Source organism: Microtus pennsylvanicus, chromosome 8 (assembly GCF_037038515.1).
Source record: "Microtus pennsylvanicus isolate mMicPen1 chromosome 8, mMicPen1.hap1, whole genome shotgun sequence".
Classification (NCBI taxonomy): Eukaryota; Metazoa; Chordata; class Mammalia; order Rodentia; family Cricetidae; genus Microtus; species Microtus pennsylvanicus.
In genome coordinates, this window is record NC_134586.1 from 54,305,990 (window position 1) to 54,438,523 (window position 132,534).

At 43.6% G+C, this 132,534-nt stretch overlaps 3 protein-coding genes across 7 annotated transcripts; 2 read left to right on the forward strand and 1 right to left on the reverse strand.

The window, feature by feature from the left end:
• Positions 1-4,869: 4,869 nt before the first annotated feature.
• Positions 4,870-32,955, forward strand: Rbsn (rabenosyn, RAB effector). Of its 2 annotated transcripts, none has more exons than XM_075983451.1 (12): positions 4,870-5,144; positions 8,150-8,462; positions 12,910-13,050; positions 14,569-14,669; positions 15,379-15,424; positions 15,523-15,684; positions 18,246-18,487; positions 20,348-20,418; positions 22,348-22,434; positions 23,013-23,115; positions 26,577-26,681; positions 27,370-32,955. In XM_075983451.1, exons 2-12 carry the CDS (start codon positions 8,318-8,320, stop codon positions 28,501-28,503), a joined length of 2,337 nt encoding a protein of 778 aa, XP_075839566.1. In that variant the 5' UTR covers positions 4,870-5,144; positions 8,150-8,317; the 3' UTR covers positions 28,504-32,955. The 2 variants fall into 2 exon arrangements, with proteins under 2 accessions (XP_075839566.1, XP_075839568.1); XM_075983453.1 differs by having other exon boundaries at positions 4,941-5,144; positions 27,550-32,955.
• Positions 32,956-35,272: 2,317 nt separating this feature from the next.
• Positions 35,273-48,142, forward strand: Mrps25 (mitochondrial ribosomal protein S25). Its single transcript, XM_075983458.1, has 4 exons — positions 35,273-35,471; positions 41,662-41,768; positions 47,253-47,340; positions 47,816-48,142. Exons 1-4 carry the CDS (start codon positions 35,338-35,340, stop codon positions 48,000-48,002), a joined length of 516 nt encoding a protein of 171 aa, XP_075839573.1. The 5' UTR covers positions 35,273-35,337; the 3' UTR covers positions 48,003-48,142.
• A 1,472-nt stretch (positions 48,143-49,614) lies between these two features.
• Positions 49,615-112,035, reverse strand: Nr2c2 (nuclear receptor subfamily 2 group C member 2). 4 transcript variants are annotated; one of them, XM_075983455.1, is made up of 16 exons: positions 111,899-111,939; positions 99,721-99,804; positions 84,228-84,267; positions 83,486-83,596; positions 75,167-75,367; positions 72,779-72,881; positions 71,189-71,368; positions 69,162-69,309; positions 68,425-68,518; positions 66,260-66,393; positions 64,724-64,901; positions 63,372-63,493; positions 60,464-60,603; positions 59,429-59,566; positions 58,419-58,524; positions 49,615-55,080 (listed from the first exon to the last, which is right to left on the reverse strand). In XM_075983455.1, the coding sequence occupies exons 4-16, from the start codon at positions 83,555-83,557 to the stop codon at positions 54,906-54,908; spliced, it is 1,791 nt and encodes a 596-aa protein (XP_075839570.1). In that variant the 5' UTR covers positions 83,558-83,596; positions 84,228-84,267; positions 99,721-99,804; positions 111,899-111,939; the 3' UTR covers positions 49,615-54,905. The 4 variants fall into 4 exon arrangements, with proteins under 4 accessions (XP_075839570.1, XP_075839569.1, XP_075839572.1 ...); XM_075983454.1 differs by lacking the exon at positions 99,721-99,804 and having other exon boundaries at positions 111,899-112,035; XM_075983457.1 differs by lacking the exon at positions 84,228-84,267 and having other exon boundaries at positions 111,899-112,027.
• Positions 112,036-132,534: the final 20,499 nt, after the last annotated feature.

Consider the following 132,534-nt stretch of genomic DNA (forward strand, 5'->3'; position numbering starts at 1 on the left):
AAGGAAATTTCAAAGACACTTCCACCTGTATTGACAGTTTGTCAGTCACTTTCTTCTGTGCCCTGAGTGTGTTTGGCAGACTCTTTAATGAAGCAGGAGCCCGAAGGCCCTTTCTCACCTTTAGGCAAGTTCAGCAGACATTTCTCTGTGGGTCCTGCATGTCCAGTTCATCAAGCAGTCTAGGCAAGGGCAGTTTCTTGGCCAAATGGCTAACCAACTCCATAAGGAATCTCTTCAATACCCATCATTCTCTTGAAAAAGATTTGTGCAGCCAGGAGCAGATGTGTCTCATTGACACATTAAATGTCTTAAGTTAATAATTTAAACATTTTAAATGCCATATTCTGAAGGTCTCTGAAAGATTTAAAGAATACCTATCTAACTGGAATATATCTCTATATATCTGGAAAAACTAACTGACTAACATGACTAGAAGCTTGAATATTATAGATGACTCTCTATTAACCTGTATTTATTAATTATTCATTACTTTTTTAAATGTGCTGTACAAACACAATACCATAATCAAGAGCAGAAATATACATAAAACAAAACTGATCTTAAACTCATATCAATAGACCAAGATCAATACCAATGCCAAGTATCTCCATATCCTTTAAATGAAACAAACCATTTATAAACAATATTTGGGAATTTGGAAATAGTTCTCTTCCAGCTGCTTCCTGCTTTTTGTTGGCCAAATGTAGACCACCTTGGCGGGTCATTCAGTCTAGGGTTGTGCCCTGCCTGGCAGGTCAGTAATTCCAGGGTCCGGGAGAGGCGCTATCTGAAAGACATGGGCGGGAGAGAGGAAGAAGGCCATGTTAGGTTCTTGTCAAAGCCTCCATTTATTAGAGTCATGGTTACAGCTTATATAGCCCCTGGATGAGGAATTGGGGGGGGGGGGAGGCAGGGGCATGACCAGAGCAGGAAGGGATCTTGCAGCGTGGTCCAAGCCAGTCGCGAGGTCATTGGCCAGGAGGTTACAATCGGTCAGGTCACGATTCCTCGGTCAGGAAGTCACAAGTTGACACACCTAGTTCTCTAGATAGTTAGAATGTGGGGCAGGTTCCGCTAACAGATAGCTCTCTATTAACAGATAATTGGGTGTGGGATAGGCTCTGCCAATTTTGAGGGGAAATGGCTCCTGACAGCCAAAGTAATTTTTGGGGGTGTTCATGATGACTTTTCAGGGGGTCTTGGTCCATTGAACCATATTAGTCTGGAAGAATTCCACAGGTTGTCATCCTCCGTGGAAACAAAAGAAGAACCTCTTTTCCAAAACAATAAATTCTTAGACCCAGATTTGGAAGTCATGATACCTTTAGAACATATATGCTGGTTCATTTTAGCAACCTATACAATGAAATGTCTCTCTGTATTTAGCTCCTTCACAGTCAAAAAATTCAGAGAAAACACAATAATATACATAATCCTGACTCTCTGTGTATATTCCATCTTTACATGGCTTATTTTTTTTTACTGTATTACTTTTTACTATTTATCTTCTTTAATCTATGGCAGTCTGTACTCTGTCTCTTTAAATAGTTTTTTTTTTATTTTTTCTAAACCATTTACTTCCTTTTATGACTCTCTATACTCTTTATCTTCTCTCTCCCAAGCCTATGCACATATTTTAAATGCACCATGTCTCATTTAGATGTCTTTTATATCTGAATCTGTCCTTATTGCTTATCTGTAATCCTCTTCTGGCCAGGATGATTTCTTAAAATACTAAGCGCCTCTTAAAAACCTAAGTGGCATCATTGCTAGGGGTAATATAGCCCTGGCTGCTTGCTCTGCCCAGTCCAACATGGTGGAAGTCCGGTAGTGCCTGAGATTGCCGGTGTGAGCCATCCTCACTACCTCAATTCTGATAACCAGTTGGCCCATGCTGCCACCAAGTAACTTATAGCACACTGTCCACAAACCCCGTTTAAATGCTCAGCCTCCTGAAAGAGCCAGTTCGCACTGGCAGCACAGCCCAGGAAACTACTGTTTCCAAGCCACGTGGTTTTGCTGCTGCTGCTGCTGCTGCTGCTAAATCAAGAACCCCCCCCCCCCCTCTCTCTCTCTTTCTTTGGTTTGTCAAGACAGGGTTTCTCTGTAGCTTTAAAGCCTGTCCTGGAACTAGCTCTTGTAAACCAGGCTGGCCTTGAACTCACAGAGATCCGCCTGCCTCTGCCTCCCAAGAGCTGGGATTAAAGGCGTGCACCACCACTGCTCAGCTAGGAAAACCTCTCTTAAAGGAGCTGCAACATGCTGCCAGCAAGCAGAGCCCATTCAAAAAAATGCAGCTAAATTTTGTTTTTTAGTGTCTAGAATTCCTTTCCAAGGCCGGGCGGTGGTGGCGCACGCCTTTAATCCCAGCACTTGGGAGGCAGAGGCAGGCGGATCTCTGTGAGTTTGAGACCAGCCTGGTCTACAAGAGCTAGTTCCAGGACAGGCACCAAAACCACAGAGAAACCCTGTCTCCAAAAAAAAAAAAAAGCAAAAAAAAAAAAAAAAGAATTCCTTTCCAAGCCCTCTAAGATGTTATGTGAATTTAGTCAACCATGTTGGAGTGCCAATTTGTAGGAAGGAGGCCATTTATTTGTTTCCTGGCTGCCCAGACTCCTGAAATAACCACACAGAAACTGTATTGATTATATCAGTTTGGCCAATTACTTAAGCGTATTGCCAGCTAGCTCTTATATCTAGAATTAACCCATCTCCATTATTTTATATTTTACCATGGGGCTCATGGCCTACTAGTAAGGTTTCAGCATGTTTTTCTCTGTCGGGTGGCTCCATGGCTTCTCCTTGACTCTGCCTCCTTTCTCCCAGCATTCAGTTTAGTTTTCCCCCACCTAGCTTTACTCTACCCTATCACAGGCCTAAGACAGTTTTTTTTTTATTAACCAATGGTATTCAGAGCATACAGAGGAGAATCCCACAACCACATCAGAGAGGGATACTCTAAAATGACAAGGCAAAGGTTTGTGACGGGCAAAGATATGCTTGCCTCTGGCTTGTTGGCAAAAGTCACGGTCTCAGTAGAGTGCAAAGTTATAGAGAAAGCAGGTTTGAGATGTGACTCAATAGCATAGCATTTATTTAGCCGGTCTGATATCCTAGGTTCCAACTTCAGCTCTGGAAAACAATATGTCCAAAACCAAACAGATAAAAATAGTCACCAATTTGGAAATAAAAATAGACCATTTTGAACCACTTCACATGCGCATGTGGGAGAACTGAAGAACAGAAGGAAAGGGACACGTTAAGAGTTTCAGAGTAAGGTTCTCTTGCACCAGGAACTTGGGTCTGTGGAGCCCTAGTTCTTTCCCTTTCCCAGCAGTTGTCCTCTCCACACTCAACACTGTCTCCAAGTTGGGAGCCCCGATTGCATCAGTGTTGAGTTGGGAAGGTACAGTAATCAGCCTAGGCCAGAGACCTGCTGGAGAGGGTGTCACTTTCCTTCATCAGCACAAGGAGGAAGAGACTGTGACTACAGGTCACCTTCAGACAATAATTCCCAGCGTCAAATGGGTCAAGCGCCACAGCCATGATGGACTGGGATGAAGGCTACTTTCTCATTCTAAAGCCCTGGATCTTCCCTGAAGCTCCTGTTTCTGGAGCCCAGGTTACTGCAAAGTCTAGATGGTGTGCTGCCTATAAAGCAAACAGACCTCTGTAGTGCTATGTCATTTGTATTTTAATAAATAAGATTTGCCTGAAGATCAAAGAGTAAAACAATCCCCCTGGTCAGCCTTACAGACAAGGCACTGTAACACACACCTTTAATCCCAGTAGCCACACTAGTTGCCATACAAACTGGGCAGAGCATGCCTTTAATCCCAGTGGTGCACGCCTTTAATCCCAGCCCTAGAAAGGATTATAAAACGGAAGGAGGCAGCTCACAGACACAGTCTCATCCTGAGGCTTCCCAGAGGCAGGATCACCATTTTGGACTGAGGTAGAGGTAAGAGCCAGTGGCTGGCTGTTTTGCTTTTCTGACCTTCAGGTTGAACCCCAATTTCTGTCTTTGGGTTTTTATTAATTGTGCTACAGACCTCAGTAACAGATGCGTCTGTCTCTACCCTGTGGTTGTTTCATGGTGCAACTAGGTGCAGAGGTGACTGATCTGCCATACTGTCTTTTGTAAATGCCGCTTATTTTGCAGAGATTTCACTAACTCCATATTTTTTTCTTTTTAAGATAGGGTCTCATGTATCCCTGTCTGGCTTTGAACTTGCTATGTAGTTGAAAATTATCTTAAACTTCTGATTCTCCAACCTCCATCCTTAAGAGTTTTGGGGTTACAGGCATGGGCATATGGTGGAATTTGAACCCCAAGCAGGACCAATCGGGCCAACTCCCAGTCCCTGGCACTCCTCAACCTCTCTGTGGCACTAGGCCATGTCTTTCTATCTCCTTGGTATGCTGAACATACCTTCAGTCCCTCACACACAGAAACTTTAAAAAAAATTCTTTTTAAACAAAATTTTGTGTGTGTATTGATTGCATGTATGTTTAAACACCATATGAGTGCAGTACCCACGGAGGCCAGTGAGGGCATCAGATATTCCAGAACTAGAATTACAGACAGTTGGCAGCAGAAAAGTGGTTACTCAAACTGAGTCCTTTGGAAAAACAGCCAGTACTATAAATCACTGATACAGCCTCAAAAATCCTCAGGAACTTTTTTAATGGCCTCTGAATAAAGTTAACGTTGCAGGTATATTGTTTAAGAGTCAACGCTTCGTTTTTCCCGCCTATAGGGTGGGTGAAAGGCGAGCAGTAGTCTTCCCAAACCTGTCTGTTGCTAGAACCTGAGAAAATTAACAACGCCCCGCCTCCTCCTCCTGCGCCTGCGCGGAATCCTCTGCCAGTTTCAATTCACAGTGTCGGTCCGCGCTGAACGCTCGAGGATTCGGCGCTCGACCATCGTGTGTCAGTCTGCCTTCCGGTTTCCCCCTGGTGTGCCTGCCGAGCGCCGAGCCGCCGATGGCGATGTCTGCCGCGAGTCTCTGAGGGATCTCGGGGGCCCGGAGTCGCGGCCGGAGGTCGAGAGTAGACTGCCGGCCGCATTTCGGAAGCCGCAGGGCGTGAGGGAGGGTGTCGGCCCGCTCGGAGCCGCCTCCGAGAAGGCGGCGGTGGCTGAGGTGGGTGTGACGTGTGACTTGAAGCTACGAGGCGGTGGGGAGCTGAGAGGCTCTGCGGGCCTCGACGGCGCGTCCCTGCCCCTGCCGTGTTGCGGGACGCCCGCAGAGTCGCGGTCCTGCGGGTGCGCGTGACCGTACGGACCTCTGCGGTGCCCGTGGCTGGGTTTCTTCACGCCAATCCGGATGCAAGGGTTTGCACCACTGGGCTTCTGGTTGCGGCATCGGTTTCTGTGGATTGTGGTGGCGCATAATTAAGTGACTTTATCTTAGGGTCCCCCACTTCGTACATTTATGAAGTCCTATTATGCCCCCCCTCTCGTGTGTGTGTGTGTGTGTGTGTGTGTGTGTGTGTCAGTCAGTATGTGTGTCAGACACTGCGCCAGACCGCTGAGCTCTGGTGGCGAAGGCGAAAATCCCAGGCTCCCCTCACTGGCTCTGGTCTTGTATTATTTAGTCATTTCACATGGCACCCCGAGGCAGCTGCTGGAAAGGCGTCTTGACCGGAGTCTGTCTTGAGTAAGGGGCGTTTCTCCAGCGTGACATTTGACCTGCGTTGTGTGGCCAGGGTGGGGGGGGGGGCGGCTTCTGTTTGACTTCTTGTTAGGGATGCGTGCAGGGGAGGAGGAGGCCGTCACCCTCAGAGGATCCCATCAGCCACAGCCTGGGGATAAAACAGGTCGGACCTGACGCTGACTGTTTCAGTGATGTCTCAGATCCCTTTCTGGGCGGAGTCTGCGTTGCATGTGTGTAGTCAGCGGCTTTATTTATTTATTAATTTATTTTCGATACAGGGTGTCACGAGGTAGTCATGCCAGGCCTGAAACTTGCCTTGTAAACCAGGCTGGCATCAAACTTAACAGGCATCTCTCTGCTTCTGCCTCCCCAGTGCTGGGATTAAAGACATCACGCCTGTCAGATTTCTTAATCTTAAGGGAATTTATTAAGTCTGATTCTTAAGGGAAACAACAGGCATCTGGTGTCCCATTTACTTATTTTCCGAGTTGCTGCCACCCTTCAGCTTTGAGGACTAAATGGTGCCCTCTGCAGTCCATCTAAGCACACACCACAAGTCTTGCTACACTAACTCTTTGACTAGGGGCAGTGATTTGTGGCCACATGGTGTTGGGGACAGATTTCTTAGCTTGTGTGAAATGATTTTGTCTTTGTTTTCTATGACTAGGAGTCTTCCAAGGTCACATTAACAGTGACTTTGTCATGGCCCAGTAAGACAAGAAAATATAACTTATTAAGTCCTGAAATGTTTAAGTATTAGATTTTTTTTTTTGTTGGCCAGACTGGTTTTGAATTCCTAGGCTCTAGCGAGGATCCTTCTGCCTCAGCCTTTCAAATTGCTGTAACTGTATGCACACATCACCACACTACACAGATTCTTCTCCTCCTCCTCCTCCTCCTCCTTCTCTTAATTAAAAAGAATAAACATTTATTTTGTGTGAGGGGGCATACATATGTCACTGATTGTGTGGAGATTAGAGGACAATTTTCAGAAATCAGTTCTCTCCTCCCACTTTTATTTAGCATCTGGTGATGATCCGGCTTGGTGGCAAGTGCCTTTACCCCGAGCCAGAGAGATGGCTCTTGACTTTTTTTTTCCTATTATGTTTTTCTTTTTTTTACTTACTTTCTTTGTTTCTTTTTTAAAGATTTATTAAGTATACAGTGTTCTGCCTGCATGTGTCCTTGCAGACCAGAAGAGGGCACCAGATTTCATTACAGGTGGTTGTGAGTCACCATGTAGTTGCTGGGAATTGAACTCAGGACCTCTGGAAGAACAGTCAGTGCTCTTAACCACTGATCCATCTTGCCAGCCTTTTATTTTCTTTTTCAAGACAGGGTTTCTTTGCATAACAGTCCTGGCTGTCCTGGAACTCACTTGGTAGACCAGGCTGGCCTTGAACTTACTGCCTCCCAAGTACTGGGATTAAAAGCATGTGCCACCACTGCCCAGCCTTGCTAGGTTTCTTAATATTCCTCTTAAGGTTGAAAAGTTTTGTTCTGTATTGTTAGTTTAATTTTTGGTGTTTTAAAACACACTAACTTTTCTTTTCTTATTATTATTATTTTGTATGCATATGAAGTGCGTGCTTAGGTAAGTATACGTATGACGATCAGAGGACAACCTTTGGGAGTTTCTTGTTTTCTCCTTCTACCATTTTGGGGCTTCTGGCAATCAAATTTCGAGGCGTACACTTTACCCATTGAGTGATATACACTTTATTCATCTTGCCAGTTCCTTTTTTGGTTTCTTAAAACAGAATCTGACAGTGTAGCACAGGCTGGCCTCCTGTCTCTCCTCCAGAGTGCTGATATAGTCATGAGCCTTTACACTTAGCTTCTGATAGTTCTAGCACATGTGCCTAGCAAATACGAAGAGCTTAATACATATGGCTGAAAGTGCCGATCATTGATAAGTATCTTACATATTTTCCTTAGGACTGAAATGGAAATGATGATGTTGGCCATGCCAGTGGCTTAGGCCTGTAATTCCAGAAGCAAGAGGGTAGAAAGTTCAGGACCTACCTGGGCTACAAAGTGAGTTCCAAGACCAGCCCAAGCAAACTTAGCAAGACCCCCATCCTACACTAAGAACAATAAAAAGGACTGAGGTGTACTTAGTGGTAGAGGACTTGCATACCATGTGCTAGTTCTAGGTTATATCCTTAGTTCTAAGAAAAATAATCCTTTCAAATAATGCCGTTCGACCATTTAAAATGAACTTAAGTGTCCTAGGATCATCCTCTTTGCTTCTTTGTAGGACTCTACTTCCTGTCTCAATGATTTACCAGTGTGTCCTGTGCTGTTCTCATATCTTGGGTTTTGTCTTAGTCTAAGAATTTGAGAAATAGTTTGTTTGCACAAATTTGTACCAAAAATTAGCCTTGCTATTACAGACTTCTTGTGCCTTTGTTGAACTGTGGGAAGAGCAAAGAAACCTTTTGTTTGCTGTTGATTTACCTCAATTGGCTTGTGTTTTGTGTTTTTCTTAGATTCCTCCTGCTAAAGAGAGGAAATCTCATCCAAGGCCACAATGTCACTTCCCAATTATCCAGTGCTGCCTGCTTAAGCTAACACTGCCAGAATCCTGCTCCCTTGGGAGGAATCAAGCTGACTTGGCATGAGGTTCCTGCCTTACTGGGGTTGAAAGAAGCGCAACTATGTCTTCTCTTGATGACCCAGGGGAAGTGAGGGAAGGCTTCCTGTGCCCTTTGTGCCTGAAGGACCTTCAGTCTTTCTACCAACTTCAGTCACATTATGAAGACGAGCACTCAGAAGATCGTGATGTCAAAGGACAAATTAAAAGTAAGAAGCCAGGGTTTTGTTCATTCTATTAAAGAGACCTTACTTAATGAAATAGATTTATTGGGTTATGATGCTGGTAATAATACTAGCAAGCAGATATCTAGTACTTATTTTGTGTTCTGTGTTTTGGTTCTCTGGGTATTTATTTACTCTTTTTGAGACAGAGTCACTCTCTGTGTAGTCCTGGCTGTCCTGGAACTCAGTATGTAGACCAGGCTGGCCTCACAGATCCATCTGCTTCTACCTCCCGAGTGCTGGCTGGGGTTAAAGGCGTGTACTACCAGGCCAGGCACTTATTTATCGTATTTAATACACATGACACCTGTGCTACTGTGAGTTCCATTTTGCTGGCTAGGTTACCAGATTAAGAGAGATTAGATAAGCCGGGCGGTGGTGGCGCACGCCTTTAATCCCAGCACTCGGGAGGCAGAGGCAGGCGGATCTCTGTGAGTTCAAGACCAGCCTGGTCTACAAGAGCTAGTTCCAGGACAGACTCCAAAACCACAGAGAAACCCTGTCTCGAAAAACCACAAAAAAAAAAAAAAAGAGAGAGAGAGAGAGAGAGATTAGATAGCCTGCCCAGTCACCCAAATGGAGTAAACCTGGCTTTAAGCTAATAAATGTAACCACTGTGATCTGTTGTCTCTTACTGGATTACTCAGATTATCTCACCTACAGCTGGAGTGGTTTGGGCAGGAATGCTTATCCTGTGCTACAAAAGTGGAGACCCTGCTGGGCAATGGTGTTGTAGTCCTTTAATCCCAGCACCTGGGAGGCAGAGGCAGGTGGATCTCCATGAGCTGAAGGCCAGCCTGGTCTACAAAGTCAATTTTAGCACAGTAAAGACTGTCTCCAAACAAAACAAAACAAAGCAAAACAACAACAAAAAGTGGAGGCTCAATACATATCATTTGCCGGTCACTAATTTAAACCTTGCTGCCATCCCTCCTTCCCTAGCTAGACTTTGCCTTCTGAAGCCCAGGAAAAGGAATGTAACAGTTGACAGCAAAGAGAAACAACTCCCAAAGTTCATTTTGTGTTGTCGTTGTTTTTGTTTTTTGAGACAGCTTCCAGTTGTACAGAGAAATCTTCAAAGGTAATTTTGGCTGTATCTAATGTTCTAACCTCCAGATAAATCACTGCTTCTCTGGAGCTTGCTTTCCTAGTGAGCTAAGTTTGATCTCCCACTTGGCAGCATTTCTGAAAGCCCCAAGAGTCACAGAGTGTGGACACTGGATTTATAATCTATACTGGGTGGAAAGAAGGCTGAACTACTGGATGGTGTTTCTAGTGGACTCTGTCCTCCAGACATGCGACTCACATATTCCTTATAAACAAATATTTATTCCTGGACTTCTAGACTCCATTTTTCAGTTAATTAAAAAAAAAAAAGGAGCCAGGTGATGGTGGTGAATGCCTTTTGTCCCTGCAGTCCAGATATAGAGGCAGGTGGATATCTGTGAGTTCAAGGCCAACCTACTCTACTTAGCAAGTTACAGGACAGCTAAGAACACACAGAGAAACACTGTCTCCAAAAGCAAAACAAAAATGCTGGGAATATCAATATAACATTAGTTATAATTTCCATACAGAAACATGGAGTCCGACATTTTCAGTATCGTCAGGGCTGATTGTCCAGGAACCTGCTGACTCTAGATGCTGACGCAGAACCAGGAACTGCTAAAGGGAGTGCAGGAAAGGGTGGTGCTTTGTAATGTTTGCAGTTTCTTTCATATGCACTGTCATGTCACTTAGCTCTCCCGGACCCTACTGGAGGATCTTGGTGTAATTTTACATGGAAGTGTGGCTCAAAGTTGACCAGTAATGTTTTCAAAGCCACACAGCAATTGGCAGAAATAGACATGGACCCCAGATCTTCTGCCACATGGAAGTCCAGTGCAGCTTTTTCTGCAGGGCATCTCTGATGGTGAAAGACCCTCTCTCTAGTCTGATCACAGCATACTTTGCAACTTCCAGGGGGAAAAAAGGGTGGGAGGAGCCCCAAACCAGATTATCTAAGCTTCCTGTGGCCAGCCAAAGGGTTTGAAAGAGGTTCCTATCTTAGCATTGCTGACCTCAACTATATACCATGCTACTCAGAGGTCTAGATAGGCCAGACTGAAAAGGTTAGAAGTGCCCTCAGACTTCCATAGTAACCTTTTACTTTTTGAACTTTTATTATTTTTATTTTATGGATATTGATGTTTTGTCTGTATAAATGTCTATACACTGCCTGTATGCCTGGTACTCACAGAGGATAGAAGAGAACACTAGGTCCCCTGGAACTGAAGTTACAGACAGCTGTGAGTCCCCCTGTGGATGCTGTGAATTGAACCCAGGTCCTCGGAAGGGCAGCAATGCTCTAAACTGCTGAGCCATCTCTGCAGCCCCTTAACAGGAACTTTTTTTTTTTTTTCGAGACAGGGTTTCTCTGTGGTTTTGGAGCCTGTCCTGGAACTAGCTCTTGTAGACCAGGCTGGTCTCGAACTCACAGAGATCCACCTGCCTCTGCCTCTCTGCCTCCCGAGTGCTGGGATTAAAGGCATGCGCCCTCACCGCCCGGCAACAGGAACTTTTCTAAACAAGGAAAGTGTTCACTGTTTATAGAATGTTAGAGATGTGAATCTAGAAAATACACATCGCATGAATATATATGTCTTGTGGAAAGAAACTTCAATATTTCCTCCAGAATGGGCCTTCTACAGAGTAGAGCATGGCTTAGAGCACTTGCTGGGCCCTGGCTTCCACACAGAAGGAAAAAATCCTCTTGTTTTCATTCTTTTTATTTCTACCTCAAGAGAACCAACATTCTTTTTTTGTTTGTTTTTTTGTTTTTCAAGACAGGGTTTCTCTGTAGCTTTGGGCCTGTCCTGGAACTTGTTACATGTATTTAGTGTGTGTATTTACGTATGTGAACACACATATGTGGCAGTGTGTGGCGATCAGAGGATAACTTGTGGTGATAGTTGGTTCTCTCCTTATACTGTGCGGGTCCTGGACTTTAAACCCGGGCACTCAGGTTTGGCTTTAACATTACCTCCTGAGCCATCTGGAGGGTCGCATTTTTGTTTTCAAACAGAGTTTCTTATAGTATCCCAGGCTGGCCTCTAACATAGTGGTGGATATCCTTGTACTGATCTACTAGCCTCCACTTCCAAGTTCTTGGATTTTTAGGTATGTCTCACCACGCCCTGGTTGGGTAGAATTCTTAGGCTGCAGGTCTTTGTGCTCTAGTCGTCCTAGTGCTGGAGAGGCGAAGTTGGGAATGTAGCTAGCTGCAGGTTAGAAGCTAGCCTTTCAAAAAAGCCAATAGAGGAAGTGAGAGAGAAAGTAGGAAAGATTGACATAGAATTTTCTGAGAAGCCTTTTTAAAAGCATTTCATCTCTCCATTTGGTCTGTTGATCCTTCGAAGTTTTATTTATTTAATTTATTTTGAAATAAGGTTTCTCTATGTAGCTCTGGCTAGCCTGGAACTCACTATGTAGACCGGATTGCCTTGAACCCACAGAGATCTGCCTGCCTCTGCCTGTGTACCATCATTCCCATAGGTATTATATTTGTAAACAATAAGAAATGGAGCACTAAAACATTGCATATAGGTATCAGGTTTCAAAGGCAGTTATTAAAATTACATTTATTCATTTATTTTTATTTTGGTCCAGGGCATATGCCACGGTGCATATGTGGAGGGTCAGAGGACAACTCATGGGAATAAGTTCTCTTCTACCATGTGGGTCCTGGGGCTCCAACACAGCTTTTTACTGGCTGAGCTATCTCACTGGCCTCTCAGGGGCAGTTTTAAACAGCCAACACTAACTCACCATTTCTGAAAGGTGGTCTGTAGGTTTGAACTCTGGCCCAGGTCCAGGTGAAGTTAAGCCATTTTTTAGTAGGCAGAGGAAAAGGTGGTTGAATGTTGACTGTAGCTTCTGTTTTGTTTTCAAAGATGTATGGATTAGTTAACTGGCCCACTTTGGAATGGCTGTATCAACTCTGAGATGGCTGCTGAGCAGTTCCTTTATCATCCAAAGTAGTTCATCCTTGTTTGCAAAATGAAGAGTTATACTAGATATATACCTTTAATCCCGGCACGTGAAGGGCAGAGCTAGGTGGATCTCTCTCTTCTAGTTCAAGAGTGTTCTATGTGGCAAGTTCTAAGATAGTCAGAGCTATGTAGAGAGACCCTACCTACCTCAAACAAACAAGTCCACCATGCTCATTGAGTTTGATTTGGCTCCTTTTGTGTAGATGGACTGCTAAACTTGGAAAGCACTAGCTTGGCTTATGAACAGCATTCTGCTGGTGCTGACTTCTGTGGGGTTGGTAATAAGGTATTTTTCTCACTGCTTCATTTCTTTGGGGAATATTTTTATGCATTTTAAAATAAGGATGATTATTTTTGTATAATCTTGGGCTCATTTGTGATGCTTGTTTCATTTTTTCAAGATCTTGTTCAGAAGGCTAGGAAAGCAAAGAACAAGTTGCTGAAGCGCGAAGGGGATGATCGAGTGGAGCCAGGGGCCCAAGGATATGAGTCATTCAGCTATGGAGGAGTTGATCCTTACATGTGGGAACCCCAGGAGCTTGGTAAGAGTACTCATTCATTCATTCATTCAGTGCTTATGAAATATCCACCCTGTTTTAGGTCATTTTTTTTTTCAACTTAAAAATTTTATTTCACAATTACGACACGTACACACTTTGATTCTATTTTCCCTGTATTAGTCAGGTTCTCTAAAGAAATAGAACCAATAGGATATGGTCCTATGGCTGTCTCAAGTCTGAAAGGCTAAGAATCTGGTAGATGTTCATCTCTGTAGTCACAATCTGGTTCTGTGTTCTCAAGGACTCCTGGAGAGCTGCTGGTCTTCAGTCTGTGTTAGAATCCTGAAGAATATGGATGTGGATGTAGTGGCGGCTGCAGCAGCAGTATAGATGAACTTGCCAGCGAGAGGGAGGGCAAGTAGTCTAAAAGCAAAGTCTCTTCTTCCAGTCTCTCATGTGTCACCGGAAGGTGTGGCCCAGGTTTAGGACAGATCTTGTTTTAAATAATCTAAGAAAATCCTTCACAGTAGTCCCCAGCAACTTGGATTTTAGTTGATTCAGGTACAGACAAGTTGACAGACCAGAATTAGTCATCACATCCCTCTTCTACCAACCTCTCTGCTCCCCTCCCCTCACCTCTCCCAGTGAATCCCTTCCTCCTAACAAGATATCCTCCTGCTTTCATTGTTTTAGAGCTGATTGAGAAAGCTTCAGTAAACCCTAAGAGTCAAGCATTGTAATTGGCCTTATGTCCTCACAGGGAGAGAAACAGAAGGGAATGAGCTGAGAACTCTTAAGTTAGGCACTGTGTTAAATGTTCTGTATGTGTGTCCTCCTTGGAGTGTCACTGTCCTCTGTAGGAACCTGCTGAGGATCAGACAGCTGTTAAACTGCAGCAATAGAGTGTGATTCTGGGTCCGTCTCATGTCAGCCTAGCCACAGACCCCATTGACAGATGTCTCCTTTTAGGTTACCTGACAAGTGAGAGGCACTGTACACTTTACTTTTCTGATGTGCATAATTATGACTTTATCTGCTTAGTTATTTTAACTGGAAGTGCTGGGAATAGAACCCAGGGCCTTGGCTGTGCTACAGAGCTATATCCAGCTTTACTTGATTTTTTATTATTTATTTACTTACTTATTTATTTGTTTGTTTGTTTGTTTTTGAGATAGAGTCTAGCTATGCAATTTTGTTTGTCTTGGAACTCACTTTGAGATCAAACTGGCCTCGAGATCCACCGGCCTCTGCCTCCTTCCTAAGTGCTGGAATTAAAGGTGAGAGCCACCACTGCCTAGCTTTTTATTTTGATAAAAAACTACATTGTACTAAGCCACAAAGTAGTCTAGTAACTTATCTGAGGTTACTTAGTATCTAGCAGAATTGAAATTTGAGCTCAGGCTAGCTCTATTATAACATCATTTGCTGTGCTTTGAGACCTTTAAAATTTTGGTAAGGCTCTAAAACCCTGAATTTTTTAAGTGTTTTTCAATTCATCAAGAATCTAGAGAGGCCTCATGAGAATCATTAACAAATCATTTATTTTTTCTTCCCCCTTAGGTGCTGTGAGAAGCCATCTTTCTGACTTCAAAAAACATCGTGCTGCAAGAATTGACCACTATGTTGTTGAAGTCAACAAATTAATAATCAGGTTGGAGAAGGTAAATTTTGCAAGTACAAATTTCTACAGCATGTGTTATGTGAGTGATATATATCTGATTCTGAGAGCTGCAGAGGACAGGCTTGGCCTGGACTGGCCTTCCTGAAGTGAATGCCTCACACTGATAGACTTGCTATGTGCCCAACTCCCCTTTTCCGCCTTTTACCTCCACTTACTGCTTTAAAACTTTCTCTTCTAGAGTTGTTCTGGGCAGACACTCTGGGGCACAGTGTGTGATGTCATTTGATGACAAACAAGCAGTGTGCAGCTCTGTGAGTTCTCAGTCAGGGCTGGGGCTAGTGTGTGTAGGCTAGGCCATCTTGGGGAGCCTTTCTTGCCCTGTAGTGCTAGATTATGCCTGCAGCATTGCCATGTTTGGGTTGTACCCTAACCCTAGATACACTTGTTATATATCTGAATTATGTGGGGGCATGAGGTAGCATTTGTAGGCATAGTCCCTGTTTTCATGTTCGTGGTGCCCCAGCAAGCACTCGACCACCAACTAAGTCCCAGACCAGGAAAGTTCTTACAGGTATAGCTGTTTATGAAACTAACGTGTACCTTGTGAAATTGTTTGGATAACTGGGGTTGGGACTGACCCGTGAGCCTTAACAATGCAAATGTGCATTGTCTGCTGAGTAAGAGTGGCAGAAGTGTGGAGCATATCCCTCAACCGTTAACTCTGTTTGGCTTTATGTTTTCCTGTTTAGCTCACTGCATTTGACAGAGCAAATACTGAGACTTCAAAGATTAGAGGTAAATCCAAACCTTTGCTCACAGTCATTCCATTTTGGCTTTCTCCCTGAGAATAACTTCAGAATGCTGAACTGCCTTTTCCTTTTTTCCTTCCAAAGCAATAGAAAAGTCCGTGGTGCCTTGGGTCAGTGACCAGGATGTCCCTTTCTGTCCAGACTGTGGGAATAAGTTCAGCATCAGGAACCGTCGTCATCACTGCCGCCTCTGTGGGTCTATCATGTGCAAGAAATGTATGGAGCTCATTGGCCTGCCCTTGGCAAGTAGGTGATGTGGCTGTGGGCCCTGGACCCCCAATCTCTTTTGGGATTAGTGAGTGTGGCTAGGCCCTTAGGACCACTTGTTTAATTAATGACCCACAGTATCTCCCTTCATCTGCTTGTTGAGTTCAAGAAGCCCCACTACAGCCTGGACACTGTGTTAAGGCCCAAGGATGTAGTGGCCTGTACAGGCTGATGAGCGTTTTTTCTTTTCTTTTCTTTCTTTAGAAAAGGGTGTTGGAGTCCCTGGAACTGGAGTTACAGATAGTTATAAGCCCCTATATGGGTTCTGGGAACTGAAGCTGGGTCCTCTGCAAGAGCAGCAAGTACTTTTAACCAGTTCTGAGCCTTTTTTTTTATTGTTTACTTGTTTTTTCTTTCTTTTTTTAATTCTGTATACAATGTTCTACCTGCCTGTATGCCTGGAGGCCAGAAGAGGGTACCAGATCTTATTACAGATGGTTGTGAGCCACCATGTGGTTGCTGGGGATTGAACTCAGGGCCTCTGGAAGAACAGTCAGTGCTCTTAACCTCTGAGCCATCTCTCCAGCCCTGTTTTTTCTTTTCTTTCTTTCTTTCTTTTTTTTTTTTCCCAGTGGTTCTCTGTTGGCCTGGCTTTCTTGGACCTCACTCTGTAGATCAGGCTGGCCTCTAACTCAGATTCACCTGCCTCTGCTTGCCAAGAAAGAGCTGGGATTAAAGGCATGTGTCACCACCCAGCCCTGAAATTTTCTTTTTTTTTAAATAAAGAATCAGATAAGAACTATTTTAAGATTTGTGAGCACACACAGTCTCTTCTCTTTCTTCTTACTAAAACAAAACAGAAAACAAAAAAGAGCAACTTCTTAAAAATCACTCAAGTGTATGCACACTTGGGAGGCAGAATCAGAGGGTCCCAGCATGGTTAATATCAGCCTGGACTATATATTGGGGCTTGGTCTCAAACTGAAACCAAACAAGCAAAATATAAAACAAGCTAGATGTAGTGGCTTCTTCCTGTAACCTCAGCACGTGGAGGCTGGAAAACTACCGTAAGATTGAGCCTGGGCTACAGAGTGAGATGATTCTGTCTCGAAACAAAAGTAAAAAGGAGTAAAAAAACATACTTAATTTAAGAGCTGTACAAAAAACTGGGCGGTGGTGACACATATCTTTAATCCCAGCACTCGAGAGGCAGAGGCAGGTGGATCTCTGGGAGTTCGAGGTCAGCCGGTCAGCCTGGTCTACAAGAGCTAGTTCCAGGACAGGCTCCAAAACTACAGCGAAACCCAGTCTAGAAAAAACAAAAAATAAAAAACAGGGCAGAGGCTCAGTTGGCTCTCAAGTGGTTATTTGAGCATTTCTAGTCTGTAAGGCACTGCTTGTTTCACTAAGGAAATCTAGCAGGGGAGATAGAAACACACACAGTTGCTTCATAAAGGAGAGGCTGGGCAGCTCTTTGTCAGCTTTGCCTAGAAGTGCAGGTGAGGTTTTGGGTCAGAGGATTTGAAAAATGAGCAGTGATCCTGTTCTTCTCTTTATGATAAAATTTTCAGACATCCCAGTGTTATACAGAAAGACTAATGGCATATGGGAAGTGCTAAGTGCCATGGAGACTTGAGGGAAATGTGCAGGGTGTGGGTGAGACCTGGCAGAACAAGGCTGTTAAAGCACAAGTGGACCAGATGCTCTAGTGTTTGCAGATCAACCTCTTAGACACTGCTAAAGGGGGGCTGGGGTTCAGATCAGTGGAAGAGCACCTGCCTAGTATGGTCCAGGTTCTGGGTTCTATCTCAGCCCAGACTAGCAACCCCAAAGAGTTTTATTATTTGTACACACTTGGCTGTGGACAACATGGCTTGTGGACACCATGGGGGCAAAGTCACTTTTCTCTGCCTAGTTCTTGTGTCTGCCTACTTTATCTTGATACTTTCCTTTCTCTCTGAGACTTACTCATCACAGGACCTGTTCACCTTTCTACTCTTGTTCTCTTTACCTGGGGAGATGCTATCAGGTGGCCTTGATAGGGCTATGAGTATAAGACACAGCTTCTACCCAATAGTTGCTGATTCCCAGGACAGTTCTGTACATACATACAGCTGTTGGACAGGGAACAAAAGGAGTGTGCTTCAAATGGTAATGGGAAATTATATGAGGGCAGATCTTGCTTATGGAAACCTAGGAAGGCTTCCTAGAGGGTACTATCTGAGCTAAGCTTGTGAAGGATGAGTGCCAGATGTTAGGGACTGGTGGGAGGGCTACACAGGAAAGTCTCTGGAGAATATGGATTGTGTGGAGATGGGGCAAACTGAGGAAGTGGGTATTGGATGGCCAGGTTAGGATTAGTATTGCAAGCCCCAAAGACAGGTCACTACAGCCTGTTTGGACCTGATTTGCTTGGCACCAGCATTCTTTTCCCATCATAGCCTAACCCCGATAGCAGAGGAATAGTTCCTTCTTGTCCAGAGGTGAAGCCTGCTCTTATTATTTCCCAGGTCACATCTGTGGCCTGAATGCTGCAGTCACAGTTGGTGGGATAAGTGGCTGCTGAGGGGTCACCACTGCCTGTCTGTTATGGTTTGTAGATAAGCTCACCAGTGCCAGCAAGGACTCCCTGAGCACCCATACCAGCCCCAACCAATCACCTAACAGTGTCCATGGCTCCCGCCGGGGCAGCATCAGTAGCATGAGCAGTGTCAGCTCAGTCCTGGACGAGAAGGATGATGACCGCATCCGCTGCTGCATACACTGCAAGGACAAGCTGCTCAAGAGAGAGCAGCAGATGGACGAGAAGGAGCACACGCCTGACATCGTGAAGCTCTACGAGGTGATGCATGCCAGGCAGATTCGGCTGTTTGCTGGACATGTGCCTGCACATTCTAGAGAGTGCTCTGGGAAGTTGTTCCCTTGAATCACTTTTAGTTCCTGCCCAAGGGCCATGGTATGATTTCCCAGCTAGGGCCTTGGGTGAGTTAGAGTCATCCTGGTTGTGTGGTAACAAGCTCGTTTTCCTACCTTCCCTTACCCACTGGAGAGGAAGGAGGTCCAAGACACATGGGGAAAGGTGGTTATCCTGTGCATGACCAGGTTCTGTAGAAAGACTGAAGGTGCAGTGAACTTTGGGCTGAAAGGGTCCTGGGAACCACACTTGGGAGTTTTGGTCTTGATCAGTTTGAGCTGTTATGTGTTTTCAGGGCTTGTATGTTTTCTGCCTGTCAGCTGAGAGTCTCTCCTGAGTCTCAAATGCCTTAGTCTTCATTGCCTCCAGTGACCCCAAAGCATCTAAGTGGAGGCACACTGAGAGAAGGGAAGGGAATGTGGCTCTGTGGTAGACCTCAGGTGTAGAGATGTGGAGATGTAGATCTTCTCCCCAGTACACATCTAAAATCAGTTGGTATGCAAGAGGAAATAGAGTATGTAAAGAGCATCTGCACTGGGCATGGTGCTACACCTTATTTAGGAGGCAGAAGCAGGTGGATCTCTGAGTTTGATGACAGCCTGGTTTACATAATAAGTTCCAGGCCAGCCAGGGCTACATAGAAAGACTATTTAAAATAAACAAAATTAAATAAATTAAAAATAAAAAATCCTTTAAATTTTTCATATATGTGTGTGTGTGCATACCTAAATGTATATGCATGTATATTTATCTTTTGCCAGAAAGCTTGTCCATCTAAATTAAATGCATTAAGAAGTGATTACAGTGAAAGATGGAGAATGGCCATGATTCTACAACACACTATCTTGAAGTTCTACTAAATAAATAAATAAATGAATGAATGAAAAAGCTGGGTGGTGTTGGCACATGCCTTTAATCCCAGCACTCAGGAGGCAGAGACAGGCAGATCTCTGTGAGTTTGAGGCCACCCTGGTGTACAGAGTGAGTTTTAGGACAGCCAGAACTGTTTCATAGGGAAACCCTGCCTCAAAAAATCTAAAAAAGATAAATAAAGGAAAATGGGGAAAGGAAAAAAAAAACCTTCTGAGAATGAGGCTACTTCAGCCTCCTAATGACCAGGTGATACCTGTAGGCTGACAAGAACTAGTTTGGGAACAGGTGGGGAGGTAAGGACACTGGGAGTGGGGATTAGCCTGGGTAGAGGAAGTTACCTGAGCAAAACTCTGAGGCAAGAAAGAATGTTCTCAGCACGGAACAGCCAGCCACTCAACGTCGCTGCAGGTCATGATGGCTGCTTCTGTTCCACAATATATATATTGACACTGCCAGAGGTGGTGTGAGATCAGTGGTGACTGCAGCTATAGCTGTCCTCCATCCTGTATGGAGTTCGTAAACTAGTGTCTCTTTTTCATAACTAGCCATTATTCATACTTACCTACTGTTTTGAGGAGAGCCCTGGCAGTGCCATGTGCTGATAGCTTGCTGTTAGCTGGCATCACCTAGCAGAGAACACAGTGACTGACTATTCTTCGCTATAGACACACTGTGCTCTGGGAGGCTGCCTCTCAAAAGCACCTAGTCTAAAGGCCCTGTGTTCTTTCCTTCCTGAAAGATTTTCTGCTTAGAAAATGTGTGTATCTATCCATAAGGAAACTAACAATAACAAAACAAAACAAAAACCCTACTGTTTTAAAGGGGGCCTTTTGCTTATATCTCTAGTGGAGCTTGACATAGAGATCAGAGTTTCTGTCTTCAGCATAGCACTCACGTCTACTCTTTTGTTCTTAGAAACTACGACTTTGCATGGAGAAAGTTGACCAGAAAGCTCCTGAATACATCAGGATGGCAGCATCTTTAAAGTAAGCCACACTCCTCTGTTTTCTGACTCATTGGTGGAGAGGCTAATTCTTCACTAATTGAAAGTGGAGACAGAAATCTTTTTACTTGTTTTTTTATTTTTTCCCCTTTGATGCTAAAAATGGATGTTATCCTTGTATATGCTTAGCTCATGCTCTACCACTGGATACACCCCTGCCAAAAAATAGAATCTTTTTCCCCCCAGATTTTAGGAGATTAATGTTAATAGATCCATTAGTATGTATTTGGTTTCAGACTGCCTCTTAAACTCCTAACCCCCAGCCTCTTACCTCTGGGAGCACTTAAAGGTGTAAAGTCGAAAATAGAATCTTAACTCTGACTTTCCACATTTGTACATGGATGGATACATGCTTTTGTCACATGATTTTTGAAAAACCGTTCATGTTCATGTGTTAGGGCCATTCTGATAAAGCAGATTTGGGGGTGGGGGAGGCTCTGTGCTCTGTGCCTCTGCTCAGTGCAGTACTTGGAAATAGGTGAGGAAGGGCAGCCCATCTCATGCCCAACTTGCCAAGGTGCTTTGTAACAGTGCATTGTAATGTCAGGCTTATAATAGGCTTTTCGTTTTGAGCACAGATGGGTACACAGAGGCACTGGGAAACTGTAGACTATCTTAGGTTTCTTTTCTAAAATTAAGGTGTGGTTCACATACTTTTTAGTTTATAGCTCAAGGATGTTTATGATAGTATAGTCACAGGGTTGTCCAATTGTCACTACCATTTGTTTTTTTTGTTGTTTTGTTTTTGTTTTTGTTTGTTTCTTGTTTTTTCGAGACAGTGTTTCTCTGTGCACCTTTGGAACATGTCTTGGAGCTAGCTCTGTAGACCAGGCTGGCCTCAAACTCACAGAGATTCACCTGCCTCTGCCTCCTGAGTGCTGGGATTAAAGGTGTGCGCTGCCACTGCCTGGCTGCTTTTAACTTTTTGAGGAACTACAAAATTATATTCCAAAGAACTGTGTGGATAGATCTTTGTCCTGGCATTTTATAATTTTGTTGCTCCACAGCCTGGCTAATTCTGTGGCTCCCTGTTTCTCACATATTTATTCAGTGTGTGTTGTATCTCTTATGATGTGTGTGCTCTTGTGTATGTGCGAGGTTCATGCATCCTGGTTCTTACGTCCCTGTTTCTCACATATTTATTCAGTGTGTGTTGCATCTCTTATGATGTGTGTGCTCTTGTGTATGTGCGAGGTTCATGCATCCGTGGTTCTTACATCCCTGTTTCTTACATATTTATTCAGTGTGTTGCATCTCTATGATGTGTGTGCTCTTGTGTATGTGCGAAGTTCATGCATCCGTGGTTCTTACATCCCTGTTTCTCACATATTTATTCAGTGTGTTGCATCTCTATGATGTGTGTGCTCTTGTGTGTGTGCGAGGTTCACGCATCCGTGGCTAGTGCTGCATGGCTACATTCTGTGTTTTTCCCTGGCTAGTGGGGACAGCCATTGCTGAGCACATTTCCAAATGGTTAACTTTCAATGCTAGTTACTTTGGAGGCTGAGACATGATTCCTGGAGCGGAGGTGTTCATCATAGCAAGAAGGTTCCACCTAAAAAGAAAAACAAAATTCATCACCTATGTCAGGTGGCTCACAACCTCCTGTAACTTCCGCTCTAGGGGGTCTGACACTTCTGGCTCCCACAGGCCTATATACTCACCCATACACATACCTAAAAATAGCAAAATAAATCATAAAAAATAAAAGAGGCCTGGTCAGTGATCTGTCCCTGAGGTGTATATACAGAAAAATGGCTTCTGCTTGATGACTGTATCTTGAGGAATTATTGCATTGTCTCCACAAGTCTAAAATGCCTTAGAATTAACCACCTGTGTCTAAGGACATAAACACTGTGCTCTCCAGATGGCAGCATGAAACTTAGGTCAAACATTTATGATTTCTCCTTAGTGCTGGGGAGACAACCTACAGTCTGGAGCATGCCAATGACCTCCGAGTGGAAGTGCAGAAAGTGTATGAGCTAATAGATGCTCTGAGGTAAAGTTTGCTAGAGCACGTTTCTGCTGCTGGCTAATGGGAAGAAGATGGTGTTTTGACCAAACAGTGAGTGGTGGGGAGCAGCTCTGGGCTTCTCTAGATTGCTGGTGACAGAACAGTGGAGGGGGAGGCTGCCTATTTGCTGTCTGCTATAGCTCTGTAACTTCTGGTTAAGGATTTGGAGTGTTTGGGGGTGGGGTGTAGGTAGTAATAGAGTACTCCTAGCATGCAGAGGACCAGAGAAAAAGATTTATAATGTTCATTAGTAGTAAAGAAATAAGAGCTAGCTGCTGTACTACCTGTGAAACCTCCTAGGCTCTTTGTGTGGCTGCACTCTTGAATGTTTTAAGACAGTGACAGCAAGGCATGAAAGTATGGGTTGTTAATTGACACACCCCGTGTTCGCCTGTGAAGCCAAACTTTCCTGTGTTAGAGAAGCCAGAGGGGGGAAGGAGTGGGCCTTGCTATGTATGAGGGACACTTCAGTTTCTTCTGGGTTGTTCCACATCCTTGGGGTATGAAGCCTGGTTTTGAGGCTGGCAGCACCTATTACCTTGATGCGTTTTTTCCCAATATAGTAAGAAGATCTTAACCTTGGGCTTGAACCAGGACCCTTCACCACATCCAAACACTGTGCGACTACAGAGAATGATCAGATATTCAGCTACACTATTTGTGCAGGTAAAGCTATTATGAGGTAACCTAAGTGTTGTGGCTTGCTTGTTTTCTGTTGGTACATTTATTATTTCTTAAAATTATGAATGCTACATGTGGAGAAAAAAGCTGAAACCCGGGTAAAAGTAAAGATACTTTTTAAAAATTATTAAACATTTTGACAACTTCATACACACACACAATTATCATGGTCATATTCACCCCCATTACCCACTCTCATCTGCCTCCATCCCTGCTAACAACTTCGTCCCAGCTAGTCTCCCTCCTGCTTCATGCCTTTTATTTTACTTTATTTATTTGTGTATTTATTTGTTCGTTGTGTATGTATTTATTTTGTGTGGAGGTCTATTATTGTTCTGTTTTTTTAGATTTTCTTTTAGATTGTGTGTGTTTTGTGTCTGTATGTGGGTTGATGCACATGTGAGTGCTAGTGCTGCCGAGTTCAGAGAGACAGGCAGGGTGAGCTGCCTCATGTTGGAGCTGGGAACCAAATTCAGGTCCTCTTCACCCCTGAGCCGTCTTTGCAGCCCCAGTTCTTGTGTTTAAAATAGCTTTTAATCCTATGCCTCCAATACAATTGTTCTTCATTCTGGTACATTTTCATTCTGAATTCTTTTTCTCTATTTACATTTTACATGCAATATTTATAATTAGTTCATTGCGTTAGTTGTCTCATTGCTGTGATAAAATACTTTAAATTTAAGGAAGACTTTATTTGACGTTTGAATCTGTCATGATGGGCTGGTCATGGTGGCAGGAGTTTGAGGCAACTGGTCATGTGTCTGCAGTCAGGAGATAGACAGATGAGTGCTGGTGCCCAGCTAGCTCTCTTTTTATTCAGTCAGGGAGCCCAGCTCATAGAACAGAGCTATCCACACCAGAGTGGGTCTTCCTGCCTCAAACTTTTTTGGAAAGACCCTTATGGACATAGCTAGAGGTGTGTTTCAATTCTAAACCCATTCAGGTGAACAAGGAAGAACCACCCTTCCACACATACCTGAAAATTTGAATCATTTTAATCACTGAATCTTCTATGCTTTATTGGCCATTAAATGCTGCTTTGGCTCTGTCTGCTCTCCTTTATTGAACCATTTCATTTTCATTGGGGAGTTGATGGATTCTAAGTTTTTGCTATTATCAGTAAGTGATGTTTCTTCCTCAGGGACTCGTTCTGGGCCATTGGCTAATGGTTCAAGAGCAGACTAAACCTAGGTGTCTAGATCTGAGTTGCATTTTTTACCTTCTATGTCCCCTGCATTGTTGGAGTCTCTGGGTGATTTTGTTGAAGTAGCTCTAAGGAGACTCCTCTCTCCCTGGCAGTTGTTTTCCTGCTTAGATGGTCTGAGGAAAGCTAGGAGTCCTGGAAGTTTCGTGAGCTTCCTGAGTCTTGTCAGTTTCAAGTTTCATGACTTTAAAAGTCCTCCAGGAGGGGGAGATGCAAAGATGGGAGCTTGAGGGAACTTGGGCGAGCTGGGTGCAGGAGGCCGATTGGGGGCAGGACAGGAAGGGGGAGAGTAACAAAGAAGATGTAACTATGGGAGGGACTATTTTGGGGTTAGAGAGAAACCTGGTGCTAGGGAAACAACCAGGAATCCCCAAGGATGACCCCAGCTAAGACTCCTAGCAGTAGTGGAGAGGGTGCCTGAACTGGCCATCTACTGTAAGCAGAATGGTGACTTCCCTAATTGTCACCAGAGAGACTCTATCCAGTAACTGTTGGAAACAAATGCAGAGATCCACAGCCAAGCACTGGGCTGAGCTCCAGGAATCTTGCTGAAGAAAGGGAGGAGGGATTGTACAAGCCAAGGGGTCATGATGGGGAACCCACAGAGACCACTGACCTGAGCTCTTAGAAGCTCATGGACTCTGAAGCAACAGTTCGGGAGCCTCCATGGAATGGACTTAGGCCTTCTGCATGTGTGTAACAGTTGTGTAGCTTGGTCTCTTTGTAAGGCTCCTAGCAGTGAGATCAGGACCCGTCAAGTTCCTGCCGCTTAGCTGACTTTTGGGAACCTGCTCCCCATGCTGGATTACCTTGCCCAGCCTTGACACAGGCGAGGAGCCTCAATTTGATGCTCATGCTTTGCTCAAGGCCATGGAGGCCTGCCCCTTTCTAAGTGGAAACAGTGGAGGAGGACTGCAAGGCAGGGGTGGGTGGATGTAGATGGGGGGACATAACCCAGAAGAGAGGTGGGGGGGGGAACTGTGGTCAGTATGTAAAATCAATGAAAAAATGTTAAGTAAATAAAATAAAATATAAAAAAATATTGGATATGGTATTTGGGTTGACAGATATGATAATTATCTTAAATTCTTTTACATTGTTATATTCCAAAACGATGGCATACTTTTTAACCACATAAGCAAAGATAGAAACTGTATCTTATCAATTTTTACTTAAAAGATTTTTGAAGGCGTAAGTCACAAACAATGCCACACCAGTTTGGAATTATGATTAATAGGGTAATATTTATTTAAAGAGGAAAAAACTTACAGATCACCATCCCAGACAACAGCCCTCTGCGCAATCAGGAAGAAGTCTAGTCGCTGGAACCGGAGCAGAAAGCAAAGAGAGCAAGAAGGGAAGTAGCTGCTTTTTTAAAGGGAGAGAGACCACACCCCAATGGGCTGGTATCTCAGCGGCTATTGGCTGGAGGAGTAGAAGGACCTCCCACAACAGATTTTATCCATCCCCTTCCCACCAAAAAAGTAAAAGTCCTCCAGGAGGGACTATTTCCATTGGTAGAGAGTGGTCACATGGCAAAGAGTAAACAACCAATCACTACACATGTGGTAGTTAGAGAGTGTGGAGTATAGGGAGAGGTCTGAGGTTGGTGATTAAGCACAAAGGTGACAGGGAGTGCTGGAGTCTAGGTGGATATAGGTAGATGGTATCAGGGAAAGGCTGGCACAGTCCTGAGGAATCCTTGGAGATCTGATGTGACTATCTCATGAGGAAAAGGTGGGTCCATCTGAAAGGTGCCTGCCAATTAGCATGAGTGCATTAAGTATTTTTCAAACCAACAAACCTCTCTGCTGACGCAATAATCCAAATCAAACTATATCAGACCAAATTAAAAGATGTCCAGGTTTAATGTGTGCCAGCACTCCTGAGTGACCCCACGGGAAAACACTGAGTGGGGAAACAGAGAACGGAAAGACTGGAAAACTAGGATACCACCAGTTCATTCTCTGGGAAGTAGTTTAAATAGCCCGTGGGAGTGGTCTTGCCCCCCCCCCCCCCAGGGGTCACCATTTGCGGGCTTTCTTGGAGGTGGAGTTTGGATTGAGGCAACTCCCAGGGGAGGGGGCTTATGCCAGGAGCTGGGGTGAAGCCCCTAGCCAAACAGTGTCCTTTCTGTCTGTGGGTGGAGTGGCTTAGCTTAAATGTATAAGGTTTAAGTCCCAGCCACCCCTGCCCCCAAAGAAACCACTTAAGTGTAGAATTATCTGTTACTCTCCTACAGGAAAAATTACTGGGTTTGATGTCACTGCCAACCAAAGAACAGTTTGAAGAACTAAAAAGGAAGAGGAAGCAGGACTTGGAACAGAAGAGGACCATGGAGAGACAGGTACATGGCACCCAGTCACCCAGCAGCTGTTGCCTCCCTGCTCTCTTACCCCACCCCTCTGCTGCTGAATCTCCTTTTCAAGCTGCCTTCTGTTGTGGCCTTAGAAAAATAGTTGTTTTTCCTGTTGATGCTCTCCTGCCTAGACCACCACAGGGACTGGCAATTCTCCCTCTGTTCCAGAAGACCTTAGAATGTGCACTGTTAAACAGAAAAGAGCAGGTGTGGTGGTACATGCCTGGATCCCAGCCCTCAGGGGGCTGAGAAAGGAGTTCTTTAAGTTCCAGTCCAGCCTGGGCTACATAGTGAGGCCTTGTCATTTGCAAGCAAATGAGGGTGCTGTTTCATAGCTCGGTGATAGAATGCTTGCTTAGCATGCTCAAGGCCCTGGGTTCTATCCCCAGCACCACAAAAAACAAAATGAAAACAGAAAACTATGTGTACTCTAGTATCATCTGAAATGCTAACCTTATGTAAATAAAGGCGCCAGTGTTTGAAAGTTTAAGAAAAGTGTACAACCAGTGAAACTGAGTTGGAGGAAATCTCAACTTATATTTTATTTTTGCAAATCTAAACCTGCCCTTCTGTGACTACCTGTTTCAGCAGTTGAATTATCTTAGTGTTGTGGGGCCCATGGAGGGTGGTGGACAGGTGACCATGGTGACCCTGGTGATGTGTGCTGTCTCTGCAGGCTGCTCTGGAGTCCCGACGGAAGCTCGAGGAAAGACAGAGTGGTTTGGCATCTCGTGCAGCCAATGGGGAAGTGAGGTCTCTCCGAGGCATCCCTGCCCCCTTGCGAAAAGCTGAGGGCTGGCTCCCACTGTCAGAAGGTCAGGGACAGAGTGAAGACCCTGACCCTCTCCTCCAACAGATCTATAACATTACATCCTTCATCAGGCAGGCCAAGGCTGCAGGCCGCACAGATGAGGTGCGCACACTTCAGGAAAACCTGCGGCAGCTGCAGGATGAGTACGACCAGCAGCAGACTGAGAAGGCCATAGAGCTGTCCCGGAGGCAGGCTGAGGAGGAGGAGCTGCAGCGGGAGCAGCTCCAGATGCTCCGCAAACGGGAGCTGGAACGAGAGCAAGAGCAGTTCCTGGCAGCATCCGTGCACCCACGGACTCGTGCTCTAGACCTCCGAGAAGTCGTCCCCTTCCAGCTGGAGCCCAGCCGAGCGCCTCACAGTGATCTTGCCTATGCCTTAGATCAGGACTCCTCCCCGGTTCTGGGCAGCGCTGCTCCCGGGACCCTTTCACCTGGCTGCACTTTAGCACCCATACGCTTGTGGTCTGGACCCCCAGCGCTTAGCCAGAGCACCGTACCACAGCAAAGTAAAAAGACCTCTCTCAACCCGTTTGATGAAGAAGACCTCTCCAGCCCTGCAGAGGATGCTGCCAGCCCTGCTGCTACAGAGACTTTCCTGAGCCCCTCAGCTGCTGTCACCAGAGAATACAATCCTTTTGAGGAAGATGCCGAGGAAGAGGAGGCGGCAGAGTTGGGGGCAGGCAATCCCTTCACTGACCCAAACAGTCCAGCACCCAACCCCTTTGATGAGGATGACCATCCCAGGCCTGCCAGCCCACCTGCCCCTGGCAATCCTTTTGAAGAGTGCCCCTGCACCAACCCCTTCGAGGTGGACAGTGACAGTGGCACGGAGGCCGAGGAGCACATCGAAGAGGAGCTGCTCCTGCAGCAGATTGACAACATCAAGGCTTATATTTTTGATGCCAAGCAGTGCGGTCGAATGGACGAGGTTGAGGTGCTGACTGAGAACCTTCGGGAGCTGAAGTGTACCCTGGCTAAGCAGAAGGGGGGCCCTAACTGACGGCAGTGGGCCAGTACCGGGCAAAGTCTTGGGCAGCGGGGTACCGAGGGGGAGGAGGAGATGGGTGGGCATCTAGTGATGCCAACAGTGAGGTGGGGAGCAGTAGTCTCTTGTTGCTGTGCACTGTGAGGCATTTCCACTACAGTTGAACAAAAACAGGAAACAAATCAGCACTCGCTTGCTGGTTTTTCTGTATTATTTTTTTAACAAACCTTTCCTTTTTTAGGGAACTTTACCATTTTATTTCCAAGATACAGCTCAGTGCAGCTCTGTTGGGCCAAGGTAGAAAGGGCTCCTGGACACCTCTTGGTCTCTTTTCTGCTGACTGTTCTTGGTCATGATGCAGTATTATAGGTCAGCCCTTGGTGGGCCCCTTCCTGTAGCCAAGACAGGTAGGGGCTCTGGCAGAAGTCTGTCCCAGTCTGGCTGCTCCCTTTCACCACCTTCTTGCTGGGGCTGTCTCCTGGACACTTAGGGAGAAGCTGCTATGAAGGGAGGTCTGGACTCAAGGCGACCAGTGCCTCTTTGTGGATGGTGGGGATGTTATGAGTATTGCCCCCTCCCAGTTAAAGGAAGGAAAGTTTCCAAGTGCAGGGGTGTCAGTGTGAGCTTGATTATGAGATAGGCTTTTTGGTGGATGTTATGGTTTGGAGAAGTTTCTACCTGAACAGTTGTCTGTCCATGGAAACTTCTTTCCAGGGCTTTGGCAGAATGGCCAAAGGTTATATTGAAGGGCCTGTGGTGTGATTTGGGAATCTGACCAGAAAGCTTTTGTGGAGTATTGGTATCAGATGGAATTCTGAGTCAGCTCCCCAGTCAGCCTTCTTCACTGTGGTTCATCCTGACCTGGGAAACTGGGCAGGTGTTTTCTTACTGCTTTGAGTACTGAGAAACAGAAATATTTGATGCACAGCCTCTGATCATTCCACAGTCCTGAAGTACTTGAACTCTGATAGGGACAGAAAGGGAAGTTACGTAGCTTAGTGCTTAGTTTACAGGAACAGAGGGGTTGACAGATGCCTGTAAGATCCTGGTGTGCTCAGCTTTGCATACTCTCTCCAGTGATGCTCTTTAGTTAATGGACAGTAACTGACCACTAGTCCCTTTCTGCCTTAGCCAAGGCTTCTGTTGGTGATTGGCACATGAGCTGAAATTCTTCCGTCACATTCTGGTGAAAATCCATCTTGGCGGTAAGAGTGGCATCTGGGTGCAAAGGACTTTGTTTTGGCAGCTGTTCATTAGTTTAGTACCTGTTGGGGCTTTGGGTAGGAAGTCCTGTTTGGGGATGTAGGAAGGGCTGAAGGGAGGGTAATGGAGGACCCTTTGGGTTCTGTCAACAGCACGTGTTTACTGGCCTGTGAGTGTATTGCCAGCTCTGTTGGTGTCACCGGCTGTTCTGAGAGGTGGGCAACCTGGACCCATGTTTCCTGGGGCAGGCCTCTCCTCTTCTTAAGGCCCAGGCTCTAGATGCTGTTGCCCTAGGGTTCTAGGCATGTCCAGGATATCCACCCTGCTTGGACTGCCTTGTCTGATCAAAGAGGAGGCAGCTCAACACAGAGTGAAGCTGAATACTGGTTCCCACCACTACTTTTCCTGACATAGATCAGGTTCAGACTGGTATGGCTGTAGACATTGCTTTTCTTATGAGACAGGGCTTCTTAATTAGCTGGTGACTCACTAAATGAAACCTTCCCTGAAACTCACCTCCAGGTAGCAGTCTGTGACTGAGAGCATGGAGAAAAACTAATGCTTTTAACAACTATTTTTAAATCTCAACTCACTGAATAGTAAACCAAGTAAACTCAGATGCCAGAGGTTTCACTGAGTTTCTCTTTGAATTCCTCTTTGGCCATATCTGTAAGTCAGACATGACAGGGGAGACTTGTCTACCCTTTGACTCTATCACTTTCTAGAATTTATGTAGGTCAAGGTTGGTTTGCAGAGGGGGATTGCCTGTGAGCGTAACTACACAGGATGCCTCATGCGAACCCTTCATGATTTCAGAGGTGCTTCAGTGACAGAGCATGTCCTTGAGAGGGAGTTGGCACACCCCCTAGACGGAGGTCAGTTTCATCTGCGGAAGGGCTTCTGACTTTGCCCCTCCTAACACACTAAGGAACTGGAGCCCCACTCACTGCACTTACTGCTCATCATGTCTTTGTTGTCAGATGCTAAAATGTCTTTCTAAGTCATCATGAGCCATGTGGCATAGCTAGGTCATTCGATTTGAATTGAGAATTTGGTCTCGGTACTAGGCCAACTAGAGGAACGTGATGTGTTGGTAATCATGGTGACTGTCAGCTTGATGGCCATTGATGTGCATGCACTACACTGGGGCCTTGAATCGGGCTTTTATTAAAAATAAAATAACATGTATATGAGTCTTTTATTAAAGAAATGACATTTTGTTGCTGAGTGTATATGTGCTTAAAACATCCCTCCAACCCCCTTGGTAGTGTGTGTATGTGTGTGTGTGCATGCACACGTGTTCATTTGTGCACATGGAGGCCAGAGGACAACCTTGGGTAATCAGCCTTAGGAAAGTCATCTACCTTCTTTTTTTTGTTTTTGTTTTTCAAGACAGAGTTTCTCTGTAGCTTTGGAGCCTGTCCTGAAACTCGCTCTGTAGACCAGGCTGGCCTTGAACTCACAGAAATCTGTCTGCCTCTGCCTCCCAAGTGCTGGGATTAAAGGTGTGTGCCACCACTGCCTGGTCTCCATCTGCCTTTTTTTTTGCCTTTTTTTTTATTCACTCTTTTTTTTAAATTTATTTATTTATTAAGGATTTCTGCCTCCTCCCCGCAACCGCTTCCCATTTCCCTTCCATCTGCCTTCTTTTAGGCAAAGTTTCTCATCCTAAAACTGTCCAGTTAGGCTAGACTGGCTAGTCAGCGAGGCCCAAAGGTCCTCTTGTCTTCCCCTCCCCAACGCTGGGATTACAAATGCATGTCACCATGTTCAACACTTTTGTGGGTTCTGAGGATCAAACTCAAATCCTGTGTTGCAAAGTAAGCACTAATAGAGCTATTTTACCCAAACACAGCCCAGAGCCCTGTCTAGTCCTATCATCCCCTTCCCTACAGAAACTGAAGGGTTCTGGCAATCGTGAAGCTGGCCTTGCTCCTAGAAGCTTTGTCTGTGTCTGCTTCTAGCATCCTGAGGACCCTTTACAGTCCTATCCCCACTTCCAGAAACAGGCTCAGAGAGGTGGGGAACCTGGGATTTCCACTGGAAGGCACTCACACACATGTCACACACAGCTCTGCCAGCAGGCCTTTGTGTTACTTGACAAAGGACAGGTTGGAAACTCATGATTCACTTTGCCATCAGTACCAAGGCAGGTTAGGTTGGCTCAGGAATGGTGGAAGGGGGCTCTACTACTATGCTGACCAAAAGAGCAGATGAACAATCTAGAAAGAGGTTGGGTACGACTAAGGTTTCTACAATGATTTCACCTTGTCCTAGAGGCTGAGGAGGGGTTTTGTATCCAGTGCTCACTGGGGCCAGAGCTCAATATGATTGGTGGTCATCTCATTGAATCTCCCCAGCTAACAAGTGAAGGAAGTGCTAACACAACTTGCTCAGTGCTGTCCTGGGACCTTCCCCAGGTCTGATATGGGAACCCAAGGCATTTGTGTGGGACACTGGGTTTTCCTGCGGATGCAGTGCTATCTGTGACTGCAGCCTCCTCAGGAGCCGAGCAGAATGTTTAGTCACCTCCGAATTTTAGGATAGCACTTTTGATTTTAGCTGAAACCTCTTTTGGAAGTTGTCACTCTTCTTAGAAGCAGCAGCTGGACAGAATGAAAACCAGTAACCTTTTTTGGAACTATTAGGGGACTGATTTGCAGGGGTTAATTTCCCCCCAACATCTGGAGTGGTGAGCCCAGAGTCAGCCAAGATCTGATGGCTGCAGCAGAAGCCATGGCTGGTAGGAATGCCAGCTTTTTGATTCATTGTTTCAGGACTGTGATTGAGGATAGGGCCTTGCACATACAGACATGTGTTCTGCTGCTGAGCTATGTTCCTAGCTCTTTATTTTTCAGGCAAGATCTTACAGAGTTCCCTGAACTGACTTTGAATTCACTTTGTAGCCCATGCAGGCCTTAAACTTAGGATCCTCTGCCTCTGTCTTCAGAGTTGCAGAGATCACAGGTCTGCGCGACCAAGCCTGGTAGAAGCCTTGACAAGTCCCGGAGGCGGACTGCCCACCAGGGGAAGCCTTGCTTCCTGAAGAGACTGTTTCTATTGGTTCTAATGGTGAAGCGCTGAGACAGCTCCTCATATAGTTGTGGCAGAAGAAGGGAAAGTTCATTGTAACCAGAGCATCCTAGCAAAGGTTTCTGCAAGTGTAGAAACTTCACCAAACTTACTCATTTGGGGCAAACATAATACCCTCACCCCAGTCACCTGCAACCTTCTTTGTCTGAATAAATAAACATGTGAAGACCATGGCTTGAGAATCTTAAATCACAGAACACGTGCCTCTGTACCTCATATTCCCCCAGGGATACAGGATAGACAGGATCATGGCAACAAGAGACTGCAGAGGAGCAGCCCGGAACTCCAAGCTCTGGACACTACAGCAAACAGTCTTCACACTAGAGACTTAGACTACTCCCCACATAGCCAATGTTTCACCAGCATCTTAAAAACTGAGCAAGCTGCATAATTCCATCCACATCGGAATTACCAGGAAATTGAACTGCAAGTTGTGCCTTACAGAGACAGTTCCAAGTGAACAGCATATAAGAACAGTTGGATAGCCGGTGGTTCTTTGCGCCTGCTGCACTCTTGCAGTGAGCTCAAGAAGCTTACTTTTTCCCTCTTTCCAGACAGGCTCTTACTATGTAGTCCTGGCTGGAGCTTAGTAGTGATGCACCTACACACATGCAGGCAAAACATTCAAATCTAAAACAAAACAAAAACAGTGGGGAGCTGGCTCAGTGGATAAGAATGCTTGCTATACAGACACGAGGGTCTGGCAGGCAGTGGTGGCGCACGCCTTTAATCCCAGCACTTGGGAGGCAGAGGCAGGCGGGTCTCTGTGAGTACAAAGTCAGCCTGATCTATGAAGCTAGAGCTGTTACACAGAGAGATCCTGTCTCAAAAAAACAAAAACAAACCCACGAGGGCCTGAGTTTGGATCCTAGCACCTATGTAAAAGTCTTTGAGGTCATTTGTGCCTGTAAACCCAGGAGTGAGGATTATAGTCCTGATTCCTGGAACTTCTGGCCACCAACCTAGCAACCTAGCTCCAGGATCAGTGAAAGACCTTGTCTCAAGGAAACAGGCAGAAATAGAACTGGATACTTGTCTTCCTCCCGCCTCCATGTGTGCATAGGACACCCCCCCCAGAGCAGTTGAATAATGTGAGCAGAAGTAAAAACACTAAGTATGGAAAGAAAGTACTAGAAATAAAGGATTAACAAATGGGACATGCTGTAATATGCTTATCAGTAGAAAGTTCATCTATAAAGCTGGGGAGTCAGGGCTGGAGAGATGGCTCAGAGGTTAAGAGCACTGGCTGATCTTCCAGAGGTCCTGAGTTCAATTCCCAGTAACCATATGGCAGCTCACAACCATCCATAATTTGATCCAGCTCCCTCTTCTGGCATTGAGACTGAACACTGTGTAATAATAAATAAATATTTTTAAAAAAAAGCTGGGGAAGTCAGTGGAAATGTAAAAAGCAAAGTTTAAACTGGGCTGGGAGTGGGGTTGGGGCAGGAACTTAGAGTTTGAATTAAAACATAAAACTCATGCCTGTAATTCCAGCACTTGGGAGTCTGCAGAGACAGGAGGATCAGGACTTCTGTCTCAACCGAAACCAAAAACTGAATGATAACCTGGAAGCCAAATAGCCAGGATGCTCAGAGAACACAAAGCAGGACAAATACTAAAATTATACGCTGAAGCTGGGCGTGGCGGCGCATGCCTTTAATCCCAGCACTCGGGAGGCAGAGGCAGGCGGATCTCTGTGAGTTCAAGACCAGTCTGGTCTACAAGAGCTAGTTCCAGAAAAGGCTCCAAAGCCACAGAGAAACCCTGTCTTGAAAAACCAAAAAAAAAAAATTATACTCTGCATATCTCAAACTTCATAAGCTAAGCACAAAGGAAAAATCTTGGAAAGTCTGAAGAAAAACCTATTTCACCTATAAACAATGATAAAAATTACAGTATGAGGGACTGGAAAAATGGCTCAGCAGTTAAGAGCACTGCTGCTCTTGGAGAGGACCAGGATTCAGTTTCCAGCTGCTCATAACCAGCTGTAACGCCAGTTTCACGCCCCCTTCTGGCCTTTGTGGGCACTGCATGCACGTAATGCATAAAACACAGGCAAGACGCCAAGATAAAAATAAATCTTTTCTACAAGAGCTAGTTTCAGGACAGACTCCAAAGCTACAGAGAAACCCCGTCTCGAAAAAACAAAAAGAAAAAAATCTTTAAAACGTTACAGCGCAGAGTGACATTGGTTGTTGACTCCTAGAGTGCAGTATCTGTCATATCTTCTGAGCAGAGTCCTTCATAGCCAACCCGGACGCGACAGAGCAAGTCACGTTCTTTCCTCCTTTGCAAATCAGTTTTTATGACTCAGTAGGACTTCTCAGTCGAGCTTCATTTCAGAACTGGAGATCTTGGGAGAGGACACTTGGTTTCTACAAGGACAAACCGACCAGTTGACTTCCAGAGCGGGAACAGTTGCAAAGGGTCGGGACTACGAGTCCCAGGCTGCCTTGCGGCTGCGCGGCCCGCCGGGAGGCGCCTCCCGAGATTCCCCGCGTCAGGGAGACCCGCGGGCCCGCGGCTCAAGAAGCTGGAGACGCCGCCGCCATGCCGATGAAGGGCCGCTTCCCTATCCGCCGCACGCTGCAGTACTTGAACCGCGGGGACGTGGTGTTCAAGGAGTCGGTGAAGGTCATGACTGTGAACTACAACACGCACGGGGAGCTGGGCGAAGGCGCCAGGTCAGTGTGGGTCCCACCCGGCGGGGTTCGGGGAAAAGTTGACGGGGTGGAGGCCATCCCGACAGGTTCCGATAGAAATCCGAGCGCCACTCCACCCTAGGGATGAGTAGCGGCTCCGGGGCTGGCAGCTCGTACGACACGAACCAGACGACACGAGCCGCTGTGTGGCGTGGGAAACTTTGGCGTTGGGAGCGGAGTTAAGTTTCCGCACCTGTGCACACCATGGCTTGCTGCAGCTTAGGACAGCGGCCGACTGAAAGGTTTCTTTGACCCGTTAGCATCCCTGAGCGCTGCCTTGGATCCTTCAGCACTTACTGATCTTTTATTGGGCTCCCGAAACGGCAGGTTCCAACAGTTTGGGAGAAACTAGCCCATGGCTGTAGACAGAAACGGGGTTATGGGACTAATCAGGATGAGAAAAGAGTAATTCCTGATCGGCCTTGACTCCTAACCATTTTTTGGTCAAGTGACCCCCCAGGAACTAGGAACTGCTAGCCTGGGATCTGTTGAGGTGAGGACCTTCTGGAAGACTGTGTGTCGGTGGACTCTGCTTTCTTTTCAGGGATTCATGCTCTTAAGAGGAAGCTCTCAGGCTGCAGAGCGTGATCATTTGAGTGACAGGCCTGTGTGGTAGAAGCCCAGAGCAGGAACAGCTGAGGCCTCTTCCTAACTAGTTGTGTGACCTTGCAGCCGTTTGCTCAACTTCTGGAAAACCTTTTTGAGTTGTAGCACCACAAAGTCAGTGTCTTGCGGGTGTGTGTGTGTGTGTGTGTGTGTGTGTGTGTAGGGGGTGATCATAGAGTACATGGCAGAGTGCAGTAGGTACTGACCTTCGGCCTTTGATTCACAGTAAGAACTATTCTAAGATTCTTAGTGCTAGATTGTTTCTAGTATTTGATTATGCTCTGGTTTGTTTGCACAAGGCTCTGTGGTGTTGGGACATCACTCTGCTTTGGGATAGGAAGGAGCAGAGACCCGCCGAGGGGTACGTTCTGCCTTTGAGCTTTTGGAGGGTGTGCTTTGGGAGTCTTCAGGGCTATGTTTCTTCCCCAGAAGCAGGACTTGGAGCGTTTCAAGTTTGTTGATGTAATTACTTAGAGAGCTGTGTGTGTGTGTGTGTGTGTGTGTGTGTGTGTGTGTGTGTGTGTACGTACGCCAGCGTTCAACCAAAGGTCGTGTTTCTAAGGAACTGGAAAACTTAAGTTTGTTTTTTCTTTTTGAAATAGGAGCTCTTCCTTGGGCTTCATGGATTCAGGTAGGCTGGTCAGCAAGCCCTGGAGAAGTTTCTGGTCTACATCCCTCCCTCCTAGTGCTGAGATTACAAGTGCCACCACGACTGGCCTTCTTTTTCTAGATTTATTCTCATCTCTGTGGGTGTGTTGTGTGCCTCTGTGAACTTAGTCACACTGTGTGTGTGTGTGTAAGTGTACATGCGTGTGGTGTGTGGGAGTGTGTGCAGGTGCCTTCTGAGGCCATAGGGTGTTGAATCCCGTGGAATTGGAGTCACAGCTGGTTGTGAGGTGCCTGATATAGGTGGGTACTGGGAACTGAACTAAGATCCACTGGAAGAACAGTAAATATCCCCTTTCTTTCTTTCTTTCTCTCTTTCTTTCTCTCTTTCTTTCTTTCTTTCTTTCTTCTATTGGTTTTTCGAGACAGTATTTTTCTATGTGATAGATCTAGCTGTCCTGAAACTAACTGTATAGACCAGGCTGGTCTCGAATCCACAGAGATCCACCTGCCTCTGCCTCCTGAGTGCTGGGATTAAAGGTGTGCATTACCACCACCTGGCTCAGTAAGCACTCTTAACTGCTGGGCCATTTCTCCAGTCCCAAATAAAATCTTTAAGTTTTAGCTGAAACAGAGTCTCACTGTGTGTCCTTAACTGGCCTGGAAATCTTGTATAGACCAGGCTAGCCTCCAGCTCATGAGCGATCTTCTTGCCTCTCTCTGCTTTCTGACTACAGAGTTTAAAGGTGTATACCAACACACCTCACTGGCTTTTAAAAAATTTATATGTGAGTGTTTTGCCTTCTTGTATGTATGTGCACCACATGCATGCCTAGTGCCCACAAAAGTCAGAAGAGGGAATCAGATCTCTGGAATTGTGGGCTACCACATGGGTGCTGGGAACTGAACCCAGGTCTTCTGCAAGAGCAACAAGTGCTCTTAACCACTGAGCCATCTCTATAGTCCCCTAGTTTTTAGTTAGTTTTTGTGTGGGTTCTGGGGTTCAAACTCTGGTCTTCATGCTTGTGCAGCAAGCACTTTACTGACTGAGGCATCTCCTTAGCACCCTTTAAATGTTTTAGATTGAACACTGCTTGCAGACTTGCCCTGCCGGAAGAGGAATGTAGCCACTGCCCACGCCTGCATCCTTTTCAGCCTGCCTTCCCTAGGTTTCTTCTGAAGTTCAGAGAGAACATGAATACTCTGATAATTTTTTGTTGTTGTTTTTTGTTTTTGTCAAGATAGGGTTTCTCTGTAGCTTTGGAGCCTGTCCTGGAACTCACTCTGTAGACCAGGCTGGCCTCGAACTCACAGAGATCCGCCTGCCTCTGCCTCCCGAGTGCTGGGATTAAAGGCCTGCACCACCACCATCCTGAATTCTCTGATAATTTAAGCACAAGAATATTCATGTTACTGTGACTTTGAGTAAAAGAGAATACTATGACTAATTTTCTGGTTTTAACAAGTCCTTTTGTTTTATTGGAAATAACCATTTCATTTTTGTCACTTTAATTGCAGATTCTGTCCCAGTTGTGGCAGTGATTTAAGTGGTTTCAGGCAGGCTTTCTGTTGAGTCAGTTTTATCCCTGAAATTATTTTTAGATGCCTCAATCTGGACTGATGGTGTAGGAACCTGATGACCAAGAGGGTTGCCCTCTTGGCATAATCACTGAGGCAAAGAGCCATTCCCTGCCCTGGTTCACGTGACTAGAAGTAGAAAGCCAGGATCTATAGCCAGGCAGAATGTCTGAGGCCAAGCTTTTGTTCCATGGATCCAGAGCCTTGTCTATGGGTGGGGGGCAGACTGAGCAGGAATCAGGGATGCCTTTGAGTGAGGGCATTTAACAAGCCTTATTTAAGCGTGTACAGAAATGGAGAAAAGACACCTTGAGGAGAAGCACAGACCCTAGTCTAGGCTGGACAGGTGAGGGAAAGAATGTCTGTTGGAGCCTGAGGACCAAGGGTTCTGTCCAAAGGGGCCTTCAGGCTGGTCATGCCAGGGCCGAGCCAGGAAAAGAAGTAGCTGCCCTTCCTTACCTGGTACTTCCTGTCGGCCCTTTGAATCCAGAAGCCAGACAGCAGGGTAGTCCTTATACAAGGCAGGCTAAGGGTGGTAAGGGCTCAGTATGCAGAGCCAGGAGTGGCCTAGATGTACTCTGTGTTGTGGACAGCTATGTATGCTTTATCACTTTGTGGTTCTGGGATGAAGTCCTGAGCCTTGTGCATGCTGGTGAGGTGCCCTGCTGTATGGAGCTGTGCCAAGTCTCTCCTGGTGCACCATGCTGACCTGAACACTGTAGCCTGCACACCAGTGTTTTCACCTTCTGTTCCATGTTGTTCATTTAGATACAGAGCTATCTAAAAGGGGGATGAAGTTAGTTAGAGTCAGGATGCTTTAAAGCTTCTAGTCATAAACTGGCTGCTAGACAGGTTAAGGCAGTTCACACACACCCTGTCCTACAGCCTCGAGTTACGTCACTTTTACTGACGATGTGCACAATGCCATTTTAGCAGAATTGTCACTTTTTAATGTTTAACGGATTTATTTTTTAATGACTTAGAAAATGTTCATGCTTTTTGTTTGAATGTTGTGTGGCCCAGGCTGGCTGTGGACTCTACCCTCCTGCCTCAGGCACTGCCGAGCTGCTGGGTTCTAGTTGTATCACCACACCCATTCAGCGGATGTTGAATTTTTGTCATTTTTTGCCATGTAAATATTTTAATGTATTCAAAGTTATCTGATTTCAGCCTTCTACAATTAGACGTTTTCTTTCATGTCTGTATTATAAACACCCCTGTGATCCTCAGGTCATTCCTCTACACAGTGCTCTAAGGAGCCTCAGTAACGTGGTCACTAGACACATGGAGATGCAACCCTGTGTGCCCAGGACTCTGGCCTTTGTGCTGGCGAGTCTGAATGCCCTGCAGGGGGCGTTGGTTTGTTTTCCTTAGTGACCAGTCTAGAGTACTGATGTTACAGTGTGCAAGTGCTGGGGACACTGAACTTGGGGACAGTCCTCTGCCTGTTTATGGACGCAGGTCCCTCTTACAATCTGTGGCAAATCCTGGACTTTCTCCATGGAAAAGGTATGCATAGAATTTCAGGGGAAAAAACCCTTACATAGATTTACATAGGTTCATTTTTTTTGAAAGCTGTTACATGGTATGGTGGTTTGAATGAGAATGCCCTCCAAAGACTCATATATATGAATGCTTAGTCACCAAGGAGTGACACGGTTTGTGAAGGATTAGAAGAATTAGGAGGTGTGGCCTTGTTGGAGGAAGTGTGTTGCTGAGAGTAGGCTTTGAGGTTTTAAAAGCCCATGTAAGGCTCAGTGCCTCTACCTGCAACTTAGAGATCAGATGTAAGCCCTCGGCTACTTCTTCAGCACCATGCCTGTCTGCCTACCACCAAACTTCCTTAGATGATAATAATGGAATAACCCTCTGAACTGTAAGCAAGCTCCCAATTAAATGCTTTCTTTTATAGAGGTTTCCTTAGTCATGGTGTCTCTTCACATCAATAGAACAGTAACTAAAACAGAAGTTGGTACCAAGGACTGGTCTTACCATGATGTTTGTTGGAAGAATATGGAAGACTTTGGGACTTTGGACTAGAAACACATTTGAACACTTTTAAGTGAGGCTTACTGAGCTATCCTAGCAGGAATGTGGAAGACAGTGGTGATGAGGGCACTATGAACTGTGGGGGACTAGCTCAAGAGAATTCAGAGGGGAAAATATTAGCAGTTGGCTTAGAGAGCATTGTGATATTTTGACAAAGAGTGTGGCTGCTTTTTGCCCTTGTTCACCCCTCCCCCAAATCTTCCTGAGGTTAACTTGAGATTTGGATTGATGATGTTGGCAGAGATTTCAAGACAGCCTAGTATTGACTGTCAAGTGGTTATGCAGGTTTAAAATGGAAAGACGTAGGGCAAAGAAAAATATAAAATGCACAATTTGAGAAGAGCACTAGGATATGTAATGATGGAGCCATGTCCTGTGCTCAAGGGGATAAAAAACGTTTAAAGAAAGGCCTGATGCTAAATGGAATAAAGGGAGTGTTACCTAGGGGAAAGACACCACCCTCCTAATCTTGTACAGTTCTTATGAAGAGAATGAGCCTGATAGATTTTTCTGTTTAGAAACTATCAGCCAAGCCAGGCAGTGGTGGCACACACCCTTACTCTCATCACTCTGGAGACAGAGAGGCAGAGGCAGGGAGATTTCTTCTTCTGTTTTTTAATCTACTTTTATGCATTGGTGTTTTGCTGCAGGTAAATCTGTGTGAGAGTGTCAGATCTTGTGACAGTTGTCAGCTGCCATGTGGGTGCTAGGATTTGAATCTGGGTCCTTTGGGAAAGCAGTCAGTACTCATAACTACTGAGCCATCTTTCCAGCCCCGGCAGGTGGATTTCTGTGTTCAAGGCCAGTCTTGTGAGTGAATTCTAAGACATTGAGGACTATACAGAGCAACCCTGTCTTGAAAAACCAAAGGGGAGAAAAAAAGAGAAAGAAACTCATCAACCAGTCAAGGTTTATGCAAATATAAGTCTTAGAGGGGGCCAGGTTTCAGCCCAAGCAAGAACAACTTGACAGCTTCAGCCATGTAGTTCTGGATTTAGTCAAGAAGGAATCAAGAAGGGGTTATGGAAGGTTAAGGAAAGGTCAAGAAAGCTGTTGAAGCCAGGCGTTTGGCAGGGCAGTTCCTACATGGTGTTCCTGAGAGCCCATTTTATGAAACTGAAGGTGAAGCCTGGATTGCATTGGAGATGCCAGAATTTGGAATACCTCCCAACGAACTGCTAACAGGGAGTGGAACCAGCCTAAGAGAAAGAACTGTATTGCGGTCAAGAAAGCAGAAAGAAAGGAGCTGGAGTGCTCTGACATTAGACATGGAGGTGCACGTGAGTTCATTTCTAGAAAGCTGTTGCATGGGTTCATTTCTTGCCTTTTGCAGGAAATTTGTGTTTTTCAACATCCCTCAGATCCAGTATAAGAACCCTTGGGTGCAGATCATGCTGTTTAAGAACATGACACCATCACCTTTCCTGCGGTTCTATCTAGGTAAGTGAGAACATGGAAGACCACCTGCCTTTTTCCAGCCCTTTGTGAAGGTAACAGTCGAGCTATCTAAACAGCACTATGACCCTTAACTTCCCTCTCCAGGTACCCAGTGGCTTCTGAGATCTGGACCCAGCTCTCCCACCTGTCTTCTCTAGCTTATCTTCTGTTCTCTGCCTGTCATGTGGGCCAATCTACCCACATTTCCTTTGCTGCTCTTTGCTGATGTCTTCACTCTCTGTCCATGAGCTTAAAGAATTCCTTTGCTGGGGTGTGTGTCCATAGCTCCAGTGGTAGAGTGTGCACTATACTGCAAAACCTCAAAACCAAATATTCTCTAAGCCTGGATTTGGCCCTCAGGCACCTAGTGCCCCTCAGTGCTGACCACAGTCTCCTTTCTGGTCCCACTGGGTGTCTTATTGAGACCCTGCTTGCTTGTCCTAATGCCAGGCACCAGCAGCCCATTACTGGTTCATGAGTAATGAGTAGAAAGTACCATAGGAAGAAGGACCATTATACATCTGTGCACATAAGGGGTGTTGCTAAGGGTTAGCTTGGAGCCAGGTGCTGGGCAGTCAAATGCCCAAAGTCCATGGGCAAACGCTTTGATGCACGCGTGCATGGGTGTGTGTGTGTGTGTGTGTGTGTGAAGGTGCTCTGTGTATGGGGGAGACAGAATATAAAGGAAACCAGAGAGATGGTCAACTAGTCCTGTGGTGAAGGAAGTGTTCTTAGGGCCTCGATGAGATTTCTGAGCAAATGTTGCAGATTGGAGTCACAGCCAGCCCTGGAGAAATGAAGCCACTGCATGACATAGGATGAGTCTGTAGTGAGAGCCAGATATATGCTCCTTTCTACATGGGCAGTAGCTGAGGACTTGTTGTTTGAGATAGGAATGTGTAGCACAGACTGGCCTCAAACTTTTGAGTCCTCCTGGCTGAGACTTTCAAGTGCTGGGGTTAGTTATGGCCACTATATACCTGCCTGCTTTGCCTCTGAATTTCATATGGCTAAGAATCTATTGGGAGCATTTCTTTTCATTTCTGGATAATAGAGTCAGTGGGGTAAAGAACCCGTCCCTGGCTAGGAACTGTACTAGGATATGAACCTGCCCTCAAAACTCTGCCCATGACATAGCAAGGCTATCTGCTTGTGCTGGTAGTCCCTGTGCCTTGTGGGAAAGACTGACTATACCATAGGGCTGTATCTTGGTCCCTAGGAACCATAGCCCAAATGCAAGGAGGGCTGGGAGAAGCCTGGTACATTTTCTTTTGCAAAAACCTTTTACATACATTGTTTTCAAATCATCTAAGGCTAAACCCAGGGTCTTTCAAGTGCTAAGTGTGTGCCCTACCACACAGCCACATCCCATCCACTTTATCCTTTTAGAGACAGGGTCTCGTTATATTGCCAGGCTGACCTCAAACTCCTTGGCTCCTGCTTCAGCTTTCTGAGTGCTAGGACTCCCAGCCTGGAGGACCCCAGCTTCTCTTGATTTGTTGCAGCTGAGCATCTTCCACTATGTTAGTCTCTCAACCCACCTATTGATGAGCTCTGCATGAGCTTTTAAGTGCTGAGACCTTGATAAAGATTTGTGCAGGGAAAGTGGCAGGACCTACACCTGTGTGAAAAGAGCAGTAGAGGTGGTGAACACAGCATTGAGAGGCTTACTCACTCCAGAGAAATGCTTTGGTTCTATAGTGGGCATGAGCAGCCACAGAGAACAGATCACAACGTGTGGGCTCAGGAGAACAAGGTTGAAAGGACCGCATGTACAGAGCATTTTTTTGTTGTATAACAACAACAACAAAAAAAAAAAAAGAGTAGAAGGTCATGTGACCAGATAGCAAGCTGGTGACTTGTCTCTCCTCTTCACACAATCACTGCTGCCTTCCTGGGACTCACCTTCATGGCCTCATCCAATCCTGGTCACCTCCTAGAAGTACCCCCTGCAGATGCCATCAGGAATTTCCAACACAACTTTTTTTTTTTTTTTTTTTTTTGGTTTTTTCGAGACAGGGTTTCTCTGTGGTTTTGGAGCCTGTCCTGGAACTAGCTCTGTAGACCAGGCTGGTCTCGAACTCACAGAAATCCGCCTGCCTCTGCCTCCCGAGTGCTGGGATTAAAGGCGTGCGTGGCCCGGCCTCCAACACAATTTTTGAGGTCATATTCCGTTGAGCACATCTGCAAAGTCCCTTTTTGTTCCAGCAGCGTCTTTTAGGAGCCACTGTAGACTGTCTTCTCACTGTTCTGTGTGTAGTGTCTGGGTATAGTTCTGTTTGAGGCAGTAGGTATATGGCAACTTTCAAATCTGTGGCCTCTTAACTCCCAACCCCCATGTGGGGGTGTGAAGATTTTAATTTGTGTCAGTGCTAGATCATCCACTTTTCTTCTGGTTTAGTGGGTCTGTGGCCTATCCATGATGCCTTTGCTTACCCCAAAGCCCCTTTCATTTTTCTTAGAGGCGTATAATTATGTTTTATGTCCCTGTGGTACTTTAGATTTTTAAGTTTGTTATGTGGGTTTGCTTGCATGAGTTTATATGCACCAGATGCATGCAAGAGCCAACAAAGGCAAGATCTTCTAAAACAGGTTAACATGTGTTTTGAGTTTCTAAGTGGATGCTGGGGATCAAAGCTGGGTCCTCTGCAAGAGCACTAAGTGTTAAGCTATCTTCCCAGCCTGAGATATATTTATTGAAATGCGTATAATTTGTGTGTGTGGGTACAAGTGCCTTTGTGCACACATGGAGGCCAGAAGAAGGTTTTGGATGTCTTCCTCTATTACTCTACTTTAAGGTAGGGTCTCTCCGTGAACTTCAGGATTGTGTTTTTGGGTAGGCTGGAAGTCACCAAGCCCCAGCAATCCTTGTTTGTGCCCCTGCTTTGAACTAGGATTATAGGTGTAGCGTGACCCAACCGCTTGTTTCGTGGGTGCTGGGATCTTAACTCTGGTCCTCATGATTGATTGTTCAGCAAACACTCTTAACCATTGAGCCCTCTCCACCCTGCCTGTGATACACTTTTCAAGTTCTTTCCTGTGTACTAAAGTCAGGATGGAAGTTGAGTTTTGGTTTTTGCACTGAGGATACCCAGCTGTTGAACACTGCTGTACTTTTTCTCACTGGATTTCCTTAGTATCTTTGTTCAAAATCAGCCACCATGATGGGGAACAACAGTGTGATCTATGTGCTGTGGCAAAAGACTAAGTGCTGATACCTGCTTCAATCTGGTAGACTGGAAATTTCCAAAAGAGGTAACTTTCAGAACATTGAAGTGCTAGCCAGGAATGGGGATAGTGACTGTGGTAAGTAGGTACAGGGTGTATTTGTATTATTAAAATCACTGAGTTATGTGCTTTGGTTTGAAATAGTCCAATGTATGCTTTTTTAAAGATTTATATCTGTATGTATGTGTACTACATGAATGCATGGTACCTGGGAGGTAAGAAGACAGCATTGGATCATCTGCAACTGAAGTTACAGGTGGTTGTTAGCCATTATATGGGTGTTGGGAAGGGAAGTGCCCTTAACCATTGAGCCATCTTGCCAGACCCCAATTCATGTTTTACCATACACAGAAGCTACTTTATTACTTAATTCCTGAATTCTTTCACCAAATTGGGTACTAATTTTATCTCTATTTCCCCGTCTTCCCTCCCCAAGTTACTTTGTTATTCTTTTTTTCTTTTTTTAAATGTCCAGGGGCTAGCCTTAAATTTGTGGTGCTCCTGCCTTGCCCTGCTGAGTGCTGGGATTATATAAACTTGAAGATGTTTGCCAATTTCTAGAAGAAGGCTAGCTATGGTTTTGCTTTTAGTATTTTCAAATTTTCATTTTCTTGTGGTTTGGTGGTAGTCAGTTTTTGTATTTGCACCTTATCCCCTTGACATTATTTCTGGTAATTTTATAGATTGCTTAGGATATTTTACTTATAGTAACATTCATATGCAAACAAAGCATGGCACCGCTTCACTAATCTTGGCAGTTTTCTTGTCTCGGTTCATTTTTCTAGGCAGTACTAGTGTTGTGCATTTCCACAAATAGTGTCTCTATCTGCTGTCGAGCCTCTTCACTAGTGTCCGCTCTTTTGTAATATTGTATTTTTTTAATGACTAATGTTGACTGCTTTTTCATGTGCTTGTCATTAGCTATTTTGTTTTTATTTAATTTAAAAAATGGGCAAAATATCTAATTTAGTCAGGTTATCTTCCTTAGTTGTGAATTCAGATATATGTGCTTTTTCGCAGTCCCTGGCTTACAGTGCCTTCTATAACACAAAGTAAGGAATTTCAAATTCAAGTTACTGATGGACTTTATGGATCACACTTTAGATATTATGCCTGAAAAAAAAAATTGCTCCTTGGTTAAAGGTCATGAAGATTTTCTCCTGTGGTGTTTTTGTTTGTTTGCTATGCTGGGGGCTGCACCCAGTGCCTATATATGCAGGGCAAACATGGTCTGGTGAACTACATTCTTTTATAAATTTTGTAAAATGTTTTAGCACGGGCCAACTAAATGACTTAGCACTTGAAAACAGACTACACAGCCTTTCTGGTCCATTTTTTTTTCTTTCATCTGTATGTGAGTACCCAGTTCTAGTGTTGGATGAAAAAAAACATAAGTTGGAATTTTCTTGCCATCTTTGTTGGAAACAGTTGCCATTAGAAGGGTTTATTTGGTGTTGGGCTTGGTTTTGTCCCATTTGGTGGTATGCCTATTGTTGGGCTTGTCTCTGTTTTGGTTACAGTAACCTTTAGCTATAGAACACTTGGGAAGCAGACACCCCCTTATCTTATTTTTAGCTCTTAGGGTCTTGGAAGGCTGGCCTTGAGCTGTACCTCTAGTTTTCCTATTTTCTTTAATTTCAAAATTGTAGTTTTTCATTTCCATATGAATTGTAGACTCATTTTGTTAAGTTTCCATAAAAACTGTATTGTAGAGATAGGCAGATTTCTGAGTTAGAGGCTAGCGTAGTCTCCATAGAGAGTTTTAGGACAGCCAGGGCTACACAGAGAAACCCTGTCTAGAAACAAACAAAAATTGCATTGTTATAGGGATGGGACTACAGTGATCTATAGAGAAATTTGTCTGCTCGTGTTTCTTAAAAATGGAAAGTGGGAGAGTATCATCATCAGTCATGCAAAAACTATTGGAGTGATGGCTTAGCAATTAAAGGTCCTCTTCTAGAGGACTTGAGTCAGATGCCTCGCAGTTGCCTGTAACTCCAGCTCCTGGGGGTCTGGTAACTCTCTTCTTGACTCCTCAAGTACCTGTACTTTCGTGCACGAATGCACATATATACATAATTTAAATTAAAAAATACTGAATTCTACTACTAAAAGAAAATTGAAGTCTAAGCTGGTCTTGATATGTTAATCATCCTACCTCATGAGGCTACAGGTGTATTACACCTGGCAGCCCCAACCTGTTGAGACTGAAAAGTATGCCTGAATCAGCAATCCTCCCTTTGTGCCTCTTGTTTACAGATTCTGGGGAGCAGGTGCTGGTAGACGTGGAGACCAAGAGTAATAAAGAGATCATGGAGCACATAAAGAAAATTTTGGGCAAGAAAGAGTGAGTTACTGGGTTGACCTGACAGGAGCAAGCCTTATCCCCAAAAATGTGAGGGTGAAGGGAATGTGCAGAGATGGGGTGGAGAAAGTTCTTTAGCTCCAGTTAGTAACAAGACCTTGGGTGGCAGGACCAATTTAGACCTGGTCTTTCTGATCAGCAGATGTAAACAATTCACCAAATCTTTTGTCTACTCCCTTACTGTAACAAGGGTGGTCCCTACTTTGACATGCATGCAGCTAAAGGGAAGCTTAGAGCCTGTTCCCAGATTTCCTTTTTACTCCTTGAATGAGGAAGGACAGGAAGGAAGGAAGGAAGTGAAAGCAAGAAAGTCTCTGGAGACCCAGGCTCCTTTGCCTGGTCCCTGTGGAATGCTCCAGTTGGATGTTTTCCAGTGCCTTTTCCCTCACATGGAAGAGGCTGCCTGTTGTCTGGAGCCCCCTGGTCATGTTTTGTTACTGTGTATGTTCCTTGGCAGGGAGACCCTCAGGGAGGAGGAGCTGGAGAAACAGCAGCGATCTCATCCAGCCAACTTTGGCCCCCGGAAGTACTGCTTGAGGGAGTGCATGTGTGAAGTGGAAGGTCAGGTGCCCTGCCCTGGCCTGGTGCCCTTACCCAAGGAGATGACAGGGAAGTACAAAGCTACTCTGAAAGCCAGCACTTAGGTCTGGGCAAGGTCATTTGTGATGGACTGATGGAACTCTGAAATGGAAAGGCCTGCTTGAACAACCATTTAAAGGACATGGGGAGAAGGCCAAAGTTGCCAGCTGCCGAACAGATGTCAATAAAAGATTGTCTTCTTGTACATGGTAAGTCTGGTCCTGCTGGTACAAAGACAATCTGTGACAAAAAGCTTTGGGCTGAGGGTGCAAGGCAGTCTGTGAGTAACATGTCCCCTGGTTGTTGCATTTAATCTTCTTCCAGTCCCCACTCTGGGAGCTGTTGAGGGCTACTTTATCTGGTGACCCTGTAGCTGGTAGAATAGATGTTCTTCCATGTAGATTCTTTTGTACGTAACAGTCCAAAGAAAGCAGGTGGGCAGTGTTCTAAAGCCCAGTAATCTTTGCTTCCTGGGAAGTCCATGCCTGTGGGTGGAGGGGGCAGTGGCACTCCGTTGGCTGTAGCAAGGGATCTTTCTGGGCTTGATAGTGAAGATGCCACTTGGTGATAACTTGGAGCCCATTTGACTTGATTTTCAGCCCTTGCTTACTAGGCTGAAAGAGACTGTGTGTGACTTCTTAGTAGTTATTTTCCCTAGTTATCATTACCTCCATCATTTGTGGGCAGCAACCTTCCAGGGTCACCTTAATATTTACCACAGACCCGCTGACATCTGACCATATGAGTTAATGGGGCATAGCAAAAGCAATAGTTGTTTAAAAAAAATGCCCAAGGCCCTTTAGTTACAACAGAGCAGAGCTACTGGCATGCTTAGATTTACAGAATTGTGCCTTTCATTCTCTGCTCTGGTTCTGGTTTTGTACCTGTGCTCAGGGAATGGGTGCTTGTGGCTCTAATGTATAAGGGACAAGAGTGCTTGATTTCAGTCCCAATCCTGGCACCTGCCAAAGTTGTGACAGGGCTACAGGAACAACATACGGGCAGCTGATAACTTCTACAGAACCACTGTTACTGATGGCTTGGACTTCTGTGAGCAGCAGATGCATGCGTGAGAAAATCAGTGGCACTGGGAGAAATAATCTCTTTAAATCTGTGTTGTTGTTTTTTTAAATTTAGGAATGATAGATTTTACACACATAACTAACTGACCACACAAGGACTTGAGTTGACAGTTTTCATGTTGAGGTGTCATAGGCAGCCATGAGCTCTGTCAGGATCTACTTTGGGTCTCTGAACCCTCATTGTAAAGACCAGAAGACGTGAGAGCAGTTTGTTCAACTATTGATCTAAGGACACAGTTTTTACTCCACAGCAGTTACCTAGTATGTGGGTCTGACTGCTCTGGAAATGTCTGTGTAGGTAATCCTTACCTCCATTTTGAGTTCAGTCTGAGTTTTTCCACCAAAGGTCTTTCTTCTTTTTTTTTTTTTTTGCTTTTTCGAGACAGGGTTTCTCTGTGGCTTTGGAGCCTGTCCTGGAACTAGCTCTGTAGACCAGACTGGTCTCAAACTCACAGAGATCCACCTGCCTCTTCCACCAAAGGTCTTTCAAACTGATGGAAGTTACCTTGGCCAAGGTTAGGGTGCTGATGGAGGGCAGAGAATGGGCTCAGGCCACATTACTGTTTTAAGGAAAAAATATGAGCGGTACACATGCTAGTCTTTAATTTACTTTAATAGTATAAACCTCATGTAGGTAGTATTAAGCCACAACAACAAAGCCACATTGAACAGCGTTTAGTAAAAGGCGCTCATAACCATGCACAGCAACTCTCTACACAGACAAACAATGCAGATTCTCCTTCAGGACTGAAGACATTGATTAGATAGAAAATTCAATTTAAAAAGAACATGCGGGTTTTAAATGCCATCACATAGCTCATTTACACAGGGAGAAAAGCTGTACAAAATGGCAGCTCTCCACAGGTTTTAAACCTGAATTCAAAAGGTAATGGCATCCATGGTGTAAAGGGCAGAAGTTATACAACCGATCCCAAGAAAATTCCACACTGGACTTTCCTTTAGATGTCCTTTAAAAAGGAAGAGTGGGTAGGGTAGGGGGCAGATAATGCGCTGTATCTTAACAGAGAAATCCAAACTACAGGTACAAACTAGTTGATACTATGAAAAATGTGCAGCTCTTCAGTTATAAAACTAGTTGAACACTGATTTACAAGTTAATTGGGAAAACAAACTAGAAAAATATTCCAGCACTTGAGTTGTGTGTACATTGGCATCCGTGAATGAGCAGGCTGTTGGGATGACAACTGATGACGATAATTTCCCGAAGAAAGGCCATTTTTAATGTGCAGTCTATACCAAATGTTACCCAAACACTAAAACTTGATATAATGTTGAACATTTTCCCTACATCCCATGTATAAATACCAAAATTCTTGAAAATTAACTGAAAGTGCGTATTGCTGAGCATTAGAAATGTCTGATGTTCTTCTCCTTCCTAAGCCATTTTTAAACTCACTCTTAGGTTGCTGCTAAGACAATAGCCCCCAAAGAACATGAAAAGATTCGTTTAGAGACTGCCAAGCTTCCCTGTGTTTTACTTGGAAAGCCACTTTGAATAGTGTGATTGTCACAATAGGCAATGACACAGGCAAGATTGAACAACCATGAACGGTGAGGCCAGGGACACAAGTGGGAAGCTGAAGCCAAATGACCCACGTCTCACCAAAGGCACTGAGGACTACAGTCTTAATAATTATTCTTAAAACACAAAGAGCAACAACCTGTGGGTCAGGCAAGATTTATGCACTTGGCTTCCTCCAAGACAGGTGCTTGTTTACCATGGCCACTAGCAGCTCTGTCAAGCTGGGCCCTGGCTCCCAAATTCCATCTCAGCCTAAAATCTCAATCATAGGGAACAAATTTCATCAGAATAGACCTGGTGGATGAGGAAAATATGTCAGCCTTCGCTTTCCTACTGTTAATTAAAACTTTTATTGAATGTAGTTAAGTTAGGATAACCCTTCACTTGCTTCTAGTTAAAGGGACAATTGACTATTTGTGGTTTATATGCCACAGTTAATAGCTAACATTGTTTGGTAGGCTGGTTACTTTTACCACCAGACAGTACCCAAGTCTTACTGACAGAGCACAGGGTAAACAAGAGAGACTGCAGCAGCCCTCTGGATCCCCGAGTGCCTGTCTCAGCCACTAAATTCCCTCCAGTTAGAGTAAACTGGTTTGTGGGAAGTAGGCTTATAGCTACCACTTAGCTTTGGATATTAGGCTAACATCTCTTCCACCATCTTCTGGGCCCTTCTAAACCTAGAGAACTGCCCTCCTGTCAGGACCTTTCTGGCTTGAGGCTTCCTTATGCAGGAGTGAGTGGCACTTGGCCCTTTCTAGACAGCTCCCTGTCCTAGGAAAATGAAGTTTCACCAGTATATCCCTGTCAGGGGACCCTTGCAATACCCACATCCATTCACATTAGCAACGCTAGCATCAACTCTTGACAACATACAAGTTTGGATACGTGGCTACATGTCTGTATACATAATGTACACCTATGTACACACATTATATACACTGTACAAAGATAATATGAACACATGTACATTCATTCAGTCATCTAGGCCTATAAATCTGGACATGCACAGTGCGGCTGAAGGGACAGGTTGTGCACAGAAAGTACACACTGATGGGAGGCACTCAATGAGGAAGTCCAGAAACTTGTACAAAACACCTAGGCCAACCCCATCTCATTTTGGAATTGACTTATATAGAAACTAACATAAGAGTTAAGACTTTTGCAAAGAGCCACAAAATCTAGAGACTGGAAGTTAGGCAAATGAAAAGGTGGGGCACCTGTTCTGCCAGTGTGAGATGTTCCCAGGACCCTCCCCTTCCCCCTAGAGAAAAGCAGCAGTCAGATGGTGCTTTTCATGGCTTGGGCTTGGACTTAGAGAAGAGTTTCAGCAGCACCAACAGCCCCACTGCTTACCAGTGCTTACCAGCCACTGGAAAGCAGCAACAGGCTTCCAAATTCCCCTGACATTACGTCCCAGAAGACAGATCTTGCTGTCAGGGATGTTGATCAGGGCTTCCCTTCAAGAAACAAGTGTGTGTATTATAGATGCTGCTGCTCTACTTGGGGACCACACTGGCCACCCTGGTTGATGTAGTGTCTACCCCAGAATACTGTCCACATCTAATACTGACACTGACAAACTAGAAACCATCCTAAGGGCATAAGTGACTCCACTTGAACTTCAGTACAGAAACCCAGACAGTACAACCCCAACTGCAGCCTCAGGAAGAGAGGAGATAGTAAATGAGCCCCCTCAACACACACTGCAAACTGGAAGGATGGTGACACACTATATTGAACACCTTGTGAATTAACTTGTTTAGGGAATTTGGTCTTTGTCTACATCTCCTGGCCTGTTTTATTTCAAATTTCAACTTGGAACTATTTTAACATTACTTGAGATACTTCTGGAAAAGCCCAGTTAGCCAGTAGCCATGTCAGTGTGTGTCTGTCCACCTACCTGAGAGGAGTGTTTAGACATGCCTGTCCTGCTTCATCAGATTTGGAGTATCACAGACCCGATAGGATGGAAACCCCTGAAAACTGGAGCCCAGGCACTGACTGGATTGGATTGGGTTCTCTCTTAAGAAACAACTGGGGCTGATCTTCCTAGATCTGACAAGATGGAATGGAGAAGCACTCAAAGTTTGCAGTGATTTCAGTTAATGAGAACATTGTGAGGATACAAGTGTTAAAGGTAAGGCCATGAAGATCTGGACAACCAGTGTAGGAGTTTGGCCCAAAGCAGCTCTGTAAATTGGCCATTACCAATGATGGGAGTTAAAAAGGATCAGGCAGGTTAGAGTCACCAGCTTTTTTCCAAGCAAAATCTTTTTTCCCCTCCAGTTCTATCTTCTCAGAGGTTGGTACTTCTTCTCCAACCATGGTCTAAATAGCCTGATAGGGGATGCCCAGGCCCTCTCTGAGTGGCCTAGAAATGACTGGCATGCTCACACTGTACAATCCTAAGAGAAGCAAAGCCAGCAACTATAAGATGTATAGATGTACTTATGGAACCCTCTAAAGAGATGAAACAGGCTCACTATACTATACTCATGTCCAGTCATTTTGTCTTAATTTTGAATACACACACAAAAAGAAAACTTTTAAGCTGGCAAAAGTAAGTCCTTTCCATCATTTTTTACTGGCCATTCCTACTATATTCCAACACTGGCTTCAAAATCTAGCTGAGACTTTCTTTAGAAGCTAGAGATACTATCTGCACTTAAGTCCCACTGACAGTGAGTAGTGTCATTAACTCTCAAAAGGAACCAGCCTGCCTAGCCTTAAGCCCCGTAACTGTCCTTTAACAGGTACAAACTTAACCTTATAGAAGGTAATTTTCTTAATTTCTCTAATCAAAAAGCAAACACCAAATACCTGTCTTAACCTTCCACTTTTTTTCCAGCTGCTGCAGACTTGTACCCATGGGAATGCAGAGAACTTTAAGTCAGATCTAACTTCCTTGGAACTGAATTATGAACTCTGTTGGAAACTATGGCCAATTAACTATTTTGCTTTTTCTTTCTGATTTGGGTACTGGGGATGAAACCCAGGACCTAGTGCATGCTAGGCAAGTACTCTACCACTAAATCACCATCCCACCCCACTCCCCAGATCCCTTTAAAACTCAAAAGGAGTTTCATTAAGTTGCTCAGGTTGGCCCTGAATCTATAATCCTCCTGCCTCAGCCTCCCAAGTGCTGAGGTTACAGGCCTGCACTATGTGCCCTGTCTGAGGATTGCTTTTGGATCCTCTTTTGAAAGGGAGGGTGGTTTGCTTCTATTACTTAAACGTCCTAGAGAGCTTTGTTAGACTAGCACATACCAGGGAGTCCCAGTATACCAAAAAAAAAATAATACTTTTAAGATCAGAAAGAATTTATCTTGATAGCTTTTGTTCAGCTATCTAAGGCCCACCCCCTCAACAGGCAGCAAGGATACATAGCTCCCATTCCGCTGTAGGCTCTAAGTGATCACAGATACTGGCCCCTCCCCAGGCATGCCAGGAATAGAAACCCTCACTGCCCCTGGATGGCATGAACTACTACAGGTCATACTCATGAAGTGTTGTCAAAGGGTGCAGATCACCCACCTTGTAATTTTTGGTCAAAGGCTCAAGTTCCTATGAATTTGTAGCGGGACCTGGGCATACTTTTCAGTCACTAGAGAATTACTCTCATCATAGGAACTCGGCAAGCTGCAATCTAATTTTGAAAACTAGTGAAGTCCGGGTTCTGGAAGAATCGACAGATGTGCCTCTCTGGCTGGCACAGAAGCTCTTAATGGGACAATGCCAGAGATCCACATTTCACTCACAGGAATTTAGCTCAGCACCACCACTGCACAAAGCTAGGAGCAAAGCTCTCTTCTAAATGTCAACGATTGTCTCCTGTACCCTAGTGAGTTTTCACAGAAATCATTAGCATTTTGACAAAAAGGACACACGGTTTTCCATTTGCCCTGTCCACAGGCAAAGATGTTAACATTGCAGATTTGATAAGAAGTGCTTAGAAAGTGCTAACATTACCCTGGTAATTAGTAGCTATTAATTCCAAGGACTCTTTTTCTTTTTAAATGTATTTACACATACTGTTCTTAGGTTCTTTTAATACTAGTCTCTGACATTATAAAACTTCAGTATTGTTTTTTGCCCTTTGAGAATTTCTAAATACAAATTGAATTAAAAGATTGTTCCAAAATCTGCTTCACCAAAAGGCATTAAAACATTTCCTAGGGCAGGGAAGTGTTCTATGTCTTTAGTTGCTATTGTCTGGGATGAACAGGAGGAAGTGGCTAACACACTGGAGACACCTGCACACACCAAGACACTGCTACTTCCCTTCTCTTGCACCTGCAGTCCTAGGAGGCATCCCACTGTTGGCAGCTGCCATTTGTGCACTATAGACTGGCTCCGGTGATCTGGCCATTATATTCTGCTGTCTCCATCTTGAGGATGTAGGGAATTATGCTGTCTATTGAAACATTGCCAATGAGACCAGTAAAAAAAAGTTCTTCTGTTATGTTGGAGCTCATGAGCCTGAGAGCTGGCAGGCGGACGAGAATCCTTGCCAATCTGGAAGAAAGAGCAGGCATTAGAGAAATAGAGTCCCAATCCAGGCCAGCTCCTAACAAATCTACATCTACCTGTCTCTTGTTGAAATAACAAACAAAAGTCTAACATGAAAAAGAAGAAAAAAATATTGACAGTGGATAAAGGCACTGGCCACAGTGCCTGACAACCTGAGATTCCATATGGTGGAAGGAAAACCAACTTCTACAAGCTGTCCTTGGCCCTTCCACAAGTACACACATGTGTGCCCACACGCATACACACAACATGAATGTAAAAGAGGTTTTGTTTTTTTCTTTTAAATTTTTGGGGGAGACAGGGTTTCTCTGTATCAGCTCTGGCTATCCTGGAATTTGCTCTGTAGACCAGGTTGGCCTTGAACTCACAGAAATCTGCCTGCCTCTGCCTCCCATGTGGGATTAAAGGTATACACCACCACCACCCAGCTTGTAAAAAGAGTTTGATGATAAGTATGAAGTTTCCGTGCTATTTAAAGCTACTCTTCCCACCTGCACACAAACTGAAGAGTCATCAACAGACAATATGTTAATGTATGGAATATCCCTACAAACTCATTAAAGAATACTGTGGTGGTGCCTATCTGTAACCACAGCATTCAGGAAAGCTGATGCAAGAGGTAGAAAGGCTGGAGGGAGACCAGCTTGTGCTACACAGTGAGGCATAACATCTGTCGTTACTGGTAAACAAAGAGATCCATATTTCTCAATGCATACTTAAAAGGAGCGCAGCTGTGTGGTGCATGTGTGTAAAGGAAGCATCTGGAGAATGCTCACGACATGCTCATGGTTGGCTCCTCTTGGCATGTTAGCCATGGAAAGGTAGGCAAAGTATGTCAGTAGCCAAGTGAAAAAAGGTTAGAACCCTTCTGGAATTTATGATCCCAATTACATATAAATTAAAAATGTTTTGAAAGTAAATATATACACATTAATACTAGGCATCCTTGAATGATGAAGTAATTTTCTTTCCCTCTTTTGCTTTCTAGAATGTTCCAAGTTTACTACAGTGCCTAAGTTGTTTATGAAAAAAAATTTTAGATTTATGTGTATGAATGTTTTACCTGCATATATGTATATACATCATATGAATACCAAATGCCTACAGAGGTCAGAAGAGGATGTTTGATCCTTGGATACTGAGTTACAAACAGGTATATAAGCAACCATGCGGATTCTGGGGAACTGAAACCTGGTCCTCTGCAAGGGCAGTGAGTACCCTGTTGATCCATCTCTCTAGCCCAGTGGTTTTCAACCTGTTGGTCAAGACCCCTTGGGGGTGGGGAGGTAAGGATAAATGACCTTTTCACAGGGGTGGCCTAAGACCATCAAAAAAAAAAAAAACAGATGTTTACAATTCGTAACGACAAAACTACAGATATGAAGCACCAACAAATTTTGTTTTGTTTTTCAAGGCAGCCTTGGCTTTTCTGAAACTAGCTCTGTAGGCCAGGCTAGCCTCAAACTCTCAGAGGTCTGCCTGCCTCTATGGCTGGGGCGGGGGGAGGCACCACAACATGAGGAACTGCATTAAAGGGTCACAGCATTAAGAAGGTAGAGAAATACTGCTCTAGCCCCTTGTTTTTAAAAAAGGGAGTAGGAAGCTGATAAAATGGCTTAGTGGGTAAAGGTGCAACTACCAAGGTTAATTTTAACCTGAATTTGATTCCCAGAACCCCACGGCACCAACACAGACACACAAAAAGGAAGTACGTCCCATGCATGGTGGTAGATACCTTTAATTCCAGCACTTGGGAGGCAAGGGAGATGGATTTCTGTGAGTGTGAGGCTGGCCTGGTCTACCAAGTGTATTCAATCTCAGCATAGTGAGACTCTGTCATCAATCTTTTTTTAATTAAGATATATACTTTCCATAAGCATACTCCTGAGATACTACCCATTCATTCATTCAGTCACCCTCTGTCTCTGTGCTTCAGTCCTGAGGGTAAAGGTGTAAAGACACCACACAAGATCTAAGAAGCTGAATGGATCAAGTGGTCCCACGAAGTCAGCAAGGCAAATCAGGTTGGAATTCCTGAAGCTGGGCCTCAGAGGCTGAATGATGAGGCAAGCCAGGGTACTTCAGGAGAAGTAATATGAAAAAGGCACAGGATTGGAAAGCCTGAAAAGTGAGTTACAGGGACCATGTAACTTAGTAGGTAAAGAAGTATGCCAAAGAGCCTGACCATGTGTTTAAGCCCCAAGATGAAAGAAAACTTCCAAGGTTTGTCCTCTGAAATCCAATGAGGCACCTTGCTCATGTACCCACATATTTACACAGACAGACAAAGAATTGCAGTAGAATATGCTATACATATGAAAGTCCTCCCCTGAAGAAATGCCTAAGTGTTTCTGATGTCTATAGGGAAGCTTTCTTCATTTTTGGCCCTGAATCCCATGGTGTCTTCATCTCTACCCTCTTTCCCTGGTCCATGACTGGGCCACGAAAGGCTCAGGCTTCAAAATGACACATCTATGGACCACAGGAACTATGGGAGCACTGTGGCCTCCTAAGAGAACAATTTCCTTGCATACCAGGCCAGACTGGAATTATGGGAATGGGTGCTTAAGCAGACAATCTCATTCTCTGTGTACCAGAGACTGAAGTCACTCTCCACATGTGTGACTCCAGGTCTTCAGTGATCCTAGTGGAAGTTGGTTTGGGGAATTTGCATGTAGGCAAAAAAGATGGGCATAAAACTCTTTTGACTTTAGACAGAAAAACCTACCAGAGCCACTGACTGGTACAGCAGCATTTCCTTTGAGAAGCACAGGACAGGAGAGGAAGTCCTGGTGGCTCAGTGAGCCTACAACAGAATTCTATACAGAGGACACATGACTGGGAAAAGCAGGCTCAATGTCTTTCTGGATTGTTGATTTGTTTACTTTGGAGGAAAGGTAGAGTTAAAAATTTGACCTGGAAAAGCTTGCCATGCATTCTGTTGTTTGGCAGATCAACTATTAATACTGTCTAAATCTATATTAGGCTAATACACACACCCTATTGTTAAAATTACCTTATGTAACTCACTCCCCTCCTTTATAGAGGCCAGATTTCATTTCTGTCAAATACTCTAGTGTTGCCTTTCCCCATGGGTGCTGAGCACCTCTGTAAAGTGTGAGAACCGAGCCTCGTGGAATTAGGCTCAGGAAAGCACTCCCTTTCTGGCTATCACCAGTAGTCTCAAGTTTCCCGATATACTCACACATTCTTACCTCTACACCTGGAGATGTCAGTAATCTAATGGAGGCTCTGCCAAATTGCTAGAATCTGACCCAGCCACACCCACCCCTGTCTATGTTGGGCAGGGACCCATGCTTCACCTGTATGTGTCTTCTGAATAGGTTTTCTGAACATAGTCCTGTAGCTCCATCTGTGCCTTCTCCTGAAATTTCTCAATCTGGCTTGTGCCCGTCAAACCTGGATGATCTGAAAACAGAAAAGTAACCCCAAGTTTCTCTTTGTATTTACAAAGTGTCATAGACATCTTAATCTTTCTTTTTATTCTTAACTTGATAAACTTATCAAATATAAGCAATTAAACTCTGAAGGCTGGCTCAGTGAACTGGGAAGTTGTCAGAATACTGGCTTTGCCTCTATTTTTCCAAGGCTGTAAGAAACACCTAGGTTGTTGACTCCTACTTGGAGCCTAACTACCCCACCTAATCAGCCCCTGCATTGGCTCTATACTTCTTGCTTTTTGCTACACTAGGAAACACAAATTTTAAAAGATATGTGAGGAACCATCTCTTTCTAGATGTTTAATTACATAATAACTCCTTTTTAATAGATACTTTTGTTTTAGAGTGAGGAGTCTGAGAAAGAAGAGAAAGGTTATGCTACTTTCAGCCCTTGCTGTTGAGGTAAATGATCAGCCCTAGTGACTTCTCCAGAGGCTTTGAGAACAGCTATAGAGATGAAGAATGTGAAGCCAGTCCAGGCATCTTTTCTTTCCACCAGGAATAGTCAGGCCTAGTAGCTATTGCTATCCACAGAGATAGTAAAGCTGAGTTTCAGTCTGCCTGGATTTTATGTGCTCAGAGAACCTGGAAACCGCAGAGCCCAAACAAAAAGGACCACAGGATGGTGGTCTTATTTGGCCAATGTCTTGGTTACAACATGAATCCTCAGGCACATTTCTTCAGTGCTATAAAGGCAAGGATTTAACAAATGCTGTAGTGATGCTAGCTAGATAGCAAAGCGCTTATTCTGAACACACTGGGGTATGTAAAACATTGAAGGGCTCTCCTACACAACTGATGACAACATGGCCGTATTCAGAAACATCAGTAGACACAGTGCAAAGTGTCACAAGTCCCTCCACATATCTTACCGGGGCTAAAGAGAACTATAGCTTTAAGGTATGCGTACTCATAGCCGTCTATATCCAGTTTCGCCATGCTGTTACAGAATTCCTGCAGCTTCCAGATGTGCTCCATGACTTGCTTTATCCGGTCACCAGAAAGCTTATCTAGGAACAAATATAGAACCCCTGAGGAAAACTGCTAAGAATAAATCCAGTCTTTTAAGGAGCTACACAGACAAATGAAGGTTAAGTTCACTTTCTAAAGAGAACCATGTCATTTCAAGCTGGTCAAGAGCTGTATTTCCAGGTGAAAGTGAAGTGGTAAGAGGTGCTTGTGCCTGAAGAGATGGTTCAAGAGTTAAAGAGCACTCACTGCTCATGTAGAGGACTTGGTTTCAGTTCCCAGCACTACACAACAGTTCACAATAATCTATAATGTCACTTCTAGGAGATTTGATATGTTCTTTAGATCTCTGTGGGCACTGTACATATGTGGTGCAGGCATACTCAGGCACACACGAAATAAAAAGTTTTATTTTTTAAAAAAGGGTACTGGGGCTGGAGAGATGGCTTAGCGGTTAAGAGTACAGGCTGCTCTTCCAGAGGTCCTGAGTTCAATTCCCAGCAACCACATGATGCTCACAACCATCTATGAGATCAGACTCCCTCTTCTGGCCTGTTGGCAAAACATCCAGACAGAATGCTGTATACATAATAAATAAATAAATCTTTAAAAAAAAAAAGTACTTAAGTTAGCTGTCTTGTCCACACTTGCTTCAGTAATGCAGCTAATTCAGCCTGTAGTTGCCAAGGGGTAATTCCTTTATGACAGCATACCTCAGTTCATATGGGCTAGCTTCTGCAGGGCCATAATGAGTATTCTACTGCCCCAGCTGCTATTCTACTTGACCATCAAATATTAGATGGCCACTGCAGCTCTTACTAGAGGACAGTTGTGCATTCATGAAGAACAGCTGGGTCAGCTCTGACACAGGTTGAATTTTGTTATCCAGGTACAAATTGGATCAAGATACATTCTACTCCCATATCTCTAGGACCTACCTTCCTGGATGCTGTTCTGCAGGTGGTTGACAATGGCTGCCAGGATGGTGGAGAGACTCATGACCTGGGCACACTGGGCTAGGCCAAGAGTGAAAAGCTCATTCCAGCAGGCCCGCACCAGGCTGGTATTGCAGTCCTGTCTAGGAACATAAGGATAAGGCTGGGTGTGAAGCATGTGGATGACTCTTAAGTATGTCAGCTGTATGGGTTCAAAGCCTCAGCACCATCCACCATGTAGCAAAGGTATGGCAATGGTCTATTATATGTCCAGGGTCATTCCCAGGAAGATGACCAAGTCCTTGAGTAAGCCCACGAAGAGATGATAAATTATTCTCTTAAGACTTCTTAGGGCCGGGCAATGGTGGCACACGCCTTTAATCCCAGCACTCGGGAGGCAGAGGCAGGTGGATCTCTGTGAGTTCGAAACCAGCCTGGTCTACAGAGCTAGTTCCAGGACAGGCTCCAAAGCTACAGAGAAACCCTGTCTCGAAAAAACCAAAAAAAAAAAAAAAAAAAAGACTTCTTAGGGCTAGCAAGATGGCCCAACAGATAAAGATGCTTGCCAGTAAGCCTAGTGACCTGAGTTCTATCCCTAAAATCCACATGGTAGAGAGAATCAATTCCCCCAAATATTCCTCTGCTCGCCAAATGCAAGCTGTGACTTACATAGTTAAAAAAGAAAAACATATATATATGCATGCATATGTACATTTGCATTTAGGCCAAAGGTCAACATCAGATGTCTTCCTCAGCTTTACCTTATTCTTATGTCTTCCATGTTTCACCTTATTTTTGAGACAGGGTCTCTTACTGAATCTGATGCTTACTGATTTGGCTAGGCAGGCTGGTCTCTGAGCTCCAGGGGAATCTCTTAACTTTACCTGCCCAGTTTTGGGTTTTACAGACACATAATTTTTGCCTGGCTTTTACATGGGTCCTGGGGATCTGAACTTAGGTGTTTACACTTCTACACAGGCTCTTTACTGAGCCATGTCCCAAGCCCCAGAAATAAAAAACTTATAATAAGGGTTCAACAGACTCTCAAGGTAGAATTCTTGTCTGGCACACAGAAAGCCAAGTAAAACTGGGTGGTACACTTGTCATTCCAGCACTCAGGAAGTGAGGTAAGATCATTAGAAGTACAAGGTTGTCTTCAGCTACATAGACAATTTGAGGCCAACCTACATTATGAGATAGAGTCTCACTATGTAGACCAGACTAGCTAAATCCTCCTGTCTCTGTCTCCTGAGTGCTGAGACTAAAGGCACGCACCATTATACCTGGCTAAAAACTTTAAAAGGCATGTCATATTAAGGTTTTCTTAAAATTTATTAAGCCAGGCATAGACATAGTAGTGATACACACTTAAAATCCTATCGCTGGGGAGGTTGCAACAGATGGAAGATCCATAGCACTCTCTCTTGCTAGACAACTAAGCCTATGTGGAGAGTATCAGGCTAATGAGAGACTGTGTTTCAAAAAGTATACAGGACCTGGGAAAAATACCTGAGGTTGTCTTTTCTCCTACACACAGGCATGCACACACACATACATGTGTACACAACCCCTCTAAAGTTTGTTTTTGTGGGATTGCATAAATAAAGCAAACATTCTACCTCAAAGCCATATCCCCTACTTCTCCAATAAAGTTCGTTTCCCATAACATTCTATATACTAATTAAGTCCTAGCTTGGCTCTGGGTATATGGTGTCTGTGACTCAGGCCCTCTAGCAAAGATGAGAAGCTGGAATCAAATGACAAACACTGACTACAGATTCTGAAGAGCAGAAATTCCATTAACAGTGCTGGCAGGGAAAAGAGCTAGTGCTGGAACTGAAGCAGTTCTTTGTTTAGTTAATACTCATGAGAATTACTGTAGGTGGCATACTGCAAAACCTGTTATTTCCCTAGTTGCCAGAAAGCTGTAGAAACTGGCTTTTCTAGACAGAGATGTATCTTCTAGTTGCTTCAGCCTAGCTACATAGAGCCATTCCATGTCTCAAGTACAGCCTTTATTCTGTTAGGATCACTATCCTGACAATGTACGAATTTATAATAACCCCTTTAAAAAGTGCTACTCTGGGCAAAGAAACTCCGGAGGAGGTTTCATATTGTTCTAATGGAAACAAATAACAACAACAACAAAAAAAAGCCCACTCAGGGAAGTGGGAGCATCACTGTTTAGCCACACATCAGGACATCTTCACCTAACAGTACTGATAACCCTGAGATGTAAACTATCTCCCAGATGGCATCAAGAGCAGGCTATTGTCATAGAGTTCACGTGAATTAAATGACTTTCCTACAACCTTACAACTGCCAAATGCTATTATGATTCTCAACCTGGATCTCTTACCCTAGGCCAGTGCTGTGAACCAATGAACAACCAGAAGAATATATATATTTCTTACATATATATAACCTGTGCTGATTACCCTGCAGCATGTAGCCATTCACTACATTCCAGTTTCATGTGACTGCTTATGTTCCAGCCAGATATAAGTCACAATGGCAGCCTGCTCCAACTGGACATTAGTTACTTAGCACAGTAGCAGAGCTGGTATTGGGAATGACAAGGAAACAGGATCACCAAGTACAGTGATGTTCATGAACAAGTAAGCAGGATGGGCTTCCTGCAACAATGACACAGGCTGGCCAACACGGGCAGGGGGTGTGTGAACTCTGATACATTCATCTGATCAAAGGCCAGACACAGCTTCTAGCAATAAGTCCTTACAGCATACAATAAATACTGTTTCCTCCAGTCTACTGACTACATTTAATAAAACCTTGGTCTCTGAATAAGGTAAACCAGAACAATCACACTGGAAAGGCCCTCAGAGACCTTGGCCATTCTTGAAGGGAGAATACCACTACTCAAGAACACCCAGGAATAAAGGCCACTTACCCAAGTGCCTGGAAGGCTGGGATAGACCTTGCCCAATGCATGGAGAGGAAAAGCAGGCGGGATGCAGACTCACAGATGTAATGCACATTGAGGTACTCTGGCATAGGGCTGGGCATCGTAAGCTGGAATAGGAAGCACTGTGTCACAAGCTAAAAGACGGGCAAGTGCCACCGTCAACATATCCCTTTCCCATGTCAACAAAGGTAACAGTCAAAGTAGCTGTCTCAGATCTCAAAGAACTTCCAAAGACATGTCATTAGTGAAGTATGTGTCCATGGAGCCTTGTAGCCATGGCTGTCACCAGCTTCTATGGTTTCTTGCTCAGTGACTTGAGTCTTGCAGGTTCAGAGGACACTTTCCAGCTCACTCATCAAAGATACCTTCAACAGCCCTCACCCACAACTATATTGTTACTTGTCTGAATCCACTGACAAGTGTTTTTAAAGGTGACTTCAAGATAATGAAAAGGTGCTGGGCAAAAGTCCATATGGGAAGATAAGATTTCATTGGAAGAACAGCCTGCCAGGGTTCCAGATGCTCTGATGTTCACAAGGGCTCTCTATTACTCTGGAAAGCAACCTGAGAAGTAAGCCTTGGGCAGCTATAGTCAGAGACCCTATCTACTCAAGTGACTGACTAATCTCTCCAGTACAGAGCACTGAGACGAGACTCATTCTGGAGACTACAGACTGGAAAGCCTGCTGATGCCCTGTCAGTAAGGCAGACACAGAAAGTGCATGGGAAAGACTGAGGACCTACTAAAATTCTTCAAAGATGGTGGGGTGGCTACGGCTCTAGTGGGCAATATGCTTCATATCAAAGTCTAGCTGCCTACTTGCTAACGAGTTTATTTGATGACTTCTCTACATAGTAGAGAGGCAACAAGGTGCCCACCTGAGCTTATGTTGGAGTCAGGCTGTCACAGGAAGAAAGAGGCAGAGCAGCCAGTCTTTGATCCTTAGTGGCTAGTACTATGGCAGTCTATTTTGGCAGTGATGTGCCACACTTATTGGAGGGTCACTTCAGAATCAATGGCACTATGAAACAGTTGTATAAAGAAGGAACAGGAATATGCTTTGAAATTCAAGATTCTGCCACAATTAAAAAATGAGTTCATGCTAGGCGGTAGTGGCACACACCTTTAATCCCAACACTCAGGAAGCAGAGGCGGGCAGACCTCTGAGTTCAAGGCCAGTCTACAAAGTTGAGTTATAGAAAAATCAGAGCTGTTACAGTAAAACCTTTCCTTGGGGGGAGGGGAAACCAAAAATAAAGAAAATGGGCTCATAGCAAGGTACCTGACTCCAGCAGACTGGGGAGGCAGGTGGCACCTGTTAATTTTGTGTACTCACCTTAAATGTAACGTGTGTGTCTGAAAGGAGGGGGCCTTCAACTTCAATAATGGGTGTTGACTGGTCTCTGCTGATGACATGGATGCTCCCTCCTCCACTAGCATCTATCCCATCTGCCAGGCTTGGAGGTGAAGCACCATCTGTGGTATTCAGTGCTTTAGCTAAGGTGTCAAATGCCCTGTGAACAAAAACAAAGCAGAAACCCATGGCAAGTCAGTAAGAGAGCTCCAGCTGATTCTACTTAAAGAAGCAACAAATGGAGACAATCCAGTTCCACTCAGAAGGCAGTGAAGATCTGATGGAGGAAGGTCATTGGTTAATTATAATAAAGAAACTGCTTGGTCCTCATAGGTTAAAACATAGGTGGGAGGAGTAAACAGAACAGAATTCTGGGAGGAAGAGGAAGTGAGCTCAGAGGCCATGCTCCCCTCTCCCGGGCAGATGCACACGAAGAAACAAGCGGCCAGGTCAGACGTGCTGAATCTTTGCCCGTAAGACAGGTGCTACACAGTTTATTAGAGATGGGTTGATCGGGATATCAGAATTAGCCAGTAAGGGCTAGAGCTAATGGGCCAAGCAGTGTTTAAAAGAATATAATTTGTGTGTTGTTATTTCGGGGCATAAGCTAGCCAGGCGGCCGGGGTGCTGGGGACGCAGCCCCGCCGCTTCTATTACAACAAAGATCTTCTTCATTGTATATTTAGGCACTGAGCTATGTACTTTCTATCTTCACATATAATTTTATTTTTCATAAATACCCTAAGATTATTACACTAAATACTCCTAAATTGTCTACACTTTATAGATGTGAGTGCTGAGGGTCATAGATGTTACCTTTTCCAATACCACTCCCAAGGTAACCAGAATTCTTTATAATTGAGATCTCATGTTCTTTCCCCTATGGCTAGATTTGAATATTGCTGTCTGATTGCAAATTAACAGGAGGACCAAGCAGAGGACTTGTATGACTCCCAGCATGTACTTTATCTGGCTTTACACCAAGGCTAGAACGGAAGAGCAAAACACAAGGGCCAACCTACAGGAAAGAAATACCCTGAGCAGCCAGCCAATGCCACCTGGAACCAGCTGGTGCTATCTATCAACTAGCATTCAGAAAGCCGGTGCAAGCAAATAGAAACAGAAAGAGGAAAGAGATACACTGTTTGCTGCAGATGCATTCATTACACAGTGCTCAAGACAAAGAACATTTGTCTGATGAAGGCCCTGGTGTCAGGAATGAATAACAGTTCTGACTGCCTTATGTCAAATGTATAAGCAGGTCCTCTTCCAGTGTGGGTGCTCACAGTTAAATGTATAAGACCAGCAATGTGTGGGGTTGTTATGACAACTTTATAGTTCTTAATTACACAACTGGGGTACTTTTGAAGTATGTAATTCAGTGGCACAGCACTTGTCTTGTATGCAGGAGGCATCAATTCCAACATCAAAAAACAAAAACATATTTAATGTAAGTGCCAAATGCTGGCATCCATCCTTAAAACACTGGTGAATACGGGGTATCAGAGAGGCTCATACCGAGTAATCTCACTTGCAGATTGGTCCTCGGGCTGCATTTCTGAAGTGTCACCATTGTTCAAAGATTCACTCAGGTTGGCCAGAGAGGTCACTACATTTGCCAGCGTGCCCAGAGCTCCTTGGCTTGTTTCAGCCTATAAAATAAGTAATAGTAATATAAAAAATAAATAGTAACATTAAAAAAACTAACACACACATTTGAATGGCTTAAGGGCAATGAAGTGAAGAAGGTATCATGCTTATTCAAGGCCAGGGTCTAGAAGGTGTGAATGAAGAATCACACCAGGGAGATCTTTCTGTCCGTCCACTGGATCAGAATGGATCAGGTTTTGTTTTGGTTTTTTATATCTTGATTGCGGTCACACACACACACACACAAATCTACACGTGTGATGCAGTGATACAGTGATAAAATGACAAACACAACAAAAACCCCAGATAAAGTAGACTTCTCTAGTCACAACTTTTGTGCTTTAGAAATATTAAGAAAGTAGTAAAGAAACATCCAAGAAGAATGGAGGAAATATCTTCAAGTCACATGTCTGGTAATAGTGAAAATACTGAAAGATTTCAATAACACAATACAGAAACAACCTAATTTTAAAAGGGATCTGAAGATATGAAGACACTTCTCCAAAGAAGATGTACAGATGACTAACTGTTCAGCCTCACTTGAAAGACAAATCAACAAAAACATAATTTTAAAAGGGACAAGAATTTTAAGACGCTTCTCTAAAGAAGTTGTACAGATGGTCAATAAATGTGTTCAACTTTACTTGAAATACAAAACAAAACCCTCAGTGATGTTTCACATAAATTGGATCCTAATCCAAGAAAGAAACATGTTTTCCCAGATGTGGAGAAAGAACATATTGTTGATGATGGGTCTACAAATTGGTGTAGTCACATTCATAAACAGTCCTCAAAGTTTAAATTTAAAAATTGCTCATTGCCAGCAAGTCTACTCTTCAAACACAGACAATCCAAATACTAATCATGTGATGAACAGATACACAGCATGAGGCAGCCAGGCAGTGGCAATGAAAGGAATGAACATGCTATGTCATGGATGAACCTTAAAGATAATATACTAATGAAAAACAAGTTGTGAAGGAACCATACTTACATGATTCCCTTCATGTGGAATGTATTATTAAATAATTGTTACAAACAAGGACCCAAAAAGTAGGTTAGTGATTGGCCTGTTTGATAAGTTTCTTTTAGGAAGATGAGGGTATTCTGGAATTGGTGGTGGTTGAATCCAGAATCATGAAAATATACTAAAATACCATAAATTTATGCACTGCAAGGGTGATGGACTATGAATTATATTTAATTTATAATTATAAAAAGCAAGCCAAAAAAAAACCATGAAATATATGCACATGCATCTATCCTCTGTACATGTGAGGTTTTGCTTTGTTGTTTTCTTTGTGTGTGTGTGTGTGTGTACACATAAACCTGTGTTTTGGTAACAGAAATGAAAAACTAAAATCAAGCCGGGCGGTGGTGGCGCACGCCTTTAATCCCAGCACTTGGGAGGCAGAGGCAGGCGGATCTCTGTGAGTTCGAGACCAGCCTGGTATACAAGAGCTAGTTCCAGGAGAGGCTCCAAAGCCACAGAGAAACCCTGTCTCGAAAAAAAAAAGAAAAAAAAACAAACAAAAAACTAAAATCAATAGAAAAGTCTTAAGCATAAAGCTGCTTAGTAAATTATGATAAGACCACAGAATACAGGTCACAACAATGTGAGTGACCTCTTGGACCAACAGAAATCTCTATCTACAAGTTCATTCTCTCTGGCTCATTTGTCAGCCTATTGCAGATTATTGAATGGAAAGGGATTGGAGCTTCTGCAAAAGGCTGCCTTAGAAAAAGTAGGTATTTTCTTAGCATGCTGGTAGCCTGCCAGTATGTATAAAAAGTACAGTATAAAAAGGGGAAAAATTAATAGGGAATAAAACCTTTGAATGTGATTATGGCCAGTCAGCCCTGACTGGGGTGTCTGAAAAGCCAGCAGAATCTTTAGAACAAATCCTAGAATCGCTACATCATGAGAAGCTAACAGCTATAGGACACTATGCTTTCAGCATCATCTGTAATGGTCAAGAGGGCAGGTGTAGTTGGAAAAGCAGCCTACAGCACACAGGAGGAGAGAGCATTACCTTGGAATCCGTGGCTAGGAGAACTGTGCCATCCTCACGTATCAAAGGCTGCTGGATATTCACAAGCATCCCTGGATCAAGAAGACCTGTCTGTCTATTTAAGACATAAAGAAACTCAGAGTAGCTTCTAACATTTTCTGCACAGTATGTTCATGCTGCATTCACCTGACTTAATCTGCAAGGCTGTCTGCTAAGAGAAAAGCTCTAACACTCAAGAGTGGCCAGCTCTCTGCTCTTGCTGATAAGTGTCTCACAAGCCAGGTTACAGGCTGAGGGAGGACAGAACATATGCATATCCCTAGGCCTTCTACACTAATTGTGGCCATTCTCCCCAAAGTTAAAATTCAAAGAATTGTTCAGAGACCCTTAACTTTAGCTTTTTAATACATTTTTGATTTCTGGCTTTCCTTATTTCTGTTCTCTTTAAAACCAGTTCAACAGTATGTTAAAAGGAATGTACAAGCTAGTTTTTGGCATTATCTGGGCCTTTCTTCACTTTGGGCCTTTTGTATATATTGAAAAATATTAATAATAATAATAGGCCTGTACTTTGTGTTATAGACAGCTACATTTCCTACAGGAATGAAGCCTAAACTGTAGGATCAACTGTGCCCTGGAGTGACACCCAGCAATGCTAAGTGAACTCAAAGGGATGCCAGGGCTATGTCAGGCAGGTGACAGCCATGTTTGTGTCCTTTCCAGGGATATCTGCACTTCCTCTAGCCAGTTTGACTGACCTTGCTCCATCCTTGTCTGCCACAAACGTGGGAGTGGCTATCAGAGGACTTCTCAGGTCTTTCCGGATATAGATCTTCTCAGTCGAAGCAGCACAATTGCTTGGTTTCTCCCGTTGCACATCAAAGGGCTTTCGTTCACTTTGCACAGCTTAAATTACAACATACAGTCACGTTTTAAATGAATAAGCACCTTAACATAAAGTGGTCTCTTAGCAAATCTGTAACTCTAGTGTATGGTCACCATGGGCTTTCCAAACAATGGAAAGGAAAGTAAAAATCAAATAACTCCTTGCAATACAAACCTAAAAGTATATAGATGGCTCGAGATGGCAGGAGCTACCTGCTTAGAAACTGCCACTCTGCTGTGACCTGAGAAGACCAACATAGTCCACTGCGTTTTTTACTTCTGTCACTAACCAGTTGGGCTCAGCCCAGGATAAATACCTATCTTCAAGTGGACCCTTCATAGAGATTATCCCATGACACAAATGGCAGAGCAACCTTTCCAGAGTCCAATTCCAGCCTAAAGAGTTTCAGAAAACGAAAGGGTGTTAATTGTATGCAGCAATTTCTCTTCCAGCAGCCTATTGTAAGAATGGGTATACAGGAGCTAGAGAAGGCTTAGCAGTTAAGAACATACTGCTTGTGAAGAGGACCAGTGTTCAATTCCCAGCACTTACATCAGACAGCTCTCACAAGTGCCTATAATTCCAGTTCTAAGGAGATCCAAGTCCTCTGTGAGTACCTGTACGTAACACACACACACACACACACATCTAAAACAAAAATAACTTTAGAAAATGACAGGTATGTTTGTTACAAGCAACTAAAAAGCAGATCTTGGTGATGGGGTAGGGTGTACAGAACATGTATGTACATTGAAAGTTTTCTACTATTGCTTTCAGCGTCTCTCAGTGATCATGGAAATCACTGATTGGATAGAATGGCTGGTCAGCAAGCTTTGGTGATCTACCTGTTTCCTAGGAATTACAAGCATGAGTAACAACACCCAGCTTTTTACATGATTGTTGGAGATCAGAATTCACAACCTATTTCTAGTGCAGCAGGCACTTTACATATTGAGTTATCTCCCCATCCCACAAACTATTCTTAAAAGAAAGCAGTGACACCTTGGATCAAGATGCCCTACTACTAAGCTGAAATGCAGTTGGACTTTGAATTTGCAACTTTGCCTATGATTGTTCTAGTTTAGCCCCATCACTGCTTACAAATAAGTACAGCCTGAAAATATGACAGGGCAACCCTACCCTAAGTTAGTCATGTATGTATTATACTAACTGTGCTAAAACAGGTTATGAACATAGTTCTTGTTCCCCAGTGGGTTTTGCATTGTCTCCCATTCCTAGAATGGGAAACAATACTGAAATCTATTATCTCTAATTTTCCCAGGAATCATGCAGCACTGTTAGCGTGGTGTGGGCCTTTACTCTGTTCCTCTCCATCCCTGCTGTACTCTTAAGAACACAACTCTGCTCTTCTTGACTTGTGTTGCTACTTTGGTATCTGGTTCTTATGATTCCATCATCAAGAACTGACCTGATGATTGGTCCTTGTGGATGAGGAACTGGTTTGGGAATATCTGACCCCTCAAAAGTATGGCTGTAAGAGCTAAGAGGAGGGTCAGTTCTTCTGTGGCTGCTCCTGCTTTGGGGACCTTCTTTAGAATGTGACGGCTATAGCAATGAAATGTAGTGCTGGGTCACAGATGAGGCCCAGGGATTGAGAGAGGCACCATGTGGGCAATTTGGTAGCAGGGCTAGATGACTTGGTCTCAGCTTTATTCTGAAGCTGGCATTACCCACCCTCCATTCCTCTTGGCCTGTTTTCTGATTCATCTAGAAAAGGGGCTTCATACATACCATGAAAACTGACCAAACCCAGCAGCGTCAGCTCTGGATCAGGTGGCTGCCCCAGAAGGTAAAGCATAGTGAAACTATTTTCCCCTTTCATTTACAGTCAAATGTAAACACCTTACTTAGCAAGCATGGTGGGGCCCTGCTACTCACATTCCATTTTCATGCCCATCTCCAGGCACTTCTTCAGCCTGCAGAACTGGCAGCGGTTTCGGTGATGCTTGTTGATAATACAGTCCTGGCTGCTTCGGCAGCTGTAGGTCAGATTCTTTCTCACGCTCCTTTTGAAGAAACCTTTGCAACCTTCACAACTGACAGCCCCATAGTGACGGCCTGAAGAGAAATGAGTGAGCACATGATCTAGTTAGTTCATCATGAGCAGAGATGAGCTGCTCAGCCCTATTCCTACTTGGAGTGCACCAGGTCAGAAGCTGCCACCATAGGGGTTAATGGCAGCCCAACAATATGTCAACACTGTGTCATAGCACAATGAAAATCCAAAGCTCATACATGACGTGACTATCCAACACACAGAGCAGCTCAGTTGACATTGCTCCAGTGCACACATTTTGGCTATAGAAGTTGTTTGATACCCACCCTTACTTACAGAGTAAATGGCCTATATATTCCTTCATTCTTACTTGATCTCTGAGTCATGTCCTTATCACCAAGCATGCCCGAGTGAATTACTCAGGCCCTTCGAGAAACACAGTTATAAACCACAGCTTACTTCTCTACTCTCATTTACTCAGTACAGTTTTAGAGAATGTAACAGATGCCAAGGATGGACTGGAGAAAAGCAATCGGGACCAGTGGCAGCACTATCTACCTGCTTCCAAGGGAAGATGGGCTTTTAAGTGGTAGGATAGACTAGCTTTACTAAGACAAAGAAAGGGTAGGATCAGAGGCAGGCACCAAAGGCAGATAAATGGCACAACCAGCTTAGAGGGGGGAAACTAGAGCTTATGGAGATTCTTCCTAGGTCTAGCCCCGCCCCCCTTTCAAAATGGAGATTCTTCCAAGGTCTAGCCCCCTCCTCCCTTCAAAAAGACAAAATGTAATCCAAGACAACAAAACTTCCAGACTTCTGTGAGTGGAATAAAGCTGCCTCAGAACTCAGCTTCCCTGAGCTGAGCTTCTCATTTCCCACTGCCTGCCTTACTGCCTCACTTACCTTCTGTAGCTCTCCAGTGCTAGCAAGCCTCTGTCTCCCTTCACCAGAATACTAAATGTGGAAGCCTTTGAGCTCTCCTTGAGGACACCAAAAGCACAGACGTAAATGACTCTCTACAGGCCTTGGGTCTTCACTGCACGCATGCACACGCGTGCACATGCACACCAAACAATAGCCTTGGGTCTTTACTCAGCACATGTGTATACTTTTCCAAAGGGAACTGCATGGTCCCTACTCCTCCATTACAGAAGCTTACACAGAGGGTGCAGTAAAAAGATAAAAAGTAAGATAGTTTGAGTGAGGGGAATTATATACATAATACACCTTGGAAGATACAAACAAGATGAAAGAAAGTTTCACTTTCTTAATAGCATATAAATACTTGGAAACAAATCAGTTTCTTGACTTTTCCTATCAGATTGAATAATCTGACATACCTACTTTGCTTATTATGTGAGGTTCATATTTTAAACCTACATATAACATTCTTTCTCAACTACCCACTTCCCTACCCTATAAAAGGTCATGCTGTTGCTCCATGATAGGAGCCAGAAGCCAGAGTCACATACCAGAGGCTTTGTCACCACAGACCACACAGTACTCCACCACCTGGGGCCGCTGGACGTCTGCCTTCCCCAGTAAACGCTCCACAGAAGCAGAATCCGTGACGATCTAAGATGTCAGCAAACAAACACTGTCAATTAAAATCTAGATAACTAAGTAAAGTAATATCTAGTTGTGTATTCCCAGTCTTGGGTATTTAAACCAAAGAACTCTTTGGGCATTACTGGGAATATTCTGACAGATCCATTCAATAGCCAGGTAATTCTGCTTCCCCACTGGCCTGCACATGTCAGTGACTGCTCTCCTATCTTGTGAACATCACCAAGACTGAAAGCCACATGGGGAACACATATGGATTCTCTGAGGTAAAGACAGGTGAAGTTTGTCAGCTATGCTTCTCATTCCATCACACAAAATGTAAATATGAACCTGATGTCTCCAGAGCTATACCCAGGCTTTACTGACTAGAGCTCTTGTTGAGGCACTGGTGATAGATGGACTTGTACAGATGACAGCAGAAGCCTGATATTTCCTCTCACAGGTAATTCTCTAGATGATAACCCGTTCTATCCATCTAAGAGAAAACATAACTGATACCAACTTGAGAAAGTTTAAAGAACAGTTGTTTTAAAAATGTACTTAATTTGAGCACACAATAAACCTTCAAATGAATCTCATAGGGTGAACCAGATACAGATATCAAGTAAAACCACCTATGAAATGTGACATCAGCAGCCATCTTTCACAAATCTGTGCTTTTAATAAGCCGGATAGTTTAATATCAAAGGATCAAAACATACTTTGGGAAAGGGAGAATGAGACATAATGCCTGCTAGCTCTCATAAATATAAAAATATCAAAAAAATCTAAACAAAAAGTCTGAAGGGCAGTTAGGAGTGAGTACTCTTGTGAAGGACTTAAATTCAGTCCCCAGCATTCAAGTTCAGGCCCTTCACAACCACTGTAGAGGTAGCTAACACCTCTCTGGCTTCTGCAGGAACCTAAACTTGTGAAAAACTTCCACCTGAACATATCCTACAAAGACACTCACATTTGGGTGGTAGTGGAGGCAGGGGACATGCCAGAGGAAGGGACTTGAGGGAAGAGGAACAGAACTCTAACTCCTCAAATCTCTTCACTGTGGTTTATGTGTGAGAGCCCCAACAGGTACAGAGTTTTAGTGTGGGAAGATGAAAAGAGTTACAGGTGGTGGTACAATAATGGCTAAGATGGTAAATTTTGTATTATGTACAATTTACCAAAAATTTAAAAAACAAAAAACTAAGCTGGGCATAGTGGCACGCACCTTTAATCACACACTCAAAAGGCAGAGGCAGGCAGAACTCTTGTGAATTGGAGGCCAGCCTGGTATACATAGTGAGTTCCTGTCTCAAAAAATCAAAATAAATTTAAAAACCAAAAACAGATTAATACCGATTTCCTCTTGACTATGTTAAAACATGCTCCATGCATGGTCACTCTGGAATATTGGCATCAAGCCTCCAAATTCACACTGAACATTGGTCCTGCTTTCCTTCAGTGTCTGCTCATATTTTTGTGGCTGCCCCAATCCTATCTTGCTTCTCCCTCCCAGAGTAGAGATAAATAGGAGAAAGCTGGACATATGAAGTACAGAGTAGTTCTTGAAAATATTCTCTGGGACTGGAGAACTCATCTGGGGGTTGCTTTAATAATAAATAAACCTGTTATACTTTTTCAATTTGGCTTAATCTGGCTTATTACATTGGTGGAGAAACCTATTATCAGGAGGCAGAAAGCCTATTAGTAAGAAAGAGCAGAAGATGGTCAGCTCTAGAGGGTGTCTTAAAAATATAGGCTAATGGGAAGCAGAAAAAGACAAGATCTCCCGAGTAAATTGGGAGCATGGGGACCTTGGGAGAGGTTTGAAGTGGAGGGGAGAGGCGGGGTGAGGGAGGGGGGTGGGGCAGAGAAAAATGTAGTGCTCAATAAAAAAACAAAACAGGTAAGTTAGAGCACAAAAGGAATATATATATATATATATATATATATATATATATATATATATATATATATATATATATGGTTTCACCATGTGGTCTTTTAAGATCAATTCTCCAGTGGTCCTCACTATCACCCTGCCTATGCCAGCCACTTTTCCTTGGCTTAGCTTCTATTCCTTATTATTGTTCTTGCTGACTGCCTTCTGGGTGTAGCCACTCAATTTACTGGTTTTTACTTTAGTTATCTTAAGCAGCAATCCTGCCATGCTTGTAAATCCCCAAAGGCCCTCCTAGGGTGGATATGGCCTCCAAGGAAGGCCTCCAAGGAAGGCCTCCAAGGGAGGGCAAAACGGACCTGAGAAGCAGTTCAAGTATCAAGTACAGAAACAGCCACCAATCAACAGGCCTTACCTGGATCCTGCCAGGGACAAGGTTGTCCGAGGTGGTGAATATGAGCTGCTTGGCACTGGATGTCTCTGGAGACGCCAGGATCACCTTCCCAGTTCCAGCTCCATCTGGGCTGGTCAGGATGAACTGCTGTTTGGAAGATCCAGAGGCGTCCACTGCGGTGACTATCTGGATCTTCTGTCCTGTCTGCTGATCTGTTACAATCTACAAGATACACAAGGAAGCCCCTTTGTGTGGTGTGTCTTCAGATCTGTGCACTTGCATTTGCACATGCAGACAGTGCTCCAGAAGGTGATCACTGGAATCAATGCTGGTCTAAGATATATTGTGATGCCTAATCTTCACTGCCAACCTAACTGGAGTTAGAATCAGTGTGGAAGCACACCTCTATATATGTCTATGGGAGTCTTTCCAGAAAGATTTGACTATGGAGGGAAGACCCACCCTGAATGTGAGTGGTACCATTCCATGAACTGGGACCCTGAACTGAATAGAATAAAAAGGAGAAAAATGGACTGAGAACCAGCAATCAATCGTTCTGCTGTCTTACCATGGATGCAATGTGACCAGCTACCTTATGTTTCTGCTGCCATAATTTTTAGGGTACATGACTGTATCCTAAATCTGAACCAAAATAAAAGCCCCTCTTTTTGTAAATTTACTTTGTCATTTTGTCAAAACAACAAGAAAAGTAACTAACATATATGTCCATGGTGAAGTAGGATAAACAGTGCCTTTTTCAGAAATTATTTTTTCATCAGTTTCACTCTAGATTTTATCTTTACTATTTTTTTTAGAATTAAAAGCCCTTTGTGAAGATAATCATGATAGATAAGACTTAAACATTAAAAAAAGAAAGCAAAAAGTTCCCCCCGCCCCCAAACTTATCATAGTCAAAAAAAGAAGGCAGCCTTAACTCTTCAAAAACCGGGAGATATTGCTTTAAAGAAGTGATACGTTTGAAGGGAAGGTCCTGTTAAGGAACCTTGTCTTGGGTGACAGAATTCACTTGCCTTTCCACTGTGATTCATCACCAGCCCATTCCATGTTCTGACTCTGAGATCTTAGAGGCCACATCTAACTTTACTATTGTATGATCAGGGCCAGAAGAGTCCTGGAGCATGGAGTGAAGATAATAAAAGAAGGTGGAATGCACTGACTCGGAAGAATGCCTGATTATAATTCCTCAAAACTCAGAGCCTCTTCTTCCTTGAACTCATAATTCTTATCCCTCAGACTCTCAAGACTGAGATTACAGGTGTGTGACACACCACACTTAGTTTTTATGTAACATTTCTTTTTCTTCTTCTTTTTTTTTTTTTTTTTTTTTTTTTTTGATTTTTGATTTTCGAGACAGGGTTTCTCTGTAGCTTTTTTGGTTCCTGTCCTGGAAGTAGCTCTTCTAGACCAGGCTGGCCTCGAACTCACAGAGATCCGCCTGCCTCTGCCTCCCGAGTGCTGGGATTAAAGGCGTGCGCCACAACCGCCCGGCTGTACCATTTCTTCTATGAGGAACACTAAGTAAACACAGGACATGGGGAATATTGCACAAAGTCACATCCATCCTTGCCTAGAGTTCACAAAAGACCATGAGACAACAGAAGCAAGCTTGTAGAGAAACAGCTGCAAGTAAGTAGGGAATCTAAGAAGGGGCTTCCCTAAGACCCTGCAGTGCTGCAGGGCAGTGAAGAGCTGCCTGTTTGTCCCAGCCGCCCAACTAGCTTGGCCCTGAAATAATCACACAGAAACTATATTATTTAAAACACTGCTTGGCCCATTAGCTCTAACTTCTTAGTGGCTAACTCTTACATCTTAATCTAACCCATCTCCATTAATTTGTGTATCACCAAAAGGTTGTGGCCTATTAGCAAAGTTTCAGCACGCTATCTCTGGTGGCTCCACGGCGTCTCCCTCCGCCTTCCTTCTCCCAACATTCAGTCGTTTTCCCCGCCTACCTAAGTTCTGCCCTATCAACAGGCCAAGGCAGTTTCTTTATTCATTAACGGTAATCACAGCACACAGAGGGGACTCCCACATCCCTACAGCACCTCAATTTTATTCACATGCTTGGCCTCCAGAGCTGTGGAGAACTGTTTCTGTTATATTACTAAGTTTGGGGAAGCTTGTCCTGCAGTCTTGGGAAGCTTATGCTAAGACGCAAGTCCAGATTTTCCTGCCTGAAACAGTGGCCATGCTCTTTGCCAACCAGTAAGAGAGAACTGGGGTGGAGAGGACTGAGAGGAGAAATCCTATTCTCTGTGACCTTCTGCCCATTCAGAAGTGATGGGCACTTACTACAGTTTAGTGAAAAGAGCTGAGCACAACATACATCTTGTGTTCTTCAGACTGTTGGCTTCCAGGGAATAAAGTGAAGGGGAAATGGGTAGAAAACTGCTTTTTAAGTAGTGTTGGATAGAACTAGATTAGGCAGGGATGACCTAACAGGGTAAACAGACCACAATGCTAATGAAGTGTAATCTTAAAAGTTTTTCTTTTTCTCTTTTTGTAATATGCATGTCACTAACAATTATGTATCATTTCTAGGTGGCCTTAAAGTATTAAAATGTAAATTGTAGCACTAAGGCAACAACTGAAAGCATTTTAAGAAGATATATATTTGATATGCAGCAAAAGAAATCACATAAATATCTCCACTAAAACCAGAAAGAAAAACCTCTGGCAATTAACACAGAAGTTACACAAAAGTGTGATATTAACCTTAAGTTATTGATAACCACATAAATATGAATAACCAGTCTGCATACACAAATGAAAATACAAAGATTATTAAGTAAAACAGGACACACACTTCATATATAAAGACACAAATGAACAGATGAAGAGAGATGTACCTTGTACATAAAGATAAAAAGCAAAACAAAAACTGGTAACTGAAGCGTCAAAGTTAATTACTATGCCTAAGAGATTCATGAAACAAAAATGTCTCTGATCTGGAAGCCCCTTGTCCAAGACAGACAGACAGACAGACAGTTCCTGAAATGCTGGAAGCTGTTGTTTATGAGAGATAACAAGCCACAGGTTTCACTCCTCTAAACAAGGTTGTTTGATCCACCTGCACTGGATGTGCCTGACCACATGTGAGCGAGCGGGTGGTTCACAGGCAGGAAATACGTCAGGATGTATACTTGCCCGATTGGACCTGATGGAAAATGCAATGAATTATGGGTTTTCCTTTTTAAACCCTTGCAAAACTTGATCCAGAGGCCATTTTCCAGGAACCCTGGATATGGAGCTGGTCAGAGCCCATCCACCTGGCCAGTATTTAATAAAAGCTTGCTTCAAATTTGGCTTTAAATTGTGGTGGTAGTCTTATTCTCAGTCAGTGGGATTAACTTAACAACAAAAACGATGGAGAAACTATATTAATCTCCAACAAAATAAACTTCAAAACAAGGAAACTATCAGGTCCTGTATAGAGTCACTACATAATGAGAATCAATTCTCAAAGATGTAACAATCCTAAATCCATATGCACCAAACAACAAATAGCAAAATACATTAGGTATCGGGGATTAGGAGGATGTAGTTCAGCATGTGCTAAACCCTAGGTTCTATCACTATAATCAAAACCCAAAAACAATCAGGCCAAAAAAAAAAAAAAAGCAAGGCAAACCCAGACAGAACTAGAGGGAAGAAAAAGGAATTCCACAGCTATAGATGGAGATGTCAGTGTCTTCCTGTAAACACCAGCAGGCATAACTAGTAAGGAACTAGTAGGCTATCCTGCACAGTCAGCCTGATATAAATGGCATTCATACAATAATCCCTCTAATATTTACAGTACCTCTCCTCAAACTGGCACAGGAGAATCACAAACAGAAACTACATTCTGGCTCTTAAAATGCATTGTAAAAAAGTTTGCAGATTGGAAAGTAAATGCAATATATTCTCAAACTCAATGAAACTTAAGTAGAAATTAAAACAATATTATTTCTGAATAAAACACAGGCTGAAGACACAGTTATAAGAGTAATTTTACCTTAGGCTAAGTGGGGCTCACAGCAGATGTCTTGGCTAGCTATTTGGCAGTCACTGGTATATAATGACACCTAAAGCTATCTGCTCAGCTGGAGCTAATAAAGAAAGTTGGAGCAAACACCCCAGAGTATCATTTTCCCAACATTTTACATTAGGGACAGAAGAGCAACAGGAAACTACAGCCAGTAACACAATTAAACCAGAATTATTCTCCATTTTACGGACAGTCTGCACACCATTTCCTACACAGGTCTCTCCTGTAAGGCAAATAACTCAGCTGAAGGACCAAGGATACTTTAGAGCAGCAGTTATGGAAAGGCATATATATATGCATGCACAAGTGCTTGCATATATATGCAAAAAGTAATTTAAATCATAAAGTATATTTAGATACAGTAAGATAACTGCAACAAAATTAGGTGTTGGAAAATGGAGTAAGAATCCAGGAAAAGACATGGAAAACAGTATTTTTTTTTGTTATATAAAACCTGAAAATACCTTTAATCCCATCACTCAGGAGGCAGGGGCAGGCAGATCTCTGTGAGTTCGAGGCCAGCCTGGTCTACAAAACGCCTGTCTCAAAAAACAAAAAAACGTGGACCATTTTCTTAATTAATGATTGATGTGAGAGGGCCCCAGCTATCTCTGGGCAGATGATCCTGGCTGTACTCAAAAGCAGGCGGGGCAAGTCATGGGGAGTAAGCCAGTAAGAAGTATCCCTCCTTCATCAGTGCTTCAGCTTGTGTCTCCATGTTCCTTCTCTGACTTCCTTAGATATGGACTGCCATGGACGTTTAAGTCAAATAAACCCATTTCCTCTCCAAGTTGCTTTTGGTCACAGTGTGTTCTATCACAAGCAAGAGAAACCTAAGACAATATGGAACTACGTTTAAAAAAAAAAAATAATAGGGGCAAAAGATGCACAAAAGGTTGATCCTTCTTTGAAAGAGTAAGAGGGGCTGAGAAGATGGCTCAGCCAGTGAAATGCTTCCCAAACATGCACAAAAAAGCTGGGCATGGCAAGGAATACCTGTAATCACAGCAGATCCAAGGGTTTACTGGCCAGCTAGGCTAGCCAAAATTGCAAGTTCCAGAATTTATCTAGTCTCAAATTATAATATAAAATTAAAAACAAATAAAATTTCTTAAACCTTTGTTTTAAAGGAAGAAAAGAAGGGACAGAGATCTGGGGCTCAGTTAATAGAGTGCTTGCCTGACATGCACATGGCCCTATATTTAATTCTCAAGCACCATTTAAAATAGGTGTGGTGGTGCACAACTCTAATTCTATTACTTAGGAGGCACATGGATATTAGGGTATCCTCAGCTACACAGTGAGTTTAAGGCCAAAAACAGATCTACTGAGAGAAACCTATGTCAACCCTGTGCCTTGTATGGTGGAACTCTGGTACAGCATGCACATGTTGCCTATGCAACAACTCTTCTGAGTATCAAGAGAGGCCCCTGGAGTATCAGAGGAAGAAAGCAGAAAACACAATGTATTGGAAGTAGGAAGCAGATCTAGAAAGACTATATATATATAAGAGTCCTAGAAGCCATCTACTTGAGATCACAAGATGTAAAAATTTCAAAAAAGAAAAGATGTAACTGCACAGTTACTTCTAACAAAATTGTATATGAATCTCAATATATAATATAGTTGAATGTTATATATGCAAATGTATTTTAGAAACAAGCACTTAAGTAAAGTTGGTCAATGATTTCAATAATGCTTTTCTGAAAAAAAGGGGAGATGAAGGACCATCCCAGGAGAACCTCAAAACACAGAGGATTCATACAAAGTCACCACTGAAGAATGAACAAGGCAGAAAATCTCACAATCATCTTCAAAATGGAACAGTATACAATCCCTTTTCCCTTAACTTACCTTCCTTTTAAAAGCTGGATTTAAAAACTAAAAATTAAACCTAATGTTTCCTGTGTTCTCCATCATCTCTTCAGCTCCTGACCTACATCTCTATCCCCAAGGCAGCAGCTCTGAGCCCCAGTTGTTCCTCCACTGAGGGATTGTGTTCCTCCTCCTTAAAACAATACAAAGAACACCAGCAATGCTTCTGGTGAGCCGTGCTAACCTGCATGGCAAGGGATGGTGTTGAATTTCAACAGATGGGAGGGAGGGAGGGAGGGAGGGAGGGAGGGAGGGAGGGAGGGAGGGAGGGAGGGAGGGAGGGAGGGAGGGAAGGCAGGCAGGCAGGCAGGCAGGCAGGCATAAAAAAACAACTCTGAGTCGGGCAGCGGTAGCGCATGCCTTTAATCCCAGCACTCGGGAGGCAGAGGCAGGCAGATCTCTGTGAGCTCGAGGCCAGCCTGGTCTACAAGAGCTAGTTCCAGGACAGGCTCTAAAGCTACAGAGAAACCCTGTCTCGAAAAGCCAAAAAACAACCAACTCTGGAAGTTGTGGAATGAGGATTATGAGTATCCTACAATGGCATGTTTTAGTATTAATATTTCTTTACATAATTATAATCATATAAAGAATGCCATCATTCTTAAGAAATCTGTACAAATGATCCAGAGCAAAGAATTGATGCCTGCAGTTTGTGATCAAATCAATTATATATAAATTGGATGGTAAACAGTGAATCTGAGTAAAGGTTATAACAAAATTTTATTTACTATTTTCTGTAAATTTGAAGCAGAATAAAACATTAAAAGCTATAGCACAGCTGGGGGGGGGAGGTGGCGCATGCCTTTAATCCCAGCACTCAGAAAGCAGGGGAAGGCAAATCTCTGTGAGTTTGAGGTCAGCCTGGGCTATAAGAGGACAGGCTCCAAAGCTACAGAGAAACCCTGTATCAAAAAAAAAAAAAAACAAAAACAAAAAGCTATAGCACAAATCTAAGTGTGTTAGCACCAGCTTATAATTCCATTACTAGAGATGTGAAAGTAGAAGAATCAGGACTTCAAGGCTAACCTCAGCTATACAACAAGTTTAGGTCAATCTGAGATACAGGAGAGCCCACTGCAAAACACAAAATCAAACAAAACCTCTATAGCACAATTACTAGCATTTCCTCCTTCTGCACTCATACAACACCAGCATTATCCACAATGACACTGTTCAGAAATACAAGTTTTGGAAACCCTCCCTAGGTCATATTGCTGACTGGTCACAAGATTGGATCTTAGGTCCATTAATTCAGGCTAAAAAGCCGGACATCTTTTCCCTCTTAGTCTTTCCAGAGAAGCCACTATTTAGTGTATGACAGCAGTGCTTAGAACCTAAACTATTAAAAATGCATTCTCTTTCCAGGCTCTAAGGGAAGCAATGTTCACTGTCAAGGCATGGGCTAAGAATGAGGTTATCTGCATTATTAACACTAAAAACACAGAAATTAATTCACTTTTTAAAAACAAATCTTTTAAAAAATTTTTATTATTGTGAGTTCGTACATGTGTGTGTGAACATGCACACAAATGGCATGCAATGTGTGTATGTGTGAAGGTACATTCATGCCATGGTGTCCATGTAGAGATTTGAGGACAACTTTTAGGAGTCTCTTCTCTCCTCCTTAGGTTCTATGACAGCTCAAATCACCATGGTTTCTTAGCAGGTGCTTTTACTTGCTGAGGCATCCTGCTGTCCCAACCCTGCTATTTTTCACACTCATGTAACAGGTGGTTTTGGTATTTTTGGGGGGGGGGGGTGTTCATTTCTGTTCATATGTTCTGATTCAGCTGAGTAATCAAAGATCAATGTGTTATCCCTTCCTCCCAGTTTCTTGTCATAATTTTCAAAGTCTTTTTGTTAAGGGCAGATTCACAGCTCTGTCCCTGCTTAAATAATAGTTAACACTACTGCTGCTACTGCTACTACTAGTTACTATGTATAGATAATACATATTTAACATGATTATGTACAAGACACCTTTCTAAGCATTTTAAAAGCATTATACCTGCTGATTCCTCACAAAATCCTGGGGCGAGATCTACTATTATATATATCTTCCAAATAGAAAAAGTGAAGCATTAAAACTGTCATTGCTCCAACTAAAATACCAATGAAGTCAGGTCACTGGATGTGACTACAAGCAGGAGTCCCTAATTTAATAGGATATATATATTGCCTCTCAATTTGAAAACAAGTAAATAATAAAATGGTACATCATCCAGGAATTTGAAGCAACAGTCCATACTTATGCTTTAAAAGTAACTTAAATAAACCATTAACTGTTGCTTTCTAAACAAATGAGCTCACACTTATACTTGATGCCAAGAGGTATATATACTCTGTAGTGAATCTCTTAGGCAAGTTTGGTTTTGGACAGAATGAAGAAAATCCAGTGAAACTAACTTAAGTACCTGAATGCGCTGAGGTGAGGCTACCGCAGAGTCGGTGGAAATTATCTGGATGCGCGGGGAGGGGCTGGTCATCCCTGGAGATTCCGGCCGAGAGGTCTGTGTACGTGGTACCTATGGATGAGAATATGGGGCTTAGGAAGTGATTTCCTGAGGACTATACTTTTCTTTCTTTTTTAAAGGCAGGGTCTGGTCTTCATGCTGGCTTTGAACTACTGAACTACTGACTTTCCTGTCTCTACCTCCCAAGTACCAGAATTACAAGTAAGTACTACCTTGTCTAGCACAAGCATGGCCCTTGCTCTGCTGTGGCCTAGAGTGATAAACTTGAATTTTGAGGTATCAAAATAGGACAACAAAGGAAGTAGTGAGATACTGTCCATGATTGTCCCAAGAAAACACTTCTTAAAATAGCTGCTTCTGATGTTGAAAGCACAAGGACAAACCAAATCAATTTTACTTTTCATGACCTTTAAAAAAGGAAAAAAAAAGCTATCAAAAATAACTTTTTTTAGGACATGCTCTTTGATTTTTTTTTCACTGTTTCCAAAGCCAGCTGTAAAACTCTCCTCTGTGATGACTTTAATAGAAAGTCTTTCACAACATTGCTAGGGATAGAAAGCAAAGAGCCAGCATGGCTCTGAAAATTACTGAAAGCAGGCATTTTTGGACAGGTCTTGACAACCTCCTAGACCCAGGAAGAATGAAGTTGGGCAAAGTTCACCACAAATACAAAGATACCTACCAAAGGTGAGGGTCAACGTGCTGAGTGGTCACCTGGGTACCTGAAGTGAGAAGACAGTATTTTGATTAAAAGGCTATCATGAACCAACACCAGGCAACGGTGTCTTGTCCCCCCATCTAAAAATATGTTTCCATAATTTACTCTGTGAGGTCAATATTGCTCAAAACTAAATATGTAATGAACATTATCTTACAAATACAGATATAAAAACTCAATCAAAGAAAGGAAACTGAATCCAGTAGCATTCCTAAGTGCAGCTTACCCAAAGAGTGCAAGGCTGGTTCAATGCATGAATCAGTTTGCCAAACGCTGCAAGATTACTTTAATGGACAGAACAAACAGAAAGCATTTGACAAAATCCAACACTCTTTTATAAGAAAAGAAAGACAACAAGTTAGAAATAAGGAGTGCCCTCAATCTGATAGAAGATAGGGAACAAAGCTTTCCCCCAAGGTGAGAAACAAGACAAGGTATGTTTTTATCACTATATAATTGTACTGGAACTGCTAGTCAAGAAAGAAGATAGAGAGAAAAGAAAACTGTAAGGAGGAAAAATGAGAGTAAAAGAGGAAGAAAAAGGAGGGAAGCAGAATGTATCAATCATCTCCATATACGTGTTCTTACATAAAACCTTACAGAATCCACAAAACTTCCCTCACGAATAAAAATAAATGTATTCTATACACTGGCAATAAACAATCTGAAAACAATATTAAGGAAATAATCTCACTGATAACATAAAAAAAGAACAAAATGTGGGAATAAATTTAACAAAGTAAGTATAAACAAGCCAGATGTGATGGCTCAAACATGTAATCCCAGAAACTTGAGGCAGCAGAAAGTGAGAGGCCAACCAGAGACACATAAATTCTATGTACCTCTGACTGGGCTATAGAGTGAGAACTTGTCCAAAAGAAGAAAAAGAAAACAAACAAAAAACACCCATCAAACAAATATAAAAATCTCCAGAAAATACCACTGCAAGAATTAAGACAGCTTAAATAGAAACACAACTCTGTTCATAGACCAAAACATAATGCTAATTAGCACCCTTTCCTAAACTGACAAATTCAATGTCATCCCTGTTGAAATCCCAGGTACTTTTTCCCATTTCATAATTTGATCTGCTGATCATAAAGTTCATGTGAAATGCAAGGAACCCAGAACAAAACAAAGAAAATGAAGATGTAGGAGGACTCAACACTTCTACATTTGATAAAACCTATATAATCAAAGCAATCTGGGATCCACCACTCACTTCTAGTATTTAGCTACAAGATCTAAAATGAAAGCACTGTTTACATTTCAATGTAGTATTCAAAATAACAAAGTTACGGGATCACTCAAGTGTCATTAACAGATGAATGGATAAAGAAAACACAGAAATGGCTCAGCAATTAAAAAACTAGCTATTCTGTGGAGGACTCAGGTTTGCTTCTTGGCACCCATATGGCAGCTCACAGTCAACCTCAACTCCAGTTTCAGAGAATCTGACATTCAAACTGAGCATGCTCAGAAAGTATGTTTACCTCCAGGAATGAGTCTTTACAAGTGAACATACATGGGCTTTCCTGATAGAAAATCCTTGCTCAGGGTGCAATGCTTTGAATCATGGTAAGGGCTCTCCTTACTTGCTGTTAGAGTAAAAGTAGTTAAGAGTCCCTCCAATCCCATCTTCTGGTTGTATCTGCTGGCTGTGTTCACTCACCAAAGGACCAAATTTGGTTATAAATGGGCAAAGAATAATCTTTATAACAAATGGTGATAGCTATACATCATAAATAAAATTCAGGTGGGTTGTGGTAGCACATACCTTTAATCCCAGTACTCAGGAGGCAGAAGCAAGTGGATCTCTGTGAGTTCAAGGCCAGTCTGGTCTACAAAGTGAGTTTCAGGGTAGCCGGAACTGTTACTCAGAAAAACCCTGTCTCCAAAAACCAAAAACAAACAAATAAATAAAACAAAGTTCAAAATGAATTAAAGATTGCAATACAAGAAACCCTGCCTCAAAAAAACATAAATAAAAAATAAAGGGCTGGAGAGATGGCTCAGCGGTTAAGAGCACTGTGTGCTCTTCCAAAGGACCCGAGTTCGATTCCCAGCAACCACATGGTGGCTAACAACCATCTGTAATGAGGTCTGGTGTCCTCTTCTAGCAGGCATATATGCAAACAGAATATTGTATCCATAATAAATAAATAAATATAAAAAATAAATAAATAAATAAATAAATAAATAAATAAATAAATAAATACTGCTCAAAATGGATTAAAAATCAAAATAGAAGAGTTAAAACATTAAAACTCTCGCAAGAAAACAGGTATAACTTGGATTTAAGTGATGGATTTTGGATGTCACTGAGAGCATAAGTTAACAGCAAAAAAATCTGATAATTGCACATTTTCAAAATTAAAAACTTATAAGTGTTTGTACAAGATAGATAATAGTCTCAGGTGTCATTGACTTATGTTTAGGTTAAATCTCTCACTGGCCTGGAACTCACTAGGAAGGCTAGACTGGCTGGCCAGAGAGTCCCAGCTGCCCACCTCTATCTACCTCTCCAGGCTGGAATTACTAACTCCTATCACTACATCCAGCAAGCACTTTACTGACTAGCATCTTCCCAGCACCCCATTAAAAGCTTCTATGTCCAAAGATACTAACACCAACAAGAAAAGATGAACCATATAAATGGAAGAAATGCTTGAAAATCACATATGAAGATCTACACATAACATATAAAGAATTGCTTTAAATTAAAATGTAGCCGAGTCATGTGCCTTCCACATACTAGGCTATGGGGTTCAGTTATCTGGACTGCATCACACAACATATACATGGGGGGGGGCATCCATTAACAAAATATACAAATGACCAATAAGCACAATAAAAGATCCCTATATATCCTTAGTTACTAGGGAATGCAAGTCAAAAAAAAAAATCACAGTAAGATACCACTTCACATTCACTGGGATGACGACAACAGTAATGAAAACATAGGCCAATAACAAGTACTGGTGACAATGTGGACAGACTGAAACAGCTGCAACATAATTCTGCAATTATACTGCTAAATATGCTCAAGACAATATATTAACTGTGGTAGGTATTTCACACAAGAGAGTCCAGACAACAATGAATACTGCTTGGTAATAGGAAAGGGTATGGGGGCTATAGAGTTGATTCAGTGGTTAAGACGCAGGTTTGAGTCCTAGCACCCCCTAATTACTTGAAACTGTCTATAACTTCAGTTCCAGAGAATCTAAAGCCATCTTCTAACTTTCAAGGCTATCAAGCATGAACAAAATATACATACATGCAGGCAAAACATTCATACACATAAATAAATCTAAAAAAAAAAATTTAGAAAGAGATGTGTATTGACACATGCTACAACTCAGATAAACCAGTCACAGAAGACTAGTTTCATCCCATCTATATAAAATGTCCAGAATAGGCAAATCTATAAAGGAAGAAAATAGATCACTGATTACTTTGGGCTGAGGCAACGTAGGGAGTGGGGGATACTTCAATGTATGTGGTGGTTTGAAAGAAAATGGCCCCCAAAGGGAGTGGCACCATTAGGATGTGTGGCTTTGTTGAAGTAGGTGTGGTCTTGTTGGAGGAAGTGTGTCACTGTGAAGGTGGGCTTTAAGGTCTCATGTATGCTTAAGTCATGCCAGTGCCTCAGTTCACATCCTGTTGTCTGCCTATCAAGATGTGGGATTCTCTCAGCTCCAGCAGCATGTCTGCCTCCATGTCTGGTCATGACAATAATAGACTAAACTTCTGAACTGTAAGTCACTACAATTAAATGTTCTCCTTTATAAGAGTTGTCCTGCTGTCTTTTTCACAGCAATTGAAACCCTAACTTAGACAATTTGGAATGATGAAATAAATTTTGAATTAGATAATAAAAATAGTGCCACTAAACCTTATATTGTAAAAGGGTATCCCACACTAAAAAAGTATATGGAAATGACTAGATATATTAAAATGTTTTCTTTCGTAAGCATCAACTTTTATCACCAAGTTCAGTCCAAAAAATAACAGAGCACACAATATTATAGTGGTAGTTAGCTTAGGAAAGCTTCATACAGACTCCTTTGCTCTCTTGACTAAGACAGACAAGACAGAAGTGCTGAAGCTGCATCCCAAGACCTCTCTTCTAGCATTGTTCATGTACATAGTCTCCAAGGATAAAAAGTTTTGTCCAGGGGCTGGAGAGATGGCTCAGCAGTTAAGAGCATTGCCTGCTCTTCCAAAGGTCCTGAGTTCAATTCCCAGCAACCACATGGTGGCTTACAACCATCTGTAATGGTGCCCTCTTCTGGCCTTCAGGCATACATACAGAAAGAATATTGCATAAAATAAATAAATATTTTAAAAAAAAGTTTTGTCCATTCATTACATGCTTCTAAATAGTGAACATTTAAAATTTGGGTTCATCTAATATTAGTCTCCAAATTTTATGTGCATGAGTGTTTTGCCTGCATGTATATCTGTGCGCCACATGTACACATGTGCCAAAAGAGACAAAAAGAAGAAATGGAGTTAAAGGTGGTTGTGAGCTACCATGTGGGTGCTGGAAACTGAACTTAGGTTCTGAGTGAGAGGAGTGAGTACTTTTAACTGCTAAGTCTCCTCTCCACTCTGAAGCTTTTTTAAATCTTAACTGCAACTAGTTTTCAACATTCTTTTTTTTTTTTTTTTTTTTTTGGTTTTTCGAGGCATGGTTTCTCTGTGGTTTTGGAGCCTGTCCTGGAACTAGCTCTTGTAGACCAGGCTGGTCTCAAACTCACAGAGATCCGCCTGCCTCTGCCTCCCAAGTGCTGGGATTAAAGGCGTGCGCCACCACCGCCCGGCCAACTGCAACTAGTTTTTAAAGCAGCCAGCATTGCTTGAGTTCCCGCAGACTATGAGATCTTGAAAAGATGGCTGACACAGGACCCTGAATGAGCCAGTTTATATAAATTAAATTTCCTCAAATTCAATAATGACATACTGCTATCATTTCATAGAATGGTGTGAGGCTCAATGAATAGCAAGCACTTAGTCTACACTCAAAGGGCAGGCATCATTATCATAAACTTCCCGAAAAATTCCCTAAGTTCAATTAAACAGAGTTGAAATATTGTTGCTACAATATGATGAATTGTATGGCTGAGCATCTAAACAGAATTTTTCTTTTCATTTCCTTTTCTCTCCTGTTTGACAGTCCAGCTCGCTATGTAGCACAGACTGACCTTAAACTTGAAATTCTCCTGCCTTGCCTCCCACATGCTAGGATTACATGTGTGTTTCACTGTGCCCAGCTCTTTTCATTTCTTTCCTGTTACAAAAAAATCTAATTTTGACATCAAACCATACACAAAAATTTAAAGCCATACTATAAATCTGTAGCTTTGGAAGTAACAAGGAGGATCTTAGAGACTTAGAGTGGTTTTTTTTTTCAAAGGTGGGGTTGTGTGGAAGCGAAGAGTTAGGGAGATCTCGCCAGTAAAGAGAGAAAGTTAGCCAACTGCTATATTAACCCTAAGCTTGCAGGTTTTCACACCCAGCCCCCACCTCCCCAAAAAAAGTACCAGGCTTTTTCTTGTGGATCACCAACCAGCTCCCAAATCACAGCACGGAGACTTATTATTAGTTTTGAATGTTCAGTCTTAACTTAGCTCTTATTTTAATCTGTTTCTCTTTACCTACTATTGTTGGATTTTCTTTTACTCTAGTCCCACCTTGGAATGCCAAAATGTTGTTGAATTTTTTTTTTACTCTTTGGGCTCTTTACTCTTTTTTGGCTTTTTTTGGGGGGAGTGAGTCCATCACCCAGCTCCCAAATAAATACACGAAGGCTTATTCTTAGCTATGAATGCTCAGTCTTAGCTTAGCTTGTTTAACTTTTCTTAAAGTATTTCATCTACCTTTTGCCTCTGGGCTTTCCCCTTTTCTTATATATCTTACTTTCACTCTTACTCTATGGCTGGCCCCTAACATCTTTCTTGTTTTCTTGCTCCTTCACGCCTCCCAGATTTCTCCTATTTATTCTCTCTGCCTGCCAGTCCAACCTATCCTTGCTCCTGACTTGTTACTGGCTGTTCAGCTCATTATTAGACCATCAAGTGTTTTAGACAGGCAAAATAACTCAGCTTCAGAGTTAAACAAATGTAACACAAAAGAATGCAACACAACTTTGCATTATTAAACAAATACCCCATGGCATAAACAAATGCAACACATCTTAAAATAATATTCTACAACAATCTACTGCTGTGGAATAATCCTTTTGTACCCTGTAAAGATTTGTCACTCAAATTGGTTTAATAAAAAGCTGACTGGCTGGTAGGCAGGCAGAAAGTATAGGCAGAACAACCAAACTAAGGATGCTGGGATGAAGGGTGGAATCAGAGGTGTCATCAGCAGATGCAGGGTTCTCAAGATGAGCACGCCATGCTGAGAGAAGATACCAAGCCACATGGCGAAGCATAGATAAAAAATAAGGATTAATTTAAAATGTAAGAGTTATAGCTGGTAACAAGCCTGAGCTATTGGCTGAGCATTTACAATTAATATTTTAAGTTTCTGAGTGATTATTTGGAAGCAGCTGCTAGCATAGGAAAACTACACCTAAAATCTATGTTTTGCTCGGGACTTTTTTACCTTTCTTTCCTTCTGTGTATCTTACTTTCCCTGCTTCTCTTGACTGGCGCCTCGAGGCTCTGGCTTCTGGCTTCAGGTATGTCCCTCTCTTTCTCACTCATTCTCTTCATTCCTCTTCTCCTTTTTCTCGAGCCTAGATTTCTCATCCTACTAATTATCTCTGCCTGCCAGCATGCCTATCCCTCTCCTGCCTAGCTATTGGCCATTTGGCTTTTTATTAAACCAATCAGGTGCCTTAGGAAGGCAAGGTGAAACAAATGCAACATATCTTTACATAATTAAAAAATGCAGCATAAACAGCTTTGCCCAGTTAAAACAATATTCTACAACAGGAACACTCTGCTCTGGAAACTGTCTTTACTGGAAATTCCAGACAACTACCTTAATGACCCCAGTCAATTTCTTCAAGATGTTTTGGGCACTAGCTTTGATAATGTCTGTCTATCTCTTACCATTCCCTCTTTTACCTAAATACTCATTCAAAAACAAAAATATGGGCATTGTACATCACTCTCCAGACTATATAAAACAGGCTGAAAGCTAAGAGGTTTCTTTGAGGCTTGCTGAAAATGCTCTGGATTTAGAAAGAAGAGATAAAATATGTAAATTCTATTATTGTGAATTATGTTTAAATATTTTTTTTAAAAAAAATGAACAAAATTCCCTACTTGGGGTTAGGTTTGTACACCTCTAATCTCAGCACTTAGTGGCCAAGACATAAAAATCCACAGTTGGAAGCCAGTCTGGGCTATAGAGCAAGAAAGATCCTATCTCAAAAAGCCAACCCCCCCCCCCATTTAATTACTAGTATAAGAAACAGTGCAGAGGTGAACTCTGAGGAGGGGGGAGGAATGAATGGAAAGTATTAAGAGACTTTGGAATTGAGAAAATTATTTTTTCTCTCCCTCCTTCTCTTCCCTGGCATCCCTTTCTGTCTTTTGGAGACAGGATATCATGTATGCAAGACTAATCAAACTCATTATGCAGCCTAGAATAGGTTTTGATCTTCCACCACCCAAATACTGGAATTACATGTGGGTGATTTGTATATGCTAGCCAAGCACTCTGCTAACTGAGCTACATCCCAAGTCCTCTATTCTCAACCTGGCTAATAGTTACATGGAAACATTCTCTTTCTCTCATTGACTCCTTTTACTTCAGAAACACATAGTTACAGTTGAAGCACAATGATATAGTGCTTGCCTAACTGCACAAATGCCCTATGTTCAATCTCATTTATATCAGAAGCCAAAAGGACTCTACCTGTATTGGGTGAGGGATTGATGTGGGATTCCCCTCTGTATGCTGTGCAGGGCAGAATAGAGGTAGGTGGGGAAAACTAAATTGAATGCTGGGAGAAAGAAAGCAGAGTCAGGGAGAAGCCATGTAGTCCCGCCAGAGACAGACGCCGAGTAAACCACAGCCTTGTGGCAATACACAGATTAATGGAGATGGGTTAAGATATGAGTTAATCAGAAATACGCTTAAGCTATTGGCCAAACAGTATTGCAAATATTATGGTTTCTGTTTGATTATTTCGGTTCTGAGCAGCCAGGAACAAAGAAGGAACTTCATACAACAAGGGATTATACTGGTAATGGGCGCAGTATTAAATTTTAGGTTGAGTGAATAGCTTCAAGCATCCTTGGAAGTCAGTGTACGCATACTCAATTCTGGAAGTGATAGACTAGTAGTCTTAGATTCCTAAAGCCTTAGAGATAGAACCACAACTTCCATTTCACCACTTCCTACTAATGTCATCACATTATAACTCCATCAAGGAATGAATCCATTTGACAGGACAATGTCTTCATATATCTGTCTCGTGAAACGCTTCTGCAAATACAACAGGGTGTACTTTTTACTGCTCTTCCATTTCTCAGTCCTAGTTAAATTGACAACTAAGGTCACACATCACAATGTTGTCAGAAGTAGCATAAAAATGGTCTTACTTGAAGGCTAAGTGGTGTCATAACAGGACCTCTAAGAAATGCTTGTAGGCATCTGAATTTAGAGACTAGCATTACAAATAGTCCTAGAAATCCATATATATATTGAGATCTATTCAGCACAGTGATAAAAGGTCAGCCTGAATAAACAAAATATAAAAACACTAGATATACTTCCATATAGTTTAAGCCTCTGCTTTCTGTCTTTCCCTGTGTGCCATCTTAGTGCCAGCTAACAGTTTTTGCCACAGCCCTGGCTAATTTTATCTCTTCAACTTCTTACCTTGCAGAAGACAGAAACACTTGTCAAGTACAACTTCCAGACACATGCAGGTGTGTGTGTGTGCGTGTGTGCGTGTGTGTGTGTGTTATACCCTGAGTAGAATACTTATGCTTTAATGAGAAAATTGCTAGTACAAAGAACTCTAGGAGTTGAGAATGTGACTCAATGGTAGAGCCTTGTTTAATATGAAAAGGTCCTGGGTTCCGAGCAATACTTATTTGGGTGTGGTAACACTCCTATAGTCCCAGCACCAAGGAGGCTCTGGTTAGGGAGACTAGAATCAAAAATTTGGGCTACAGAAGACCTGAGCTGGGTGGTGGTGCACACCTTTAATCCCAGTCTTTGAGAGCCAGTGGCAGGTGGATCTCTGAGTTCAAGGCCAGCCTGGTCTACAGAGTAAGTTCCTTGACAGCCAGGGATACACAGAAAAACACAATGGGGGGGGGGGAAGGAGGAGGAGAAAAAGGAAAAGGAGAAGGAGGAGGAGGAAGAGGAGGAGGAGAAGACAGCACTGTATTGCAAAACAAATAAATCAAGAATTCTATAAAACTGTGTGCAGACTAGGTTATGAAGGTGTATTTGGACAAAGACCTTATCAGCTCAGACTGAAAGGGTGAAGGCAGTAGCTGAACTTCACTTCTTTCTAAAATTACATGTGCCTTTCTGACACAGGGGTCACCTTTACTGTTTCTAGAGTCTAACTAAAATAAATTCAGTTCCTGTGGCCTGAATGTCTCCTGTAGGCTCCAAAGTCCTGGATCTTGGCACTCATTACAGGGCACTCGATCTGTTCAATGACCTAAGAACAGAAATACATGACTATTTCTCCTCTAGGCTCACAGTGAATGCTTAGCGAATGAACAACACTATCTTAGAGAAAGAATATAATGTCTTTGTGCTTTGCAGACTTAATCCTGGAACTTTGCCTAGTTCTTTGGTGTGCTAATTAGACATCCCGTAAGTACAGCTCAGTGCCTGTCTTCAAGTTTATAACATAAACCCAGGACATGGATGGGTTCTCCTAAACTAACTTCAGACTTTCTCACATTCTTCCATCACTGAACAGCACTGCCTCCCACACAGTCATCTGCTGAAAAACAAACATTTAGGTTGAGGAATATCTGCAAAACATGGAGTCAGTGTGCAGGTAACAAGACTTCTAAATAAACAATTTGTTCTGGATTTAAGTTGCAACATTTCCATGGGGCAAAACAGTTCAAACACAGTATAGAAAACCAGCAAACAGACCTAACATGCTGAAATCTCAACAAGAAACTTCTGAATTCATAACTGCTGGGCAAAATAATGAACAATGCAAATGACTAAAAGGGGAAGGGTTGCAAGGAGCCTAGACTGAAATGAACCACATTCTCCTTTGGTATCTGTTTCAAATGACCATCAAAGTTAGTATGGCAAAGGGTCACTGGAGGGTCACTGGGTAGTGACCCCTCTTTTGCATCATCTGTGCAGCAGGTTTCAGAGGCAGAGAGTGAGAGAAAGCTGTGGAAAATTGTCTTCTAAGATTGACATTGTACTTATAAACTCATAGCAGCTGTAGTTACCTGTACAGGAAAAGGGTAAGGAGGGTTTTCATGGGTCCTTGGCCCTTCTCCCAGAGAGATACCAGCAGGGGATGGGTGCTAGGGGTGGAAGTCACTGTTTTCAGTGGTGTAGCCACTGACAAGTTACCCAAGTGCCAAAAGATTTGTCACACCATGACCACATAGTGGCTCTAGAGGAAGAGGGGAATGTCTCATTAAGGTTTCTATTTCTGTGATAAGTACCCTGACCAAAATCAAGCTGGGGAAGACAGAGTTTATTTTATCTTACACTTCCAGGTAATAGCCCATCACTGAGGGAAGTCAGGGTAGGAATTGAAGGCAGGAACTAAAGTAGAGGCTATGAAGGAACTTCTTACTGGCTTGCTCAGCCTGTTTTCTTATAGCACCCAGGATCACCTATCCAGGGTTGACACCCCACAGTAATTTAGGTTCCTTCACATAATCGTCAAGAAAATGCCCCACAGGCTTGACCACAGGCCAATCTGGTAGGGGCATTTTCGTAACCGAGGTTCCCACTTCCAAAATAACTCTGTTTTTTATCAAGTTGACATCAAAACTATATAGCACAGGGATAAAGAGGGTGGGATAGTGGGTATAAGCATTATTTATCATATACATGTGCTGATAAATTTTAAAGCTTAAGTAGAATAAACAAATTACTTTTTTTAAAGGGTAGTTAAAAAAATCCTTCCAAACTTCAAGGGTTTTACAGGCAAATTCTATGAGGAGTGCCAATTCCAATTTCATATAAACTATCAAAGGATAAAAACCGAAGGACCATTCTCTCATCTCATTATGAGGCTAGCAATACTAATACCAAACTTAAGAAAAACTCAAAGTTAATCCAATTTACCAACACAGATGCAAATAAAATGTTAAGTACAAAGATCAAGTCAAGTTCAGGTTACTGTGAAATATAAGACTTGAACAGCAAAGTCAGTCAAATGTTTCTTGACAAGGATGCCAAGTCATTCAATGGGGGAAAGGACAATTTTTCAGAAAGTTGTGTTAAGAACAATACATACAAAAAGAAAGCCAGCCTACACACCACAATCCCAGAGAACTTAGACAACAATGAGGACACTAAGAGAGGCTTACATAGATCTAATCTACATGGGAAGTAGAAAGTAGAAAAAGACAAGATCTCCTGAGTAAATTGGGAGCATGGGGACCTTGAGGGAGGGTTGAAGAGGGGGAGGGGAGAGCCAGGGAGGGGAGCAGAGAAAAATGTAGAGCTCAATAAATATCAATTAAAAAAAGAGAAAAGAAAACAAAAAAGAATGCTGCCAAGTTCATGCCTTAAAATCATAGAAAAGCCTTCATGACATTGGATTTTGCAATAAATCCTTGGATATGATACCAAAATCAAGGAATCAAATGAAAAAATTAGAATTCATCAAAAATAAACTTTTGGTGAGAATAGGTAAAGAAAGAAAGAAGAATGGAAAAGGTGGGTTGATGGGCACTAAATTAATGAACAAAGTTTAACAGAGCATTACTCAGGTGGCTCACAACCACTTGTAGCCCTAGCTCCAGAGCCTCTGGGGGCACACACCCATACACAAAAATAAATCTTTAAAGGACACTACTGAGAGAATAAAAAAGCAAGCCACAGAAAAGGAGTCATATTTGCAAAGCAATATACAGTAAGTTTAATAATCAAAAAAGTTAATGAACAAAGAGATTGAATAGGTATTTATTTATCCAAAGACAACATATATTATGATCAATAAGCACATGAAGTGCTGCTGGATGTCACTAATTGTTAGGGAAGCACAAATGAAAATCACAGATACCACATCATTATTTATTAGAATGGCATTTGTCAAAACACAAAACAAGAGCTACGGAGGACATGAAGGTAATACTTGTATGCTCCAGTTAGAAATGAAAAAGGTGTGTTCAGCATGGAAAACAGTAAAGGTAGTCTCTAAAATCTGAAGCACAGAATCATCACATGGTCCAGTAATTTCACTCCTAGATAGCTATCCAAACAGAACTGGAAGCAGGCCGCCCTCCAGTAGTAAAGAGGTGAAAGAGAAACCCAAATGTCTATCAGTGGATGAACAAACAAAACATGGTATACAGCTTCAACCCCGTATTATTCGGCCCTAAAAAGGAAAGAAGTCATGACGTGTGACAACATAGAGCAATCTTATGGGCACTATGCTCACTCAAGTAAGTCAGACACAAAATGATAATTCCATAATTCTATTCATATGAGCTATCTAGGGTAATCAAATTCACAGAAACAGAACAGTGGTTATTAGGAACATAAGTGGGGAATGGGGGGGGACTTTAAGTATTTAACAGAAACAGAGTTTCTACTTGGGATAGATAATGACAAAGTTCTAGAAATGAGTAGTGTATATACACCAAGTGAATACTTAGTGTCACTGAGCTGGACTTCTGCTTCACAACTTAAGTGTCTATTTTATAGCAGTAAAAATGGTTACAATGAGACTCTTAAGATCTGTATATTTGGGGCTGGAGAGATGGCTCAGAGGTTAAGAGCACTGGCTGCTCTTCCAGAGGTCCTGAGTTTAATTCCCAGCAACCACATGGTGGCCCACAACCATCTGTTATGAGATCTGGTGCCCAATTCTGGCCTGCAGAGATACATGTTGACAGAATACCAAGAACACTGTATACATAATAAATAAATAAATGTTTTTTAAAAAAAGATCTGTATATTTTATCTCAAAGAAAAAAGTTCTCAAAAAAGATATTGTCTACATTTAATTAAGTTAAGAACTAACAGGATGAAGACATTTTTATAAGCAGAAGGTAAATAAAGATAGCAAATTTAGGGGTAAGAACAGGATGAGGTTCATGAGCTTACTATGTTTGGTGCTGCAAGTCTATAGTAATGTTGGCCTAAATTCATATGCTATATATGTACTTCTTTGGAAAGAACATAAGAACTTATGTGTCTAGTACCTAAGAGGGCAGAGAAATCAAATTTATTCATAAAAGCTGGACAATCCAAAACTTACGATATCTGACATTGGTGGGATGACTGCTTTCTTCCCTTTTAGGATATGTCCTTACTAGTACTGACCACTGTTTCAGAGATGGGAGAGCTCTATTTTAAAACATTCCCTTGGGGCTGGAGAGATGGCTCAGAGGTTAAGAGCATTGTCTGCTCTTCCAAAGGTCCTGAGTTCAATTCCCAGCAACCACATGGTGGCTCACAACCATCTTTAATGAGGTCTGGTGCCCTCTTCTGGCCTTCAGGCATACACACAGACAGAATATTGTATACATAATAAATAAATAAATATTAAAAAAAAAAAAACATTCCCTTACACAGAAACAGTAAGTTTTCTGCAATGAAGATAAAAGCCCTGATGATAAAAGAGCAATGAAGGTTGTTAAGATTTAGACTTTCTCCACAGATCAAAGAGTGACTATGAGGCTAGGAGTGGTACCTAGGAGTAAACTTTAGCTAGCATATATGTACAGATCCATGAACATAGCCATGGAATTGATACTAATGTTAGTTTCTTCCCCTAAAGAATTCATGGTGGCCTTTTAGGGCAATGTACATACATATCAAATCAGCCTCAACAGGAAATCCTTATTAAATATAAAATGATCCTGAATACTCAAAAAGCAACATCATTATCAAAGTAATTATTCCTATCACAAATTAAAGTAACAAATATAAACATTTAAGCCTCAATATGTTCACAGTTCTGCTATTTCTTTTAAAATGTATTTCTATGGGCTAGAGAAATGGCTTAGCAGTTAAGAGAGCACTGGCTGCTCTTCCAGAGGACCTGGGTTCAATCCCCAGCACCCACATGGCAGCTTACAACTATCTGTAACTCCTGTTCCAGGGGATCTGACACCCTCACATGCAGACATACATATAGGCAAAACACCAATGAACATAAAATACAAATAATTCATTAAAATATATATATATTTCTAGAGGCCAGAGAAATAGCTCAGTGGTTAAAAGCACTGGCTGCTCTTCCAGTAAACTGGGGTTCAATTCCTAACACCCACATGGTAGCTCACAACCATCTTTACTCTAGTTCCCAGGGATCCAATGCCCTCTTCTGACCTCTGCAGGTACTATACACACATGGTACACAGACATACATTCAAGCAAAAAACACATAGACTCATTCAAACATGTCTTTTCTTTGAATGTCCATTCTTTGGTACATTTGTCTTTGCTTCAGAAATGTAATTCAAAAATGCAAATCTTGTGGGTTTTTTTTCAAAGGGAACATGGTTGGTTGTAATATAAAACAGGGAGGTATACAAAAGTACAAAGACCTAGGTCAGAGTCTCTTTCTGCTACAATAAGCTCTTGGCCAATAACATGTTTTGTAAATAATAACAGTACCAACTTCAAAAGGTTATTGTTAGAGTTTCCCTTGCATAGACCCTGGTTTACTGAGTATTCAAGTATGCTATAAGTGACAATAGAGCAATGACACCTTTCAAGGACTGACCTTGACTACACCTTCTACACCTCCTGTTGCCCACAGATACCAAGGTGTATCATGCCTCAACTTTTTGTCTAAGTTTCACCTCATGTTAACTTGCCTAGAATCTGCCACAAAATTCCTCACTCCACTTACCTAAGTCTGATAAATGTTGGTCATTGGAGAGCCATCTAGTATTATACTTACTGGTACTTCTTATCTGGGTCTGGTGAGTACCCTCATATTTCAGTACTACAGACAGTAGCAATTGGTTAAATAACCTGGTCTATCATTGCACAGTAACAAGTATATAAGAAACTAAGACACAATAGTGCATAATAAGAACCAGATTCTGTTGACTTGGGGCTGAGGTAAATTTTCAAGTTGCCTTATTGTACATAGCCACCCTGCCCATGCAGAAAAATCTTATCAATATCTATCTGCTCTTGCCATTTTATTTTTATTTAGTGTCAGCATCCTTCTTTGGATATGAATTATATGCTGACTTCGTCGGTACTATTTTGAAAACCACAGAGCACACTGATTTCTACCCTTTCAAAAGCAAGGGTGCCAGCTATTGTGCTAGCCCCTGTCACTCACCTCAGCCACCTGCTGGGTCCCCACTCTGTGCTGAACCAGCCCCTCCATATTTGTAGCCATGGTGAAGCAAGATCATTAGAGAACCTGTTTGGAAAGATGCAGCAACTTCTATCAGGTGTGGAAAACCAGGCTACTTGAAACTTATCACTCATCAAAATTCATCTTTGATACTGTCTTACAAGGACTATGCCTTCTGCAGGAGACAAAGCCAACAGGGTAAGCATATCCGGATATGCCATAAAATCAGTGTACCAAAATTTGTAAAAACATTTCAATTAGGAAATTTCTCTTGGCAGATATAAATATGGAGAAACGAGGGACTTTACCTATCAGATCTTCTTGGTTTTGACTGCTGGGTTTACCTCTCAGAGGGGGGTACTACACATATCTTTTTGGATAGCTCTTGGTCACAGCACACTGAGTAAAAAGGTGGCTATTCGAGAAAAGTGTGAGGCCAGTTTTAGATAACTAGCTTGTTAGAGTGTTATCAACTAAACCTTTATTACTAGTGGCAATTCAAGAAGCAAAACCATGCCCAGCTTACACACTTTATTTACAGGCTGAAAGACAAATGATAATCACCAAAGAGACAAAGATTATGTTAACAAGAACAAAGTGCCCATCAATTTATTAATATATATTTGAAACAGGTTCTCATTGTGTAATTCTGGCTGGCCTGGAACTCTCTGTAGTCCAGGCTAGCCTTGAACTCGAAGAGATCCACACCTGCCTCTGCCTCCCAAGTGCTGGGATTAAAAGAGTACACCACTACACCTGGCTACATATATATATAAGAGTTATTATAAGGGGGCTAGAGAGATGGCTCAGTGGTTAAGAGCATTGCCTGCTCTTCCAAAGGTCCTGAGTTCAATTCTCAGCAACCACATGGTGGCTCACAACCATCTGTAATGAGTACACACAAACAGAATATTGTATACATAATAAATAAATATTTTTTTAAAAAGTTATTATAAATAATTAAGTTCCTAATTTTCCACTAATAGAAAAAGTATATTTGATGCCATCATTCACAAAACTTGAGGAAGATCATCTAAAGATCAAAAAGCCTGCTAGCCTCCTAGGTCAGAGTCACTTAAACACAGTCACTGCTGATCAAATAGAATCTTCATCTGTTCTGGTCACAAACTAGACAGCTCCCTGAATATCCCCTACACACTTTTCAATAAATTCAGAACCACAGAGAAGCCAGGTTTATTTGGGACAATTCATTATCATCTAGGCAGGTCCCAGGTTGAACAAGAAAACAAGCTCTAGCAGAATTATGTTAGAGATTTGCACATAAAAACCATAAGTGTTACTGCACAATATATCTGCTTTTAATATACACAGATGTACACAGCGCTCATTTGCTTGCTTGGACTATTATACAATGAATACAGTTTCACAGAGTATCTTTCTATAGCATTCCTAACTATAAGGCACAGATATCCAAGCTTCTTAACTGTGGTTATTCTCTGTATTTTTCTACTCACTATTAGGTAACCACTTCTATTACTGTAATTCCCATTCAGATTGTTTTACTGCCTAAGTGATGAGTAGTGAATGAAGTGTGAAACTGGCTGACAACATAAAAGACATAATCCTGTAAGCACAGGTACGGTATCAACAGGAACATAACGTCAGGTCACAGATAATCAGTGATTCACACCTCACATAAGGCCAGGTATGAACTGTGCAGTAGTACTTTAGTCCTTCCTTCTTTTTACTGTTTTCTTTCAGGGTATGTGGGATCAAATATAGAGCCCATCACACATGATAAGCATATGCTCTACCAGTAAGCTACATTACCAGCCTGTTTATTTTTTTAATAAGTAGGTAAAACTTTTGTTTCTAGAGGGAAAAAACTCAAGATGCAAAAGGGAACACTTTGGTTTTTGTGTTGTTTTAGGTCTTGCTATGATTTGGTTCTAACTTAGAGAAACATCTACATGTGCGAAGTTTAGACTTGCACTGAAAATAACTCAGAGTAAATTATAGCCACTAGGTTAACATATAGCAAGGACTAAAATCCAGACAGAAAGCCACTCATTTCATAACTCTGAAACATTATCAGTGTTTCTGCTAACTGTACTTTGAGTAAAAAATAAGTGACTCTGAATATGCAAAATATTGTTAGAGATTTATTATTGAATATTATAGAAACATCAGAAAATTCTTTAAAAGACCCATCTTTCCATGGGGGTTTCCTATAGACAATTGTCTGAATTTCATGCTTAGCAACCCAGAAACTTACTGTAATAGTTCATTTTATGGCTTCTTTTTGCTTTTGATTTATATTGTTGAGGACCAAATTTATAGCCTTAAACATGTTATCACCAAACTGCACCCCTAGCTTTAATCACTTTAAATCTGTTGGGTCAAACAACTTTAGAGTTACGAGTCTCAAAATAATTCTAATAACCAGTATCTGTAAATATTAAGTCAGAAAAGAGTATGTCTGTTAGGCTTTACAAAGCTAATCATTCTGGATACTATTTGATTGTGTAAATGTATTCATTTGTAAACATCTCCCATTTTCTGTTTACTTTCTTTAACATGTCTTGATGAACAGAGGTATGATACTAATGCTGAATGGGTCAATATTTGAGCAGTTTATATTAATTTTTTCACTATTAGCATACAATGAGGGGAGCATGTGTATGTGATGGTGCACATGTGGAGGTTAGAGGACAATTTGCAGTTGATCCTTTCTGCCTTCACAAGGGTTCTAAAGACTGAACTCAGATCACTGAGCTTCCAAGTACCTATCCTGCACCAGCCTGCCAACCCTGGCAGCCTACATTTTTATGTTTTAAGGACATTCTGTCCCACTCTAGGGCTATAAATACCATATTAAGTATTTTTATTATAAATACTAAAGAGTGCTATTACTCACATTTTTAATAAATTTTATTTTATTTTTTTAAAATATATAATTTATTTTTATTTTATGTTCATTGGTGTTTTGCCCGTGTGTATGTCTGTGTAACAGTGTCAGAAGTCCTGGAACTGGGAGTTAGAGACAGTGTGAGCTGCCATGTGGGTTCTGGGAATTGAACCCGGGTCCTCTGGACGAGCAGACAGTATTCTTAACCACTGAGTCATTTCTGCAGCTCCCAAAAGTAATATTAACAGCAGTTGTCTTGTTGTTGTTGTTTTTGTTTGGTTTGGTTTTTCAAGACAGGGTTTCTCTGTGTATTGTTGGCTATGCTGGAACTCACTTTGTAGACCAGGCTGGCAGCGTGCTGGGATTAAAGGCATGCACCACCATGCCCAGCTGTCACTTACATTTTTAGCCTCTTGATCTATCTTCCCATTGGTTGAGTTTGATGAGTGAGGCACAGACATCAATTTGCCAGCACCATGCACTGAACAATGTATTCTTTTCATTACAGAACTGTAACGCCAAGCCTGCTGTAACTCAAGTTTCCTTCTGAGTGTGGATATAATGGCAGGCTCTCTATTCCACTACTGGCCATTTATCTTCCTATTTATTTCCACCATTATTTCACTGTCACACCTTTACAGGTCTTGTCCACTTCCTGGACCATCTCTTGAATTCCCATAATTCTTGATCTCAATGTTGGTTTTCTACCTCCCAAGCAGCTTCAGCCATCAACTGCTAAATAAAAATGAAAAAGGAGGAATGTATGCCTCCTGAAAAGACAAGCAGAGATGGTGAGAGTAAGAGCAGAGAAACTGCAGACAACCACAATTCCAACTGAGAGATTTATATCCAACTAGAACAGACCGGGGGAGGGGAGTGTCAAAACTGGTTCTGATTTAACCATGCTAGAAAATGTTGTTATAAACCAAAACAAATGGAAGCTTCTTTTTGTAGGATAACACAATGCAAAAAGAAAGCAAATAAAACCTCAAGTGATGTCAGAAAGCAGGACTGTGGGGGTGCCTTTAACTCAGGGCTCCTGAAATAAAGATAATGTGGACAAGATTCTCTCATCATGATACAACCACAGGACAATCCACAGATACAAAAGTTATATGGGGAGAGGAAGGTCAGAGCCTTTGGAGCAAAATATGGAGCACCAATTTTCAATTAGAGGACATCTCCCTTCCAAAAATGACAAGCTTCAAAGAACTGTGGTAGTTTGAAAACTTGTAGTCACTAACTTCATAACTGAAATCTAGAAACAACAAAACTAAAATCTATTATTACAGACATGCTTTTAGGACTTAGGAGACCTCGAGGTGTGGTTCAGCAATAGAGAGCCTACTTAGCACACGCAAGGCCTTGGGTTTGATCCCAATCACCAAAAAGAGAAACAGCTTTTAAGGAAAGCCTTCTTGGCTTGTGGAGGTAAGCTTAGCAAGACCAACAGTAACCAACAGCTGTTGTTGTATTAATACGCACTGTGGACAGAACACAGCTAGCTCTGGTGATAGAGAAACATAAAGATTGCTAGCTAATCTCAGACTGTACCCAGAGCTATGCTGAAAGAAGAAAACCCAACTAATTGTCAGAAAAGTTATAATGACACAGCACTGCAAGTAAAAACATGTAAACTAGTCCCAACAACCCTTATTAAGTAATTGCTATGACCAGACAATGAGCTGAAGGTTGAGAATTAACAAAATAAGGGAGTCCTTGTCCTTGATGAATCTGATTCAATTTAAAGGCTATGGTTAGTGTCCCAAGAAAGAAGTAACTCCTTCTGCTGGAGGAACTAACATGAAGATCTTAAAAGACGGATAACTGAGAGGCCTCAGTGAGTAAAAGCGGCCTTGCCCTCAAGCCTGACAACCTGAGTTAGATTCCCAGGATCTACATGGTAAAAGGAAAGAATCAACTCCCTCAAGTTGCCCTCTATGTGCCTGCTCTCCTTCTCTGCACAAATACAAAATTAAAAATCTTAAAGATATATTTAAGCTAGGATTTGAAAAATAGAAATTTATCAAAGAAAGGGAGAGTGGAGAATATTCTAAGCAGACAGTTTTGTTCTTAAGAAACTAGAAGGTCTGACATAGAATAGGGTATTTGAGGGACAGCAAACAATATGCCAAAAACTATGTGAGAGGTCAGAGGCTGACACTGTGGATGCTAAGGAAAGCACCAATAGTTTTAACATGAGCATATCTGACCCTCAACAAAAGAAATTCTTTTATGATAGCAGGGTAGAGGTGACATAAAAAGGAGTATTACAGACAGGGGCCAGTGAGGAATCTACGACAGTGAAGGCAGATCCTTAAATTTAATTTAAACCAATGAGTTTATCCAGGACAGCACATGATTGACAGCAGGGCACAATAAGTAAAAACTGGTGCAGACCACAGGGTAACAAGAACACAAACTCTTCCAGACTCACAAAAGACTGACAGCTGATGAAACCCTGTCTTCAGTTAAGCAGGCTTACTGATCCTAACACAGCGAACAGGCTCTCGATGGAGAACACCTGGCCTCTCTTAGCGGCCAGGAAGTGTAGCTATACCACTCAGAAACACAAAAACTGCCTTCAGTAACAGGAGTCTAGGATCCTATCTTTCCTTCCATGAACAAGTGATTCAGATCACTCATGCTTATGCACTGCATGCCTGATGCAGAACTTCACAACAGTCAAAGTGCCTACTGTCCTGAGCAAGTCTCCCCTGGTTCTGAAGCTCAGACACTAAGCTAATCTAATACTGACCACATCAGACTGTCAAGACTAGGTAAAATGTTTATATTGGGCCTAGAACTCTCAGTATGTTGCAGCTACTGTCTGTTTGAGGTGCTACTTTTACCTTCTCAAAAAAAAAAACCTGACAGCAGAAACTAAAGCTGTGAAACATACCTTAAGATCTACCTGAGATTGAACTATAAGTACATTATACAGAAGTCAAGAGGCAACTGTAATTCACACTGTTGAACTGCAAGTTGGGCAAAATGAAAGGGCTGAATTAGGGTATAATCTCAAATAATTAAAAACAAATCAGGGCCAGGCATAGTGTGCATGCCTTTGAACCCAGTACCCAGGAGGCAGAGGCAGGTAGATCTCTAAGTCTGAAGCTAGCTTGATCTACATACATACTGACTTCAAGATCAGCAAGCATAAGGTTGTAAGACCCTAACTAAAAAAATATCTAATGAACATCTGAAAGACACAAAATGGGGGGGGGGGGAGCTGAAGAGATGGCTCAGCTGTTAAGAGCGCTGGCTGTAAATCAGAAATAGTAACCAATCTCTTTCATTCACAGGCTAGAACATTTAATAACGAATATAAACAACTACCAATTCCTAAATGTGACAGTTCATTACTGCCATCAGGAATTTATGATCCAGCTCTACCACAATTTCTTAGGAATTCAAACATACTTTTAATATTTTAGCTACACGGTATCTACACTGAGCAGAAACTGTGAAGATAAAAAGTAAAACAGGGCTTTAACTTTTAAATAAAAATTTTACTGAACTACAGCATACAAATACAGAAGTGTTCAAGCTGTAAACATTGTGATGGCAGTCTGCTAACAGAACACATGATCACACCAGAAAACAAAAGTACCAGCAGCCTGAAGTCTGATGCACCTCCCCTGTTGTCACTAACTTTTCCTTTGTTCTCCTCATATCTATTATCAAGGAAGGTTTTTGCTTGCTTTTGAACTATATGTAATATACTTTAGGTCTGACTTCTCTTGTTCATCACTGTTTTGTGAAAATCATGAGCATTCAGTCCATTTTCTTTACTGACTAGGAATCTAACATATGACTATACCACAAGCCACTCATTTACAGCTTTTGAGTTTTCAGCTTGTTTCTAGTCTGGAGCTCTTATGAGCAGTGTTTACTCATGCCTTATGGTAACTGAGATCTTGTCCTAGCTTGTCTCTAACTCTATTATCCTCTTGTCTCTGCTGGAATCAATGGTGTAAGCTACCATGCCCATCAGACCTTACCTTTTATTTGTGGTACTAGAGACTGTATGCTCAGGTCTTCATACGTGCTAAATGTGGGGGCCAGCCATGATAAGCTAAGTATGGACAGGTCACCCAAAGGAAATCTTTATTTCCAACCATTATCACCTGGTAGAGTAGAACTCGGTCCTCAATAAATTTAATAAGAGGTCTGAGACTCTGAGTTTACCCTGAAGCAATACCTGATAGCAGGAAAGAACCACAAGCTAAGATAACCCGACCCCCACCCAAGATCAGACCATTCAAAGGAAATGCCTGGCATTCCAAGCTCTGTAGATAGAAACACCTGCCAGCGCACATTCACCAGGACACCCTAGACAAATGTCAGCCAATCAGGGGTCCTGAACCTCGGAGACTCCTCACCCCCACCTTTACTACTATAAAAAACCCAATTCTAATTGAGCTCGGGGGCTCTCCGGTTATTCCAATACACTGGACATGCAGAAAGACCAAGTTTGCAAACTTGATTAAACTGAAGGTGCTTTCCTTGTTGGCCTTCAGGGGACTTAGGCATAACACTAAGAACAAATTCTACCACTGACATTCACTCCCAAGCCCTTTTATTTATTTTCATTTACTTCTGGCCTTCGGGTGTATGTGCAGGCAAGACATTGTATACATAATTCTTTTTTTAAAAAAAAATCCTATACTGCCAGGCGGTGGTGGCACATGCCTTTAATCTCAGCACTTGGAAGGCAGGGGCAGGCGGGTCTCTGAGTTTGAGGCCAGCCTGGTCTGCTGAGCGAGTTCCAGGACTCCTTCCATAGCTACTGAGAAACCTGTCTCAGAAAAAAAAAATCCTATCGTGTGTAACAGGAATATGAATTTCAGATGATGATCACACACAGAAGAAAACAGTCAGCCGGGATATAATGACACACACCTTTGATCACAGCACTGGAGAGGCAGAGGCAAGAAGATCTGAGAGTTTCAGACCAGCCCAGAGTCTCTAAATAAATAACCCTGTCTCTAAATAAATAAATAGGAAATCAGCGATAAAGCAAGACACTAAAATGGAAGGAATTTATGTCAGATATGAGGCTGGTTTCAATGAGCTTCAACACCAATTCCCACTCTGTTTTTCCAGGGTTGCAGGCCTGGAACTCAATTATATGGCCCAGACTGACTCCAGTCCCCTCATTCACTTCTCACTCCTTCACAGATGGTCCCTGCTGGTATTTATTGAAACCATATTGGTCTTCACTCTGATGCTTAAAACAACCTCTGGAGAAAATGGCACATAGGACTACTCCAAGACAAATACCCAAAGATAATTCTCATATGTGGAGCCACTCAAACAAGACACAGGCCAGCTCCTCACCCAACTCTCTCCCATCTTAGTGCTGGCTCCCTTTCTCCCAGTGTACAAATATATAAACCTCAAAAAGGCTACTTATCAAGTTTCTGGATGCCACAGCCCAAACTCCTTCTATCACATCAGGTCACTTGGCTCCTTGAAGACAACATTAAAAAATTCCCCACACAAGACCTGCCTATAGTCCCAGCAGCTCAGGAGTATCACTAAGGGCCAAGGTATAACAACAATCTCAAAACAACAGAATTAAAAAAAAAAAAAAAAAACAAAAAAAAACCCTCAAAATTCCTAGAATTACTCTTTTAAAGTGAAGAAACTATAGACATAGACCCTACCACAAACTTCAGTACAAAGCTCTCATTATGCAGCCCTAGCTGGCCTGGAACTATGTAGAGCACGCTAGCCTAGAATTCAGAGACACGCCTGCCTCTGCCTTTTATGTGTGGGAATCGGTCCTGGGACACCACCACACCTGGCTGGGTCTCTTCTTTAAGGTATGAATGACTACAGGCTGACAAGGTGTTAGATACCAAGTAAATGGGGGAAAATGGCAGCTTCATATTAGGTAGCTGTGTCTCCTATTAAAATGCCCCTTAGTGGTTAAACTTCAAATGGGCTGTTCTTGCTATATCAGAAACTAAGACCTTTCTCACACGTGTACATAAAGCAAGTGTCTGCATCCTCAAAAGATCTGATATTACAGTATCAACTGCATTGTGATTTTGACATCTCCAGCTTTTGGAAACAGAAAGTCCAAAAGGAAAAGTCACCATGTTTTGGGAGGGGAAAAAAGAGGTCACCTTACTCCATGAATATTCTATCACTCCATAAATATTCAGGAAAATCTTAAAATTCACAATGCAGAATGAACTGGGCTGCAAGTCATTTTGGGACAGCCTACCACAATCTCTTTTTTTGGTAGTGTTTGCTTAGCTTAACTTAAACGGTTTCTTGAAACATCCAAAAGAATTAAAACTGTGGCTGCTAATATTATTTAAAAAGACACTGTTGTTTTATTTCAAATATTTGTACTTTTGGGGGGGGGCATAGGATCTTATATAGCCCAGGCTAGCCTCAACCTCTTTGTGTAGCCAAGGATGCCACTGAACTTCTGATTCTGCCTGCACCTTCCCAATGCTGGGGTTACAGATATACACCACTACAACAGGTTTATACAGTGTTAGGAATGGAATTTGAGGCTTCTTGCATGCTAGCTAGCCCTTCCTGTTATATTATATACAAATATTTTAGTTATCAATTATCAAATTTTCCAATGGAAGCCTGACATAGTTTGTAAATTTGCTTTTCACTTTGGTAAACAATTAAAATGGGGTTTCCAATAACTTCATGTCATCAATCAATTTTATCTCTGGGAAAAATAAAAATGTAAAAAGAATGTCTACTGAAGTCCAATTCAAATTCCCTGCAAAGTAGATCAGACATTTTATTGTTGTTTGTGCTATCCCAGCTGCCAAATAACCATTCCTAAAAAAGCACCAATTAAACATGCAGCACTTAGCTATCAGCAGTATCATCAATTAACAATTTACTCGCCAAAAAGTGTCAGGCATTAAGTACTAGATGCATAATGATTTACAAAATAATTCTGTCTGCCTAAAGCTAATACTGTACTTGTGATGCTAGACATTAATCAAGCAATCACATAAGGGAGTAATTGCAAAGTGAGATAAAAGCTATAAAGGAAAAAAAAACACAATATAAAGAATCTGTCCTAGAACAGCATTGGGAACCAAGAAGGATGTCCCCAGAAAGGCATGCTCTGGCGTAGATCTGCATGACTAGGGCTGGGGAAGGAATATGAGGGGCAGGCATTTGATATCAGGGTGAAAGGCCTGGAGAAGACAGACGGTAAGCCACCTCGTCAAAGAAGATAGTGGGCTAGTGTGTCAAGAGCACAGAGAACTATGCGGCCCCAGGCTAAGAAAACCACAAGCATCAGTAGGGCTTCTACCACTACTGTAACTTGCAAATTATAAAGCACACCATATTTTTGTTATTACTACTAGGTCCAAAGTTTCCTAAATAAACTTTTGTATTGGATACTAAACAACTATCGGAAAACAGGAGTCAAAGCCCAGTGCTTCAATCCAGTGCTTTTGCTCCTTCCTACACATGCCAATGTCCTGAACGGATAACTACTCTTTCATGTTTTATATTCAGTACATGCTATACACCAGGCACTATAAACTATTTACATAAACTCATTTAGCCCTCAATTCTGGAGGGAGGGTTCTATTATTGTACAGATGAGAATACTGAGGCTCAAACAGTTAAGTAACTTGCCCCAAATCATACTGCTTAGTAAACTGAGCTATTAATCACTATGGTTAAAGTCTACTTTGTGTGCATCCAGAGTTGGAAAGAAAAGAATTCACGTGTATGGGCTAAGGGGAACATAGTTAGGGATTCATGGCTCAGTCATCTTCGTACTCCGGCCTAGCGCTACAGCATTAGTGGAGTTCAGCAGATACCTGACAGCTTCAAAGGGGCATAAAAAGCTGACAAAGGCTTTAAATCTGAAAGTAAAGTGGTTTTTGAGGCTCTCCCTCCAAGCCAGGCGTTCACGTTCGAAGCCTTCCCTTCCCATGTTCAAGCCCACTCTCTGGAACCCTGATCTTTTCCTGAACTCGATTCCCAGAGAAGGCCGCCTTCCCGGTCCTCCAGGCTAAACTAATGCTCCTTCAGCACATTATCCAGTTTCTCCCGTGGAACGGACTACCCTCTGAGCCTTTGCAACCTCCCCTCCCCCGCCAGCATCCAACCCTCTGGGAGCGAATGGCTCCGTGACCAGCTGAAAATACGGATGGATCCCCAGCGCCAAAAACTAAGTGCGTCTGTGTTGAAGGAACGAAGGAGAAGAGAATCACCTCAAGTTTTCCACTCCGATCGGTTCCATATCGTATTTTTTCCACAACACCATTTTAGAGCTAGGGATGTTACTCAATGGTAGAGCCGGCCCCAGCACCACAATAAAAAGAAAAAGCAGCTAACACCACCATTCGCAAATGACTTTGCGGCTCGAAGAGGAGCCTGGACTCCATTTTCTGAGAACAGGCCCCCAAACAATGCTGAGGAGAGAGGCGCGGCTTGGCAAAAGCGCCTGGCGTCCCGATTTCTCCGACTGAAACCGAGCCCGCGAGAGGGACTCCGTGCAGAAGCGGGAGACCAGCGCGAACTCCGAAGAACCTCCGCGTGCCGACGAGTCTTCCCTCCGGGCCGCGCCATAGGTTCAAAAAGCGTCATCCGCTCCCCCGCCCGAGCCCCCACCGCCTTCCCCCGCGAGGCTGGCCCGGCCGCACGCCCCTCACCGGCGGCCCCCGGGGACCTCCCTCTCCCGCCCGGACCAACCAGCACAGCCCCGGGGCGGCGCCGCGGGCCGCGACCCTCCCGTCGGGGGACGATTGGCCAGCCCGGGCGTCACTCAGGAGGTCGTGCCCTGCCCACGCCTCCCTCCCTTGCACTCCACCCTCCCAGTCCGGAAAAAACGGCGGTTGGGCCAGGGTGGCAGCCAACGGCAGGCGGGGAGCGCCGGGGTGAGGAGCGGGGAAGCACAGGAAGAAGGCGGCGGGGCAGGCCAGGCGCGAGCGCCGAGGGGAACCCGGCCGGCCGGCGCCGCGGGGACAAGATGGCGGCGCTGGCGGAGGGCCAGGCGTGAGGCGGGGCCGCGGACATTTCCCCCCCTCCGCCCCCGCGGCGCGCGGCCGGCCCGGTCAGGCCAGAGGCTCGCAGGGCTCGGCTGCGGGCGGGGAGGGGAGTGGAAGAGAGCGGAGGGGAGGGCGCGGCCCGGCCCACTATGCAAAGCGCCCGCCGCCGCCGCCGCCGCTACCGCCCCGTGGCAAAGGTAAAAGGCCGCGTTCGGCCTCCGCGGCCTCCATGGCGGCGCAGGCCCGCCCTCCGCCGCGCCGCGGCCCTGCCCCGCGGGCTTGCTCTTACCTCAGGCTCTGGCGCCACAGCAGTCGCGGAGCAGGTCCCGTGTCTGCGGTGGGCGCCCCCGGCACGGAGGGCAAGACGCGGAGCCGGGCGGGCGCCGGAGGGCAGGAGCCTGGGGGGGCTCGGGCGGCCGGGACGCCGCGGCGGGCCGGTGCGGAGCGGGGCGGCCGGCCGGGCCCTGGCGCCGCCGGGGTCGCGGAGGGACCGCGCTTTGTTATTGTTTTTGTCAGTGAAAGGTCAGAGTTCGTGACCCCGGTGCCGCTGCCGCCGCCGCCCGCGCGCTGGGAGGAGGAGGGCGAATGTTCCTCTTCCTCTTCCCGGCGCCAGCCTCACCGCGGCGGCGGGGGGCGGGCGAGCACGCGATTGGCTGAGCGCGCGCGTGCACCGGAACGCCGCGGCTGCCGCCGGAGCTGAGGGCCTCGGGCCTGGGCCGGGCAGGTGCGGCGGCTCCCGCAAGGCCCCGTTCGCCGACTGAAGAAACGGCCCGCGACTGGCGCCGAGCCGGGAGGTGGCGAGCGGGCAGTTTCCGGGGAGGGCACCGAGCTCCCGGTACCGGCTTCGGGTGGACGGGAGATTTTGTGTTTTAAAGCTCCCGGGATGCTCCAGCTTCTGGCGGGACCAGGCAAGTGTGCTGACGCCCCGGGCCGGGTTTTTAAAATAGCTGCTCAACCTTTGCACGCGACCTTGAGGAGGGGTCCCGCGCCCCTCCCCTTCGCCTCTGGCCCCTTGATCTCACAACTTCTGGGTTATAGTTCCCAAGTTAGTTTTGATTGGGCTTGGGAAGGTGCCGGTGGTCCTCGGTGCCTGCCCGCAAATGTTCAGCCATTCCTGCTTGTGTGTAGATCGTAGACACGCTATCAGCTGATCACCCCTCCCCCTTCTTGCTCATTAGAAATAAAAGCCTCAAGATAATAGGTTAACCAAATGTTGCGTTGGACGGGCTTTCATCAGGGTGCCTCCAGCTCTGAGTATTCTGGCCGTAATCTTAATTGAATTTCTATTTGGTGTCGTGTGTTTTAAACGCACTTCCCTGTTCTCCACTCACCTAGAAAAGTGGGGGTGTATCTCTGTGCCCTACAGACCCTGGATCTTTAGAAGGAGCCTCCACGGGATCTGATGAAATGGCAAGGAAGTTTTCCTCATTTATAGGACATGTGAACCAGAGAGCTCAGTGACATGCCTGAGGTAGCCCACATATAAGTCTGTATACAAATCTTTGTAAATATGGAACGCTCTGGTATATACTTTTCCAAGAATTTAAGTTTGTAATGCTAAATAATACTTAGAGATATAGTGTAAAAATTCACATTAAGTGAGGTTTTGGGAGGAACATTACAATTGTACAAGGTTTACAAATAAACCGTAATGGATGCACCTATCTTGGCTTATGGTTTTCATTTTCTTCAGTTAATATTCTGGCTCTGCAAATGCACCTTTTTTTTTTTCGGTTTTTCGAGACAAGGTTTCTCTGTGTAGCTTTGGAGACTGTCCTGGCACTAACTCAGGAGAGCAGGCATGCCTCAAACTCACAGAGATCGCCTGCTTCTGCCTCCTGAGTGCCACCACCACCCTGCAAATGCACCATTCTTAAACTGCCACTTCAATATAGGAACCGGATGGAATCTACATTACGTAACCAAACTAATAATGTATGCACAGTAAGCAAAATCAGGGCTCCTATCAGCCATTTTGAAGCTACTAGTTGGTGGAGTGGCCACATTTGCAGTAATATTAAGTAGCTTTTTGGGTAAATTATAACAACTTTTCTCTTGAAAATAGCACATGTACACATCTGCACAGATACATTGTTAGCAAGTAGCGAGTTTGCTAGCTTGCTAGCTACTGCAAGGCTTTGTAACATTTTAATACATTTTAGGGTCACATAGAAAATGGCACCTCCTAAGGAGGATTATATTGGTTATAAGCTTACTTGGTGGTTTCTGTTACCATCCACATTTGAATTTGTAGTGCTTTTATTTAGAAACAGGATCTCACTATGTTCTAGCTGGCTTACAACTCTATTAAAAGGTGTGATGGTGCACCCTTTTAGTTCCAGCACTTGGGAGACAAAGGCAGGCTGATCTCTGAGTTCAAGATCAGCCTGCTCTACACAGTTCCAGGACAGCCAGAGTTATGTAGAGAGAACCTTTGGGGGGAGAGGGGGCTGGTCTCAACTCACTGGTGTGTCCCAGGCTTCAATCAATGATCTCATTGCCAAAATGTATAAGGTAAAACAAATTTTTAAAATGTCCTTGAAACTCACTGTGTAGTTAAGGATAACCTTGAACTTCTGACCCTCCATCTCTGAAATACTGGAATGTACCACCAAGTCCAGTTTAGGTAATGCTTTGGGTGTGTCCTAGGGTTTCCCTTACTGGGGTGAAACACCAATTCCAAAAGCAACTTGGGGAGGAAAAGTTTTATTTTGCTTACACTTCTATAATATAAATCTCATTGAAGGTGGTCTGGGTAGAAACTCAAACGGCAAGATATTAGTGACGGGAGCTGATGCAGAAGCCTTGCAGGAATGCTGCTTACTGGCTTGCTCAGCCTGCTTTCTAATAGAACTCAGGACTACCAGCCTCGGGTGGCACTCTCCCAATGGGCTAGGCCCTTCCATGTCAAGTACTAATTAAGAAAATGCCCTACATGCTTGCCAGCCCAGTGTTATAGAGGTATTTTCTCAGTTGAGGTTCTTTTCTCTCAGAGGACACTAGCTTGTGTCAAGTTGACGTAAAAACTAGCACAGGATGGAACCCAGGGCTGAATGCATACTAGGCAAGCACCCTTCCAGTTGAGGTACATCCTCAGCCCCAAGCAAAACTGCTTAACCTTTCAAAGTGTAGTTTCAGGAGATTTTTTTTAAATTCTGACATTTTAGTGAATTGCTCTGTCATGGACTGGGACTTGGGAGTGGTGTGTGAGACTGTGCACTCTTGGGTGAAGGTTATCTGAGACTACCCACACTGTGGGCCCTGGAAAATGTACCCTGTCCCTGTCTCTCAGCTGTGATGCTGTAGCGTGAATATGGAGGCTGTCCAGCAGCAGCTCGAGACACAACAATGGTCTCCATGCTGTCCCATCTTTACCAAGGACCTCAGAGAAACGGTCCAGTGATAGTCCTCAGCTGGGGTTAAGAGCCTGGGTCTTCCGGCTCCCTGCACACTCTATGGGTGAGTGGTTCTCTGACTTAGTGGTCCCCTGAGCAGGTCTTTTTCATGGTACCAATATAATTTGTGGTCAGTGGCTGATCTGAGACCTTTAGAGAAGGAACTGTAACTGGTGTTTCATCGTTGAACCTAACATGAAATGAACACTGACATTCGATGTTATTTTACATCTATTTCTAACTGAAAATCCTGACTAAATGAACATCAAATTAAGTTACTGTTAAGGAGCAGATGCTGCTTTTCAGTGTACTGCTTTTATGATAGTATAGACAGCAGTTTCAGGCCACAGTGCAACTCGGTGACTGGGGCCTTGCCTAGCAAGGGTGCTAGGTACTCCACCCCAATACTGCAGTAAGAAAATGTTTTCCCTTTCTTTGTAACATAAAGCTGATAGTGTCTGTATTTCCTTAGAGGGAAGGCTTAATAATCACCTTTCATAAGCATGTAGGAATGTCAGGTTTTCTGTAATGGCTCAGGCTTTATTACTATGTAGCAATCATTTCATCAGGCCTCTCTTCATGTTGCTTGTATAATTATTACATGCTTGCAAAATAAACATGAAGCTCGTGTAGTTGTCGTTAGGCTTATTGTTAAGAATGTGGAATTAGAATAGACAGTGTGAATAGCAGACTGCGTGTTCCTGGCATGTTTATACTACTTTGTCTTACAACAGTCTTGTGAAGCGTATGGTATTGGTCTGTTTTTACAGCTGGAGAGGCCAAGGCCCAAGAAGGGGAGATGACTTCCCCAAAGTCAAGTGTTGGCAAGTGAAGCACTTACTAATAGATATTTCTGCCCTTAAAGACTAAGAAAACTACCCCCACCTTCATGTTGCTGTCAGAGTTGACCTGTCAAGGCTACTTGGGCAAGTCACGACGTCTGTTTGAATAGCCAGCCTCCTTTCTTAAGGAAACTGAAGTCCCGAAGGTGGATGGTGGTTCCAGAACACGGGGGCATGGGAAGTATAGGCCCTTCGTGAATTGTTTTGACCTGAGCTTCCCAGACCTTGCAGAAGAGGTGGCAGTGGGGAGATTCCCAAGTTATATTTGGCTCAGATATCTTAGAGCCAGAGTTAGTTTGTGGAGGAGGCATGAATCTTGAGATTCTAATGGAAAATAGATTATGTTCTTAGAAAGCTGTACATGGCCCTGATCCCCAGCTCTCAGAGCGACGGTAGACGTGAAGTGGTTTTGCTTTCTTGAATGTTGTCTAACTAGGAAATCAGCGAAGGGCCAGGAGGAACAGAACAGCTTTCTGTGAGCACTGCAGCTCCAGCCTGAGGAACAACTGCGGCCCTGTGTGAGCAATGCAACTCTAGCCTGAGGCATCCAAGCTCTCAGCCACAAGGTCCTCAGCCTCTTGATTTTTTAAAAAAGCTTTTGTTGTGTATGTAAGATTTATTTATTATATATACAGTTTTCTGTCTGCGTGCATGCCTGTTCACCAGAAGAGGGCATCAGGTCTTATAGATGGTTGCTGGGAATTGAATTCGGGCCTTTGGAAGAATAGCCAGTGCTCTTAACCTCTGAGCCATCTCTCCAGCCCTGCCTCTTGATATTTTTTTCCATAGAAAAAAACTTGCTAAGTGGAAGTACAGTTGCTTATCTTTGTGTGGGGAATGGAGATCTGTATCTCCTTGCTGACCTTAGGTTAATCCTATCTTTGGTCCTATCCTACCCTTCCAATAGGCCTGTGCCTCAATTCTGAGCCTGTCTATGGGCAGGGTCCTTTGTATGCCCCTCTGCAGGCACACTGGCAATGTTTCTCCCTTGCTAAGCCAGTTGCTGTGGTGTGAAGTGCTCTTCCAAAAAACAAGTTGATATTTTCTGCATTCCCCTCCTGTCACCCTCTGGATTATATATTTATTCGTTCGTTGTCTTTCCTGTTTGGGAAGAGAGCTCAGAAATGCACATTTTTGGGCTCTTGCTATGCAACAGCCAAATTATATGGCCTCAAAACCAACAGTCACCTTTCTGGCAAATTACAGTCTGCACTTCTAGGATCAGATATGTGATGGCTGGACCTGGAAACATCTGGCTGATGCTGTCAGTATGAACTTCCATATGGCCTCTGTATGTGGCCAGCTCCATCCATCACAGCACAGTGGACTCAGAAAGCAAAGTAAACACTCCACATCACTTCCGCTGTTTGCTCCTTCCTGAGACCATCACCAAGGTCTTTCCAGGTTTGAGGGAGGGAATAGGATCCCACCACACTGGGGGAAGGTGCTATGTTCTCTAAAGGAACAGAATGAGTAGAAAGAATGTGTTTTGGGATTTATTAGAGTGGCTTCCAGGCTGTGGTCCAAGCCGTCCAACAATGACTGTCTCCCAACGAAAAGGCCAAGAACCCAGTAATTGTTCAGACTGGATATCTTAGCAGTCCCAGAGTCAACACTGGGGAACCAGGCAGGTAATACCTCAGTAAAGATGGTAGGACTTGGTCACCTGACCTGGCTCTCAGTTAAGATGGTGGTGAAGTCACCAGACCTCAGTCAGGTGGCGGTAAGGTCACCTGTGTAGCAGAGTTAACATTGGGGAACCAGTCAGGGAATACCTCAGTAAAGATGTTGGAACTTAGTCACCTGACCTGGCTCTCAATCAAGATGGTGGCAGAGACGCTGGGCGGTAGTGGCGCACGCCTTTAATCCCAGCACTCGGGAGGTAGAGGCAGGCGGATCTCTGTGAGTCCGAGGCCAGCCTTGTCTACAAGAGCTAGTTCCAGGACAGGAACCAAAAGCTACGGAGAAACCCTGTCTCGAAAATAAAAAAAAAAAAGATGGTGGCAGAGTCACCTGACCTCAGTCAAAATGTCAGCGGTCATATGTTGTATGGAAGAGAGACTTAAGAGGCATGATCCGCCCTGTTGCCAAGCCGCTATACTACAAGCTTTGGAGGGGAGCAAAGGCTGAAACTGAAAACAGCCACCTCATGGATCCAACCAATCTTGTTGGCAGCAGCAGTGGTGTCAGGGACAGTTTGAGGAAAGCGGAGCCAGGAGGACACCAGTGGAGTGAGGGTTTATACCTGTCAGGAGCCGTTTCCTCCTAAAATTATTACAGGAACCATCGCCCTGGGGAGTCTGCAGAGAACCCCACACCCCCAATTGTATTAAGAACCGTTCTATTGACAGAGCCTACCCCACACGCCATTAGCTGTTAATAGAGAGCTGTTAGCGGAACCCGCCCCACATACCAAACTATCTAGAGAACTAGGTGTGTCAACTCTTGACTTCCTGGCCTACATGACCACGGACCACGCGGCAAGATTCCATGCCCCCGCCCCCATCCCAAGCCAAACTCCTCATCCTATATAAGCTGTAACCCTGTCTCTAATAAATGGAGGCTCTGACAAACCTAGCATGGCCTTCTTCCTCTCTCTCGCTCTCCGGGACCCTGGAACTACTGAACTGCCAGGCGGGTTACAGACCCTAGACTAAGTAACCCACCCGAGGCGGTTTACATATACCGTGGCTGAAAACGTGAAACATGAACAGGGCATGTAGAAGAGCGTCCTCTCTCTATAGGCAGGGTGTTTAAGCTTATCTGGCTCTGGCCTGGGTGATTCAGAAGCCAGAGAGGCTTGAGGCTGCTCTGAGTGGTCTCTCACAGTGGGAACCACTGATGAGTGGTTCAAAAGAAAAGAAAAAGTAAAGAAAAAAAAGAAAGAAAAATCTGAGGGACCCTGGGCCCCAAGTCGAATGCACCACACAGCATGTGTAGTGCTAGCATGGGAGGCCCTGACCCCTGATTGTCTGGTCATGTTTTAGCAGAGATGAATGTTAGCGAAGGGCTCAACCGTAGCCGTGAAGGCTGTGGTTGGGGGCTGGAAGGGGAAAACTCACCACAAAAGCTGCTGGTGTGTGTAGAGGTCAGTGTTCAGGCAGATGGAACACGTGGTTGTGGAAAAAAACACCCGGTTCCAGATCCTGATCCTGGGAGAGGTGCAGGAAAGCCTCCCAAGTCATGGCACACCAATATTATGGTTTAAGTAAAATGCTGCAGGTCCCTGAGTGGCTGCAGCGGCAAAAATGCTGCAGGTCCCAGAGTGGTGGCAGGCAGTGGGCAGCAGGTCCCGAGACCACATTGGGCCATTAAGGCAGCCAGTCCCAGGAAGGGAGCCCCCAAGTGGCCCATGGGCCACGAGGGTTAGCCAGTCTTAGGCCAGGAGCCTCACGGTGGGTGAAACTGAGAACAGCAAGTCCCAGGCAGGGAGCTGCATAGCGGGTGAGAGATCTTAGCGGGGCAGCCAGTCCCATGAGGAGCTACAACCCTGCAGGTCAAAGACAGAAGGATAGGCAAGCCATGTGAGAGTGGGGTTATGGAAGAGAAAGGAAAGTGGGGAAGGGGGAAAAACAGAGGCAGGGAGAGAGAAAGGGAAACAGAGAAACTGACAGAAATAGAAGGAGGGAGAAAGGGAGGGAGGAAGGGAAGGAGGGAGGGAGGGAGGGAGGGAGGGAGGGAGGGAGGGAGGGAGGTAGGTGGGGGAAGAGAGGAGCCATGGTAGCAGCTACCTCTGAGAGAGAGAGACAGAGAGAGAGAGAAGGCTCAGACTGGAAGCAGAAGATCTGCTTGCCTCAGCAGATGGGGGAGGGAGTGGGCGGGATTTGTCTCTTAAATGGGACAGGACAGACCATTACATATGTACATGTACTGGGGATTGAACCCAGGACCCTGTGCATACTTGACACTACCCCAATGGCTCAGCCACATCTCCACTCCTTTAAACAGAATTTCTTTGAGACAGTCTGATTGTGGACCCCAGGCTGATGTTCAACTCATGACCATCGTACCTCAGCTCCCACTGGCTTGGATTACAGATATGCATCACTACAGCAGATGAAAAACTATTTTTTAAAAGATCAATTCTTGTCAGGTAGTGGTGGTGCATTCATTCCAGCACTCATGAGGCAGAGGCAGGAGGATCTCTGTGAATTCAAGGCCATCCTGGTCTACAGAGTGAGTTCCAGGACAGCCAGGGCCACACAGAGAAACCCTGTCTTGAAAAACCAAAATACAAACAAAAAGATCAATTCTTGCCTGGCAGTGGTGGCGCACGCCTTTAATCCCAGCACTCGGGAGGCAGAGGCAGGCGGATCTCTGTGAGTTCGAGACCAGCCTGGTCTACAGAGCTAGTTCCAGGACAGGCTCCATAGTTACAGAGAAACCCTGTCTCGAAAAAGCAAAAAAAAAAAAAAAAAAAAAAAAAAAAAAAGATCAATTCTTCCTGCCCCTCATAAGGACTTGCAGAGTCTGTGTCTCTGGGAAGGATAGGCTGCAGGATGGCACAGCAATAGCTCTGTAATTTAAAAAAATGGGACAGCTTTGTGAAACAGGTGACAGGATGATATTTAAAGGAAATTAATAAAATTATTTCAGTGAAAACCAAGCGTCATTTTTCACCAGGCCCAGCAAAGTAAAATTCAGGGTCACACCAAGTAGTCAGCGATTTTATTTCTAAAAACTGTCTGATTTTATACCCATGAAAACTTGCATAATTATGTATGTTGGAAAAAATGAGGTTCCATGCCCTAGGGCATGGCCAATTACCACTTAGCAGTGTAGAAAGTCACTTGTTTAGGATAGCTCATTGCACATCTGTGGATCATAGTGTACTTCAGTGTGCATATTGGGCATGAGGGCCCAGATGAAATCACTGCCAGTCCCCTGCACCCTTCTTCTAGCTCACGGCTCTCACATTACTCCAGGACAGGTTTAGAGGCACAGCTGTTGATGGACAGACCTAGAAAATTATAGCCAACTCATTTGTTTGTTTGCTTGTTTGTTTTTCAAGACTGGGTTTCTCTGTGTAGCTTTGAAGCCTGTCCTGGAACTTGCTCTTGTAGATCAGGCTGGCCTTGAACTCACAGAGATCCACCTGCCTCTATCTCCAGAGTACTGGGATTAAAGGCGTGCACAACTACCACCCAGTTTGTAGCCAACTCTTCCTGCACCTTTCCCTCTAAGTTCATTTGGGAAGGAGAGTGTGACTTAACCGTCTCAATGCCTCCCCTGAAGAAAATACACTTTTGTTTGGCTTTGATTTCATTTTGTTAGAGATAGGACCTGGTGATGCTTCTCCCTTGGCTTCCCAAGTGCCAGGACTACACACAAGCACTACCACACCCAGCTCAAAACATTATTTTAAGATTTGCCACTCTCCTGGATAATTTTTATTATGCATAAAGGTTAGAAATTGCCATGAATTACTGCAGAATGGTTCCTGATCTAAAGAACCATTGTGTAGGGGCTGGAGAGATGGCTCAGAGGTTAAGAGCACTGACTGCTCTTCCAGAGGTCCTGAGTTCAATTCCCAGCTCACAGCCATCTATAATGAGATCTGGTGCCCTCTTCTGGCATGCAAGCATACAGGGAAGGAATGTTGTATATATAATAAATAAATAAAATCTTTTTTAAAAAAAGAACCATTATGTAGCTTTACTATATATTGAAAAATTCCCCCCAAACTGTGTTATATGAAGCCATTCAAAAGACAAGATTGTAAATATTCAGGGGTTGCTGGTATTGAGCATCTACCGATGAGTGACATATCCAGCCCAAAATTGTAATGACCACAGTCTCTAAGTATCAATACATTTTATATCAATAATTATAGTATATCATAACTAAGGCTGTTGGTACAGACCTGTAATTCAAGCTACCTAGAAGACTGAGGCAGGAGGATCACAAGTTCAAGGTCAAACTGGACAGCTAAGCAAGATCCGGCCTTAAAAAGCTTTGGGGAGGCTGAGGGACTGGAGAGAGGCACTAATGGAACACTTGCCTAATATGCACAAGGCCCCTAACAACACACACACAAGCACACCCACAAACACACGTGCATTGTAATACAACTAAAATAAAAATTAATAGATTAGTCCTGAGGGACAGTGGAGGCACACAGTCATGTTCTTTTTTCTTCAGAGAAAGAACGAACACATGCACACATATATGTATCTGTGTGTGCATATATATGTGTGTCATGTATGCGTGTCAGGAAAAACATGGCACCCGCTGCAACACCCTTGTTGACTTCTTCCTATGGGTAAACTCCGTAGCAGCCTCTCGCCTGCTCCTGTGGAGGGGCCATATCTCCTTTCCCCTCTGGTCATGTTCATCAATTCTAACAGTGCCCGTGAGTGGCGATCAGAACAGGGTGAGTCTGCCATATTCTGCTCTGGAGACGCGACACTTTTTCCAGTCTGATGGCACCAAAGTCTGTACAGGGAACTCCCTGTGATCACCAGGATATCATGTCAGTGGCTGGGGGCCACAGGGAGTGTCTCCGGGAGACAGCTGGCTTGGTAACACCTTGGTTCTCCTGTGTCAACTGCAGATACAGGAGTCTTTTTTTGTTGTTGAGACAGGGTCTCATGTAGCCTAGGCTAGTCTCAGACTTGCCCTGTAGCCAAGGATGTCACTGATCCTCCTGCCTCTACCTCTTGAGTGCTGGGATTATAAGCAAGTGCCACTGCATCCAGTTTTGCTCTCCTGGGGATCAAATCCAGGGCTTCGTGCACACTAGGCAAGCAGTCTACTAACTGAGCTACCCACTCCGCTGCATGACGGATTCTGAAAAGTGCCTCGCTGCCTTGCCTGATACAACCGACAGCTCTCCTGCACTGCAGCATCATTTTCCAATGCCCCTGGGGCTCACCTTTCTTCTGTGGCTCTGACTATACACTGCTGGCAAAGGTGCTGCCCCCACCGACAGCACTGCCAAGGACGGCTAAGATTTCACTCAGTGCCCAGGCAGCTTAGATACTGCCCTTCTTCCTCTTCTGTTTTCTTTCCATCCTGCTGATAGGCAGAACCTCCGAGGCTGCATTCTGTATCGACCTACCAGAGAGGGAACCCCAAAGGCTGGCCCTGTGTGTGCCACCAGAGGATACCCAGGCCCTCCTAGGCCAACCATGCTTATAGGACACAGGCCAGAGACTTCCATATGAATCCCGAGGCAGTTCCCCGGCAGCTTCCAGCTTTGATTGGTCCTCTCAGGCAAACTTGGCCAGCTGTAGATCTGTGGTGTCTCCTCCCAGGCATGCTGCTCTGGCTTTTAAGAGTCCTCAGGCCACTGAGGTGTTCCGTGAACACGTGTACTGTTGTGCTTGGAACTGTGTGGTTAGTCACAGCCCTCGCACCATCTTTCACACACGACACACATGAGTCTGAGAACATCAAGAAGTAGATTTATTAGGTTACTGGTGCTTCTGAATTCATCTGAGAAATTTTACTTTAAATCCATGAGAAAAATGTGCTAAATCCTGAAGTCCCTTTATTTAAAAAAATATATTTTTTATGTGTATGTGTGTAAAACTACATTGGTCCCGTTCCATGCACTTCTTGCTATGTGCTACGGGAACTAGGCTGAAAAGTTAAGAGACACACACACAGAGACACAGAGACAGACAGACAGATGGGGCCACAGGGGCATCCTTGAGACAAGAATGCCCACTTTACTGTGCTCAGGGGCAGCTTATATAGGGCTCTGGCCACACCCTCGCTCTCGGGATCTTTCAGCTGCAGACTCACCAGAACCCACTCCCCTGCTGTCAGGGTCTCCTGCTCAGAGCAGCTGCAGGCTACTTAGAGCAGAAGAAAACGAGCCGTTTGCAAGAAATGCAGGGTCTGGTGGTCCGCAGTCCCCAACACGTGTGTGTGTGTGTGTGTGTGTGTGTGTGTGTGTGTGTGTGTGTGTGTGTGTGTGTGTTAATATGTGCACATGAATGAAGGTGCCCAAACAGTCCAGAAAAGTGCATCAGATCCCTGTGTCTAGAGTTAAAGGCAGTTGTGAGCTGCCTGATGCGGGTACTTGGAACTAAACCCGTCTTTTACCAGAGACACAAATGTTCTTAACCACTGAGTCATCTCTCCAGCTCCCTTTAACACCTCCATTTGAGTGGTCATCCTAGCATGCCAAATACTGAATAACAGTAGGAATGTGTGTTAAAAAACAAACAACAAACTTCTTTAAAGCCAGGCACGGCATTGCATGTCTGTAGTCAAAACTAAGGCAGGAAAATCACTTGAGCCTTGGTGTTCAAGACCAGCCTGGGCAACATGGTAGGATTCTGTCTTAAAGAAAAGTAAAGAGAGGGTTCTTGTTTGTTTTTGTTTTACATGCCAGGGTTTCTCTGTGTAACAGCTCTGGCTGTCCTGGAACTCACTCTGTAGACCAGGTTGACCTCAAATTCAGAGATCCACCTGCGTCTGCCTCCCAAGTGCTGGGATTAAAAGTGTGTGCCACCACTGCCTTTAATTTTAAAGGACATTTTTCTTAAATTTTATTTATTTATTATGTATACAGTGTTCTATCTGCATGTATGTCTGCAGGCCAGAAGAGGGCACTAGATTTCATTAGAGATGGTTGTGAGTTACCATGTGGTTGCTGAGAATTGAACTCAGGACCTCTGGAAGAGCAGTCAGTGTTCTTAACTGCTGAGCCATCTCTCTCTAGCCCTAAAGGGCATTTTATTTTATTTATTTATTTATTTTTGGTTTTTCAAGACAGGGTTTCTCTGTGGTTTTGGAGCCTGTCCTGGAACTAGCTCTTGTAGACCAGGCTGGTCTCGAACTCACAGAGATCCACCTGCCTCTGCCTCCCAAGTGCTGGGATTAAAGGCGTGCACCACAACTGCCCGGCCCTAAAGGGCATTTTAAAAAGCACATTTACTTTAGGTTTTAAATATCCAGATTTCTAGATGCAGTGGAGATAAATATTGGTGCTGATCTTTTGTTTTTGGTTTTGTTTGTTTGCTTATTTTTCAAGGCACAGTCTGTATAGCCCTGGCTGTCCTGGAATTTGCTCTGTAGATCAGGTTGGCCTCGAATTCACAGAGATTTGCTGTAACATGAGGGGCCGGCTTGTCAGGGTTTCTGTCCTGCCCGGTTCCCGCAGTCGTTAAGCCCCAAAGAAATCACAGAGAGTCTGCATTACTTATAAACCAATTGGCCCATTAGCTCAGGCTTCTTGTTAACTTTTGTAACTTATATTAACCCATTGTTCTTATCTATGTTAGCCACATGGCTCAGTACCTTTTTTAGTGGGGTAGGTCACATCTGCTTCTTCAGTGATCTGGGCAGGACTGGGAGAAATGCGTTTCCTCCTTCCTAAAATTTTCCTGTTCTCATTGTCCTGCCTCTACTTCCTGTCTGGTTGACCCGCCTATACTTCCTGCCTGGCCAATCAGTGTTTATTTAAAACATGATTGACAGAATATAGACAATTCTCCCACACCAATTTGCCTGCCTCTGCCTCCCAAGTGCTTGGATTAAAGGTATGCACCACCACCTGAAGTAAATCTTAAATATGTTAATAGAAAATAGAATTGTATTTATTTTGACAATATATTGGATTATGTTTATAGATTTATGTGATGAAATGTAATTTTTTTTAGATGACTTTGGAAGAAAGAGCCTGTGGACTGACCCTCTGCATCTGGGTTTTTAGAGGTGCTCAGTATGATTAGCACTGTGGGCATCAGAGAACTCCCCAGCCTCCACTCATACAAGTTCAGAGAAGCACTTTAGAAGCAACCATGGCAAGACTCTGCTTAGGGCAGGTGGCAAGTGTGAGACACACACCCCCACCCCCACCCCAGGGAAAAGACCTATTTCAAACCCCCAGCTTCCTTATCTGCAAAGTTCAAGCAATAATATTTGCTTCATTGAACTTTTGGGGATCACTAAAAAGCATAATGAAGTCAAGACATTGGGTACTTCTGGTTGCTGAATATCACACAGACCTCAGTTGCTGATAATTGACAGTCATTTGACTACCAACTATCAAATCAACCCCTACAAGTCACCCAAGCAAATATCCTACTGAAGATCCAAATCACTGACCTCTAACGATTCTATCACAGGTCATCCCCAAATCCATGGCAAGGCACAGCCTTTGCATGTCTCTAATCCAAACTGGAGTGTCCTTCCAGAAAATCTGAGCCAGAGTGTGAAGAAGTGACGGTAATTCTGCAAGGACCATCTCCCTCCAGTCCCTAGTGACTGGTGGCATTAGTCACTTTTCCATCACTAGAACAAAATACCTGTGATTGTTTACTTATTCATTTGTTTGCTTTTTTGTTTGTTTGTTTTTTGTTTTTCGAGACAGGGTTTCTCTGTGGTTTTGGAGCCTGTCCTGGAACTAGCTCTTGTAGACCAGGTTGGTCTCGAACTCACAAAGATCTGCCTGCCTCTGCCTCCCAAGTGCTGGGATTAAAGGCGTGCGCCACCACCGCCCGGCTATTTGTTTGCTTTTTTTGGTTTTTTGAGACAGGGTTTCCCTGTGTATCTTTGGCTGTCCTGGAACTCACTTTGTAGATCAGGCTGGCCTCAAACTCACAGAGATTCACCTGCCTCTGCCTTTCCGAGTGTTGGAATTAAAGACGTGTGCCACCATGCCCAGCACGGGATTGATGACTTAAACAGAGAAAGGGTTTAACTCACAGCTCTTTTGAGGAGGAGATTCTTGTCCAAGATCAGGACACTTGTGGCTTTGGGCCTTTGGGGAGAGGACACAGGATGGCAATGACAGAAACCCATAGAGAGCAAACTGCTCAGGGCCAGGGAGCGGGGGAGTAAATTACCCTCCAAGGGTCTCCCACTTTACCCTGCCTCTCATCATACCACACTATAGGGCCCATGGCTTCATCTTGAGTACAGTTTCTGGCCAGACATTTTGTTACATTTTTCTGGCTAAACATCCTGTTTATTCCTGGCCCCCTGGTGGTTAGCTATAGGGCTATTGTTTACTCCATCTTGGGCAGGAAAATTTCCCACCTGCCTAGGGGGAATTCCATTGTGTATCAGCTAGGTATATAAGGTTTTTTCCTAAGCTTAAATAAATGGCGTTTGGCATTATTTCCTTGAATAAATAGCATTTGGCATTATCTCCTCATGAATGACCCAATGTCTCTTGTGTGTTTTTTAATCTCCAGGCCCTTGCCTGGCTGGCTAACAGTACAGTATTGCGTGAACTGTACTGTAGAGAATAAGGCAGGCATTGCAGTTGGAGACCCATCAGCAAGATCAGGAAGTAGGGGACCCCTGAGAGATCACCCTCGGAGGCTGGCCAGCAAGTAAGAAATTGATGGTGAAGGTGAATTAAAAATGGGTGCTAGTAATTCAGTATTGATGGGCCAATTGACAGGCCAATTGATAGTTCTTTTAAAGAAGCAAGGGCCAATTGATTGACGGGTCAATTAATAGTTCTTTTAGAGAAGGAAGGCAAGCAAGGCACCGGTAAAACTAAGACAGCACAAGAGTTCATTAAGACAGTTTTCTTTTGTGTAAGGTAGTTTATTACCTAATTTTTTGAGAGAGTTTAGTCCCTGGTTTCTACAAGCAGGGGGCTTTAATTTCTGATTGGGAACAGGTAAAAATTAAAAAACAAAACAACTAGAAAATTTGGCAAAGCCAGGCGGTGGTGGCGCACGCCTTTAATCCCAGCACTCGGGAGGCAGAGGCAGGCGGATGTCTGTGAGTTCGAGACCAGCCTGGTCTACAAGAGCTAGTTCCAGGACAGGCTCCAAAGCACAGAGAAACCCTGTCTAGAAAAAAAAAAAAGAAAAGAAAAGAAAATTTGGCAAAAACCTTTGAGGAGACTCAGGTTGAAGAATCTGTGACGTCTACTAGGAGTTTTGAGGAGCGAGAAGTTAAGAGTACTAAAAGGGATATAGAAGAGGAAGAAAAAACTTTAGAAAGGGAGATTGTGCTGCTAAAAAAATAAGTTAGAGCTGGGCGGTGGTGGCGCACGCCTTTAATCCCAGTACTCGGGAGGCAGAGACAGGCGGATCTCTGGGAGTTCGAGGCCAGCCTGGTCTACAAGAGCTAGTTCCAGGACAGGAACCAAAAAAGCTACAGAGAAACCCTGTCTTGAAAAACCAAAAAAAAAAAAGTTAGAAAAAGAAGAAAGGCAGCTTTGCAGAGCCTGTCTTTCAGGAGGAGATTGTTTGTTGTGGAGAGGTGAAATGCAGGAGGATTGCACGACTTGGCAGGTTTCCCCCAGCGTGACCTTGGCATGTTGACTGGCGCGGGAAGGTGCCTGGGCTTAGCAGCACAGATTATATATGACCCTGCTGTTTATGCTCAGATAGCTGCTGTAGAACTTTACATAATAAAGGAGCAGGGAAACAACTGTCTAAGGTCCTTCAAGGACCCTCAGAACCTTATCCTGAGTTTGTTGACCGACTGTTACAGCTGGGAGGTCACATTTTTGGGGATGTGGACACAGCTGTGGCTGTCATAAAGCAATTGACCTATGAAAATGCTAACAAATTCTGTCGGGAGGCTATATGCCCCCGTAGAAATAGGAGTTTAAATGATAACATCCAGTTATGCAGGGACATAGATGGAACTCACTTGATGGGACAGGTAATTGTTTCTGCCCTTAGGGGGAGTCAAGGTGGAGTTAGGTCAAGGACTTGTTTTTCAATGTGGGTGTCCAGGACATTTTAAAAGGGTGGGTTGTTAGCCCAGGGGAAATTTGCTTTTAGTGTACTTGGAGACCTCAATAGGGTCTAGCCAAGTTTGAAAATTCCTGCTGGTGCCTTAAAATTCTTCCCCTCTCTGCATAGTCTTACTGGATTTTTTTTTCTTTTTTTTTTTTTTTGCATCAAGGACCCATTCTATGGCTACATGAACATGTGTCACCCGCAAAAATTGTGATCTCGTATCCATCTGCTGTGCTATGTGTTATTCAGAAAGGGTATAAACTTAGTTTGCAAACCTTTGGAATGTTACCTGGTAAGGTTATTACAGCATATACCCAGGCAGAAATAACTTGGCCGCAAAATTTGCTGAAGACTGGGCCTTGTTTTTAAGCACTAATCCCTGCAGGTTTGATAATCATTATCCTTCTGATGAGTTGGTCACCTTTTTCAAAAATCATCTGGTATGCTTCCCTAAGGTTATTTCTTTGCAACCTCTGGCAGGGGCACAGAGTCGTTTATTGACGGGTCTTCCACGGGGAGAGCTGTGGTGGCCTTCCCTCCTGATTTTGATATTCAACCTGTTGATGCTAAATCTGCTCAGGTGGCTGAATTGATTGCTGTACAAATGGCCCTAGAAAAATATGCTGATATTCCATTTAACCTTTTTACTGGCAGTCACTATGTAAGCAAAATTCTTGTACTTTGGAAACTGCAGCTTATATTGCCTCTGTATCTTGAGTCCAGATGCAGTCATTGGCTATTCAAACAATGCTTTGAGCCCAATCTGTTCCCATTTATGTAGGGCATTTGCAGGCTCATACTGACCTTCCTGGTCCCTTGAGTGAGGGGAATGCATTGGCTGATCAGCTTACTTGCCAAATTTGTGCAGTTAGTCAATAATCTTATAAAGCTGCAGAAAAAGCTCATAATCGTTTTCATCTCAATGCTGGGTCTTTAAGATTTCATTTTAAGATATCTCAAGAGCAGGTCATTGATATTGCTAAAAAATGCTCTCTGTGTACAGAACTTTTAGCTGTTCCCCATTTGGGAGTTAATCTTCGTGGGCTTGCTCCTAATCATTTATGGCAAATGGATGTTACCCATGTTCCTTCTTTTGGGTGCATGCAATGTGTTCACGTAAACGTGGATACATAGTCTCATCTTTTTTTGCCTCAGCCCATACAGGAGAAAAATTATGAGATGTTAAAAGTCGCTGTCTCCAGGCTTTCGCCTAAATGGGAGTTCCAAAAACTGTAAAAACTGACAATGGGCCAGCCTACACCAGCATTGGCTTTGCTAAATTTTGCTCTGAGTTCCCTATTTCTCATAAAACAGAAATACCTTATAATCCTCAAGGACAAGCTATAGTGGAGTGAGCGAATAGTACGCTCAAAGCCTATTTGCATAAAGCGAAAAAGGGGAATATGGTTCCACCACCAGAGACCATTTATCTTTTATTTTATATATTTAAAAAATTTTTGACTGTTGATGCTCAATCTCGTACCGCTACTGACCGCCATTGGCGGCCAGTTTCTCCTGGGATACCTCATGTCAAATGGAAGAATCTAACAGATGGCACTTGGTGTGGTCCAGATCCCGTACTGGTGTGGGAAAGAAGGGCTGTTTGTAATTTCCCACAGGATGCTGACAGTGCAGTATGGGTACCTGAGCGCCTGGTGCGTGCTGTGGATTTTCCTGTCCAGGAGCCTGAGAACGGGACAGAGCCAAGAGATCAAATAGACACTGGTTTGTCAACTGAAGAGTTGCTGGGGTCCTGAGGAGCTGGCGGTGGTTTTCCAAGTGCCAAGGATTGTTCCTCTACCTATCAACCCATCTCATGATGATCAACTCATCCTGTATCAAACAAGATGAGATTTTGGCTTTACAACAGCCATAATGGTGGCCGTTGCTAAGGCTGCCAGAATGGCTGTGTCTGCTGGATTTACCATTAGTCAGTCAGTTGCTTCTGCTAACACAATGGATACCTTATGGGGCAGGTTGCAAATGCCTTGTCCACTCAAAATGAGGTAAATTCACAAATGAATATTGCAGCTAAATTTGCAATTGGTGCAATTTGCAGTGGTTCAAGACCACTGTAAGGTTACAACTTACAGATACAATTTTTAAAAAAAGTTTAATGCTGTTATTCACGGACTCTGGAGTACACAATTTACAAACTGGCTCATGACGTTATTCTAGTTAACCATACTAGGGTTCCTCTCACCAGCGCTGAGACCTTACTTAAAGGGCTCCAATTTGGGCATACTCATTAAGGATTGAGCAGGCACAGCCTCCTTAAAAGTGCTTATGTGTGCTGGAGCATCATCTTCATGCTTTCACAGTGCCAGAGGCAAGCTCAGGTCAATGTCTCCACTTGGCGAGTACTCTTAGCTATTGCCCGGGAGAATCTTTCAGCACAAATCTGGCTGAACATGGTGATGGGTGACTAGTGAGCTAATGATGGGAAAGGTTTTTGGGGTCCTGCCCCAACCTAAGACAGGAAATGTGTTTAGGGTAATGGGTGTTGCCTGACGTCCAATGCCACCTAAGACAGGCCTAGTCATGTAATTTATATAAAAGGGGGACCTGTAGGGCCCACTGATCTACCTCACCTCCCGGGGTACCATAGAGAGTAAAGCAGGTGTTACACCATACCAATAGTAGCACCCTGTTGACTAAACCTTAAACATGTGACCCTTTAGGGGATATTCATCCAAGTCATCCCTGGGTCTGTGCTACTCTTAGTGGTCCTTCCTCAATGACCAGTCCAAGAGCCAGTAGACTACGAGAGCGCAGGGAGCTTGATGAGGCTGCTGAGAGCATGCTGGCTCCAAGAAGCTTCGCTGGCCTTCCTTGGTGGCTATAGACAAGAATGTCTGTAGTCCCAGGTGCAGTGGCAGGCAGTCTCTGGGGAACCACCTCTGACACTGGATAAGTCAGAAAACCCCAAAGGACTTGCTTCTGGTCCTTTGGGACTTGCTAGTTTCCCACCTGCTTAAGCCAATGTGAGACCTGCGTTGAGAGCAGACACCTCAGCGTGGACACAGCTGTCCCTTCCTGGCAGTGAGAATTCAAAAGCCACAGGATGCGGACTGAATCAGTTAACAGTGTGGCGACAACCAGCCCATTGCTGGCCTTGTTCCTCTTCAGAAAGCAACTTGGGTTGCAAGCTCAGCCATCATCCACCATCCACCATCAGCCTCCGTGGCCTCAGTCTGCACTAGGGTGTCTCCGCTTACTGACATTTACACGACCAGATCAGTAAGAAGCTGGATAAAGAAAGGATACAGAGTAACCAACTATGCTGCTGGTCCCCACACCTTCCTTGTGGCCATGCTCAGAGATGGGCCAGCATCACCCTCTTCCTGGGCCTTCCCTAGACCATGCCAGGCAGAGTTTGTCTCTGGAGGTTTATCACCACCAGAAAAACTCAGTTTATTTCTGACATGTCAGAATTCTTGTTAGGACCAGAATGCATCCCGGCCAGCACTGCCATTTCTGGACAGTGCTTTAGTGACAAGCATAGAATCCTTCTCACTTCTTCAGATCATCAGAGCCTACAGCAACTGCAATATGTAGGAATCCATGAAGCCACTGCCCTCCTCATCCCACCCCCAAGCAAGGCCGCCTGCTTTGAGAAAAGCCTCTGCAAAGCAGGCAAGGTCATGCTTGAAAGGTTCTTTAAGTTCTTTAAGGCTTTGAAGATGGAGGGAGAGGGAGCTGATGACCGGGACACCAGTCTTATTGCCACCTACTATCCTGACCCCGCCCTGAGAAAGAGGAAGGTCTTCCTGTGATTGTCCTCACCATAGCTGAGCAGGACTGTGGATGGGCTGTTAATGTTCAGTGTGTACCCGCCCCCAGCTTGTGAGACACTGCAGAGATCTTTCTGTGACGGAAGAGACCAGCAGGCTCCCAGCTTTCCTGGCGGGTGTCCAGGGTCTGGGTCCTTTATTCCTGGGTGAGAGCTGCTGCCGGGATATGCAATGCAGGGCTGCTCTGCTCTTGCAGGAGCTTCAGGGAGATTGTGTGGCACCATAG

Coding starts and splice junctions, on each gene's coding strand:
- Rbsn (XM_075983451.1), top strand. CDS start 8,318: ATGTCTTCTCTTGATGACCCAGGGGAAGTGAGGGAAGGCTTCCTGTGC. Junction 14,670..15,378: donor TAATAATCAGGTTGGAGAAG/GTAAATTTTGCA, acceptor TTTCCTGTTTAG/CTCACTGCATTTGACAGAGC. Junction 22,435..23,012: donor GAGCTAATAGATGCTCTGAG/GTAAAGTTTGCT, acceptor TTCCCAATATAG/TAAGAAGATCTTAACCTTGG.
- Mrps25 (XM_075983458.1), top strand. CDS start 35,338: ATGCCGATGAAGGGCCGCTTCCCTATCCGCCGCACGCTGCAGTACTTG. Junction 41,769..47,252: donor TTTCCTGCGGTTCTATCTAG/GTAAGTGAGAAC, acceptor TCTTGTTTACAG/ATTCTGGGGAGCAGGTGCTG. Junction 47,341..47,815: donor AAAATTTTGGGCAAGAAAGA/GTGAGTTACTGG, acceptor GTTCCTTGGCAG/GGAGACCCTCAGGGAGGAGG.
- Nr2c2 (XM_075983457.1), bottom strand. CDS start 99,780: ATGGCTACAAATATGGAGGGGCTGGTTCAGCACAGAGTGGGGACCCAG. Junction 72,882..75,166: donor TTGTCCCTGGCAGGATCCAG/GTAAGGCCTGTT, acceptor CTGACATCTTAG/ATCGTCACGGATTCTGCTTC. Junction 60,604..63,371: donor CCAGCCTTCCAGGCACTTGG/GTAAGTGGCCTT, acceptor TTATGTTCCTAG/ACAGGACTGCAATACCAGCC.